A 144,179-nucleotide genomic window follows, 5' to 3' on the forward strand; every position below is an offset into this window, starting at 1 on the left:
CATGGAATTATGATGTAGTGGCCATTACAGAGACTTGGCTGGCACCATGGCGGGAATGGATTCTCAATATTCCTGGATTTCAGTGCATTAAAAGGGATAGAGAGGGGTGGAAAGGGGAGGAGGGGTGGCATTACTGGTGAGGGATACTATTACAGCTACAGAAATTGTGGGTAATGTAGCAGGATCCTCTTTTAAGTCAATAAGGGGGGAAGTCAGGAACAGGAAGGGAGCAGTTACTCTACTGGGGGTATTCTATAGGCCCCCTGGTAGCAGCAGAGATACAGAGGAGCAGATTGGGAGGCAGATTTTGGAAAGGTGCAAAAATAACAGGGTTGTTATCATGGGTGACTTTAACTTCCCTAATATTGATTGGCACCTGATTAGTTCCAAGGATTTAGATGGGGCAGAGTTTGTTAAGTGTGTCCAGGATGGATTCCTGTCACAGTATGTGGACAGGCCGACGAGGGGGAATGCCATATTAGATCTAGTACTAAGTAATGAACTGGGTCAGGTCAGAGATCTCTCAGTGTGTGAGCATCTGGGGGACAGTAACCACCACTCCCTGGCCTTTAGCATTATCATGGAAAAGGATCAGAGAGGACAGGAAAATTTTTAATTGGGGAAAGGCAAATTATGAGGCTATAAGGCTAGGACTTGCGGGTGTGAATTGGGACGATGTCTTTGCAGGGAAATGTACTATGGATATGTGGTCGATGTTTAGAGATCTCTTGCAGGATGTTAGGGATAAATTTGTCCCGGTGAGGAGGATAAAGAATGGTAGGGTGAAGGAACCATGGGTGACAAGTGTGGTGGAAAATCTAGTCAGGTAGAAGAAGGCAGCATACATGAGGTTTAGGAAGCAAGGATCAGATGGGTCTATTGAGGAAAATAGGGAAGCAAGAAAGGAGCTTAAGAAGGGGCTGAGAAGAGCAAGAAGGGGGCATGAGAAGGCCTTGGCGAGTAGGGTAAAGGAAAGCCCCAAGGCGTTCTTCAATTATGTGAAGAAAAAAAGGATGTCAGGAGTGAAGGTAGGACTGATTAGAGATGAAGGTAAGAAGATGTGCCTGGAGGCCGTGGAAGTGAGCGAGGTCCTCAATGAATACCTCTCTTCAGTATTCACCAATGAGAGGGAACTTGATGATGGTGAGGACAATATGAGTGAGGTTGATGTTCTGGAGCATGTTGATATTAAGGGAGAAGAGGTGTCGGAGTTGCTAAAATACATTAGGACAGATAAGTCCCCAGGGCCTGACAGAATATTCCCCAGGCTGCTCCACGAGGCAAGGGAAGAGATTGCTGAGCCTCTGGCTAGGATCTTTATGTCCTCGTTGTCCACGGGAATGGTACCGGAGGTTTGTAGGGAGGGGAATGTTGTCCCCTTATTCAAGAAAGGTAGTAGGGATAGTCCGGGTAATTATAGACCAGCGAGCCTTACGTCTGTGGTGGGAAAGCTGTTGGAAAAGATTCTTAGAGATAGGATCTATGGGCATTTAGAGAATCATGGTCTGATCAGGGACAGTCAGCATGGCTTTGTGAAGGGCAGACCATGTCTAACAAGCCTGATAGAGTACTTTGAGGAGGTGACCAGGCATATAGATGAGGGTAGTGCAGTGGGTGTGATCTATATGGATTTTAGGAAGGCATTTGACAAGGTTCCACATGGTAGGCTTATTCAGAAAGTCAGAAGTCATGGGATCCAGGGAAGTTTGGCCAGGTGGATTCAGAATTGGCTTGCCTGCAGAAGACAGAGGGTGGTGGTGGAGGGAGTACATTCAGATTGGAGGATTGTGACTAGTGGTGTCCCACAAGGATCTGTTCTGGGACCTCTACTAATGACCTGGATGTGGGGGTAGAAGGGTGGGCTGGCAAGTTTCCAGATGACACAAAGGTTGGTGGTGTTGTAGATAGTGCAGAAGATTGTCGAAGATTGCAGAGAGACATTGATGTGATGCAGAAGTGGACTGAAAAGTGGCAGATGGAGTTCAACCCGGAGAAGTGTGAGGTGGTACACTTTGGAAGGACAAACTCCAATGCAGAGTACAAAGTAAATGGCAGGATACTTGGTAGTGTGGAGGAGCAGGGGGATCTGGGAGTACATGTCCACAGATCCCTGAAAATTGCCTCACAGGTAGATAGGGTAGTTAAGAAAGCTTATGAGGTGTTAGCTTTCATAAGTTGAGGGATAGAGTTTAAGAGTCGTGATGTAATGATGCAGCTCTATAAAACTCTGGTTAGGCCACACTTGGAGTACTGTGTCCAGTTCTGGTCGCCTCACTATAGGAAGGATGTGGAAGCATCGGAAAGGTTACAGAGGAGACTTACCAGGATGCTGCCTGGTTTAGAGTGTATGCATTATGATTGGAGATTAAGGGAGCTAGGTCTTTACTCTTTGGAGAGAAGGAGGATGAGAGGAGACATGATAGGGGTGTACAAGATAATAGGAGGAATAGATAGAGTGGATAGCCAGCACCTCTTCCCCAGGGCACCACTGCTCAATACAAGAGGACATGGCTTTAAGGTAAGGGGTGGGAAGTTCAAGGGGGATATTAGAGGAAGGTTTTTCACTCAGAGAGTGGTTGGTGCGTGGAATGCACTGCCTGAGTCAGTGGTGGAGGCAGATACACTACTGAAGTTTAAGAGACTACTAGACAGGTATATGGAGGAATTTAAGGTGGGCGGTTATATGGGAGGCAGGGTTTGATGGTCGGTACAACATTGTGGGCCAAAGGGCCTGTAATGTGCTGTACTATTCTATGTTCTATGTTTAAACAGTCTTTCCAGTGAGGCTCAGATTTCCAGGCACCTCATCCATTGTTGACTATTGCATTCAGTGCTCTCAAGGTGACCCAAGTGCCGACTGGGAAACCACTTTAACAAACACCTGCACTCCAGCCACAATGGCCATCGATAGCTCCCACTTGCAGCCATTTTAATTCCTCTCCCCATTGCCACAGCAAGCTGTCTGGTCTTGGCATCATTCAGTGCAACGGTGAGGCTAAATACAAGCTAGAGGAATGGAACCCCGTGTTCTATTTGAGACATCTACAGTCCGATATCCCAAATACTGTAATTTCAGGTCAACTTCGCCTCCTCTGTCCCCTTTTCTCTCTCATCCTGATCTATCCAGATCCTCTCATGTACATCCATCTTTCCCAACTCCCCAACCCCTACGTGACCCCAGAGGAATTGTTTATTTCTGACAAGCAAATTTTAAGGGAGATCAAGCAGCAGTGCCGTGGTCTCTTGGTCATCGTGGAGAGTGGACGTTAGAGTGAGGTGGACTTTTTTCTGATACTGCACTTAGTTTTCAACCTTAAGATGTCAAATTTCCTCAGCTCTGGTGAAAAGCTTGTGAAATTTGTTTGTTTTTCTGCACAGACACTGCCTGTCCTGTAATTTCAGTAGTTTTTAACTCTTATTTGCAAAATGTGCTGTTATTTGTCCATCAGTGATGATTTCATTCTTCCTGTTGCAGTTCAGATGCTAATTTTGTCTGAAGCCGATTTGATTGGAACAATTTGTTACCCTGCAATAATAACTGCAACCACTAGGGGTCAGAGGACCACCTCCAAATATTCAAACTGATTGTTGTAATACTAACCGACAGCCACTGGGTGTCAGTGTATCAGTCAGACAGAGAGGGTGGAAGATGTGGGTCAAACACAGTTCCTGAGTCTGAAGGAGATCTTCAGATGAATATGTCACATTGAAATATGTCTTTCTGTCACATCCTAAATGCAGGATTGTTGGTATGTTAATTATCCACAGTAAATTGCACTTGCATTTGGAGAGTCAGAGAGTCAAGGAGCATGGAAACAGGCCCTTCGGCCCAACTTGTCCATGCTGACCGAGATGCCTATCCAAGCTAGTCACATTGACAGCATTTTGTGGGAACTTTTCCTATCCATTTCCCTCTCGATTTTTTGCATCTCTACAAAATCTCCACTCAGTCTCCTGCAAGCCGAAGTTTTTCACCGGATCTAAGCTGGAGATTGCTAGAGATTTAATAAACAAGCACAGTATCCGAAGAACATCCCATCTCACTGTTATTTTGACTCCCCACAGTGACTGTGAATAAATTATATGTTCTGCAATCTGTATATTCACTCCAAGGAAAGTCCTAGTTTAGACAGCCTCACCCTTTAACTCAGTCATGGCAACATCCCTGTAAATCTTTTCTGTACTCTTTCCAGATTAATAACATCTTTTCACCAGCAGGATGAATAAAAACTGAACAAAATACTCCAAATACAACCTCACCAGCACCTTGTACAATGTCACCATGTGCTCCCAATTTTTACACACAATACCAACAGTCTTCTTCACCACCCTGTCTACATGTGACTCCACTTTCAGTGACCATATAGACCATAAGATATTGGAGCGGAACTAGGCCATCAGCGGACTGGGTCCATTCTGCGCTTTGATCATGGCTGATCCATTTCCCTCACAATCCCACTCTCTTACCTTCTCCCCATAACATTTCACACCCTGACTTAGCGGGAATTTATCAGCCTCCATTTTAAATACACTCAGTGACCTGGCCTCCATAACTGCATGTGAAAACTAATTCTACAGATTCACCACCCTTAGGCTGAAGAAATTGTTCCTCATCTCTGTTTTAAATGGACGTCCCTCTATTCTGAAGTTGTACCCTTTGGTCCTAGACTCCCCCACCATGGGGAACATCCTCTGCATATGTATTCTTATCTAGGCCTTTCAACATTCGATAGGTTTCAATGAGATCCCTCTCATTCTTCTAAATTCCAACAAGTACAGGCCCAGAGCGATCAAATGCTCCAAATACGATTAGCCTTTCAATCCCAGAGTCATTTTCATGAACCTCCTTTGAACTCTGCCCAATGTCAACGCATCCTTACTTAGGTAAGGGGCCCAAAGCTGCTCTCAACTCTCCGAGTGAGACTACACCAATGCCTTATAAAACCCCAGAATTACATCCTTGTTTTTATATTCTAGTCCTCTGAAATGAATGGTAACATTGTATTTGTTTTCCTCACCACTGACCTACAATTTAAACTTCAGGGAATTCTGCACGAGAACTCCTAAGTCCCTTTGCATCTTGGATTTTTGAGTATTCTCCCCGTTTAAAAATAGTTTACGCTTTTATTCCTTCTACCAAGGTACATAACTATACATTTCCCAACAGTATATTCCATCAACATTTCTGTGCCCATTCACTAATCTAAATCGTTCTGCAGCCTACCTGCTTCCTCAACAACAGCTGCCCCTCCACTTTTCTTCATATTGTCCACAAACTTGAACAAAAAGCCATCAATTCTGTCATCCAAATCATTGACACAATGTAAAAAGAAGCGGTCCCAATACCGACCCCTGAGGAACACCATTAGTCACTGGCAGCCAGTCAGAAAAGGTTCCCTTTATTCCCACTCTCTGCCTCCTGCCAGTCAGCCAATGCTCTATCCATGCTAGTATCTTTCCTGTAATACCATGGTTCTTATCTCACTAAGCAGCCTCATGTGTGGCACCTTGTCAAAGGTCTTTTAAAAATCCAAGCACACAATATCCACCAGCTCTCCTTTGTCTATCCTGTTGTTATTTCCTCAAAGAATTCCAATGGGTTTGTCAGACAAGATTTCCCCTTAAGGAAACCATGCTGACTTGACCATTTTATTACATGCCTCCAAGGACCTTGAAACATCATTCCCAACAATCGACTCCAATACCTTCACAGCCAGTCAGGCCAGGCTAACTCGCCTATAATATTCTTTCTTCTGCCTCTCTCCCTTCTTGAAGAGTGGAGTGACATTTTCAACTTTCCAGTCCTCTAGAACCATGCCAGAATCTAGTGATTCTTGAAAATCATTGTTAATACCTCCACAATCACTTCAGCTGCCTCTTTCAGAAATCTAGGGTGTAATCCATCTGGTCCAGGTGACTTATTTACCTTCAGACCTTTCAGTTTCCCAAGCACCTTTTCCCTTATGCCCCATGGCACTCTCAAACCTCCGGCAAACTGTGAGCGTGTTCCACAGTGAAGACTGATGGAAAATATCTATTCAGTTCGTCTGCCATTTCCTTGTCCCCATTACTACCTCTCCAGTGTTATTTTCCAGTGGTCCGATATCAACCCTCGCCTCACTTTTACACTTTATATATCTGAAAAATCTTTTGGTATCCCCTTTGATATTATTGGCTAGCTTACCTTCATATTTCATCTTTTCACTACTTACAGCTTTTTTAGTTACCTTCTGTTGGTTTTTTAAAGCATCCCAATCCTCTAAATTCCCACTAGTTGTTGCTCTATCATATGCCCTTTCTTTTGCTTTTACGTTGCCTTTGACTTCCCTTGTCAGCCATGGGAATGTCATCCTACCTCCAGAACAGTTGCCATCGCTCCTCTGATTCAGAAGTTCGGATCAAACGAAGCACATGAGGAGTATAAATAAACCAGAAATGAACTAAAGAAAGGAATTAGGAAAGCTAGGAGGGGCCAAGGAAAGCCTTGGGAAGTAGGATTAAGCTGAATCCCAAGGTATTCCGCACATACATCAAGAACAAGAGGATAACTAGGGAGAAGGTAGGGCTACTCATGGATAAAGAGGGAAACATTAGATTGGATGTGGAGAAGGTGTCTGAGGTACTTATTGAGTACTTTGCTACAGTATTTCCCAAGGAAAATGACATGGAGGAGCAGGAGATCAGAGCTGAGTGTGTAGATATGTTAGGGTGTTTGGAGGTTAAGGAAAAGGAAGTGTTGGATCTCCTAATGAGTATTAGGGTGGATGATGGGATTTACCCCAGGTTATTGATGGAGGCAAGAGATGAGATTGCTGGGCCCTTAACCAGTATCTTTGTTTCTTTTCTAGGCACAGGCAAGGTCCCAGATCACTGGCAATTAGCTAATGTTGTACCTCTATTTAAGAAGGGAACAAGGGAAAATCCTGGGAACTATAGAACAGGGAGTCTCATGTCAGTTGTAGGGAACTTCTTATGGATAGGATATATGAGTATGTGGAAATCCATTGCCTAACTCGGGAGGGCCAGCATGGTTTTGTGTAGGGCAGGTCATGTCTTACCAACTTGACTGAATTTTTACGGGGTGACGATAGATCGATGATGATGGGCAGGGGATGTTCTGTCCATGGATTTTAGTAAGGCATTTGACAATGTCTCTACTGGGAGTCTAATCAAGAAAATTAGGATGCATGGGGTCCGTGGTGAATTGGGTGTTTCGATTCAGAACTAGCTTGCACAGAGAAGACTGAGGGTTTTGATCAAAGGGACATATTCGAGCTGGAGGTCTGTAACTCGTGATGTTCTGCAGGGATCTGTGCTGGTACTTCTGCTGTTTGTGATGTATATAAATGACCTGGATGGAAATGTAGATGGGTGGGTTAGTAAGTTTGCAGATGATACCAAGATCGGTGGAGTTGTGGATAGTGTAAAAGACTGGCAAAGAATACAGCACGATATAGATCATTTGCAGATATGGGCAGAGAAATTGCAGATGGAGTTTAACCCAGATAAATATGAGGTGTTGCACCTTGGTAGGGCAAATGCAAGGAGACAGTACATTGTTTAGGGCGAGACCCTTAACAGTGTTGCTGAGCAGAGAGATCTTGGGGTCCAAGTTCATAGCTCCTTGAAAGTGGCTACAAAGGTGGATAGGGTGGTTAAGAAGGTTAATGGAATGCTTGCTTTTATCAGTTGAGACACTGAGTTCAAAAGTCAAGGGGTTATGTTGCAATTTTATGAAATTCTGGTTCGGCCACACTGGAGGATTGGATACAGTTCTGGTCACCCCACTATAGGAAGGATGTTGAGGCTTTGGGGAGGGTCAAAAGAGGTTTAACAGGTTGCTGTCTGGTTTTGAGGGAATGTGCTATCATGAGAGGCTAAACAAACATGGGCTGTTTTCTTTGGAGGGGTGGTGGCCAAGGGGAGGTCTGATAGTGGTTTAAAAGGTTATGAGAGGCATAGATAGAGTCAACAGGGTATCTTTTTCCCAGGGTAGAGATGTCTAATACCAGAGGGCATGCATTGAAGGTGAGAGGACATAGGTTCAAAGGGGATGTGAGGGGTAAGTTTTTTACTCAGAGAGTGGTGGATGTCTGGAATGTGTTGCCTGGTATGGTGGTGGAGGCAAATACATTAGAGATTTCTGAGAGACATTTGGATAGGCACATGAATATGAGGAAATGGATGGATATGGACATTGTGTAGGCAGGAGGGATTAGTTTTAGGGGATCTTTGATTTACTTTTTAGCTGGTTCAGCACAACATTGTGGGCTGAAGGGTCTGTTCCTGTGCTGTACTGTTCTGTTCTGATAAATGTGACTTTAGCTTCTCCCTTTCAAGTTGTGGGGTGAATTCTATCATAATTTGATAACTGGCTCCTAAGGGTTCCTTTACCTTGAGCTCCCAAATCCAATCTGGTTCATACACAACACCCAATCCAGGATAGCTGATCCCCAAGCTGGCTTAAGCATGAGCTGCTCTAAAAATCCATCTTGTACACATTCCACCAATTCTCTCTCTTGGAATCGAAAATCAGCAACAAACCTAATTTTCCCAATCTACCTGCATTTTGAAATCCTCCATAACTATCATAACTTTGCTCTTTTGACTTGAGTTTTCCATTTCCCATTGTAATTTGCAGCCCACATCCTGGCTGCTGTTTGGAGGCCTGTATATAACTCCCTTCAGGATCTTTTTACCCTTGCAGTTCCTTAATTCTACCCACAATGATTCAACATCTTCCATGCCACCCCCTCTGCCTACCTGCCTATCCTTCTGATACAATGTGTATCCTTGGATGTTAAGCTCCGAACTATAATCTTCTTTTATCCAGATGTCTGAAATCCTGCCCTTTGTATGAGTTTCTCCGCCATAGTTTCATCTGCCAACTCATGCTATTTTTATCTTCACAGGCATGTGACACAGGCAGAAATCCAAAGATTACTGCACTGGAGGTCCTATTGTCAGCTTTCTATATGAACTCCTGTCGTGGTTTTACAACTGACAAGGAAGCGCCGAAGATTCTTCAAGAGATGTTTAAACTTTAATTTGCAAAGTAAAGCTGAGACAGACAGCGGACTGGCCTGTGTAAGTCTGTCACTGACTGTCCTTTTTTCGTTTTCACACAGCATTCTTTATAGCCCCCTTCTGCGTTAACAGCATTACTCTAGCTAATAAATCAATTACTCTTATCTCTCTTACTTGGCCACATTCGTTTTTCTTGAGGGGTTAAAAGTACACAGGTTTCATTCAATGGTTATATCCCAAATACCACAGCAATCCCACACTCTCAGTAACAGACACTTAATTCATAGTAACGGTGTTGTCAACATCTGAATAAACACCTGATACGCAATAAAAACATACTTAAAATAAACACTTAGAAAACAGAGTTAAAATGTTTTCCAATATAATCCCTCCTTTGAGACTTACAAAGTCTCACATAGAGAGAGGAAACTTCGAGTACACACACAAAAGCTCAAATAAACTCCAGAATTTACTCCCAAATCTGGGCCAAACTATAATTTCTTGTGCTTAGAACTCAAAGTGTTCTCTCCCTACCTTCCTAGGCCACTGAGCAAAAAACCTGTCCCTTCATGTCTGAGACAGGAAAAAAGACTCAGGAGCCTTTACAGTCTACTGCCACATTATCATTTCCCTCCTGTACATCTTGCATGTCATGTAAGCTGTAACAGTACATCATCGGTGTTTCTTTTTCCACTGGGCTTGATTCAGCAATTTCCAGGAGCATCGGGAAGCATTTTGTTGCGGCCTGCACTATAAGAGACTTGAGACACGGAAGAAAACAGCACAAAACAATCGCACAGCTTACCAATACAATACCTACAGTTATCACTATCTTGGTCAGCCATGCTCCCCATCCCCCTAGTTTACTATCTAACCAGTCAAATAACTGATGTCCGAACCCTGCATTCTGTCTAACTTCTCTTCTCAGACTTTTCAATTTCTTCATTGCTCTGGTAAGTGATCCCTCCGTACTAGTGTTATTTGGTATAAAAGTACAGCACTGTTCTCCAAACATTACACAAACTCCTCCTTTTTCTGCCAACAGCCAGTCTAACACCTGTCTATTCTGCCACACCACTCTACTGGTTGCATCCAGCTGTTGTCCTGGTGCCTCCAGCGCATCATCGGTGTAGTTAACGAATCTCTGTTGATTATAATATATATAATTTATCCATTCAACATTTTTGCTAACCCCTATCACAGGTATAATCGCTTCCCAGCCAGCAGCAATCTCGTTTCTTGCCTTAAACTCGTTAGGTATACCTCTCGGCTGTCCTATACTGTCGATTTGGATCATTGGATCAGGTTCATATTTTAGCCTCTTCCGCCGCAGTGTCTGCTACTTCGGAGTGCCAAATTGTACCTCGGGATACTACAGCTTCTTGAATCAGCATAACTCGTGGTGTACATGTACCTGCCCAACTAAGGGGAAGTGTGGAACTCAGGCCTTCCTCCATTCCATACAACCACCAAGTGTCCGCTAATGGAATGTCCTGGACATCCAACGCACCTTCCGGTGGAGGGGTACCTACTATGTATCTTCGGCCTGGGGTTACATACCAAGTCTGCACAAAGTTACCCCTAAAATGGCCAACCGAAAAAGCACCTATCCGTGTAAAGCATTCATAATTCAAATGATTCTGCATTATCAGTTTTCCCACTATGGGGGTCTGACTTCTTTTACTAACAGTCCAGGGTCTGTTATAATTACATTTATGGGCGAGCACATTTTGATCGAATTGCAAGGAGGCTTGGGATAGCATACACCAATAAGGGCAATATGGGCTGTTATCAATACATTTCTGAGAACAAGGATCCATCCCGCTACAAATTCCCATGCTGCAAGTCTTGACTACACTTGGACAGTGCCACGCACACTGCCCCCTCTGCTCCTTTTGCCATTGTGTGCAGGTGGAGGGGTTATAAGGCATGGGGGCTACGTGTTGCATGGGCTTCGCCCTGGAGCACAGATAACAATTCTGTCTCTCCATCATTCCTGCTGTGTATTGTGCCCATTGGTACCACTGGCTAGAACGCGTCTGTTGCCACTGCAATGAGGTAACTGTTGTGCTCCGCTTACTCCTTTCTTTTAAGGTTTGCGGAGTCCTAACATTCCTATGTTATATCGGCCAAATTAATGGTTTCCAAGTCCATACAGGGGTTTGTGGGTGTATCATACCAAGGGGCAAAACTGGTTGCTCCCAAGTCATCCTCACTGTCTGAAGGAGTACTACTATCCATAACCCCATCCTTTGGGTCATCAGACGGGTTCTCAAACCCAAAAACTTCCCTTATGGTCTGATCAAACTCCTGTGGTACAGTGACAACTTCTTGTTCCTCTTGTCTGTCCCCTGCTATCCGTTCCTCTTCACCACTTACCTTGGGCTTCACACCTGACTGTACCTGCGGGACTGCTCTGGTGCAGTGATTGAGATGGTACCAGGTGGAGCGTCCCTCTACTTGAACTGCGGTGGGTGACGCCTTGGTTACCATAAAAGGTCCTTCCCTTCTTGGTTCGTTACACTTTCTTCGAAACGCTCGCACATAGACCTGATCTCCTGGCTTGATTGGTCTTTCCTTTTGCACGATCTCCGGCTCTTTCCGTTTTTCCTGTGCATTTATAGCCTTATGCAGCACGGTGAGTTGCTGCATGTATTGTTTTAGTTCTACTTCCAATTGTTCCAAGCTAGGCCCTTTATGTGGTCCTCTCCACTGGGGCACTGGCATGGGCCTTCCGGTTAGCATTTCATGCGGTTAGACATGTCACTCGATTAGTTTGCATGCGGTAACTCATTAACGCTAATGGCAGTGCGTCAATCCAGTTGAGTTTAGTACCCACACAAATTTTATTCAGTTTGGTATTTAGAGTCCCGTTAATTCTTTCCACCATGCCCTGCGACTGAGGGTGATACACGCATCCAAACCTCTGCTTTATTCTTAGTGCTTGCAATACTAATTTGACCACTCTTTGGATAAACGCTGAACCATTGTCTGAGCTGACTTCTGTAGGTATTCCGAATCTTGGGATTCCTTCGTTTGTCAGGAATTTTACCACTGTTCCTGCCCCTTGATCTTTCGAGGGTACTGCCTCTACCCATCTACTGAATCTGTCAATTACTACTAACATGTATCTTTTCCCTCTTACTGTCCTTATCATGTCTACGTAGTCAATCACTAAATGTCTAAATGGCCCTTCGGGCACTGGTATATGACCTATTGGGGTTATAATTCCTTTCCGAACATTATTCTGTGAACATACCTCGCACTGCGACAGCACATGGTCTACTGAAGCCTGTAAATAAGGTGACCAAAAACCCTCCTTTTTTATTTTCCTTATCACGTCCCTCCTTGCACAATGATCCATCCCATGCACGTATGCCGAATCAGTATAAATGTCTACTTTCTCACCTTCCATCATTTCACACACTGCTGTCAAGGCTTTGATTTCCGCTAATTGAGCGGAACACGGTTGGGGGCAAGGTTCCATTCTAATAGTTTTAAAACTTGTCTGATCCTGCTGCACTACTGAGAAACCTGCATGATTTCCATCATAATCCCTATAACAGGAGCCACCTACAAACAAAACCTTTTTATCTTCCTCTTCCAGTGGTTCGGATCGTAAATCTGCTCTCGATTTGGCAAATACCCTTGTTTCCCTTACACAGTCATGGGGTTCTCCTTCATGACCCAAGGGGACGTAATCAGCTATATTACTGCTAGTACATCTCTGTACAGTTATATCTGGAAATGTCAATAACATCTGATATGCTGTTATTCTGGCTAGTGTCAACACAAATTTACCTCTTTCCAGTAATTCTGTTACCTTGTGGTGTGTGTACAGGATCACAGGGTAGCCCATGGTCATGGATGATGCCTTTTCATAGGCATAGTATAATGCTGCTAATCCCTGATAAAGGGGGGGGGGGGGGGGGTACCCGAGCCACTTCATCCAATTTCGCACTATAGTATGCTATTGGTTGTTTTGCTTTTCCTGTGCCCGCCTCTTGTGTTAGAACCGCTGCGGCATAGCCTTCCTGCCGGCTGGATACATACAAATGAAAGTCCTTTTCATAGTCAGGCAAAGCTAACGCTGGGGCTGACTGCAATTCCTGTTTAATAGTATTAAACGCTATTTCTGCCTCCTCGTTCCACTGTAAGCCACATTTCACACTTGTATGTCCTGCCTCCTTCATTATTTTCCTTAATGGCATTACGATTTCAGCATATTCCCCAATCCAATCTGAACTGTATCCTGTTAGTCTTAAAAACGTCATCATCTGCTTTACTGTCTGGGGTTTAGGAGCTTTAGCTATTGCCACAATTTGACTCGGCGCTATCGCCTTCATTCCCTTGGAGATTACCCTACCTCGGTATTCTACCTGTTGCTTACAGAATTGCAACTTCTTTTTGGATACCTTATGTCCCCCATACGCCAGTCTTTCTGAAAGGGTTACGGTATCCTGTTCACACTGCTCCTCACTTTCGGAGCAAATTAACAAATCATCCACATACCGTATTAATGTACTTTCCAATTGTATACGCTCTAAGTCTGCCTTTAATACTTGATTAAAAATGTGCGGTGAGTGCTTAAATCCTTGTGGCATTCTGGTATAGGTATACTTGTTACCTCTGTGTGTAAATACAAATAAATACTGACACTGATCGGCCGGGGGAATGCTGAAGAAAGCTGAACACAAATCAATCACTGAAAAATAGCTTGATTCTGGCGGAACGTTAGTCAAAAGCGTGTGTGGGTTGGGGACTACGGCTGGCCAGTCCTCCACTACCTCATTTACCATTCGTAAATCATGTACCAGTCTCCATTTGGATTTGTCCGCTTTTAAGACGGGCAACAGCGGAGTATTACACGGACTATCTATCCTCTTAAGTACGCCTGCTTCGAGCAACCCCTGTATCGTGGGCGCTATTCCCTCCTCTGCTTCTGGTCTTAGAGGGTATTGTGGTCTTCAGGGTGGAACTGCTCCCTTTTTCAGTTTTATTTCTACCGGACTTGCTGTTTTTATTCTCCCTACATCCATGTCATGTTGCGACCACAGAATAGATGGTAACTGATCTAGCCTGTTATCTTTTCCCTGACCTTTCTCCTTTTACAACAGTGACATGTGCAGCTGAGGAATTACTTCGACCTCCTTTATAGTTCCTGTCATATCTATATCTACCATTATTTTGATGTAGTTATTGTCTCCCGATGCCCATACCTCCGGCATGATTTTCCTCCAAACCATTACGGTTCCAGCGCGTTTTACTACGGATCCTAGGTCTCTAGACTGGTATCCTTCATTCACCAGCAATGTTATGTGGGGCACAGCCTCCGGTATTCTATACCATTTCTCCAAGAAGGTATTCCACCTGACTTGTAGGGCTGCCCCTTGCTTTCCAATTATTATAGCCTCTCCTCTTAGGTGCTGCCGGGTACATGTCCCCTTGTGCCATCTCTCCTCTAACTCTTTACTGAGTCTCGTCAAAAATCACTGTGCAATGTAACTCAGACTTAGGCACTTCCGCCTTGGGCAATATGGCCTGCACACCCTTTTTCCATTTTTCCCAGGTTTCCCCGATCTGATCTTCTATGTCTCCTATCCAGAAAACATTAGCTTTCTTGATTTCCCGCACTAGTAGCTGAGTATTCGCTCTTTCCACACTCAACCCATTTCCAGTGCATTCTAATTTTAATTCTAGTTTTAATAGTGCATCTCTGCCTAGCAAATTCATCGGGGTTCCTTTGGACACTAATACTGGCAGAACTATTTTTTTACTGCCCATCCCCAACCGTACTGGAGCTGTATATTGTGTTAACTGTGTTTTCCCCGAGAACCCTACAGTCTTAAAACATTTTCCTGACATGGGAAGGTGAAGTGCATACTGTGGCTGTACACAGGTATACGTGGCTCCGGTGTCTATCATCATGGGTGTCAGTTGCCCTTCTAACATAACCTGAACAATGGGTTCCTCTTCCGCCTCCCTTGTTATCACTGGGTAATGTCCCTTCCCACCTGGGTTCTCTGGGTACCCCTAGCATCTTGCATAGGGGTTCACGCGTCCACCTGAGCCTGTGGGGGCTGGTCCTTGGCTAACCTGCGGTTCCCTTCTCATCGGCCCCTGTTGGTACGTGACGGGCCATAACCTGAGTGGACAGTCTCTTCTCATATGTCCTGGCTGGTTACACCCCCAACACAGCCCCTCTATCTCTCTCTCTGTTTTTCCCCTTCAAAGAACTCCTCTTCTCTCCCCTGTCTACACTCTCTTATACCCTCATACTCATTACTTGACTCTTGCTCTTCTGATAAATCATCTTCTTTTTCAGCCTTTTCAGTGTTGTGTTCCTATAACAGGAATTCCTCCTGAATTTTCCTCAGCCTCAATTCCTGCAACTCTTTGATACGCTCTCTTATTATCTTACTTTCTCGTTCTACTTTTTTCTTATCTTCCTGCATCTCCTTCCACAGTGCCCCTCTCTCCTCCTCATATTTCCTTCTTTCCTCCTCGGCCTCCCAGACTTTAAACTTTCCCTCCAGTTCTAGTTCTCCTGTTAATACAGGGCACTGTTTAAGAGTCTCCTTCTCCTAATAACGGGGAGGGGTTTCTACATTTCTCAGGTCTGGGTATAGAGTCGGCTCTTTATTCGGTTTCTCCTGTGATTTACCAAACTGCTTTTCTTGTTTCTCAGTGTCTTCTTTACTTGCTATTGATATTCGTCCTTTCCTTCTCAATCTTTCTCCCTCCATCCTAAAGAGTTTTAACACTTCTATCTCCTGTTTTCTTTTTTTCTCCCTTTTTCAGATTTATCTCTTGGTTTATAATTTTTAGTCAGCGCCTCCATTTCCTGACATAAACTTACATCAAATGTTCCTTCTTTCGGCCACTTCGTGACCAGCTTTTTGGTTCTTTTTTCCCATTTTTCTGAAATTTCCACGATCTTACCTTGACACACCGGGAATATTCTACTCAATATTTCTACTGCTGTTCCTTTCCCTGTCATATTGTTCTTCCCCTTTTTAAGGTATTCTTGGCGTCTCATACCAAAGTAATACTATTTTCTGTTACCTATTTTCTTTCTAGCCTTATGGTTTCTTCTCACCCGCGTCTAAATTATCTACTTAAGCTATCCTTATCTTTTATTCTGTTCTGCCCGTGCAGACCCCTTTCTCGGGCAGTATCTGCAGAACCTTCTTTTTGCACCTCGCCTATTCAGACCCTTAACTTTTCTTAAGGCGGTATTCATGAGGATTTTCTCTTTTCTTTCTTTCCCTGTCCGTTCAGACCTTCGTCTCGTACGAAGCGGCATCCAGAGGGACTTACCAACAGCACGTGGAATTTTCCTCACTTAACTTCTTATTACTTTATTCATACTTACCCCCCTCACTGCAGTGTTCTTGATTAATCCTCCGAGCCTCCTTTTTAACCCTCAATTCTGCCAGATTCTTTGAATCGGAGAGACCCTTCGGCAGTTGTTTCACACTTCTGAGTCCCCGAGATCTCCCCAAAAACCAACAGAATTCTTAGTCCAAATTGTGGCTAAGAAGCACTTACCTTTGTTCGGGTGCACTCTGAATTCTGTTAGCTCTGTGGAGGTCCCCCAGGGACCGGGAAGCGCCCTCAATTTGCTGTTTCATTCTTCCACGGGTCTCCTCCCGATCCTGCTCGACTACACCAGTTTTGTCGTGGTTTTACAAAGGACAAGGAAGCGCCGAAGATTCTTCAAGAGATGTTTAAACTTTAATTTGCAAAGTAAAGCTGAGACAGACAGTGGACTAGGCTGTGTAAGTCTGTCACTGACTGTCCATTTTTCGTTTTCACACAGCATTCTTTATAGCCCCCTTCTGCGTTAACAGCATTACTCTAGCTAATAAATCAATTACTCTTATCTCTCTTGCTTAGCTACATTCGTTTTTCTCGAGGGGTTAAGAGTACACAGGTTTCATTCAATCGTTATATCCCAAATACCACAGCAATCCCACACACTCAGTAACAGACACTTAATGCATTGTAAAGGCGTGGTCAATATCTGAATAAACACCGGATACGCAATAAAAACATACTTAAAAGAACACTTAGAAAACAGAGTTAAAATGTTTTCCCACACTCCAAGACCTGTCTGTTCCACAACACCCTTCAGGACCCTATTGTTCACTGTGGAAGTCCTACCTGGTTTAACTTTTCAAAGTATTACACCTTGAACTTCCCTGTATATAACTCTTTTTGCCACTTTTCAGTCCACTTATTCAGCGGAACAAGATCCCACTATAACTTTGATAACCTTCACTCTTGACTTTACCACTTATTTTTCAGCGGACTACAATCAGTGTGAGCGGTCATTCACTGGGGATACAGCGCAAGGTTTAAAAAGAGCTCAGGTGTTTTCAGGACTTTACAACGGTTCATAACCAGCACAAGATGTCATTCGTTGGTGATGCAGTGCAAGGTTTAAAAAGAGATCAGATGCTTTTGGAACTTTATGGTGGGCTGCAATCCATGTGAAAGGTCATTCGAGGGTGACACAGTGCAAGGTTTAAAAAGTGCTCAGGTTTTTTTGGGACTGCAGTCAATACAATCTAATAGCCACTCGGCAGGGATGAATAAAAAGAAGCAAGGTGAAAGTGGAGTGGCCATTGTGTGAGTGAACAGTGTTAGAGTGGTCAGGTTTGATGAAACAGGCTTCCTTGAAAACTGGTTTGGGCAAACACAGTTCTAAGTAAGTTAATAGTAAGCATATTTTTTCTGTTAGTACACAGCCAGTTCTCTGACAATGGGTCCAGAGTTAATGAGATGTTCCTTCTGTAAGATGTGGAAACTTTGGGAGGCCTCCTGTCTCCCTGAGAACTACATCGGCATGAAGTGCACTGGGCTGCAGCTCCTCAGAGAAATTGGGTTAAGGAACTGGAGCTGCAGCTTGATGACCTTTGGTTCAAATGGGAAAATGAGGAAGTGATAGATAAGAGCCACCGGGAGGTAGTCACCCCTAAGTTGCAGGAGGCAGATACTTGGGTGACTGTCAGGAGAGGGAAAGGGAATAGGTAGCCAGTTCAGAGTACCCCTGTGGCCATTCACCTCAATAATAGGTATACTGCTTTGGATACAGTTGGAGGGGATGACCTACCAGTGCGCAGCCACAGCAAGATGTTCTCTGGCACTGAGTCTGTCCCAATGGCTCAGAAGGGATGATGGGGGTGTGGAAGGGGAGTGCAGCAGTGATTGACTATGGAATCCCCTGAGGAGCAGACAGCAGATTCTATGGATGTGAAAGAGACACACAGATGGTGTTGCTTCACAGGTGCCAGGGTCAGGGACGTCTCGGATCAGGTCAGGAGCATTCCAAAGGGGGAGGGTGAACAGCTGGAAGACATGGTATATATTATACCAAAGACATAGGTAGGAAAAGGGAGGAGGTCCTGAAGAGAGAATATAGGGAGTTAGATGGAAAGCTGAAGAACTGGACCTCCAGGATAGTAATCACTAGATTCCTGCTTGTGCCATGCACCAGTGAGGGTAACAATAGGATGAGTTGGCAGAAGAATTGGTGCAGGGGCAGTGTTTCAGATTTCTGGAACATTGTGATCTCTTCTGGGGAATGTAAGACCTGTACAAAAAGGACAGGTTACACCTAAACCAAGGGGGTCCAATATCCTTGCAGGCAGGTTTGCTAGAGCTGTTCGAGAGGGTTAAAACTAATTTGGCAGGGGATGGGAACCAGAGTGATAGGGCTGAGGATGAGGCACTTGAAGTCATGTTAAAGTGTAACATGGGCCAAAATCAAAATGAGTGATGAATACAGGACTGAAGGTGTTATATTGGAATGCACACAGTATATGGAATAAGGTAACACTCACAACACGCTGGGATACATGCCAGTCCTGACGAAGAGTTCCAGCCCGAAACGTGGACTGATCTTTTCCACGGATGCTGCCCGACCTGCTGAGCTCGTCCAGCGTGTTGTGAGTGTTGTTTTGACCACAGCATCTGCAGATTATTTTGTGCTTATATGGAATAAGGTCTTGTAGTACATTTAGAGAGTGGCAGGTATGTCGTTCTGAGCATCACTGAGTCGTGGCTGAAAGAAGATCTTAGTTGGGAGCTTAACATCCAAAGATACACATAGTATCAAAAGGATAGGCAGGTAGGCAGAGGGGATGAGGTGGTTCCGTTGATGAATATCTGTTATCTGTCAAGTAGGGGACCGTGCACAATCCTGATTTGATGGAGACAGACGTGAGAGTACGGAGGAACATCTGGAAATCTTCTGAAATTCCCGCTTCGCTACCATTCCTACTGTGTGGTAACCAGAATCGCGGGAGCAGAAGGCCCCAAAATCCACGGCTTTGCTTGTTTCAGTGGCCGGGGCGAGTTTGAAGGCGCTTGGCAGAGGATGGCGCTCAGCAGGCTGTATCGGAGGGGCTGGTCAGAGGCTCGAAGTTTTTGAACAGATGGACTCGGTGTCGGCTGTGGTCGGCTGCTTCCAAGGCAACGGCAAGTTGACGATGCCAGGAGGTTTATGACAGGGAATTTCTCCCTTTTGCCGCCGCTATCGGGGACTCAGGAGTCGATCGACTCGGGGACTTCTGAGACTTTTTTTTACCGTGTCCATGGTTTGTTCTTCATCAAATTATGGTATTGTTTTCCACTGTTGTAACTGTATGTTATAATTACGTGGTTCTGTTAGTGTTAGTCTTTGGTTTGTCCTGCTTTCTGTGATATCACTCCGGAGAAACATTGTATCATTTCTTAATGCATGTATACATTTCTAAATGACAATAAAAGAGGACTGAGTGTTCTCATAATCTAAAAAAAAAAATGAAATCAAATCCCTATAAAGAGGTGCCATAGTATGGGAAGATGTAGTATCATTGTAGGCAGAGTTATGAAACTGCAAGGGTAAAAAGATCCTAATGGGAGTTATTCACAGGCCTCTGAACAGTAGCCAGGATGACGGCTACACATTTCATTGGGAGACAGGAAAGTCATGTAAAAAGGGGAAAGTTACAATACCCATGGGGATTTTAATATGTAGGTAGATTGGGAAAATGAAGATTGTGCTGGATCCCAAGAGAAGAAATTTGTAGAATGCCTATGAGATTGTTTTTAGAGCAGCTTGTGGTTGACTCAAAAGTGGAACAGGAATTCTGGATTGGGTGCAAGGTAATGAACTAGAATTGATTTGGGAGCTTAAGGTAAAGGAGCACTTAGGAGTAAGTGATCATAATATAATGAAATTCAGCCTGCAGTTTGAAAAGGAGAAGCTAAAATCAGTATTACACTGGAGTAAAGGGAATTAAAGACACATGAGAGAGGACCTGGCCACAGTTGATTTGAAGGGGTCAGTAACAGGTGTGATGGCAGAACTGCAATGGCTGGAGTTTCTGGGAGAAATGTGGAAGGCACAGAAAAGTTGCATCCCAAGGATGAAGAAGTATTCTGAAGGGAGGATGAGACAACATAGCTATCAAATGAAGTCAAGGACAGCAAAAAGGAAAAGACAGGGCATATAATATAGCCAAAACAAACAGAAGGCTTCCTATCTGGCATGTGCTATATGTAGCTTGCACTGTTATGACTGTTGGTACTGTGTTTTACACCTTGGCTCCGCAGAAATGCTGCTTTGTTTGTCTGTATTGATGGGCATTCATGCCCAGATGAATGATAATAAATTTGAACTTAAATTTGAAGGCAACTATAAAAGGAGATAAAGACAGAAGAGATGAAATATGAAGGTAAGCAAGACAATAACATAAAAGACGATGCCAACATTTTATTCAGATATGTATCAAGTCAGTGAGAGACCAGAGTGGATATCAGACCACTGGAAAATTGTGCTGGAGAGGTAGCAAAGTAGGACAAAGAAATAGCAGGTGAACTTAGTAAATATTTTGTGTCAGTCTTCACTGTGGAAATCACCAGCAGAATGCTAGAAATGCAAGAGTGTCAGGGAGCAGAAGTGAGTGTCATTTCTATTACTAAGGAGAAGGTGCTTGGGATGCTGAAAAGTCTGAAGGCACTTAAGTAGCCTGGATGAGATGGACAACACCTCAGGGCTCTGAGCGAGGTAGCTGAAGAGACTGTGGAGGCATTAGTAATGATCTTTGAACAATCACTAGATTCTGAAATGGTTCCAGAGGACTGAAAATTACAAATGTCACTCCACTTTTAAAGAAGGCACAGAGGCAGAAGAAAGGAAATCACATGCCAGATAGTTTATGGTTAGTGCAGGCACAGTAGTTAATGGTTCATACAGACTCGGTGGTTAATGGTTAGTACAGACTCAGTGTGATGATGGGCCTGTTTCTGTGCTGTGTCTCTCTATCTGCACAGGAAACAGTACAGACCGAGTACGGAAGCCCTTGTAAGTGTCCCCGGGACTAACCATCAAGAGAGGTAAGTGTGACCCCACTGCAATCTGAAGGGGAATGCAGACCTGAATCCCCAGTGATTGATGTTCTTTCCCAGACACTGTCTACCTCACTGTTTTCTGATTTTATTTTCTGCACACTTGCACATTCTAATACAAAATGTGACTTCCTTGGGACTCAGCCCCCGTTCATCATCAAGAACTTTTGTGGCTCATTTGTGGACATGGTTGGTCTGCAATGCAAAACAATTGGACAATTTTATCCAAAAGCAACCACTTGCATTTACAGTGTGGCTTTAATATAGGAAATCATCAGAAGGTGTTTCACAGGAGCATAAATGAGACATCAGGTCATAGAAGGAGAGGGAATGGCAGGTGAGGAAGTGTCTGGTCAGAGGAGGAATCTGGAAGCAATGCCTCAGTCCAATGGGATGATGTGCTGAAATGGTTTGCACCACAATTTACTCACTCACTGAGACGTCAGACACAGAGAGATGGAAGAGTACAGGGAACCGAAATGACATCCATAAGATGGATTTAAATTAAAGAGGAAGAGAAAGACACAGTACTGCAGGTTTAAATTCATTAGAATGAATCTGTGGGCTTTGTAGAGGAAGCCCCTCAGACAGAGTAATTGACAGTAGGACTGAACTCCCATATGAAGGAGAGTGAAAGGAAACTCCAGAATAATTTTAGAATGATTTCATGGCAAAAAATCAGTAAAGTTCATGTAAATTATTTAATTCATTTATTTATTGGCAAACAGTATAGAATAGGCCCTTCTGGCCCTTCGAGCCACACTGCCCCGGAAACCCGATTTAATCCTAGTGTAGTCACAGCACAATTTACAATGACTAATTAAAGTACCAACTGGTATGTCTTTGGACTGTGAGAGGAAACTGGAGTACCCGGTGGAAACCCACACATTCTCGGGGAGAAATTACAAATTCCTTACAGGCAGCGACAGGAATTGAACCCCAGGTCACCTGCACAGGAAAGCATTCTGCTAACCACTACACTACTGTGGAAGTGGAATCTGGATAAAGTCACTCAGAGACCGTATAAGTCCAAATTCTTTATTTAAAGCACCCGGGGCTTACTCAGTTAGTCATCCAAACAGGAACAGTCCACCAACTAACTCACAATTCCCCTTACAACATGGGTATATTCATTCAGATACCCCTACACATGACAGGCTGGAGTCAAACTTATCTGCTACATGACATTCCTGAAAGACAAATTACAGAATAGGCAAAAGGTCTCATACACAGAACAGGCTGGTCTTATCTCTGCACCAAATTGCACAAGGACAAGGACCCTGAAACACTAGCTGGCTAACTTCGGGAAGAAATATTGATCAGCATTGAATAGCACATCTGTCGATCATCAACGGATTCTTTCAGAGAAAACAGCCTGCTATGCTTAACAGACCATGTTAACCCTTTACATACTTCACCACTACCATGCCGCCCCGAATGCTGAGTTCCCCAGCCTATCTGATGGATTCATTGATCAAAACTTAAACTTGAGTTGGGTCCTGATGTTTTTGTAACCCAGAGTTCTTCAGCAGTCAAGAAGGGACATTAAAACCCATTGCTTATGACTGTTGAATACTGGTAGCAGACATTCCGTTAACATCCCATTGCTTAAATTAACCAGTGAGATAGTCCCTATTCGAGCAATGTGACACCCGCCACTGAAACTGAGAGTTTACAGGAGATACACTGGCAATGGCAACCCACTGAACAATTACATGTATATAGGTAATTATTTAAAAACAAACAAACATAAAAAAGTTAAACTACAAGCCAAATAACAATCATACAGTCCAATCCAACAACTGAAAGGGCAAAATTCCCCAAATAATAAGGTAGTATCATCACACTACCCTCCTCAGCACAGTTATTTTCAGGTATTGTGAGATCTATCAATCAGAATTGATTCAGAGTTTAAGGAGACACAAATCCAATTCAGGTAATGTTATTTTATTTAAGGTAAACAGAAAAATCAAATAGCAAGCTACTGGTCCAAGGCTCTTATAGGAATAAAACTACACATTTTATTGTCCAGATGTCAGAAAGAAAGGTTTAGTATATATATATGTACTTGCAGACCTCATCAGCTGACAAACTTTCAATGCCAGATTATTCATCCTCCCTGAATACGCAGGTTTATTATCCTTGATCTTCAGGGCCTGAGAGTTTCCAGGTCAATAATAACCCCCCACCCCCCAGCTCCCACAGTGATCCACAGTGATTGTTGTCTGTGTTGCTGTTTCAGTCTAAACTTGATTCACCGGGCAGCCTGCGTTCTCATCAGCAGACATCAGCTCCAGTTTGTCACACCGGGACTCTGCCCATTGATGGAATGTTGACAAGGCAGTCTGTGACGTCTTTTAGTTTCTCCTTATTTTCCACTTTATTGCTGCCAATTCACAATCATCTGATCACCTGAACTACAGTCATCAGGATGGACTTCTGTGCTCAGTCTGAGAAAACACACTTTCAGTTGTTGGTGGGAGTCTCCCAACTGCTTCAGAACATAAAATGCAGGTGTACATATTTTTGAACTGCTCATTCCCATAACATAATCAATAAATCAATCAGTAACAGTCAATCATCATTACAGTGAGCCTGTTTCTGACATGTGACAAATGCTCTGTAATGAGGAGAGGGTCTTGCTGTCTCTGCATATTTTCCCCTTTGGTTTTGATTCATTTTGTCTCATTCTGTGTGGTAAACGTGAACCTGTTGGTTGGTGCAAAGCACAACATTAGAATTGTATTTCCATATGTAAAGCAGTGTGTTTATTCTTTTTAGTAACACAGCTCCACTGGGAGGGCCCCCTGCTCAAATTAAACCTGCCTGTGAAACCTGAGAGGAAGTGTAAGGACTGAATGTTAATGTTATCACAGAGTTTCAGACATCTGTCAGCTATTAATAACAAATGTTACTGAGCTTCAAGTAAACCTACAACACAGAACAGTACAGCACATGAACAGGCCCTTCAGCCCATGATGACTGTGACAACCACAATGCCCAATTAATCTAAACCGAACTATCTGCACAGAATCCATATCCCTCCGTATCCTGAATGGTCTTGTGCCTTTTCAAATGTATCTCAACTGCACTATCATGCTGATTCACCACCTCTCCTGCCAGTGCATTCCAGGCACCTATCACTCTCTGTGTAAAAATATAACCCACAAATCTCCTTTGAATGTTACACCCCTCACCTTAAATCTTTGTCCTTTTGGAAATGACATTTTACCCTGGGAAAATGACTCTGACTGTCGACCCTATTGATGACTCTTATACTTTTTTAAGCCTCTATTAGGTTGCCTCTCAGCCTACGCACCAGAGTAAACAGTCAAAGATTGTTCAACTACACCTTACAGCTAATATTCTCCAATCCAGGCAACATACTTGTGAATGTCTTTTACACCCTCTCCAAAGCCTCCACATCCTTCTTTCAATGGAGCAACCAGAACTGAGGGTTCATGAAGTTTCACTCAGGTTAATGCAGGCATGAAAAACTATGCTTTAACTTGGACAAAAAGCAATCTGCACTCTCCTCCTATGCAATCCCATGAAATTCTCCCAGCAGGGAATCTGTCTCCTTGATGCTGGAATGTTCTCAGTTCAACTTTTGGGCTTGTTCCTGTGAAAAAAAGGGGTCATTTTTGGCCTCATTAGTAATATGTGACAGGTTTAGTTGCTCAAATACACCCTGGATAGGAGGGTCATGAGAAGGTTGAAGGGTAAAGCATATTTCCACGTCACAGATGATAAAAATACCTGATAGGGTGGAGGCGAAAGTCTTCAGGGGGATTACAACTATTGTAAATAATCTCCAACTTGGATTATTCATCCAGAGGATGGAGAGGATGTGGATCTCTCCCACAGAAGTGAATGTGGGGAAAGGGAACAGAAGGAGAAATTAACCCAGTTGCACAAAGATGGAGTGACTGGAGGTTTGTGTGGACAATAAACAATGGCATGAAATAATTGGTCTGAATCTGCTCCTGTGCTGTATGTTTCATTTAACTCTGTGTTGTACCAGAGTCACAGGAGAGAAACAAAATTTATCGTTTCCTTTCCTTCACCATGTTCCTTTCCCACTCTCTTTATCTGTTCCTGAGGCTTCCACTCTCCTGTTCCTCCCACACGTTCTGCATATCGACATTCTCTCTCATTTCGTCTTTCCACTTTCTCTCACCTCCCCTCATCAATTCCTCCCCATTTCATTCTTTTCCACTTCATGTCTCTTATCCTCTTCCTCCTTCACTCTCTCTGTATGTTCCTCTCTCTTTATTTTCCCTTCACCTTTCTGTCCATCACCCAATCCCAAACTCTTTCTCAGGAACTGTTGTTTCTCAGTGGCAGCAGTTGGGCCCAGACTGGTGTTACGTACCCTGTAACTGGGTTGCCAAACCAGCAGAAATGGACCACTTAGTTGGAGTCTGGATTACTGGAACTAAGAAAGTTTTATTAAATAAATAAGTAACACAGTACTCTAATAGTAAGGATATAAATGCAACAGGTTAGTAATGAATAAAGACACATGTGCACAGAACTAGGATAATAGGAATCAATCAAGCTCTATCGCAGTCTAGGGGTAAAATGATCAGTCTTACAGTGACACAGAGTTCAGTTCAGTTTCAGTTCGCAGTAATCGCCGTCGTGCCATGGGGGGGGAGAGAGAGAGAGAGAGAGCGAATGCTGATATTCAAAACGGATTCAACAGACCTTTGATATTCCTCGCAGTTAGCTTTCGGCGCAAGCCCTTTTTAATGTCTTCTGAGGTCACCAACTGTGACCCTTCCGTTCCAGATACAATCGTTCTTCTGCGGTGAACCCGGCACCCAGGCAAGGGTGGACACACACACCAGGTTCCCGCTGATCGTACCGTCTCACCCTGTGCGTCTATGGTTGGTCCCGCGTCAGACCACCAAAACTCCCACCAACTTGTGGGGGCGCACCGCACTTCCAGGGTCTCGTGGTGTCGTGGTGTTGTGGTGTGTGTTTTGCCTTAGCGAACCTGTTCCTTTTATCCCCTTGCTGGGGTATCGCCTGTCCATCAAACTTCAAACAGTTCAGGTTCAAAGCAACCGGTCTCTGACAATACTCGGAACTGTGTCTCCTTTTCATTAATCCCTCTCGTCTCTCTCTTATTAGCATTTTGAATGTTTCCCCCATTTGTCTCTCTCTTATCGGCATCTTCTGATAACTTGGTCTGTTGTCACACCCCTACCCTTCAAAGGATTTTTACCGGGGTAAAAATTATAGGCATGAATACAGTATTAGATACACACAAGTATACATGTTCATCAGCTATTTGGCTAATACAGAGAATTTTAAGTTGCCAACACCTTGACAGACAGTCAGCAATCACATTTTCCGTTCCTTTCATATGTGTTATTTTAATAATCCTCTAAAACCAGGCTCCAACTTAACAAATTTCATAGTGGCCAAAAATACTAATGAGTTGTGATCAGTGTAACTTCTCAGTGGTTTTCGTCCCGGACACAGATAACAAGGGTCATCCCATACCAACTTAGCATTCTTTGGCAAGAGTTTAGTAAGAGGGTGGGTAATATCCGCAAAGTTCTTGCAAAACTTCCTATAGTACCCCACCATCTCCAAGAATCTTCTCAGGGCTCTCTTGTCTGTCGGGGTTGGGACATCGGAGATAGCCTGCACGTTAACTTGTATCGGTGCCAGCTGCCTCTGTCTTACCACAAATCCCAGATAAGTGATTTTTCCGTGGCCGAATTCACTTTTTGCGAGGTTCACTGTCAGGCTGGCTTTAGACACCCGTTTAAACAGTGCCACAATGTGCTCTTCCCACGTGTCACTCCAGACCACTACATCGCCAATATACACTTCTGTGTTCTTTAGCCCTTTTGTCACTGAATTAATCATTCTATAGGGGAGTTGCACACTAGGCTGACCTGATGTGACAACAACTCCATGTCCCAGCTCTTTGCATCACCTCGGGACATCTGGAACTACGTGTGCGTGCCGTTTAATTAGCTCTCTTAATGGGTCGCTTTGTTCGGGGATTAAGGGAGAGACCTTATCAGCAAAACTGGTCAAAACAATAGACATCTTCCATCTGGTCGGCCTCATACTTATCTTTTCAAAATGGGTTTTCCCCTTATCAGGTGGCACCCTAGCCTCATTAATTTTTGTGATAACACCGACTAAGTTTGTTCGCCTATCGTGGCAAGCTGTTGGCATATCAAAAGCCTGTAACTGTATCAGCTCACGTCTGCAATAGTCAATATCATCCTTCCTCCTGTGCAGTCAGTAAAACTCTTTCATGATTCCGCCGACTGTTTTCCTCCCCCCAAAATGTCCACCGAGGGGTATCTTGTGGGCCAGGTTAAGAATCTCATCCCCATAAATTTTTGGCACCATCCCTCATTCCTCATCTGTGGGCATGGTACTTGGTCTCCCTTTCTTCCTCAGCACTCCCTCCTCCACACGATAGCCTACTGGCTCCCTTTTTAATTCTGCTTCAGAGAAAGTGTTTCCGCCAAAACTATCAGCTCCTCGTCTCGCTCCTGTGTCTGTACAAAGTCCTTCCTTGCTAATGCTAAGTCTGCCTCAACTCCCTCACTTCCTCTTGTTTCACTACGCTCCTTCTTTTCACTTTCTAACCCCCCCCCCCCCCCCCCCCGGTACAAGGCTGGTAAAAACGTCTCAGCTAATTCTATAGTTACTTCGGCAGCCTTTCTGGACACAGGCCGAGTCACTGCGCAAACGGGATAAACCTGTGAGTCCATGGGCGGGGCCTCAATCCTGGCAGGCTGGCCTGTCAGTTTTACTGCTGAGAACACATTTCCGCCGGCGAGGTCATTACCGAGTAAGACCTCCACGTCTCTCATCGGTAGTTCGGGCCTCACCCCGATCATGACCAGTCCGGAGACCAAGTCGCTTTTTAGGTGTATCTGGTGCAAAGGTACTGCTTCAGTCCCTTTCCCAATGCCTTTTATCACTCTGACCTCCCCAGTCTCGGTCTCTGAACTAAAGTCTAAAACACTCCTTAAGATCAGTGACTGACAAGCTCCAGTGTCTCTCCAGATCCGTACTGGAACCGGGTTTAACCCCTCCTTCACCGACACCAATCTGGCCGAGATAAACCTCTCGCGCCCTTCCTGAACTTTGTCAGACCTCTTCTCTCCTAGTGGTTTGCTTACCAGCTCAATACAGCCAGTCGGAACCGCCGTTTTGCCTTTCCCCACCTCCTTCTTTGGGGCAAAGCACCTGGACGCAAAGTGTCGGACTTTCCCACAATTATAACATACGACCCCAGGAGACTTCCTACCAAACTGCTCCCAGTCTACCTTATCCTTCTCACTAGTCCCCAGTTTACTTTCTGACACTTCTGGCAAACTCTCCCCGCCGTCCTGACTACCCTTCTGGTAGCCTTTACTCGGGGCAAACTTCGTTTTATGTGTCAACGCGTACTCATCCGCTAACTTAGCAGTTGCGGCTAAAGTGTCTGCCTCTTTCTCATCTAGGTAGGGTCTCATACCTTCAGGGACACAACCTTTAAACTGCTCAATCGGGATTAGCTGTAGCAGTCTGTCATAATCCCCGTTGACCCCTTTCGAGGCGGACCAACGCTCACAATAAGTCTGCAGCTCATGGGCAAACTCTAAATACGTGCGGCCCCACTGCTTCCTCGCATTCCGGAACCTCTGCCGGTATGCCTCCGGGACCAACTCATAAATCCTGAGGATGGCCTTTTTCACCACCTCATACTTCTGGGCATCTTCTGCGGACAAAGCCGAGTAAGCTTGTTGGGCTTTTCCTTTAAGTACACTCTGAAGCAAAACAGCCCACTTATCCCTCGGCCAGTCCTGACTTACAGCAACTTTTTCAAAATGTAGAAAGTATCGATCAACATCGGTCTCGTCAAATGGGGGAACCAGCCTAACCTCCTGGGTCGCCCTAAACCCTCCACCTTGGTTCGGCATGGGCCCCTGCGCTGCCCTCATCTTTATCCTCTCCAGCTCGAATTCCCTTTCCCTCTGTTTCTCTTCTCACTCCAACTGTTTGTCCCTCTCTTCTCGCTCCAACTGCCTCTGTCTCTCTTGCCGTTCTAACTGTCTCTCTCTCTCTTGCCGTTCTAACTGTCTCTCTCTCTCTTGCCGTTCTAACTGTCTCTCTCTCTCTTGTCGTTCTGTTTCTCTTCGTGTTCTAGCTGCCGTACCCGGAACTCGTGCTCAAGTCTCAATTTTTCAAGCTGCACCTGTACTGCGTCTCCACCAGGTTTTCCAATAGATATCACCTCCAGCTCCCCTTGGGGAAACACACCTTTCGACACATAATGCTCCATGATAGCTCTGTGCATCTTCTCTCTCCTCATTGTCGACTTCCCCTTAAAAAGATTCAATCGTTTGGCCACAGCTGCCAATTCCGCTTTCCTGGCATCCTCTAATGCCTCCGAGGTCGGCACCTTTAGAAATTCCTCAATCTCCATTTCTGCTGTTTGCCTTTTCTTTCTTTCGGGAATTTTAACCCAATCAATTTACCCCGTCCCAAATTTAGCATTCAAAATCGCGGACGAGAACCCCACTTATGTTACGTACCCCGTAACTGGGTTGCCAAACCAGCAGAAATGGACCACTTAGTTGGAGTCTGGATTATTGGAACTAAGAAAGTTTTATTAAATAAATAACACAGTACTCTAATAGTAAGGATATAAATGCAACAGGTTAGTAATGAATAAAGACACATGTGCACAGAACTAGGATAATAGGATCAATCAAGCTCTATCGCAGTCTAGGGGTAAAATGATCAGTCTTACAGTGACACAGAGTTCAGTTCAGTTTCAGTTCACAGTAATCGCCGTCATGCCGTTGGGGAGAGAGAGAGAGAGAGAGAGCGAATGCTGATATTCAAATCGGATTCAACAGACCTTTGATATTCCTCACAGTTAGCTTTCGGCGCAAGCCCTTTTTAATGTCTTCTGAGGTCACCAACTGTGACCCCTCCGTTCCAGATACAATCGTTCTTCTGCGGTGAACCTGGCACCCAGGCAAGGGTGGACACACACACCAGGTTCCTGCCGATCGTACCGTCTCACCCTGTGCGTCTATGGTTGGTCCCACGACCAGACCTCCAAAACTCCCACCAACTTGTGGGGGCACACCGCACTTCCAGGGTCTCGTGGTGTCGTGGTGTTGTGGTGTGTGTTTTGCCTTAGCGAACCTGTTCCTTTTGTACCCTTGCTGGGGTATCGCCTGTCCATCAAACTTCAAACAGTTCAGGTTCAAAGCAACCGGTCTCTGACAATACTCGGAACTGTGTCTCCTTTTTGTTAATCCCTCTCGTCTCTCTCTTATTAGCATTTTGAATGTTTCCCCCATTTGTCTCTCTCTTATCGGCATCTTCTGATAACTTGGTCTGTTGTCACACCGGTCACCTATGGTCAGGTATATCAGATCGTCAGAATCAACTAGTTTCTGCCTTCACTCCCATCAGTATCAGAAGCAGGTTTAATATCACTGATATATGTCGCGAAATGTGTTGTGTTGTGGCAGCAACACAGTGCAACACATAAAAATCATAAATTACAATGAGATACATGTATATATAACTCATGCAAATCCAGAGCAAAAATAGGAGGTAGTGTTCATAAGTTGGTTCAGTGTCTGTTCAGAAATCTGATGGCAGAGGGGAAGAAGCTGTTCCTGAAATGTTGAGTGTGTGTCTCCAGGCTCCTGTACCTCCTCTCTGATGGTAGTAATAAGAGGAGAACATGTCCGGTATGATGTGGGTCTTTAATGATGGATGTGGCTTTTTGAGGCATTGCCTTTTGAAGATGTCCTCAGTGCTGGGGAAGATGGTGCCCGTGATGGAGCTGGCTGAGTTTGCAACTCTCTGCAGCTTTTTCTGATCCTGTGCAGTGGCCTGTCTGTACCAGACAGTGAGGCAACCACATCCAATGCTCTCCATGGTACATCCGTAGAAATTTGTTAGAGTATTTGATGAAACACCAAGTCATCTCAAACTCCTAATGAAATTTAACCTCTAATGTTCTTTCTTTGTCATTTCATCAATAAGTTGGACCCAGGATAGATCTTTAGCGATGTTGACAGCCAGGAATTTGAAACTGCTCACCCTTTCCACTGCTGATCCCTCAATGATACCTGGTGTGTGTCTCCCCACATTCCCTTTCCAAAGGCCACAGTCAATTCATTATTCTGACCGACATTGAGTGAAGGTCGTCAGTGTGACACCACTCAACCAGCCAATCGATCTCACTTCTGTACCCCTCCTCGTCACCATCTGAGATTCTGCCAACAACAGACAAATGTGAAGATGGCATTTGAGCTGTGCCGAGCCACACAGTCATGGGTGTAGAGAGAGTAGAGTGGAGCATGCCCCATATCTCACTTCAGAATGGGACAGAGGCAGTGGGAGCTGGAGTGGGATAGCCAGCTGTGAGACGTTCAACTTGCAGCTGTAAGCTGAGAAAGTTTGAACAACCTGGAATGGCCAGCTGGTGGAGTAGTGGCATCAGTGCTGGACTTCAGGGTGAGAGGTCCTGAGTTCGAATCCGGCCGGCTCCCTTGCACGGTCGAGTGTCGAGCTAACAACTCGACCTCATAAAAAAAATCCTGGAGGGGGATGGGCTCCACCAAGTTTCAGATGCCCAATACACGCCGTACGATAAGCATACCGAGAAAGCTTGTCATGACGGTGCCCCGACGACACACACACAATAAATACAAGCCAATGGTAGGTCAAGGCAGGAACATATGAAAATACTCAGGTGTGCTGAGAAACATAAGGAGGTAAACTGTCCACAGTCACAGAGGTTATTGTTTGGTGAGCTCGTGTTTCAAGAGAGGTCTTGTTTCTGCTGTGTCAGCTGACTGACACAGATTCCATAAGGGAATAACCAATCCCAATGGACAGAGAGGGAATGTGGAAGGTTTACTTTGGGTGAGAGATCCCTGGTGGGTGTGGGTTCTAATTAATCCTAAGGATGAATTTAAGCTGAATGTCTCAGTGTGCTACAGTTAATGGGGAAAATAGGGATACACATGGGTGGATATTACACTGCTATGGAGTAGAGATCAAAGTAGACCACATCTGGAGCACTGGCTGTGATTGTTGACATCACCCCTCAGGAAGGATGTTTTTTCCTTGGAGAGGAGTTGTGTGGGTGAGGCACAGTGAAGTGCTGCTGGGACTGTGATAGAATATTAGGTCTGGTCTCTTGTTCCCTGGAGTGTGGAAAATTGAAGGCCAGTGTAATTGGGGAGTTTAAAAACATTCAAGAATGGTGCAAAAGAAGCATCTGTTACTTCAAGATATACAGGGCATTGGAAATCTGGAACTCTCCCTGGGAAATGGTCAAGACTGGGTGGGCGGGTGGGAGGTGTCAGTTGAAATATCAAAATTAATAGAATTTTGTTTGAGTTCAGTTATTAAAATATGAGCCAAGGAGGGTAAATGGAGATCGGACGTAGGTCAGCTTTGGAGGGAATAGACGGAAGGGCTGAGCAATCTCCTTCTGACACTCAGTGCACGGGATAAATTTGAACAGAATCTCTGTGTGCAGCTGTTGATTTACCAGAAACACATTTCATATTCTCATTCTTGACAGGTGGATGAAACTGGGCAGCGATATAGGGGGTACTTCCCTCTCAGCTTCCTGTCGGAGAAATGGCTTGACTTAATCCAAGCAGGGAGCCTTCCAGAGGAAATAGGCTTGCTAGAAAGAATAACCTCGCTGCTCAAGGCATGGAAATACTTTTTTGATTCAGGGGCCAATACCAATAAACAATTCAGGGGTCAATACCAATAAACAATTCCTGTATTTTTGGAAAAGCGGATTGACTCATGGGCTGAAAGTCTGAAGGGAGAAGGGGTCCATGCAAGTATGGAGACATCTGTCCTCTGGGAAGTAACAACATGAACCTGACTTCAACCAATCTTAAATATCGGGTTCTATGGGAGGAAAACAGAGATTGTCTCAGATTGAAGGTGGTACTTATTTATGCTGCAAGCAGGAAATTTGTGCTCTGGCCCAATGCCATTAAACTGATGGTGTCACAATGGGGAGCATTGGGAACGGACCCAAATGCAAGGCACAGACACTGAAGTACTAGGTACAGGACTTCACTAGAGTAGGGACATGACAGGATACAGACAAAGAGCAGGGACAAGAATGCAGACTAGGGCTAGGACATGGACTAGACAGGGAACCTGGACAAGGAATCATGAACTAGGAGCCTGGGCTTGGGAAGGTGGGACCAGGACTAGGAACCATGAACTAGGAGCCTGGGCTTGGACTCTGAGCCAGAGACCGGACAAGGACCCAGAACCTGGGTCTTGCCCCGGGCTCAGACCCCAGAACAAGGCAAGGACATGACATGGCTACAGGACGGGGCTGGGGTCTTGGGGTCTTGAGGCTACTTATATTCCAAGCCCCAAGCAGATGCCTATGATTAATCCAACCGAAACGAGAGGCAGCTGGAAGACCCAGAGTCCTGAGTCCACGGACCGGACAGTGAACTGGAATGCGGAGTTGGCAGACCGGATCATGGCAGATGGTTCCAATTAAACTGCTCCAGTACAGATGCAATACTGACATCTACACGAGGATGGGAAAAATTGCCCAGTATGTCCATTCTTGAATACAGGACAAATTTAATCTGACAATAATGGCCGAATTTGTCTACTCAATGTTTAGTAAAGTGATGGAAGCCATAGTCGACAGTGTTGGAAAGTGGCACTTACTCACCAAATAACCTAATCACTAGTGACCAGTTTAGGCTTTACTGGGACCACTTGGTTTCTCCTTGATCAATCTTGTTGTCTTATCTGTTGCTGTCAATGCCTCTGGCAACATTCCAGATATCGACCACAATTTTGCTTCAAATTTCATTTGTACTTTTCCTCTCTCATCTGAAATCTCTGCCCTCTGGCATTTGATATTTCTGCTCTAGAGAAAAGTCTGTGACTATCTATGCTTCTCATAAATTTACATACTTCTCTCAGTCCATCCCACAGTCTCCAATGCTCCAGCAAAAACAGTCCAAGTTTATCCAACCTTTCCTCGCAGCTAATATGCTCCAATCCAAACAACACTCTACTGAATCTACTTTTCACCCTCGCCAAAGCATCCACATCATTCCAGTAATGCAATGACTGGAACTTTACCTGCTCCAAATGTGAAATTAGCATACAAACTCAAGATAAGCTGGACAATTTTGGAAGGGATCCCGTATGATCTGAGAATTCAGCAGAGGTTCTCCCTGTGGATGCTGTCAAAAGCTTTTTCAAAGTCCATGAAATGTATGTACAGTTGTCTCTGCCACTCTGTGCACTGTTCCATGATGTTACACAGCATGAATATCTGGTTGACAGAGCCTCCATTCTTCCTGAAGCCAACTTGCTCTTTCTTCAAGCACACATCTACAGCATCTGTAATCCATTGGACAATGACTTTGGTGAGAAAAAAGTGTGATACCTCACCAGTTGTTGCAATCACTTAGTGCTCCTTTCTTGGGGATCCTAACTCCCTTTGTCCAGTCCGTGGGCACTTGTCCCCATTCCCAGATTATAATGAACAGTGGTTGCAGGATGACTGCTGCAACTTTTGGTTCAGCTTTGAACAGTTCAGCTCCAAATTGTCATGTTCTGTAGCTTTGCTGTTTCTTAATGATTTAATCACAGTAACAATCTCTTCTTTCTTGGGTGGATCTGCATTGATGTCAGGGTCCTCTGTGTCTACTCAGTAAATCTCTGAAATACCCTGTCCATCGTGCTTCATGCTCTTGTCAAAAGCAGACCGTTCTTACCTCTATGAGGCTACTGGATCTGGCTTGGAACTTTCCACATATCAATTTTGAAATCTTGTATATATTTTCCTGATCACGTCAACTGGCACTGCTGTGGCCACCACTGCAAGGTCTCCTATGTAGACTCTCTTATCCATTCTTAGAAGCTCTTCACTTTCTTGCTAGCTTCAGTGAATGCCAATTGAAGTTTCACCTTAATTCATGTTGACTTTGCATTGAACACTTTCTTCCTAATTTTCCATCTTTCTTCTAAGGTTGTCCATGTTTCCTGCTGTATCCATGCTTTGTTTTTTTTTCCAGCTCTGTAATGTAGACAAGCCTCACTGATCTCCTTGAACACTGACACAATCTATTTCCACATCCTGTTGAGCTTGTACACTGACACATCCCCGCCAATGTCTGAAATCCCACCTTAAGCTGAATGGTGATGGCAGATCTCACACTGGTGTCCTTGAGTTTCTCAACATCTAAACATCTTTGTACATGTGCTTTAGTCCCAGTGCCTCTCAGCATGAGTTTCATCACTGCTACAGCAAGGTGGTGATTACTTCCTGTATCTGCTCCTCTTCACCCTTACATCCTGCAAGGATCGTCTCCACATACCATTTATCATCAAATGGTCAATCTGGATCTTGTCACGTCCATTGGGTAAGCTCCATGTCAGTTTGTTTATTTCATGGTGTGGAAAGAGGGTCCCTCCTGTGACCAGATTGTTCATGGCACAGAATTCCACCAGTCTTTCACCATTGTTATTGATCATTCTACATCCCTATGTACCCATGACCCTAGTGAAGTGTGAGTTGTTATTTCCCACTTTGCCATTTAGCTCTCCCATGATGATTATGTCATGGCGTGGTGTTAACTCTACCTCTGCTGTTTGTAGAAGATGTCCTTTTCTTCAATGTCACTATTGTTATTTGGCGCATAGCACTGGATCACAGTCATGTTCACTTCCTTCACTCTCAGCCGGACTCTCACCAGCCGACTGTTGATTGGCTTTCACTCCAGCGGGCACTTCTCAATGCCTTTCTTCAAAATGACAGCTACACCATCATGATGCTGACCATCTTCCCTTCCTGAATATAAAACTGTTTCACCAGTTGCTGCCTTTAGTCTGCCAGACCCTGTCCATCTGCTTTCACTGACCCCAGTGTATGTTGGCTGTAATGACACATTACAGTGGTTATTTGTGTGAGCTTGCCAGTGTTGTACATGGTTTCACAATTCCAAAAAACATTTTTGGTCTTGGTCTCAGCAAAGTTCATGGCTCCCTTCACCATGCTCGTAGCTTCCTCTCTGTTTTCACTCCCGTCAGCCATGCAAGTCCCGGGTGGTGACTAGGGAATACCATCACACTCAGATGTAGAAGGATTTTTCATTGCTGGTTCCATAACTGTGACGAGAGTCCTTGGTGAGGATGGTTTGGACCCAAATGCTGGAGTATCTGAAGCAAAGATCGAGACACAGTATCAAACTGGATCGAGATTTGAGCACGAAACAAATGCTAGACAATATCACTAGTAGGGTTTACCACTGAGCACTGAACATCAGTTCAGGTGTTCTTTCATACTTAATTCTTGGTGCCCAAAACATGATTATCAATTAGCGAGATCATCCTGAACCTTAAAGGGGCTGCTACCAGCTATCTGTACTCCGGAGAGTTGGAGAGTCTAAATCCTGGAAGCTGGCACGGTTGGGAGCATCTCCTAACAATTACAATTTTCTTTATGATGAGTCAGATTCACTAACCCTGAGCTGAAACTCCAAACCTGGAGGAACGGTGAATAGTTCTTTGTTTGGTCTCTACCCTTTGACATGTTTGGCATGGGTGACCCTACCTAGAGCTAAATCAGAAGACCCTGATTCAATCCAACATAGATCTCTGGTTCACTGAGGCACACACACCACTATACTGTTTGACAAGATTGTGGTTCTCTTGGAGGGAAAAAAAGGTTCACCATTTTGATTGGTGCCATGGTGGGATTGGTGTGTCAGGTGGACATAAAAGGTTTGGAAATTCTCCACTATCTGTCCCAACATTGATCCCTCAACCAGCATCACAGAATGTCAGATCTCTTTATACCTCATTGCTGTCTCAGAGAGATTGCTCTATGAAACTTGGGTTCCACCTTCCATCCGTGACAACAGAGACTCGACTTCAAAAGTACTTCATTGTCTGCAGAAACCGCTCTGGTTTGGCCTGGAGTCATGAAAGCTCTTGAGTGATGACAAATCACCTGGGGGGGGGGGGAGTTTTGCTTTAATTAATTATTCAAACAGTGTGGTTTATACTTTACTGAGGATGCAAGATTTGGAGCACACAGTATTCCCATCACCAGGTGGGTAAGAGAATTACCCACCTTGCTGATCTAGACCTTTCAATACGGACCATTCAGCAGCGCTTGTCTGCCAACCTACTGGGGAGCATCCTGTTACCAGCAACAACTTCTGTTGTGTGGCTTCAGCTCCCGAGTTCCCTGCATCAAACACCCTGTTCCTCTCACCGGCTGAAACAGGTCAAAGAGATTTTGTGGGGAGAACTGCTGAGGGCTTGGCACTAAAATTTATGGTGCCAGGTCCCTGAAAGAGAAAATACCTTATAAGTGTAAATTACACGCATTTCCACCAGGAATGCCTGTTTAACATTGATTCTCGCGGTGTGGGAGCAGTGAGAATATTGTGTGGTAACTCTTTTTGTTGCTCCATACATTTTCCTGCAAAGACAGTCTCAGACTGTGTCTCTAAGGAGAATATTTGTCCACCGACTGGTGTCTCTCAGTCCCTGTCTCTCAAGAAGATATCTGTCCACTGACTAGTCTCTCAGTCCCTGTCTCTCAAGAAGATATCTGTCCACTGACTAGTCTCTCAGTCCCTGTCTCTCAGGGGGTATCTGTCCACTGACCGATAATCTCTCGCTGGGATTCTGTGTGTTTCAGTTTACACAAACTGTTCATCGTTGAAATTGATGGATCGAACAGAGTGTGACAGATCTTTAATCCGGATCTGGTCACGGCCGCTGACCTGCCGCCTGTTGCAGAGACAAACATCTTTTGGGGAATTGAAATCGCTGCTGTGGGTGGGGACAGGAAGCCGCGCCTCTGGTTTCAGTGTGTGAGAGCCTGTTCAAACCGCGGCTCCCTCTCTCACTCACAGCCCACGTCCCTATTTAAACAGCGCTCACTGCGGCTCCGGACAAAGACGGCCTGAGCTGCAGTCGCCGATCTCAACAGTGTCCAAGTCCGGCTCAGTGTTCAGGGCGATGGGGGTCGTTCCTTATCTCTGTCTCCTCCTGTCTTGTCTGGCAGGTGGGTGTCCCGCGGCTTGTCGCCCTCCCGGGGCCGGCTGTTTCTCGGAGGCTTTGTGAATCTCTGCCCGTGGAACATTTTATTAATTTCTGCTCTTTTTTATTGACAGGCGTGCGGTCCGCCGTCGTGCTGACACAGCCCGAGTCAGCGGTGGTAAAGCCCGGACAGTCCTACAGACTGACCTGTGCGGTCAGTGGGATCAGCCTCAGCGGATATAGCATGGGCTGGGCGAAACAGGTCTCCGGGAGTGAGCGGGAGTGCCTGGCAGTGATTTACTCTGATGGTGACACACGCTACGCGACTGGAGTCGAGAGCCGGTTCACTATTTCCAAGGACAGCAGCGCCGTCTACCTGCAAATGAACAACCTGAGACCGGACGACACGGCCACCTATTACTGTGCGGCAGACACAGTGAGACAGACCGAGACTGGACCGGGACAAAAACCCAGCGAGAGCGCCTGTCCTTCGGGCGCTGAGGGAAAGGACAGCAGTGATCGCCACAGCTGTATCTCGGTCGTTCTGGGCCACATCCGCTCGTCCACGCAATGGAAGGCGGGTTGTCAGCGGGGAGTCCCGAGAAGAGATGCTGGCCAGATGGATCGAGGGGCTCAGCGGATCACTTCAGAGGGCAGCTCGGAGCCAAGCGCTGTAAGTGGGAATGGGATCACCGATCGACCTGGTCAGGTGTCGGTCCTTCGTCTACACGTCGGGCTGTGAGGAACATTAATGATCAGAGACACTTTGGTGTTCTGGTGCGGTTTGACTGAGGAGTGACTGTGCTGGGAGACAGTGAGAGGGGCGGAGGTTATCGTACGGCGGTGTATCACTGTGACTGTGCTGGGTGGCACAGTGTGAGAGATGGCGGCTCCCTCCATACACAAACCTACCGCAACAAAACTCTTTAAATTGGGCTCTTCGGGCGCTTCCACCGGCCTTTACCCCGGATCCCGTGGATATAAATCAGATCCCGAGTGGATAATCCGGGAGTGGGTACAAGTTCCACTGGAGATGTGTCCGGAAGGGAACGGGACCACCGAGGAGGATCTGTCAGGGGAAGCCCAGTGAAAGGTCCCGGTGGGTTATATCATCTCCACTTCAGCACTGGGACGGCCGAGATTGAGACCCGCTGTGTGGGACACCCGAACACAGCGGGAGGGTTTAATAAATCCGCTGACCGGCTCTGGGATCCACTGGATTTCGGGCTGGATGTGATGAAGACGGTTTGTGACCTGCGGTAAAGCACCGTGATATGGACCACGGTGATGGGGAGCTGAACAGAAACTGGTCCCGACAAAGGAGCGTCTGCAGCGCCGTCTGTCTCCACGGATTCCGCATTGCTGCCTCCCAGAGTCAAATCCATGAAGATTCACTCGGACTGCTGGGCGCAAATGTCCATTTCTGGACAAATAAAGCCAAAAAGGATTCGACTCTCATTCTGGGTGATGGCGGGAGCCGGTGTCCGCAGACAGGAAAACTGTGAAAATGCCTCTTTTATTCACACACCAGGAAGAGACAAGGACGGAGTTTGGGATGGAAATCCAGGAAGCGGCTGCTCCCGGTCCGGACAGGGATCATGTTGACATTTTGCTGAGATTATTGGATGTGACAGGCAAGTGAAGTTACTGCACTGGGTGAATGGGGAGACGGAGCACCGTGACTATTTTGACTACTGGGGCGGAGGAACCTCGCTGACAGTGACTTCAGGTAAGACCAACTTCTCAATTGTATCTTCACGCACTGGTATTTTATTTATTTACGGTTCTGGCGAATTCAGTGATTCACCCGAAATCAGTGAGATATCTAAAGCAAGTACGTGAATCTCCCTGAACCGGCGGGTTTCTCTAGAGCCCAGTAACAGTACAAGGGTACATACCCCACCCACCAGTGAACTGTCCACCGACCGGGAACAGGCTCAGGGGAATGGGGTCGGATCTTGTCACCAGACTGTGTCTTGACACCGGCCGACTGTGCTGAGTGAGCTCAGTGTTTGGTTCAAGTCTGGCTTCTGATCCTCAGCACCAACTGAAGCCACGGTCAGGGGCTGAGCGTTTCAGTGCAGTTGAACTTGTTCCCTGTCAGCGACAACAATGGATCTGTTCAGTGTCCAGTTATTGGGATCGGGTTTTACTGTCGGCTGCTTTCATGTTGAAGGTAATGGGATTCAGACATAATCTGAGGGAATGGTGTACACATGTATGATCTGGTTGATGGCTCAATATCCCCAGGGTACAGGTGGGTGTCAGTCCCATCATGTAATGTCCGGAGTGAGGTCCGTCCCGGGATACAGCAAAAGTATCGGCGATATCCCAGGATTAATTGATGGGATTAAGGTTTTAGTTTTATTCCCTGATGGGTAAAGAGGTGGGGTGCGGTGGGGAAGAATTTTGGAGTTGGGAAGGCAGTGGGGAAGTGGTGCGGGAAAGGTAAGGCAGGAAATTGGAATCACAATTCCTTCACACAGCCTTGCATTAGTGGGTGGGGGAGTGGGGAGTGGTGCAGGTGGGGTGGGGAGGGAAGCGTTCAAGTCAATAATGTGTAATAGGCGAGCATATCAGGGAAGGTTTGTTGTTGAAGGTTTGTGATCTGGAACACACTGCCTGAATGATGGTATTGGCCAATTGTGAGTGTAGAGAGGGAACAGGAGGAGATCTACCTTTTGTCGGGATACTGGGAAGAGCAGAGAGACCAATGGGTTTGTTGGGTTTGCTCAGCTAAAGGGAAGCACAGACACTATCGGATGAATGGCCTCACTCTCTGCTCTGTCATTCAATGGAATCAGTATTTATCTTGTAAATCTGGGAAATTCTTCCTCGAAGGGATTCCAACAAGCACCCAGAGTACACAGAGCATGAGTTAAATGCAGATGACAGCACCCATGTCCTGTCCTGGCAGCCATGGATTAGATACAAAGATCCTTCTGCACTGTCCCATCCCTCCCAGGGCAGGGGCAGCAGAGGTTAGACACAGAGTGAAGCTTCCCCCAACCTGTCCCATCACACACTCACGGGACACGAGTTGAACTTTACTGTTCAAATGAACTGCTTATTCTCAGTTCACAGACAGAGCAACTGCTCTAATTTCTTGCCCTCCTCCACCCCCAGACTGGGTTTGTTTAACCTCCATTAACCACTGTTGCTGGTGATTCAGTAAAAGTGATTGTGAGATAAAGTGCTGACATTTACAGAGCACCTTTCATGGTGTCCCCGAGCTCTTCACAGGCAATGAAGTAGTTTCAAAGTACAGCCCTGTTGTAGAGTCGGGAATGTGGAGCCACTCTGCACACAGCAGAATCCACAAACTGCAAGGTGAGAACAATCAGACAGTCTGTTCTGGTGATGTTATTGAAGGAGAAGTATTGTCCAGGACTCCGTGGACACAGTGATCCAATGGACAGGCACAAGGTTGGATTCAGTGTGATGGGAAACAGGGCAGTACATCAAAGCAGATGAGTAGTGCAGAGGGATGGATGAACAGTCCACGGATACCACCACAACAAAACTGACAAATTTAAACTCAGTTCATAATAATCTGCAACAGATTTGGATCTGTGGTCAGATTTCCAACAACTTAATAATTGGTATTGTTTTTAAATCTAGTCATTAGTAACGATAACCCTTCAGTTTTACTGATGTCCCTCAGGGAAGGAGATCTCTCATCCTTACCCTTCGAGCCTATTTATAACTCCTGACTCATCAATGTGTTTGTCTCCCAATGCCCTCTGAATGGCAGCTCAGATGTGTAATTCATTCAGACTTTCCTGGAAAAGCTCAGATCCCAAAGGATGAATAAACAAAATTGCCCACCTTTTGTTCATACTACCTGATGTTCCATCCACTTACTACAATACAGACTAAAATCCGACCGAGTCTCTCCCAATCTACTGATTCACCATTGATCATTTCGTGCAAATTCCCAAGTGTTATTTCATTGCAAATTTCTTCTGAGCTGATCCACCCAGATCCAGTTCCTGTCTTCACCCCGGCACCCCGTGACCCACCCAGATCCAGTTCCTCTCTTCACCCCAGCACCCTGTGACCCACCCAGATCCAGTTCCTCTCTTCACCCCAGCACCCTGTGGCCCACCCAGATCCAGTTCCTCTCTTCACCCCAGCACCCTGTGACCCACCCAGATCCAGTTCCTCTCTTCACCCCCGCACCCTGTGACCCACCCAGATCCAGTTCCCCTCTTCACCCCAGCACCCTGCAGTCAGTTTGATGGGTGTTTTTATAAAGACGCAGAGGAACACCGATCCAGACAGAACTGTACTTACCACCTGCTGGTCCCGGGATGTAAAAGATCCTCAGCTGCAAATCTCACCGACTGACATTATTGTGCCTCCTGCACTGCCGACACTGAGCAGCTCAGGGAACATCTGTGGGTGAGAAACAGAGTTAATGTTTCACTTCAGTGACCTTTCACCAAAACCTGTCAGTCTGATTTCTGGCAACTATGCTGTTTCCAGTTTTATTTTACTGAATTTATTTTGATGAAAACAATTTATTTTTCATTGACTTCTACAACCCCAGAACATCCCAGAGCCTTTCCCAACCCAGCAAGTACTTCTGCAGTGTGTCACTGCATATGGGGGGACTAAACCTCCAACTTGTCTGCATCTTGTTCCCACAAACTGAACTACAACATGACTATCTAGTCTGGGTGATGTTGGAAGGGAATGGTCACTTTTAGCCTACAATTCCTAAAGCTCCCCACCACTGGGAACTCCTCATCTGAATTCTGACTGTGCGGTAAATGAATAGACAGACACGAGTTGGTTGTAGGCAATCTAGATGGTCCCAGGTCTTTGGTCCAGCAACTTCTCTGTTGTCAGGGGTTGATATTGATAAGGAGCAGTGAGATTCCTCAGACATCAGCTGACCAGCCCATTCCTGAGCTGCTGTGTACCTGGGAAGCTGAGGTTACTGTGGGTGAAATAGTGCTGGTTGTGGCTGGCAGTCTGAAGGAGACAACTAGTGTTCAGCCACTTACACTGGAGTCAATCTCACAGTTCCACAGACCACTGTAACCCAGGATTTACTGAGTGACATATGCCTCCAGAGCTGTTACCACACTCTACCACATGGCACTGGGTCCCACTGGAATTCCCAGGGTAACACTAGGAAATCCACCTCCACATTTCCCTCATTGGCCGGACCTGACAAAGGATCACATTTCCCATTCATCTGACTGGGGGTTCTGGGCCTTGGGTAGGGATTTATTCAGGAATGATTTCTGTCTGATTATTATGTTTTAATGCATTTCAGATTTATTATTTTAAACAAAATATGCAAAGTTAATTGTTGCCATAGGAATTTACATTAATTTTAATGTTTCCAAGTCATTTTGAACCTGTTAAATTACATGACAGCATTAACACAAGACAAACCCCTCCCCACAACTTCCAAGCATCAGGGTGTTCTGGACCCAGAGTCCCAGCAGGGTGTTGCCTGAGGCTATTTAATGCTAAGGCCCTGATACACCTCAACACAAGCCGCCAGCATCTAGAAACCCAGTGAGGTCCCACCTTTCCCAGTGTAGGAGTGTGGGGAGAGTCCTAGCAGGTTTGAACCAGCACCATTCAGCCCGGTCTGTGTGGACATGGTCCAGTTGGCACCGTGCCCTGTGCTTTCTCTCCTGTGACACTTCACCCACAGCACAGGTCAGCTTGTCCCGCTGTTTCACAGAAGTTGTGTCCCCGATGGGGAGTCTGACATCAGCATTTTACTGGTTGTTTCAGGCTCAGTGTTGAAAGGTATGAGAAAGGGACCATTTTACTGCTCTGCCTGTCCTGTTAACCTGAATCACCTGTATTTGCTCAGGAAGACAAATGTTCTTAGCTCACAGTCCCCAGTGTCACTTGGAAATGGTTCCAAACAATGCAGATGTTATTATTGACCAGTTAAATAATATTCATTCCTATTTACTTGTTATATTTATTTATTTACACCTATTCTATTTGAAGCCCAGATTTCAATATTTTTTGCCCTTTGTCCCAGAGTGATTACTGTGAAGTGAATATTTCATTATTTTGCCCCCAAATGAAATTGTGACCTTCCCACCACTCCACTTCCACTCCAAATGTTGAGTTTGCTGCACTTCCAATAGCAGAATCGATCTGAAGCCTGTGTGTGTCTGTTGACCATCTTACTGTTGGACAACAAAGCCCTCATCTACTGCAATTCACACTGTCTGACACATACTCTCCCGCTAATCTCCTACTCCCAGAGTTCCTGCATGTTCTGCTGTGTCCACACAGTCTTTTTGGGTGATTTAAACCTCATCCACCAGCAACAATCTGTCATCCACAGAGTCAATCATGAGGTAAATGATGTCACGTAGGTAGATCAGAGCAAACCCTGTCCACAACACTGCTCAAGGTACTTCTGACAACTGGTCAAACCACATTTCCTTAACATATACACTTGTCAAAGCTGTCAATTGGTCAATTAGCAAATTGATCTTTGCACCTTTAACTACCTTAGTAAATCAACACGCCTCTTTTTCCAGTGAAATGAATTAAGAAACAGTGCTTTCAAGTGTATTTTACACCTTAAGTGGTTGGGAATTGCTACAACCTGCATTTCCTCTCTGGGCTGGTCGTTCACTGAGAATATCAACTACATCTAACGGCAGTTTGAGATTTCTCCATCTGCCCAGGAGCCTCATCGTCACTGTCGGTTGTATTGGCCGACACTTCTCCACAGAGTCTGGGCTAATGTATTTCCACAGTTCCTCTGTCCTTTCTGATGCACGTTACCATTCCCTCCCGGTTAGCCAGTAGTTTCCACAGACTCAGTGGGGTTGGAATTCTTGCTCAGTCACACACGGTAAATATGTGAGGCAGTGTCAGCTGTATCATGTCGTCTGTTGAGTTGAATTTCAGAAGCAGAGTTTATTTCCCAACCTCCACTATATTGCACACATGGTGCTGGAGACTCGGTACCACTATATCCACACCGATCACTCCTCTCATCACCAGCAACACTGAACACATCAGAATTATTCCAATAAGTTACTTCCAAATCTGAATTTTTTTGTAAACTCTGCTGATTAGGTGCTACCAGACTTCTCAGAATCAGGAATTGTATTTGGAGGAGAGACAGATTGTCACTTTGGTATTTTGACTGAAATCTGACCAATTGGACATTGGGTCACTGCCTCAGTCCTGCACTGAAGTGTTGGCCTGGATTGTGAGTCCAAGTTGCCACTGTGGGATTGATCCACACCCTCCTACCTCAGCGACACAGACTCACAGCTGAGTGTTAAAGTGATATCGGCCTTAATGGGGTGAAACATTTTGAAAATTACTGCTTTACAAAACGTCTCCTTTCTCTGCCAGTAATGCATGTACTCGGAGAACCATTTGTGAATTTCTTTCCATTTCAGAGGTCAAGTCCTAGCCTTCAGTCTTCATCACTCCTTCCTGCAACATAGAATGTGACTAAGGCATCAGGCTCCTCTGTCTGGTCAAGGATGATCAGCCTGGGAGCATCAGTCAGACCTGGTCACTAACAGTAGGGACATCACCGCTGGACTTAGGAAATTCCAGGCCGGCTGGTGGCGCAGTGAGATTAGCACCGGACTCTGGAGCGAAGGTTCCCGAGTTCGAATCCTGGTTAGGCCACTCCCGAGCATGCTCTTCATCATTCCGGCTTGAGTGTTGAGATAGCCACTTGGCCTCATAAGAAATATGTAAGAGTCAAGTCAGGAACGTTCATAACGTGACCTGGTTAATTCTGACACCACGTGCCAGACAAGAATGGCTAAATGTCTGGTACGACATGCTGAAAAACTAAGAAATACCCGGCGGTGTTGGGGCAAAATTCAAAGTACACGATGAGCAGCTTGCTCGAAGTCTCTGCGGCGGACTGGAAGAATAAAGTCTGCTCCTGCAAGGCAGGGTACAAGCCAAACAAGATTGTGACAGTGGAGTGGCAGAAACATCAACCTCAACGTTAGTATCAGAAATAATTTATATTGAAAGCTGCACTGATGTCAGAGCATAAATCTGGAGTAGGAAGCTTTGTCAGATAATGTAGCAGCATGGCAATGAATTCCTTTATTCTGCTCTTACAACAACAGTGAGAAAATGTATAAAAGTCAATATGGGCAGTGAAACTCTGTATCAGGATCTGCCTCCATTGTATCCACTCCGTTGTCTAACTTCAGGAGCCTCTCCACCACCGCCTCCCACTAAACCCTCCCTACAGATCAGCTCCTGTACACATACAGAGACCGCTGGCCCATCATGCCCCTGCACACAGAACAACAATTTAAACTTTACCCCACTCCTCCTGCACTTCCCCCCCCCCCACCCTGCAGCTGCCCCTCTTCTGGTAAAAGCAATCCCTTGTGAATGTGATGGAGGAATCCACTCCACTGCCCTTCTTTAACCAGCTTCTCACAGATCTGAACAAGCCTCTGCAGTTACAACAAAATAATTTCCTTCTGTCCATCTGTTCTCCTTTCTCATTAAAAGTAAAATTGTGTTTCCCAAACTTGCCAATGGAAACAGTCCCACACCATGTACTCCTGCTCACAGGAGCTGGTATCAGTCATTCTCCAGTAAACAATTAGATCATGGCAGGTCTGCACCTCAACCCCATGACCCACCTCTCCGCATTATCATAGCACAGTGGGACACACTGCTGGGAGGCCCAAGTTATACACCCAGCCCTCCCACTCACTGGTGTGAGCCATCAGATCATCAGATCAGCTGTAAATTAACAACATTCTTGAGAGGGCTGGAATTGGGGAACTTGCCTGGGATGAGGGAGAATGAAGTCAAAAACATGGGCAAAGCAATCATGTACTGACAGATATTAAATGTGTTACAGCTACTGCTATAGCTCCGAAGCTCAGCTCCCTTGTTCCATCCCGGGAGGCAATCCACAGTCAAGCAAATGTTGTCCTGGCCTGTGTGATATCTGGATTCACTCCTGACAACGTTGAAGTATCCTGGAAAAAAGCTGGATCTGCCCAAAAAGGGATCATTCTCCCTTCCACTTCGAGTTCAGGTGGTGGATTTGAAACAATCGCTTACCTGACAGTGCCTGTGCAGGAATGGACCAAGGAACAGAAATATACTTGTGAAGTGAATCACGCACCTTCCCATTTCAGTGGTCAGGTCAACATGATGTATCAAGGGGGTAAGTGATATCAGAAGAAAAATTAAGTAACTTAGAGTACTAAAATACTGAACTAATACTCCCACCCAATTCCTGTCCCTACTGTCGATCTAGTTGAGTGATGTACAGATGATCTTTGCACCTTGAATCAACTCATATCACCAGCAGCTTTAACCCCATCTACTGGGCAGGAAAGGGGTAAGATCAGGTCACCTGTCCATTCCGTCTCAATAATTTTAGTTGTCTATGTTTGTAGTTATAATGAAAATAAATTAGTGAGCAAAGCTCACATCCCATGTTTTACCTTCTAGAGAAAATCTCCCTGTTCCCTTTTCACTGTCCTCTCAGTGTTAGTTCCTCAAAAAAATATCTCTGCATTTTTGTATTTGTTTCAGTCTCCAGAGTCTATTTCCAGTGTTTCCTGAGAGACTCTTCTGTCAATTGTCCACTCACTGAAATGTAGGTGGCGGGATTAATTTTGAATTGATGCCCAATCCTCAAGTGAATGTTGTGACCTTGTGTCCTCAGATCCTCGACCAGGTTCAGAGAGCACATTCATTTATCATGGCTGACAAAACCTCATCCTGACAGGATGTGATATACAGAGGATACAGAGTGGGAATATGTGGGGCTCCCTTTTTCCCAAGCATGGGAAAAGAGGTGAAAATATCTAACAATTAAATCTATGAATCTTCCGTTTCCAGGTCCCGACTGTCTTTCGAAGCCAGTGGCAATGTTGTTTCAACAGAGTAATCTCAATGCAACATTCTCCGATGGTTCTACCCAACAGTATCATTGTTCAGCAATAAATTGTGAAATAAAGTGATTGGCTGTCTACAATTCGTCATTGAATTTTATTACACTCCATTTACTGGATTCCAGACCTGCCTCTGGTATCCATTGGGATTGAAGTTTAACAGAGAGAGAAGAAAACACGATTCAAACTGACTACCTCTCCAATCGCATTTCTATATCCTCGTGGCCACCTATTTCAATTTGACTTCCCATTCCCATTCTGACATGTCTGTCCATGGCCTCCTCTACTGCCATGGTGAGGCCAAATTCAGGTTGGAGTAGCAACACTTCATATGCCAACCCGATCCCATGAATGCTTATTCCCTAACTTGCAGTAATAGTCCCCACTCCTTTATTCTCCATTTTATTCTATTCCCCATACTAGACACCCCCTCATCCCTTCACTTCTCCTCACCTGCCCATCATCTCCATTTGGTTCCCCTCCTCCTGCACTTTCCTCCATGGTCCACTGTCCTGTCAGATTCCTTCTGTTTCAGCCATTTATCTCTTCCACTTATCCCCTACCAGCTTCTTATTTCATACCTCTCTCCCGTCCACACACTTTCCCCCTCACCTGGTATCACCTCTCATCTGACAGAATGTATTCCTCCCTACTCCACCCACCTTCTTATTCTGGCTTCTGCCCACTTCCTTTCCAGTACCAGTGAAATCTCTCAGCCCAAAATGTCGACTGCTTATTTCCATCCACAGATGCTGCCTGACTTGCCCAGTTCCTCCAGCATTTTGAGTGTGTTGTTCAAGATTTCCAGCATCTGTAGAATCTCTTGTGTTTCTGGTTGTCCATACACTCATTCATTTGTGTACATTGTTGCTTCAGTGTGACTCAGATCCCAATTCCAGTTTCCTTGGCCAGATTCCCTCTTGTCTAACTCCAGTCAACAAGAACTGGAACCTGTTTTTCACCCAATGGCTGTGAGGCACGAGGTGATGAAGGTGAACGGGGCTGACTCAGTCAAAGGACGGATGACCCTTTGATAATTCTGGGAACAAGACAAATTGGTGAGAGAAGACTCAGGGGTCTAACCAGTCTCCTGTCCAATCTGACATGCTTTGTGTGTAAATCCTGGATCAGACAAATTGCTAAAGTTACATTGATCCACGTGCCGGACAGTGAATTCAGTCCAAGAGGGAAATTCAGTGACTCTAAGGAATGTCACAAAGGAGGATGTTTTGTTAGAATTACCCAAGCATTGACAGAATTATATGCTTCTTGTGGAATAACACCAGCATTCAGTAATAAGGGGAGCGAACTTGACACGGTCAGGTTTTATGAGGGGACCGCATTTCCCAGGGACTGCTGAACATCAAGACTGTGCTGATATGGGACATAACTGAGAAACCTGCAGAAAACATGTTTAACAACATCACAGTGCTGATTAAACTAAGATTCACAATTCAATGAGCATTCAGTATACACCTAGGTTTGCATATTTGTGGTATTACTCGACAACAATGGTCATCTGGACTATACCCACGGACTTTCTGTTTTAAAAGAAAATTGCTCATAATCTTACTGACATGAGAAAGGTGAAGAAATACACATCACACCTTGTCGGATGATCCGGGCCAGTTAGACTGGAACTGTGTGTGTTACGTCTGCTCTTTCTTCAGACAAAGACACTGACTCACAGTCTCATTGAAGGTCTCAGCCATGACACAAACACAATCAGCCTGCACACTAAATGTCAAAGAGCAGAAACACCCCACGTGCCTGAAGGTGACCGAGTGTGTAAATGGTGAACACAAAGTGCAGGGAGCTGCAATGTAAGTGAACTGACGATCGTGCAGTGGGAGACGACCTCAACAACTTCACTTGACCGCAATCACACAAAACTGACACTAACCCAGAGGACAGGTGACCCAACACTTGATCAAAGAGCTGTTTTATTCATTTATCATTTCCCATCAATCACTGATCTCTCTGGAACTGAGGGCTTGCTGCCTCATTCCTGATGGTGATTCAGCTCCAGCCGTGTTGCTGCAGGTCTGGAGTCGCAAACCAGCCAGACCAGACGAGACTTCTCTCTGGAAGTTACCACAGAAAATAACACTACAAATACCTCCGTAGTCTTCTTTTTACTCCAAAAAGCATTGATGAATTGAATTTAAACTCCCATCCACCAGGTTGGGATTTGAACCCATTTTGCCAGTTCATCAGTCCCTAACTTATAGATACACTCTGACCATGGCTGCTCATTTCAAGAGAGACAGAGGCTTCAGTGTTTGTCAGCAAGAATGCTAAAACCACAGGCACCAGCAGAAGTAGTGCAGTGTATGAGTGAGCAGAGTTGAAAGAATACAATGTTGTCTGAAGTTTGTGTGGGTGGTGAAGGCTGCAGAGATGAGGAGAGGCACAGCCACAGTGAGACTGGAATGTCGGGATGTGAAGTTATTAAACTGAGTGAATCCCAGGCTCAGCCCAGATGGAGAAAGGGATTGTCACTGATTCACAGTGTTCACTGTTACTAATCAATGACACCGAGTCTCCAAGCAAAGAATATACTGAGCTGTGTCTCTGCTGAGAAATCTGCATGCTTCTCTGTCTCACAGAGCTCCGTCTCACAGTGAACCGATTGGTATAGTTATTAGAAAGGGATTCTAAACCTCGTTAGCACATCCTTTGTTCTGAATTTCTTTTCTCAATCAAACGTATAGGAATATGAGGCACGTGACTCAGCCCTGGGTGTTCCTGTTATTCTGTTTGCATTAAATGCAGCTGTCAAGTACTGATGATCTGCCTGGACCTAACACAACCAATGGAAATATCTCCAGTAAGATTCTGAGCATTTCCATTTCTAACCCACAGAATTGTCTCTCTTTATTCAAAATCCCGACATTGAAGAGATGTGGATCGACAAGTCTGCTACCGTGAAGTGCACAGTTATCTGTACAGATCCCAAAGATATCCACATCTCTTGGCACGTGGGCGGGAAGGAGAAAACTAAAGGAATTCACACCCATCAAGCGGAGATGGACGGGTCCCGATACAGAGTGCTCAGCGAACTCCAGATCAGTGTGGAGGAGTGGTTCAGTGGGGTGGAGTACGAGTGCTCTGCTCAGGAATCTCCTTCATCTTCCCGAGTGTCAGCACGGACCAATAGTACCAAAGGTGGGCAAGAGACCAGTGATTAAATGGCCAGCATTAGTTACCTGAGTCAAAATGTTTGACATTTCCTTTGTTTTCTTTTCTATTCCAGTCAAGATAAGAAGTCCCAAGGTCAGACTGCTGCCTCCACCTCAGGAAGAGACCAAGAATTCGAAAACAGCCACACTGGAGTGTGTCGTGTCTGGATTCTACCCGGACCAAATAAATGTCACCTGGGAGAAAGGCAGCACCGTGATCACCTCCAACACCAGCGCGACACCGACCACTCTGGAGCAGGGGTGGACTTTCAGTGCCAGACACTTCCTGACCGTGAGTTTACAGGAGTGGAAGACAGAATCAGTCTTCAGCTGTACAGTGACTCATCCCCCCTCCAACACCCGTATCAAGAAGCAAGTGAAGAACGTCCAAGGTAGGGTCCTGGGATGCATCCCATTATTGAAATTGTTCACATTAGGCTATGAATTCAAGGTAAACACCTAATCATGGTGCAGCCCAGGTTTAGTTAAGTGCGTGAACTGATAAAGTTCAAAGTACAAAGTACACTTATTATCAAAGTATGTGCACCATATACAACTGTGAGATTCTCTTCTTCCAGGCAGTCACAAAACAAAGAAACACAATAGAATTCAGAGTCAAACATCCAATGTGTGAAAAAAGATTGTGCAAACAATAAAAAAATTCAAACAAACAATCCACAGAAACTGAACCGCAGAGCCCCCTGAAGTAAATCCACAGCCACGTTGCCAGTTCAGCACTGCAACCGGTCCAGGAGACCGATGGCTGCAGGCCACGGCCGTGGAGCCAGGCTCAGTGCTGAGCTGAGTGCCGATGGCTGCAGGCCGCAGCCGCAGAGTCAGTTCAGTGCTGAGGCGAGTGAAGCCTCATCGAGAAGTGAGCTGAATACCGGTTTGTCCATTGACTCAGCCTCAATGCCTTCATCTTTTTAATCTCTCTTGGCACTTAAATCGGCCAATCAACGGTTTGTTTTCCACTCTCAACCAACATAATCCACACTTTCACCATAGAAATAAGAGTATCCCAGAAAATACTTTCATAACTGGAGGAGAATCCAGACCATTTCACTCGACAGACTCTCTGCAACTCGCTGATACTCGTCTTCAAAATGCTCCTTCCCTCTACCTTTGAACCTAATCCCGGCCTCCGATCAGTGCCTCAGATGTGACTGAATTTCCAGCAGAGCAGCTCTCCCTCTGCTCCTGTGTGGGAATAGTCAGCCTGGACAATGTGTAGAAGCCTCAGGAGGGCGGCCTGAACACACTACATTCTGACAAAGCAGCAGCAAATGTTAGTTACACCTGATAGACAAAAAGAGTGCATTTTAATATTTGTAACAAAAACTAAATATTTCTCAGAAATTTTGAAATATTAAGTGTATTTTCTGGAAGATTTTCATGTGAAATTTTGCTCTGTTTCTTGTTCCACCGACACATTCTGAAATACAGGGGATTTTCTGTATTTGTTTTAATAAGTCTCTGGTAACAGTTTAAGTAACCATGAAACTGCAAAAGACAATCTGCGGGCCAATCTTGTTCATTTACGTTTGCTCAGGGTATTACCCTGTCTGCTCAAAAGGGGAGATTCCTTTCTTCACCAATGTAGATTGGTCTCATCTCATCTTGATGGGACTGGCAAATCATTGACCAGGAATGAACAGGAAATGTTGGTCGTCAGAGACAAACTCATCCATTTGGGAATTTTGAAATAATAATTGTGACGTTTCTCCCAGTTGACTGCTCAGATACCCCCCTCTCAGTAACTTTAAGCAAACCTCCCTTCGAAGAGATCTGGACAAAGAGGACAGCGACCATTCTGTGTGAGGTGGTTCACAGTGATTTACAGGGATTCAGTGTAACCTGGCAAGTGGACGGAAGGAAGAGGGAAGATGGGGTGAGGACTCTGGGTCCAGACGGCAACGGAGGTGAAGAGGTGATCACCAGCAGTCTGACAGTCCCTGCTGCAGAGTGGAACAGTGGGGCTGAGTACTCGTGTGTGATAGAGGACAAGAGTTTGCCAACACCGGTGAAGAAATCCATCAGGAAGGACACAGGTACGTGTGGACAGAATTCAGTGTGAGTCTGATCTTAGAAATTGGACAGATTAATCACCATCCAGCACTGCTCAACCATTCAATCTGGTCTCAGCTGATCATCCAAATTCAATCCCTGTTCCTGTTTTCTCCAGATATCCTTTGACACTTTCACCCGAAGAAGTATATTCAACCCATTCTTGAATATGTTAGATGATAATTCTTCAAGTGCTTTCTGTGGGAGAGAGTTCCACAGGTTCTCACTCCTTCTCACACGTACACAGCTTAGACTGCCACCCCTGCTCCAGGGGAGATGGAACAAACAGCACAGGATGATGCAAGTCCAGGGGCTGAGTTCCACTTTCTGTCGAGTTGCTGTGTTCAGCGACTCCCATTGATTAAACTGAATAGACTAACCTCACTGGAAGCTGTAAAATGCAGCAGGTCCAAGATTTCCACTCCACAAATCCCAACGATGAGCAGAAAGGGAAAAGCCTTCAGTTTCAGATCAAGTGAAGCCCCTCAGATTTAGAAATTGTTCATGTTGGTGAAGACCAGAATGTGTCGGGTAAGTAGGGAATTATTGGAAGATTCATTCTAACTGAGATTCTCTCTGTTCCAGGTGGTGTTCTGACTCGTCCTCATGTCTACCTCCTCCTCCCTTCATCAGATGAGGTAGACACCGATCAGACTGTGACCTTGACGTGTCTGATCACCAAGTTCTCTCCTGCAGACATCTATGTGGCCTGGATGGCCAATGACACCCTTCTGAATACAGGGTTTGTGAACCAGCCAGTGACCAAGGACCCCAGAAATGGCTGGAACACAATGACCAGTCAGCTGAAGGTTTCTCCTGAGGAGTGGAATAGCGGCACCACTTTCTCCTGTGTGGTGGGTCATGAGTCGCTCCCAACCAACCTGTTCCGAAGCATCAATAAATCTCACAGCAAACCCACCCTGGTCAATGTCTCACTCGTTCTGACTGATAGTTTTAAATCTTGTGTGTAATACTGTGTGATTCAATCCATGAAACCCCAGTTTTGTTAGTTTTATGACTATTAATTATCACAGAGGATTATTTAGCTGATTAAAACATGATTAAAATCTGGACCTTTTAACATAATTAAGAATGAAATTAAGATCAAGAACCAAATTAAACTACAAACATCATTCACCACAAATCTCTGAGTTTGTGTGTACATTCTTAGACCTTCTTCTGCCACATTTGAATGGATTTCAACCCTGTGTGGGACTGCACAATGTATTAAATCCTTGTACGTGTCAATGTACCGATCCAAGTTCAATAAATATGACATGAAAATGTATTCATTGTGATTTTTGGTGATGAGAAAAAAGGAACTTTCAACATGAGGCGTGGCACGTGACACACAGTCAGGGAGAAATAGTAATCTTTGTTTCTCTAGTGTCTGAACCCTTCCTGCATCGGGTCTCCCACTGATCAGCTGTCAACTGATGGTCAGAGAGATTAGAATGTACGGCAATCTGACAAAGAGTTGAGAGTTGAAACCAGTGACCAAACGTCATATCGGTGTCAAAGATGTTGGATCACTGTTTGAGGGCTCCTTGTCCCCACTAACATTTCTGCTCCTCATCTGGTGTCTGTGTGTCACTAACTAAATGAAACATATCATTGTTGGGAACTGTTCTGTTGCAATGGCACAGTTAAACATCTGTCTGTCAGGGCAGACGGTTTGCATCTGGACTGAAGGGGGACTAATATCCCAGTGAGAAGGTTTGCTTGTGCTGCATGGTGGGGGTGGCAGGGGATGCCGGTTAAACTAGAGTTGCAGGGGGTGAGAACCAGAGTGTCAGAACAGATTGTGGAGACGTTGTGGAGGCAGATGTTGTTGAGACATTAGACAAAGTCAGGAATCAAGATGTTGAGCATGGTGTGAGTAATGTTCTGAGCTGCGTATATCTCAAAGCAAGTATTACTGTAGGAAAGGCAGATGAACTCAGGGCAGAGATCAATACATGGAATTATGATATGGTGACCATTAGTGAGACTTGGTTGCAGGAGAAGCAGGACTGGTAGCTCAATATTCTGGGGTTCCATTTTTTAGATGCACAGAATGGGAGGGATTAAAGTGCAAATGTGACGGCAGTGTTCAGTCAGGAGAGACTGGAGAACTCCTCTTCTGAGACTTTACAGGTGGAAATGGGGACTAAGAAAAGTATGGCTCTGTTAATGGGGCTATATTATAGATCGCCCTGCAGGACCTAGAGGCACAAATTGTCGGGACATCACAGGCTATTGCAAGAAACACAAGGTTGCGATAGGAGGTGATTTCAACTTTCCACAAATTGACTTGGACACCCAGACTACAAAAGGGATGGAGTCTGTCAAATGTATTCAAGAAAGTTTCCTTAATCAGTAGATAGAAATCCCAACAGAGTGTGTGCAATACTTGATATCTTATTCAGGAATGAGACAGGGCAGGTGACAGAAGATTGTGTACGGAAACACTTTGCATCAACTGATCATAATGCCATTAGTTTCAAAATAAATTTGGAAAAAAATAGATCTCGTTCCCAGGTTCAGAATCTAAATTGGAGAAAGGCCAGTTCTGATGATATCAGAAAGGATCTGGTAAGCGTGAATTGGGAGAGGCTGTTTTCTGGCAAAGGTGTACTTGGTAAGTGAGAAGCCTTCAAAAGTGAAATTTTGAGAGCACGTTGCTTGTATGTGCCTGTCAGAAGAAAAGGCAAGGATGATATTTGATATTGAGGCCCTGGTTAAGAAGTACAAGGAAGTGCACAGCAGGTATAGGCAGGTAGGGACAAATGAGGTACTTATGGAGTGTAAGAAATATGAAGAAAACACCTAAGAAAGAAATAAGAACGGCTAAAAGAATGAACGAATGTAAACAACAGGAATTCTACAGATGCTGTAAATTTAAGCAACACAGATCAAAGTTGCTGGTGAACGCAGCAGGCCAGGCAGCATCTCTAGGAAGGGGTGCAGTCGACGTTTCAGGCCGAGACCCTTTGTCAGGACTAACTGAAGGAAGAGTGATGCTGGACAGCAAGTGTTGTGGACAGCAAGAAAGACTATCAGAGCTTGTAGTGGGATCTGGGCCAGTTGGTAAAATAGTCTGAAAAATGGCTGATGGAATTTAATGCAGACAAGTGCAAGGTGTTGCACTTAGGTAGGACCAGCTGAGGTAGGTCTTACACAGTGAACGATGGGACACTGAGGAGTGCAGTAGAACAAAGAGATGTGGGAACACAGGTTCATAATTAATTGAAAATGGAGGCACAGGTAGATAGGATCATAATGAAATCTTTTGGCATACTGGCCTTCATAAATCAAAGTACTGAGTACAGGAGATGGGGTGTTATGTTAAAGTTGTATAAGACATTCTTGAGGCCTAATTTGAATTGAATTGAATTGAATTGACTTTATTACCTACATCCTTCATATACATGAGGAGGAAAAATCTTTACCTGTTCAGCTTTGGTCACATCTGCAGGAAAGGTGTAAATAAGCTTGAAAGAGTACAGGGAAGGTTTAAGAGGATGCAGCCAGGACTGAGAAACTGAGTTATAAGGAAAGATTACACAGGTTAGGACTTTATTCCTTGCAACGTAGAAGGTTGAGGGGAGATTTGATGGCGGTATAGAAAATTATCAGGGGTATAGATAGGGTAAATGCAAGCAGGCTTTTTCCACTGAGGTTGGCTGGAACTACAACTAGAGATCATGGGTTAAGAGTGAAAGGTGAAATGTTTAAGGGAAACCTGAGGGGAAATTTCTTCACTCAGAGTTTTGTGAGAGTGTGGAATGAACTGCCAGAGCAAGTGGTGCTTGCAAGCTCAATTTCAATGTTTAAGACAAGTTTGGATGGTTACATGGATGGGAGGGGTATGAAGGGCAATGGTCTGGGTGCAAGTCAATGGGACTTGGCAGCTCAAATGGCTCGGCACAGACCAGATGGGCCAAAGGGCCTGTTTCTGTGCTGTACTTTTCTGTGACTCTGTGACTGTCAGACAATGACCAAGACCAGACAGTTTGTGTCTGCATTGCTTGCAGTTGACAAGAATCCAGATTTCTGGACAAACATATCAGATGTAAAAGGGGCACGAGAGGGTAGATGTTGGGAGAATTTCACCTGTCATACAGCAACGAACAAGGGGACAGAGTTACAAAGTAAGGAGCAGGACATTTGAAACTGTGGTGCAGAGATTTCTTCCCTCAGATGGAATGAATTCCCAGAAATCTCAGCCCAGAAGATGGAATCTGGTGGTCTGCACTTCCTCCTGTTTTCTTCTTGTGAGTTCAGTGGAGACAGAGACAGAGAGGATTAGAAGAAGAGACAAAGGATGAGACCAGAACTATGCAAATAAAGAAATAGGTGTGTTGGACCCAGGATTGATCTTCAAAGATTTTGACACCCAGGAACTTGAAACTGCTCAACCTTTCCACTGCTGATCCCTCAATGAAGACTGATGTGTGTTCCTATGACTTCCCCTTCCTGAAGTCTGCAATCAATTGCTTCGTCTTACCGACGTTGAAAGTAAGGTTGTTGTTGAAACGCCATGAACCCAACTGATCTATCCTGCTCTTGTATGCCTCCTCATCACCCTGAAACTCAGCCCACAATAGCTCAACAGTAAATTTATAAATGCCACTTGAGTTCTACCTAGTCGCACCGTTGTGGGTGCAGAGAGAGTAGAGCAGTGGGTTAAGCACACATCCTTGACGTGCTCCAGTGTTGATTGTCAGTGAGGAGGAGATGCTCATTCAGATCCACACTGACTGTGGTCTCCCAGTGAGGATGTCAATGATCCAGTTGTGGAGGGTGGTCTGGAGGCCCAGCTTTTGGAGTTTGTTGATTTGAACTGAGGTTATGATTGTGTTGAACACTGAGCTGTAATCAGTAAACAACATCCGGACGTTCAGCAGGTATTGTTATTGTCCAGGTGATCCAAGGCCGAGTGGAGAGCCAGTTAGATTCCATCTGCTGTAGACCTATTGTGGCAACAGGCAAATTGCAGTGGGTCCAGGTCCTTGCTTAAGCAGGAGTTGATTCTGGCCGTGACCACCCTCTCAAAGCATTTCCTCACAGTAGATGTGGGTGCAACTGAGCGATAGTCATTGAGACAGCTCACCCTGCTCTTCTTGGGCACTGGTATGATTCTCACTCTTTTGAAACAGATGGGAACCTCTGACTGCAGCAGTGAGATATTGAAGATGTTCCTGAACACTCCCACCAGTTGGTTGCACAGGTTTTCAATTCCGTACCAGGCACAGCATCAGGGCCTGATTCAGTGTGAGGATTCACCCTCTTGAAAGCTGCTCTGACGTTGGCATCCGAGACAGAGATGACAGGGTCACCAGACACTGCAAGGATTCACCCACATGTAGTTTCATTCTCCATTTCAAAGTGTGCTTAAATGGCGTTGAGCTCATCTGGGAATGAAGCATCACTGCCATTCATGTTGTTTGGTTTCACCTTGTAGGAAGTAATGGCCTGAAAAGTCTGCCAGAGCTGAAGGGATCTGATTCCTTCTCTAAGTTCAATTGGAATTGTTCAAAGGTTCATTATTATCAAAGCCTGTATCCACATACAACTTGAAATTTGTGTTCTCCAGATAGCCACAAAAAGACAGGCATCGGCGATGAAACTGTCGCTCACTTAATGGATGCTTTAAATGGCGAAATGGAGTCAATCGTCGGCTCACACGCTGTCTTGAAGTTTCATTGCATCAAAGCCATCTGAGTACATACTCGGAATCTTTTTGGAGATAGCAAAGCACTGGATCACTGAAACAATATCCAATCTAAATCACAGTCTCGAAATCTAACAGTCTGAGAAACATATTTAAGGAGAAAAACAGACGCAAAGGACCAGAAAAGGATATTTTTGTGAGCTATCTGGAAGACGTTGACTGAGGGAGCATTGCACTCTGGCACCATCTTAACCAGTAGCCTACCGCAGTTCGTATCTGGGCTTCTTGTCCTATGTTGAGTCACCAGCCTAGACTGCCATAAATCGAGGCCTCAGCAGAGTACAAATCTCCAGGTCCATCCACAGCTTTTGGTTTGGGATATCCGGGATGTTCTCGAAGGGACACACTCATCCACACAGGTCTTGATGAAATCAGTGACAACTGTGGCATATTCATCAGATTGGAAGAAAGGTCTCTGAATATTGTCTAGTTCACCAGCTCAAACTCCTGTAAGCGCACTTGTGACTTCCTTGACCATATCTTCTTGGTCCTTACTACCAGCACTGTGGTCTTTAGTCTCTGCCTATATGCTGGGAGTTGAAGTACAGCCAGGTGATTGGCCTCACCAAAGTGTGGCCATGTGCTGGCACGGTAACCGTTGTTGATGGTGGTATCACAGTGGTCAAGTGTTGGCTCCTCTGGTTCCACAGGAGATATGTTAGTGGTCATTGTTCAGAGAGATCTTCAAGATGTCGTGGTTCAAATCCAGGTGTGCTATTTCGTGTCTACTGATCACAGTGCTCAGCTCTTCCAGTGACTGTCCGATGCTGGCCTGAGGTGGCTGCCCCCACACCATGCCTGGATCTGCTGTAGACTAATGGACTGAAATTGTTTGCAATCATTCATCAACAACTTCATTATCACTGTGTCATGTGACAGGGGACTGAACCCAGCAGGATTTAATCGTGAGCAGTGCCCTGCAATGATCTTTGTCGGCCCTGCAACTATTCACTGATATTACTAATGATGTGGATGATGGGACACAAAGCCATGTCTATGGAACAAAGTGAGATCATTGACTGGGGCAGGCAAGTGACAGAGATGAAAAGAGAGATTTTTCATGAGGGATTCGAAAGTCAGTATCAGAATTTTCAATCTGGAGGAATCCCAGGATCAGTCTGAACAGATATGAGGCAGCTCATTGATTCAGGTCAATGTCACAAATGGATCTACAGACTCTCACCTGCACTGAGACAAGAAGATTGCAGGAAATGCTGTCTTTGATCAGAAACTGCATTTCTCATTGCAATTCACAGCTCCAATAGCACATTTTATTGGCATTCTAGCAGCTAAATGTCATGTAGCTGGGCAAATGTCCCACAGTTCAAGCTGTGACCCAACTGGGTCCCGATGAAATAAGCTCCTTGATGTTTGATTTTGTTTTCTCAGTCAGAGGTTGTAAGCAGAGATGAGCAACCCACTCTGTAAACAAACCTGATTTCATTCCGTTGTACAATTCTGCACAGGATAAGTCTGAGCTGAAGTTGTCAAGCCAGCTGACGGCAGATATTGTCCAGTTTGTAAATTTTCTATTTCTAATCTACAGAGTTGTCTGTCTTTATCCAAAATCCCTCCATTGAAGAGATGTGGATCAACCAGACCGCTACTCTGGTGTGTATGATTGTGGGTGCTGATCTGAGCCAGGTCCAAATCCACTGGAAGGTGAATGAGAGGGAGAAAATCAAAGCAAATGTCACCAAAAAACTGAGAGAGGAAGGAACCCAAGACACAGTGATCAGCCAACTCCAGGCCAGTGTGGAGGAGTGGACCAGTGGGGTGGAGTACACTTGCTCTGCCCAACAACCTTCTGCAACCTCACCAGTATCAGCACGGACAAAAAGTACCAAAGGTGGGCAAGAGGTCAGCGATTAAAATGGACAACGTTGGTTACCTCAGTAAAAATGTTTGACATTTCCATTGTTTGCCCATCAGTTCCACTGGAGACAAAAGGTCCCAAAGTCAGACTGCTGCCACCGCCAGAGGGAGAGACCAAGATTGGGAACACGGTCACCCTCGAGTGTGTTGCTTCTGGATTCTACCCGGACCAAATAAACGTCACCTGGGAGAAAGGGGACTCTCTGATCTCTTCCAACACCAGTGTGAGACCAACTGCTCTGGAACAGGCAGGGACTTTCATTGCCAGCTACGTCCTGACTGTGAGCACAGAGGAGTGGAAGGAAGGCTCAGTTTTCAGATGCACAGTGTCTCATCCCCCCTCCAAGACCAGTGTCAGGCAGGATGTGAAAAACATTCAAGGTATGATTCTGAGATTCACTCCACTGTTGACATCCTCTGCCACAGTCACAACCCAGGGACAAGCAAGGTCAATAGGTAACGGCAAGTCTGGCATTGTTGTAGTTGTGTGAGTGGATTAATAATGCAGAGGCAGAGAGTGGGAAAGAATCAGAGTTCATCCAATGCTTTCAAAACTTAACTCTCTTCTAAACTACCAACACAAGGTCTGTCTGTCCATCAGTAAATACCCATCTGGGCCCCTCTGTCGCATCTCAGACAGATGTGCAAGAGTGTAGCATCCACTCAGTACTAGTACCAGGATCACTGACCTACAGTCTGTTCCCAAGCCTCAGGACAATGGCGTGAACACACAACCAGAGGTGACTGTGAAAGATTGTAGCTTTAGATTACAAACTATTTCACTGATGTTCTTTGGTGAAGGACCCTGGCCTTCCTACCCTGTTTACCCATATCCATCAGTCCCACATCAAACTCTTCATTGCTCTCTGACGGACCTGCTGGAGCAGAGTAAGGAATGCTGGCCTTGTCAGTGAGGGAATGATGAAATAATGACTGCAGGGTCAATGTTTCCACACCAACGTCTCAGAGACATGAAGCAAGTCTATCTGTCAGCAGAACTGGAGGAACTGAGTTCCACTGGAGCAGGCATTGTGGAATGTAACTGGACATCAGACAGTTGTTGAGTTCCAGTAAACCAGAGAGATGCACAGTACTCAGCCAGGCACAGAACTAGTGCTGAAGCAATGGTACAGAGTACACTTGTGATGCTATCTCAGTGTTATCCCTTTCTCTGTTCACAAGTGTTCTCTAACCCACTGAACACTTTCCACAATTTATCTTTCATTTCCAAAAGTAAAAACTTCTACATTTTAGATGTGGAGAGATCACTAGTGGTGTAAACATTGGCCTCGATGGTGTAAGAACAGAATATTCCAGGAAAACATCATGCAAATGAAAAAGTCCATTCCCAATATGAACCCTCTGAAGTTACCCTTCCCCACCAGATGAGACGGAAAGAAGTTGGGTCACTGGGTTCTCTGCAGCAGAGATTCCCATGGACAGAGTGGCCAACAACTCCAGTTGTCAACCTTCAACTGATGGTTGATCCTCCAACAGTGTGGTTTACGTCTCTGAAACAAGGAAGGTTACCTGCAAGTCCTTTCTCATTGGCTCAAAATGGAAATATATATTCCATGACTAAGTACATCAAAATAAATTACCAACATTTCTGAGATCCTGCGGATTTTGTTAAAACTTCCTTGTGTCAGGTCTGATCCTGTTGGGAACTTGTGTAGACTACTTGACAGGTTAAAAGTCAGCCTGTGTTTGTGTAATCAAAGTTCAATAACGAAGGTATGGAAAGCATTCGGCTGCCAGTGTTCCGTGCCGGTATGTTTTGGGATAAAATTGTGTGACTTAAACCTGAGGGGCTGGAAGTGTTGCCTGGTTGGTTCTGTCCTTCATTGTACAGACAGACAGACAGACATTCAAGTAGATTTTGGTAAATGTGTACTATCGTTTCCACTGTGCAAATGATAGAAAATTTTGGATTGGTCCACAATTTCAAAGTTTAATAGACAGGGAAAGGTATTTTATCAACTGTGTGAAGACAATTGGTGAACTCATTCAGAAAGTGGAGAGTTACAGAAAGAAGGGACAATATGTAGACAGTGATGTCCTCTGACCTGCAGCAATGTGTTCAGTGATGACACTATTCACTAGATTTATTCATGGTTTAGATATTGGGTAGAAACACAGATGACTAATTTTTGCCACTCACACAAGGCTGGCAGACCTGTCAGCATCTGGAAAGCTTTAACTACAGAGATAATAATCGATGAAATGAATAGGCAGGAACCAACTCCAGGTCTTTGGACAAACTGTCTTGGAGGGACTGCTGAACATACATGCACACCCCAGAGCAAATTACAAGTTGGGATGATGGTTAATGAACATTAAGTGAAGACCTGGTCAATATTTTTAGCAGAGCGAACATAGTTGATTCAGAGAAACTAGTTCATTTAGTTCTGTCCAGGGGCTCACAGGTTACAAATGACATGCTGTGAAGAAACAAGTCATCAAGTTTACTCAACTTTATTGCCATGTTGATCTTCAAGAAACAACGACAAGAAACTAACCTTCTCACTTTCTCTATTCTTTCAGAAACCTGCACAGACTTGACAGGAGAGGAGGGGAAGGAAGAACAGGGACACGTGGACGGAGATGACAATGTGCTTACAGTTGTTGCCTTTGTCATTCTGTTCATCATCAGTTTCCTCTACAGCACCTTAGTCACCGTTGTCAAGGTAACTAATTGACTAACAGAGACATCCCATGAAACACAAACTTTCACCTTCCTTATCTCACATTGCATTCTCTGACACTGCAATCCCAACGACAGCACAATCAACAGACAACGCAGTCTGAGGCCTTCACAACCCCTGGGACTTTACACCTTTCCTCTTTACTCCGAGCCTCTGGGCCTTGATAAGCAGAAGTTATGACCTGTACAAAAGGGATAGGTTACACCTGAATCCACAGGGGACAAATATCCTTGCAGACAGGTTTGCTGGAGCTGTTCAGAAGAGATTAAACAAATCTGGCAGGGGGATGGGAAATGATGTGATAGGGATGAGGATCAAATCGTTATGTTTACAAACAGGAGCAGTGTGTAGTGAGACTGCTACTGAGAAGAAGCTGATGACCAGGTAAAATTACAGTTAACAGGATGAGTTGCAGTGTAAAAGAGGACGCAAATTTAAAATGTGATGAATACAGGACTGAAGGTGTTATATTTGAATGCACGCAGGGTATGGAATAAACTCGATGAACTTGAAGCCCAGCTACATATTGACTTTCTGGGCATCACCGAATTGTGGCTGAAAGATTATAGCTGTGAGCTTAATTTCAAAGGATACACATTGTATCGAAAGGACAGGGAGGTAGGCAGAAGGCGTGGTGTGGCTGTGTTGGTAAAAAATTAAATTAAATCATTAGAAAGAGGTGACACAGGATCGGAAGGCGTAGAATCGTTCTGGGTAGAGCTCAGAATCTGGAAGAGTGAAAGACCCTGATGGGAGTTATATACAGACCTGCAAACAGTATAGCAAAGATGTGGTCTACAAATTACAACCGCGGACAGAAAGTGCATGTCAAAAGTGCAATGTTGAGATAGTCATCGTGAATTTCAATATGCACGTTGATTGAACTGGAGTGGAACCAATATCCTGGCTTTGCTGATGCTACTTGGGAGAGTTTTAGCTCGTCTTGCAGGGGCTGAGAGCCAGAGCCCCAGGTCAGTAGGGGAAGGACCTGACCAGAAGTTAGATGTCAGGAAAGGTATTGAAAGGCTACTTCCTTCAGAACCCGAGGGTACATTCCATCAGGTCCAGGAGATTTATCCAACCTCAGACCATTCAGCTTCCTGAGCACCTTCTCAGTCGTAATTTTCACTGCACCTACTTGTCCAATATACTGCATATGTCTTTTCTTTCTCCTGCTGTAATTTTTAATCCACATCCTGGCTGCTGTTTAGAGGCCTGCATACAACTGCCATTGGGTTCCTTTTACCCTTGCCATTCCTTAACTCAACCCGTAGAGACTCTACACCTTCCGATTCTATGTCACCCCTTTCTAATGACTTAATATTATTTCTTATGAACAGGGCCGCACCACCCCTTCTGCCTACTAACCTATCTTTCCGATACACCATATATCCTTGGACGTTCAGCTCCCAATGGCAGCCATCCTTTAGCCAAGATGAAATTAGAGCATGGATCAGTTTGTGGAACTACAATCTTATAGACATTTCAGAAACCTGGTCAAGAGAGGGGCAGGAATGGGTGATTAATGTACCAGGTTCTTTAAGGAGGGTGCAATCACACTAATGGGATTGTACTACAGACCCCTTAAAAGCCACCAGGACATTGAGGAATGGATATGTAATTAGGTTCACCAAAAGTATAAAAATAATATTTTTGTTGTCGTCATGGAGGGTTTCAACTTCCCTAATATCAACTGGGACTATCTTAGTGTATGTGCGTCCAGGAAGGTTTCTTAAATCAGTATGTGCACAGTCCAATGAAAGGAGGGGGCCATTCTGTTACAGGTGTTGGGGAATGAGCCTGGCCAGGTGACTGACCTTTCAGTGGGTGAACAGTAAGGGAACAAGGGCATTCAGCAGGAACTAAGAAGAGTTAATTGGAAACACCTTTTCTCTGGCAAGTCCACATCAGACATGTGGAGTGTGTTTAAAGAGCAATTGCGCAGAATGCAGGAAAGGTATGTTCCTGTCAGAAGGAAGGATGGGCATGGAAAGATAAGGGAACCCTGCATGTCCAGAGAAGTGATGAATTTAGTCAAGAAAAAAAGATAAAGTTTGTAAGGCTTCAGAAGGTTGAATCAAACAAAGCACATGAGGGGTATAAAGAAGCCAGAAAGGAACTAAAAGGAATTAGGGAATTAGGAAAGCCAGGAGAGGCCATGAAAAGTCCTTGATAAGTTGGATTAAGGAGAATCCCAAGGCGTTTTATACATACATCAAGACCAAGAGGATAACTCAGGAGATGGTGGGACAACTCAATGATAAAGGGGGGAACATTTGCTTGGATGCAGAGAATGTGAGTGAGGAACTTAATAAGTTCTTTGCTTCAGTATTTACAAAGGGAAAAGATGTGGAGGACCAGAAGAACAGTGCTGAGTGTGTAAATAAATTAGGGAATTTAGAGGTAAAGGCAGAGGAAGTGTTGGGCCTCCAAAAAAGGATTAAGATGGATAAGTCCTCAGGACTAATGTTACATAGAAACTTAGAAAACTTACAGCACAATACAGGCCCTGTGGCCCACAATGCTGTGCCGAACATGTTCTTACTTTAGAAATTACGTAGGTTACCCAGAGCCCTCTATTTTTCTAAGATCCATGGACCTATCCAGCAGCCTCTTAAAAGACCTTATTCTATCCGCCTTCACCTCCATCGTCGGCAGCCTATTCCACACACTCACCACTCTCTGTGTAAAAACTTACCCCTGACATCTCCTCTGACCTTAAAACTGTGCCCTCTCTTGTTAACCATTTCAGTTCTGGGGAAAAGCCTCTGACTATCCACACAATTAATGTCTCTCATCATCTTGTACACCTCTATCAGGTCACCTCTCATCCTTCGTCACTCCAAGCAGAAAAGGCTAAATTTGCTCAACCTATTCTCGTAAGGCGTGCTCCCCAATCCAGGCAACATCCTTGTAAATTACCTCTGCACCCTTTCTATATTTTCCACATCCTTCCTCTAGTGAGGTGACCAGAACTGAGCACAGTACTCTGTGGGGTCTGAGCACGGTCCTATACAGCTGCAACATTATCTCTCAGCTCTTGAACTCAATCCCACAGATGATGAAGGCCAGCGTACCATATGCCTTCTTAACCACACTGTCAACCTGTGTCGCAGCTTTGAGTGTCCTGTGGACATGGAGCCCAAGATTCCTCTGATCCTCCACACTGCCAAGAGTCTTACTATTAATACTATATTCTGCCATGATACTTGACCTACCAAAATAAACCAGCTCACACTTACCGGGGTTTAACTCCAACTGCCACTTCTCAGCCCAGTTTTACATCCTATTGATGTCCTGCTGTAAACTCTGACAGCCCTCCACACTATCCACAACACCCCCAACCTTTGTGTCATCAGCAAATTTACTAACCCATCCCTCATCCAAGTCATTTATAAAAATCACGAAGAGATGAGGTCCCAGATGAGGCACACCACCGGTCACCAACCTCCATACAGAATATGACCTGTCTAAACAACCCTCTGCCTTCTGTGGGCAAGCCAGTTCTAGATCCACAAAGCAAGGTCCCCTTGGATACCATGCCACCTTACTTTCTCAGTAAGCCTTGCGTGGGGTACTTTATCAAATGCCTCGCTGAAATCCATAGAGTCTAATGTTGTACCTCTACTTAAGAAGGGAACAAGGCAAAATCCTGTGAACTATAGACTGGTGAGTCTCACGTAAATTGAAGGGAAATTGCTAAGGAAAAATCTTGGAGAAAGATTATCTGAGTATTTGGAAACCCAAGGCCTAAGAAGGGAGAGCTAGCACGACTTTCTGTGGCACAAGTTGTGCCTTACCAACTTAATTGGGTTTTTTGACAAGGTGCCAAGCCAGATTGATGAAGGCAAGGCAGTGGATACTGTCCACATGGATTTTAGCAAGGCATTTGACGAAGTCCCCCATGGGAGGCTAATCCAGAAGATTAAGATGCATGGGATACGTGGTAAATTATAAAAATAAAAGAGAGGAAGTATAACATAGCAAGGATGAGTGGGAAGCCATAGCATTGGGAGACTTTTAAGGAGCAACAGAAGATAACTAAAAAGGCAATATGGGGGGAAAAGATGAGATACGAAGGTAAGCTAGCCAAAAATATAAAGGAGGATAGTCATAGCTTCTTTAGGTATGTGAAGAGGGAAAAAATAGTTAAGACCAAAGTTGAGCCCTTGAAGGCAGAAATGGGGAAATTATTATGAGGAACAAGGAAATGGCAGACGAGCTGAACAGGTGGTTTGGATCTGTCTTCACTAGGGAAGTTACGAACAATCTCCCAGATGTAATAGTGGCCAGAGGACCTAGGGTAACAGAGGAACCGAGGGAAATTCATATCAGGCACAAAATGGTGTTGAGTAAACTGATCGGACTGAAGGTTGATAAATCCCCAGGGCCTGATGGTCTGCATCCCAGGGTACTTAAGGAGGTGGCTCTCGAAATCGTGGATGCATTGGTAATTATTTTCCAATGTTCTATAGATTCAGGATCAGTTCTTACAAATTGGAGGGTAGCTAATGTTATCCCACCTTTTAAAGAAGGAGAGAGAGAGAAAACAAGCAATTGTAGACCAGTTAGTCTGACATCAGTGGTGGGGAAGATACTGGAATCAATTATAAAAGATGTAATAGTGACATATTTGGATAGCAGTGGCAGGATAGGTCCAAGTCAGCATAGATTTATGAAGAGGAAATCATGCTTGAGAACGTGACTATGAAAATGGATATGGGAAAGCCAGTGGATGTAGTGTACCTGGACTTTCAGAAAGCCTTTGATAAGGTCCCACATAGGAGGTTAGTGTGCAAAATTAGAGCAAATGGTATTGGGGATAGGGTACTGACATGGATAGAAAATTGGTTGGCAGACAGGAAACAAAGAGCAGAGATTAATAGGTCTTTTTCAGAATGTCAGGCAGTGACAAGTGGGGTACCGCAAGGCTCGGTGCTGGGACCGCAGCTATTTACAATATACATTAATGATTTAGATGAAGGGATTAAAAGTAACATTAGCAAATTTGCAGATGACACAAAGCTGGCTGGCAGTGTGAAATGTGAGGAGGGTGTTATGAGAATGCAGGGTGACTTGGACAGCTTGGGTGAGTGGGCAGATGCATGGCAGGTGCAGTTTAATGTGGATAAATGTGAGGTTATCCACTTTGGTGGCAAGAACAGGAAGGCAGATTACTATCTGAATGGTGTCAAGTTAGGAAAAGGGGAAGTCCTTGTTCATCAGTCACTGAAAGTAAGCGTGCAGGTACAGCAGGCAGTGAAGAAAGCTAATGGCATGCTGGCCTTCATAACAAGGGGAATTGAGTATAGGAGCAAGGAGGTCCTTCTGCAGTTGTACAGGGCCCTGCTGAGACCACACCTGGAGTACTGTGTGCAGTTTTCCTCTCCAAATTTGAGGAAGGACATTCTTGCTATTGAGGGAGTGCAGCGTAGGTTCACGAGGTTAATTCCTGGGTTGGCGGTACTGTCATATGTTGAAAGACTGGAGCGACTGGGGTTGTATACACTGGAATTTAGAAGGATGAGGGGGGGATCTGATTGAAACATGTAAGATTATTAAGGGATTGGACACGCTAGAGGCAGGAAGCATGTTCCCCATGTTGGGGGAGTCCAGAGCCAGAGGCCACAGTTTAAGAATAAGGGGTAGACAATTTAGAATGTTGAGGAAAAACTTCTTCACACAGAGAGCTGTGGTTCTGTGGAATGCTCTGCCTCAGAAGACGGTGGAGGCCAATTCTCTGGATTCTTTCAAAAAAGAGTTAGATAGAGCTCTTAAAGATAGTGGAGTGAAGGGATATGGGGAGAAGGCAGGAAAAGGGTACTGATTGTGGATGATCAGCCATGATCACAGTGAATGGTGATGCTGGCTCAAAGGGCTGAATGGCCTACTCCTGCACCTGTTGTCTGTTGTCTATTGTCTAATCATCTTTTTGGATTCAGAACTGGCTTACACATAAAAGAGAGTGGCTAGTGGTTGAAGGGACATGTTCAACCTGGAGGGCTGTGATTAGTGGAGTTCCACAGGTGTCTGTACTGGGACTATCGTTGTTTGTAATGTATATAAATGATCTGGATGAAAGTGTAGATAGGTTGGTTGGTAAATTTGTGCATGATTCCAAGGCTGGTGGAGTTGTGGATAGGGCAGAAGACACTGAGGGGAGCAGGCCAAAATTGATTGGAAGGGGACACTAGCAGGGATGATGGCAGGGCTGCAATGGCTGGTGATTCTGAGTGCAAATCAGAAGGCGCAAGATAGATGCATCCCAAAGAAGAAATATTCTAAAGGTGGGATGACGCCAGGCGGTAACTATGGAAAAGAGTAAACAAACAATGTCTTGGGCCAAGAGCCTTCATCAGACTGAAACATTGATGATTGACTCTTTTTCACAGATGCTGCCAGGTCTGCTGAGCTCCTTCAGCATTTTATGTGTGTTAGAAGCCATGGTATTCCAGGAAAGACACTGGCATGGATGGAACACTGGCTGATTGGCAGGAGGCAAAGAAAAGAGGGTCTTTTCTGGTTAGCTGCCAGTGAATAGTGTGCTCCACAAGGGTCTGTGTTGCAACTGCTTCTTTTCATGTCAATTGTCAATAATTTGGATAACGGAATTGATGGCTTTTATGTCCAAGTTTGCAGATGATACAAAGAGAGGTGGAGGGGAAGGCAGAGTTGAGGAAGCAGAGAGGCTACAGAAATACTAAGAAATATCAGAAGAATGGTCGAAGAAGTGGCAGATATGAGGAGGTGATAGACAGGGGCTACAGGGAGGAGATCACCCCAAGGTTGCAGGAGACAGGTGTCTGGGTGACTGTCAGGAGAAGGAGGGCAAATGTACAAGAAGTGCAGAGAACACCTGTGGCTGTTCCCCTCAATAATAAATCTATAACTTTATATACTATTGAAGGGGAGTCAGAGTGACTGGGTCTCTGGCACTGAGTCTGGTGATGTGGCTCAGAAGAGGAGAGAGGCGAAGAGGAATGCAGTGATGATAGGAGATTCCTCAGACAGAGGATCAGGATGAGGTTCTGTGGGTGCGATACTGACACACAGATGGTATGCTGCATCCCTGCTGTCAGGATCAGGGATATCACAGATTGTGTCCATGGCATTCTCAATGGCGAGCATGAACAGCCAGAAGTCTTTGTTATGAGACACTCCCAACTGCACCAGATTCCGGGAGTATGGATAGCTGGCACGGCCCCTTGAAGGGATCAGGACGGTCCTGCTAATTGATAATCATGTTTGTGTGCCAAGAATTGAGTATTGAAGGAACAACTGAACAGAAGTTCAGCGCTCAATCGTAAGCTGCTTTGTGCTATCATCTAGCATTAGTATTGTGCTCAGCTCTGATTTGATACCCTGGCTAGAACCTTGCTTCATTTATCCCGGCAATTAGGTCCAAACCATCCTTATCAAGGACTCTCACCTCAGTACGATTGAGCCAACATGGACCCAGTGCAATATCAAAGTCTTTCGTCCACTGTGGTGAGCCACAGTGAAAAGATTTCCAGACAAGGCCTGGAGATTAACGACTCCTGGTACCTGTTCATCAACTTTCTCAGGGAGGAAGCCAAGGTCACTCGGGAGAGCCAGTTGGTGCTTCTGTGGAGCCAGCAGGTCTCCCAACCCTGCAGAGATTCGACAGTGACTCGGGTTCTTACCGTGGCTTCCTCAGCCAATGCTCACTCGTGTTTGAACTACAGCTGTCCCAGTTCCTTTCAGAGCGAGGAAAGGTGGCCTTCATTTTCTCTCCAGGACTGGAAAAGTCTTGGCCTTGGCCACTGTGCATTGGGAACATCGGTCTGAGATCTGCTCGGATTCAGAGGAATTCATGGCTGCCATGAGGAAGGTGTTTAATCACCTCACTGGAGCCAGCTGAGACTCAGACCGGCTGATGAAGATTCGACAGGGGGGATGGTCCACGGCCGACAACGCAATCGAATTTTGGACCTTGTCCCAGAAGAGTGGTTGGAATGGAGAGGCCATGGCCATGCTCTACCACCACAGAAGAACTAAAGGATGCCTCGTCTTGGGAGAGCCAGCTGAGATCTTCGAGGCTTTGAGTGACCAGTCCGTCCGTCTCAACAATCGTCTGGCAGAGCGAAAGTGGGACCACTTCAGGAAATCAAAGTGAGCCAGTTTGAGCCCAGTCCCCATGCAACACAGTTCCACCCCACAACGTCGGACCATAACCAGCCCGTCGCTGCTCAAGATCCAGTCGAACTCATGCAGGTCGGTTGTGCTGGGCTCTCCACTGATGAAAGGTCCCGGTGTCAGAGTCGCTGCTTTTACTGTGGGGAAGTATGTCACTGGTGAGCCGAGCCGAGACGGCTGCAACTGTCGAGACTGCTAAGATCATCCAGTATCAGGAGGACTGTGACGGTTGCAGTCACTACTCCCAGTACAACTGACTCTGGGTTCATGCTGAAGGCAGAGTTCACCCGGGGTAAAAACTTAAGGCAGGTGAGAGCTGCCTGGACTCTGGGACAGTGGGTTATTTTCTGGATTTAAGAACCACCCATCGGTTCGACATACTGCTGTGAGAGTTGAGCCAACACATGCCCGCAACTGTCTTGGACGGTCGCCCACTAGGTTCCGGGCAGATCCAGCAACAGACTGTGGATTTGCAGATGAGGATAGGGGTCATGTGGAAGACACTAGCTTCCACATTATTGACTCTTCACTCATATCACTGATCCTCAGGTACCCTGGGCTGTCCCAGTATAACCCATCCGTGGACTGGAGAAAGGGCAGAATCATTGCTTGGTCCATTCATCATAAGAGGTTTTATTTGCACCATGGTATTCCGAGACGCAAACACTGCTGTGACCAAGAACTAATTAGAGGGCAGCCTTCAGTGTGAGGTAACCTGAGACCTCCTAGAGACCAAGTCCTGCCCTCAAGGACAAACAAGCCATTTCCAGTCAATAGGACTCTGTGAGTCCAAACACTATCTAGTCATGTCCTCTCGATCAGGACAGGACAAAGCAAATACCTGAACAGTCTGGGGAACTTGCAGCCAAGCTTATGGAATCCAGCCGCCAGTTCCAAAGGAAGGGATAAGACTCCTTTACGCTGACCCTTGAAGTCTTTTTCCAAGAGGGAAATAACCCTCAGTAATGCCTTATTGCTGTTGCCTGAGGATTCAGACGGGGATTTGAAGAGGAAGAAGTGTTCAAAAGGCAAGATGACACAATTATGGTATCAAGGGAACTCAAAGGCAACATAACAGCCAAAGAGAGGGCATATAATTGAGCTGGAATTGGTGGGAATTTGGAGGGTTGGTAAGCATTTAAAATCAACAGAAGGCAACTAAAAAAGTCAATAAGGAGAATCAGATGGAATGCTAAAGTAAGCTACTCAATAATATTAAAGAAACACCAAAAGTCGCTTCAGATACATAAAGTGTAGAAGAGAGGCAAGAGTGGAAATCAATGCTGGAAAGGTAGTAATAGGGGACAAGGAAATGCAGGAGGAACTGAATAAATATTTTGCATCACTCTTCGCTGAGGAAGACATGAGCAGTCTGATAGAACATCCGGGCATCGGGGTCATGACGTGTGTGAAGCTGCCATTACTACGGAGAAGATTTTTGAGAAATAGAAAGGTCTGAAGGTAGATAAATCACCTGGACCTGATGGTGTACACACGAGGGTTCAGAAGGAGGTAGCTTTGGAGATTGTAGAGGCATTTACTGTGATTTTTCAAGAATCCCTAGATTCTGGAATAGTTCCAGAATTCTGGGAAATTACAAATGCCATTCTGCTCTTCAAGAAGGGAGAGAGACAGAAGGAAGGAACGTATAGGCCAGTTAGTCTGACTTAAGTGGTTGAGAAGATGTTGGAATTGATTGTTAAGTTGTGGTTTTGGGGTACTTGAAGGCACATGGTAAGATAGGCAGAAGTCAGCATGGTTTTCTCAAAGGAAAATCTTTCATGACAAATATGTTGGAATTCATTGTAGAAATAAAAAGCAAGATAGACAAAGGAGAATCAGTTGATGTTGTGTGCTTGGATTTTCAGAAAGCCTTCAGCAAGCTGCCACACATGAGGCTGCTTAACAAGCTACGAGCCCATGGTACGACAGGAAAATTTCCAGGATGTTTAAAGCAGTGACTGATTGGTTGGAGGCAAAGAGTGGGAATAAAGGGAGACTTTTATGGTTGGCTGCAGGTGACTAGTGGTGTTCCACAGAGGTCTTTGTTCGGAATGATTCTTTTTACATTATATGTCAACGATTTGGATGTTGGACTTGATGGCTTTGTTGCAAAGTTTACAGACAATATGAAGACAGGTCGAGAGGCAGGTCATTTTGAGGAAGTACAGAGGCTACAGAAAGATAGGCAGATTAGAAGAATGGGCAAAGAAGAGGCAGATGGAATACAATTCGGGAAGTGTATTGTCATGCTCTTTGGCAGAAGAAATGAAAGGGTTGACTATTTTCAAAATAGACAGAAAATATGAAACACTGAGACGCAAAGTGTTTTGCGAGTCCTCGTGCGGGATACTCGAAAGGTTAATTTGCAGTCGGTGGTGAGGAAGGCAAATGTGATGTAGAGGACTAGAATATAAAATCAAGGATGTAATGTTGATAATTTAAACGGCAACGAACGGTAAACATCGCCGTTCAGCGCAGGCGTAAAGCTGCTGCACTTTTGTTCCCAAAGTTTTCTGTGTTCAATCACAAGTCTTGTCCTTTTCACAATTTTACAGCTTTGCTGAAACATCTACTTTAATTTTATGAACCAAATGGACCTTTCTGAAAAATTTTCATGCCATTCAGCCCCTGCCACGATTTTAAACAAATGTCACCAATGGTGAGGCAAGCTGTGTGTCGGATCTGCAGGCAAACCGATGGAGATAAAAAGCGAGGGTGGCAACATGCAGACCTCCAACCAATAGAGACAGGCGGTCGGCATGTTTCTCTAACCAGATAAAAGACAGGTGGGAGGACCAGCAGACCTTTTAATCAATGGCTGCAGGGATAGAAACAGGTAGGTGGGAGGTCTGGTTCACTGTGTCTACCTGACATTTTCTCTGACGTTTTCCTTCTCTGTCTTCCCTCCGCAAACAGCCTCCGGTGGGAATGGCCTGTGTATACTTACATCCCGACACTCTCGCAGACATCTTCTCTGCATCAACCCCATCTGGGCCTTTCAATGGTCAATAGGTTTCTGAGTTTTTTATGGCGGTTGGCCATACTGTTCCTGGTTTTGGGGAATGACCCTGGCCAGGTGATTAACCTTTCAGTGGGTGAACAGTTCGGGAATCATGACCACAACTTGTTAACTTTCAGGATAGTTATCGACAAGAATAGGTATGGTCCTTGTGGAAGAGATTTAAATTGACACAGGGCAATTTACAAGGGCATTAGGCAAGAACGAAGAAGCGTTAATTGGGAACACCTTTTCTCTGGCAAGTCCACATCAGACATAAGACCGTGAGACAGGAGCAGTATTAGGCCATTCTGCCCATCAAGGCTGTACTGCCATTCCATCATGGCTGATCCTGGATTCCACTCAACCCCATAAACCTGCCTTCTCACCATATCCTTAGATGCCCTGACTGATCAGGAAAATATCAACGTGCCTTAAATATGCCCACAGAATTGGCCTCCACTGCAGTCTGTGACAGACCATTCCACAGTTTCACTTTAGGCATCTGTAGTCTCGTGAAACCATGGATTTGGCCTGGGCAAGGTTGTATCAAAGACCGGCAGTTGCCCATGCTGCAAGTCTCCCCTCTCCATGCCACTGATGTTGTCCAAAGGAAGGGACTCGGGCCAATACAGATTGGCACCAGTGTCGTCGCAGAGCAATGTGTGGTTAAGTGCCTTGCTCAAGGACACAACACACTGCCTTAGCTGAGGCTCAAACCAGTGATCTTCAGATCACTAGACAGATGCCTTCACCAATTGGCCACACGCCAACACACAAATTCACTACTCTCAGGCTAAAAAAAAATCCTCCTTACCTCTGTTCTGAAAGATCCCCCTCAATTTTGAGACTGTGCACTCTTGTTCTGCATACTCCCACCATAGGAATCATCCTCTCTACTCCACCCTATCTCGTCCTTTCAACATTCACTAGGTTTCAATGAGATCTGTCTGCATTCTGCTAAGTTCCAGCGAGTACAGGCCCAACACTGCCAAACTCTCCTCATATGTTAACCCCTTCATTTCTGGAATTATCCTCGTGACTCTCTCCAATGAAAACACACCCTTTCTGAGATAAGGGGCCCAAAACTGTTGACAATACTCCAAGTGCAGCCTGATTAGTGTCTTTTAAAGCCTCAGCAATATCTCCTTGCCTTTATATTTTATTCCCATGAAATAAATGCTAATATTGCATTTGCCTTCTTCACCACAGACTCAACCTGTAAATTAAACTTCTGAGAGTCTTACACGAGGACTCCTAAGTCCCCTTGCACCTCTGTTGTTTGAACCTTCTCCCCATTTAGATTGTAGTCTGCACTATAGTTTCATTTACCAAAATGCATTACCATGTATTTCCCAAGATTGTATTCCATCTGCCACTTTTTGCCCATTCTTCCAATTTATCTAAGTCCTACTGCAATTGCATTGCTTCCTCAGGACTACCTACCCCTCCACCTATCTTTGTATCATCTACAAACTTTGCTACAGAGCCATTAATTCCATTATCTGAATCATAACCAAACAATGTGAAAAGTAGCGGTCTCAATACTGAGGAACATCACTAGTCAATGGCAACCAACCAGAGAAGGGCCTTTTTATTCCCACTTGCTGCCTCCCACCTGTCAGTCATTCCTCTGTCCATGCCAATATCTCTCCTGTAACACCATTCAATTTTATCTTGTAAAGCAGCCTCATGTGTTGTTCCTTATCAAATAACTTTTCAAAATCCAAGTAAATACCATTCACTGCCTCTCCTTTGTCCAGCCTGCTTGTTAGTTCCTCGAAGAACTCTAACAGATTTGTCAGGCAAGATTTCCCATTGCAGAAACGACGCTGACTTTGACAAATGTTATCATTCGTCTCCAAATACCCCAAACCTCATCCTAAAGAAAGAGACTTCAACACTTCCCAACCACTGAGTTTTGGATAACTCGCCTATAATTTCCTTTATTTTGCCTTCCTCCCTTCTTAAAGAATGGAGGGTGTTTAAAGAGCAATTGCACAGAGTACAGGAAAGGTATGTACCTGTTAGAAGGAAGGATGGGGATGGAAATATAAGAGAACCTTGGATATCCAGAGAGGTGATGAATTTAGTCAAGAAGGAAAAGAAGTATGTAAAGTTTCAGATGTTTGGATCAAAGGAAGCACATGAGGAGTGTAAAGAAACGAGAAAGGAAGTAAAGGGAATGAGGAAAGCCAGCAAGGGCCATGAAAAGTCCTTGGCAAGTGGGATTAAGGTGAATCTCAAGGCATTTTATACAGACACCGAGAGGAAGATGATAATTTAGAACAGGGTGGGACCACTCAAGAATGGGGACAGAGGACATTTGCTTGAATGCAGAGAATGTGAGTGAGGTGCCAAGTGAGTACTTTGGTTCAGTACTTACCAAGGAAAACGATATGGAGGACCAGGAGATCAGTGCTGAGTATATAAATACATACGGGCATTTAGAGGTCAAGGAGAAAGAAGTGTTGGACCTCCTGATCAGGATTAAGATGGATAACTCCTCAGGGCCAGATGTAATTGACTCCAGGTTATTGAAGGATGCAAGAGGTGAGCTTGCTGGGCCCTTGACCAACATCTTTGTGTCCTCTCTCGCCACAGGTGAGGTCCCTGAAGACTGGCGAGTAGCTAATATTGTACCTCGATTTAAGAAGGGAAAAAGGGAGAATTGTGGGAACTATGGACCAGTAAATCTCACTTCAACTGAAGGGAAATTGCCCAATAAAAATCATAAGGATAGGATATCTGAGCATTTGGAAACCCATGGCCTAATTGGGGCGAGACAGCATGGCTTTAAGCGTGGTAGGTTGTGCCTTACCAACTTGATAGAGTTTTTTGACAAGGTGACAAGACAGATTGATGAGGGTGGGGCAGTGGTTGTTGTCTACATGGATTTTAGGAGGGCATTTGACAAAGTACCCCGTGGGAGGCTAATCCAGAAGATTAACGTACATGGGATCTGTAGCAAATTTGCTGTTGGATTCAGAACTGGCTTGTGAATAGAAGACAGAGGGTAATGGTTTAGGGGACTTGTTCAAGCTGGAGGTCTGTAATTAGTGGAGTTCCGTAGGTATCTGTGCTGGGACTTCTGCTGTCTGTAATGTATATAAATGATCTGGATGAAAATGTGGACGGGTGGGTTTGTAAATTTGTGAATGATACCAAGAATGGTGCAGTTGTTGGCAGTGTCGAAGACTGGCAAAGAATACAGCACAACATTGATCAGCTGCAGATGTGGACTGAGAAATGGCAGAATGGAGTCTAATCCAGATAAATGTGAGGTGTTACACCCCGGGAGGGCAAATGAAAAGAGACAGTACACCTTTAACAGCAAGGCCTTTTACAGTGTTGTTGAGCAGAGAAATCTTGCGTTCCAAGTTCATACTCCTTGAAAGTGGCTACACAGGTCAATAAGATGGTTAACAAGGTTTAAGGAATGCTTGCTTTTAATATTCGAGGCATTGAGTTCGAAAGTCAGGAGGTTATGTTGCAACTTTTATAAAAGTCAGGTTAGACCACACTGAAGTATTGCATGCAGTTCTGGTTGCCCCACCGTTGGAAGGAAGTTGAGGCTTTGGAGAGGGTGTAGAAGAAGTTTGCCAGGATGCTGCCTGGTTTCGAGGGAACATGCAAGCAGGAGAGGCCACATAAACTTGGGTTGTTTTCTCTGGAGCGTTGGAGGCTGAGGGGTGGCAGAATCTGATAGAGGTTTGCAAGATTATGAGAGACAATGATAAAGTGGACAGAGAGTTTGGGTCTAATGATGTCTACTATAAGCCCACGTCTCTCAAAGCTGCCTGGAGTATTCCTCTTCCCACACTGTTACTTGTAAAAGTGTCACCCCCTTCTCTCAATTTCTCCGTCTCCACCGCATCTGCTCTCAGAATGAGGCTTTCCATTCCAGGACGAAGGAGATGTCTTCCTTTTTTAAAGAAAGGGGCTTCCCTTTCTCCACCATCGACTCAACCCTCAAATGCATCTCTCTCATTTCACGCACACCCGCTCTCACCCCATCCTCCCACCACCCCACTAGGGATAGGGTTCCTCTTGTCCTCATCTACCACCCCACCAGCCTCCGTGTCCAACATATAATTCTCCATAACTTCCGCCACCTACAATGGGACCCCAGCATCAAGCACATTTTTCCCTACCCCCCCCACCTTCTGCTTTCCACAGGGATCGCTCCCTACACGACTCCTTTGTCCATTCATCACCCCCTATCCCTTCCCACTGATCTCCCTCCTGGCACTTACCTTGGTAAGCGGAACAAGTTCTACACCTGCCCTTACACTTCCTCCCTCACCACCATTCAGGGCCCCAGACAGTCCTTCCAGGTGAGATGACTCTTCACCTGTGAGTCTGCTGGTGTGATATACTGTATTCCGTGCTCCCAGTGTGGCCTTCTATATATTGGTGAGACCCGTCGCAGATTGGGAGACTGCTTCACTGAACACCTACACTCTGTCCGCTAGAGGAAGCAGGATCTCCCTGTGGCCACACATTTTAATCCTACGTCCCATTCCCATTCCAATATGTCAATCTATGGCCTCTTCTACTCTCGAGATGAAGCCACACTTAGGTTGGAGGAACAACACATTATATTCCGTCTGGGTAGCCTCCAACCTGATGGCATGAACATTGATTTCTCTAACTTCTGTTAATACCCCTCCTCTCCTTCTTACTCCATCCCTTATTATTTATTATCATTATTATAATTTTTTTCTCTCTTTCCCTCTCACAACAACTCCTTGCCTGTTCTCCATCTTGCTCTGGTGCTCCCCTCCCCTCTTCTTTCTTCCAAGGCCTTCTGTCCCATGATACTCCCCCTTCCCCAGCCTTGTATCCCTTTTTCCAATCAACTTCCCAGCTCTTGACTTCATCCCTCCCCCTCCTGTCCTGACGAAGAGTTTCAACCTGAAACGTTGACTGTACTTCTTCCTTTGGATGCTGCCTGGCCTGCTGCGTTGCACCAGCATTTTGTGTGTGTTGTGTGGACAGAGAGTATCTCTTTCCCTGGGTTGAAACATGTAATACCAGAGGGAATGAATTTTAGGTAAAGGGGTGTAGGTCGAAGGGGATATGAGGGGTGAGTTTTATATGCAGAGAGTGGAGGATGTCTGGAATGCGCTGCCTGGTGTGGTGGTAGACGCAAGTACATTAGAGATGTTTGGAGAGGCAAGTGGATATAGGGAAGAAGGGGGGATATGGACATGGTGTAGGTGGTAGGGATTGGTGCTTGGGTGTTTTTGATTTACTTTGTAGCTGGTTCGGCTCACCAGTGCAGCCAAAATGGCCCAAGCTGTAGTAAATTATTTTGGTGCCGCATCCCAAGGGAAAGAATTTGTCGAATTCCTACGAGTTTTTTTTTAGATTAGGGGTGAATGAGCCCACTTGGCAATTACTCTGGATTGGGCGTTGTGCAATGAACCAGAATAGAGTGGGCAGTTTTAGGTAAGGGAACACTTGGGAGCCAGTGATCATAATATGATGTAATGCACCCTGCAATTAATTTGAAAAGGAGAATCTAAAGTCAGTATTACAGTGGAGTGAAGGGAATTACAGAGGTATGAGGGAGGAGTGGGCCAAAATTGATTGGAAGGGGACACTAGAAGGGATGACGGCACAGCAGAAATGGCTGGATTATCTGGGAGCAATTTGAAAGGCACAATACAGATGGACCCCAAAGAAGAAATATTCTAAAGGCAGGATCATGCCAGGCAACATCTATGGAAAAGAGTTAACAAACAATGATTCAGACCAAGACCCTTCATCAGTCTGAAACTTTGATGGTTTACTCTTTATTGTAGGTGCTACCAGGCCTGCTGAACTCTTCCAGCATAGTGTGTGTGTTGCCAAATGACCCATAGTTCTACAGGAGAGATACGAACCTGGATAGAACATTCTCTGATTGGTAGGAGGCAAAAAGTAGGAATAAAGGGAGCCTTTTCTGGTTAGCTGCTGGTGACTCGTGATGTTCCACAAGGGTCTGTGTTTGGACTGCATCTTTTCATGTAAAATGTCAGTGAATTGGATTACAAAATTGATGGCTTTTATGGCCAAGTTTGTGGATGATACTGAGAGAGGTGGAAAGGCAGATAGAGTTGAGAAAGCAGAGAGGCTACAGAAATACTTAGACAGATTTTAAAAATGGGCAAAGAAGTGGCAGATATGATAAAGTGTAGACTACTTTCTAAGCAAGAAGGCTGCGAGTGGAACGGCTGAGGATTTCTGGAGCGAGGGCGTTTTACTACTCAGGGTAAAGAGAGGCAAGACTGCGCAGGCGCGTGATGTCTGCCGGTAGAGCGGGAAATGTTTAAAGACTGCCATATCCAGCGGGCAGCGGAGTGAGAGGGCTTAAGCTCAACGGGCTTAGGCAGTAACGGGATGAGGTGAGGTAGGTTTACCTGTGTTAATTGTAGAAAGGAGGTATGTGTGTGAAGCCGGTGTTCTGTGCTCGGTGTCAGATGTGGGAGGTCCTGGAGTCTGCCAGCTTCCCGGACGGCCATATCTGCACCCGGTGTGTCGAGCTGCAGCTCCTAAGGGACCGCGTTAGGGAACTGGGGTTGCAACTTGATGACCTTCGTCTGGTCAGGGAGAGCAAGGAAGTGATAGAAATAGTTATAGGCCGGTGATCACACCAAGGCCACAGGAGCCAGGCAAGTGGGTCACAGTCAGGAGAGGGAAGGGGAAGAGCCAGGTACTCGAGAGTACCCCTGTGGCTGTCCCCCTGAACAATAAGTACTCCTGTTTGATTACTGTTGGGGGAAGCAGCAGTGGCCATACCTCTGGCACAGAGTCTGGGCCTGTGGATCAGAAGGGTAGGGAAAGGAACAGAAAGACAGTAGTGATAGGGGACTCTATAGTTAGGGGTTCAGACAGGCGATTCTGTGGACGCAGGAAAGAAACTGGGATGGTAGTTTGCCTCCTAGGTGCCAAGGTCCGGGATGTTTCAGATCGCGTCCACGATATCCTGCAGTGGGAGGGAGAACAGCCAGAGGTCGTGGTACATATTGTCCTGAAAACAAATTACAGGGAGTTAGGAAGGAAGTTGAGAAGCAGGACCGTAAAGTTAGAGGGGGTACACTTTGGAAGGCCAAACTCCAAGGCAGAGTACAAAGTAAATGGCAGGATACTTGGTAGTGTGGAGGAGCAGAGGGATCTGGGGGCACATGTCCACAGATCCCTGAAAGTTGCCTCACAGGTAGACAGGGTAATAAAGAAAGCTTATGGGGTGTTCGCTTTCATAAGTCAAGGGATAGAGTTTAAGAGTCGCGATGTAATGGTGCAGCTCTATAAAACTCTGGTTAGGCCACACATGGAGTACTGTGTCCAGTTCTGGTCACCTCACTATAGGAAGGATGTGGAAGCATTGGAAAGGGTACAGAGGAGATTTACCAGGATGCTCCCTGGTTTAGAAAGTACGGATTATGATCAGAGTTTAAGGGAGCTAGGGCTTTACTCTTTGGAGAGAAGGAGGATGAGAGGAGACATGATAGAGGTGTACAAGATATTAAGAGGAATAGATAGAGTGGATAGCCAGCACCCCTTCCCCAGGGCACCACTGCTGATTACAAGAGGACATGGCTTTAAGGTAAGGGGTGGGAAGTTCAAGGGGGATATTAGAGGAAGGGTTTTTACTCACAGAGTGGTTGGTGTGTGGAATGCACTGCCTGAGTCAGTGGTGGAGGCAGGTACACTCGTGAAGTTTAAGAAACTACTGGACAGGTATATGGAGGAATGTAAGGTAGGGGATTATATGGGAGGCAGGGTTTGAGGGTCGGCACAACATTGTGGGCCGAAGGGCCTGTAATGTGCTGTACTATTCTATGTTCTATGTAATCTCAGGATTACTGCCTGTGCCATGTGACAGTGAGTATAGGAATAGAATGAGGTGGAGGAAAAATGCGTGGCTGAGGGATTGGAGCGGGGGCAGGAATTCAGATTTCTGGATCATTGGGACCTCTTTTGGGGCAGGTGTGACCTGTACAAAAATGACGGGTTGCACTTGAATCCCAGGGGACTAATACCCTGGCGGGGAGGTTTGCTAAGGCTACTGGGGAGAGTTTAAACTAGAATTTTTCAGGGGTGGGAACCGAACTGAAGAGACTGGGGAAGAGGCGATTGGCTCACAAATAGAGAAAGCTTGGAGACAGTGTGTGAGGGAGGAAAGGCAGGTGATAGAGAAGGGACGCGCTCAGACCGACAGTTTGAGATGTGTCTATTTTAATGAAAGAAGTATTGTGAACAAAGCGGATGAGCAGAGCGTGGATCAGTACTTCGAGCTATGATATGTTGGCCATTACAGAGACTTGGATGGTTCAGGGACAGGAATGGTTACTTCAAGTGCCGGGTTTTAGATGTTTCAGAAAGGACAGGGAGGGAGGCAAAAGAGGTGGGGGCGTGGCACTGTTGATCAGAGATAGTGTCACGGTTGCAAAAAAGGTGGATGTCATGGAGGGATTGTCTACGGAGTCTCTGTGGGTGGAAGTTAGGAACAGGAAGGGGTCAATAACTCTACTGGGTGTTTTTTTCGGTCACCCAATAATAACAGGGATATCGAGGAGCAGGTAGGGAAACAGATCCTGGAAAGGTGTAATCATAACATAGTTATCGTGGTGGTTGATTTTAATTTCCCAAATATCGATTGGCATCTCCCCAGAGCAAAGGGTTTAAATGGGGTGTAGTTTGTTAGGTGTGTTCAGGAGGGTTTCTAGACACAATATGTAGATGAGCCTACAAGAGGAGAGACTACTTGATTTGGTATTGGGAAATGAACCTGGTCAGGTGTCAGATCTCTCAGTGGGAGAGCATTTTGGAGATAGTGATCATTATTCTATCTCATTTACAATAGTATTGGCGAGAAAAAGGAAAAAGTTAGAAAAGTCCTGACGACGGGTCTCAGCCTGAAACGTCGACTGCACCTCTTCCTAGAAGATGCTGCCTGGCCTGCTGTGTTCACCAGCAACTTTTATGTGTGTTGCAAGTTAGAAAAGTGTTTAATTGGAGTAAGGAGAATTAGGAGGTTATCAGGCAGGAACTTGGAAGCTTAAATTGGGAACAGATGTTCTCGGGAAAGGTATGGAAGAAATGTGGCAAATGTTCAGGGGATATTTGTGTAGAGTTCTGCATAGGTACATTCCAATGGGACAGGGAAGTTATGGTAGGGTACAGGAAACGTGGTGTACAAAGGCTGCAGTAAATCTAGTCAAGAAGAAAAGAAAAGCTTATGAAAGGTTCAGAGAGCTAGGTAATGTTAGAGATCTAGAAGATTATAAGGCTAACAGGAAAGAGCTTAAGAAGGAAATTAGGAGAGCCAGAAGGGGCTATGAGAAGGCCTTGGCGGGCAGGATTAAGGAAAATCCCAAGGCATTCTACAAGTATGTGAAGAGCAAGAGGATAAGACGTGAATGAATAGGACCTATCAAATGTGACAGTGGGAAAGTGTGTATGGAACCGGAGGAAATAGCACAGGTACTTAATGAATACTTAGCTTCAGTATTCACTACAGAAAAGGATCTTGGTGATTATAGGCGCAAACAACAGGAATTCTGCAGATGCTGGAAATTCAAGCAACACACACCAAAGTCGCTGGTGAATGCAGCAGGCCAGGCAGCATCTCTAGGAAGAGGTGCAGTCGAAGTTTCAGGCCGAGACCCTTCGTCAGGACTAACTGAAGGAAGAGTGAGTAAGAGATTTGAAAGTTGGAGGGGGAGGGAGAGATCCAAAATGATAGGAGAAGACAGGAGGGGGAGGGATGGAGCCAAGAGCTGCATAGGTGATTGGCAAAAGGGATACAAGAGGATCATGGGACAGGAGGTCCGGGAAGAAAGAAAATGAGAGGGGGGAACCCAGAGCATGGGCAAGGGGTATATTCAGAGAGACAGAGGGAGAAAAAGGAGAGTGAGAGAAAGAATGTGCGTATAAAAATAAGTAACAGATGGGGTACGAGGGGGAGGTGGGGCATTAGCGGAAGTTAGAGAAGTCGATGTTCATGCCATCAGGTTGGAGGCTACCCAGACGGAATATAAGGTGTTGTTCCTCCAACCTGAGTGTGGCTTCATCTTTACAGTAGAAGAGGCCGTGGATAGACATGTCAGAATGGGAATGGGATGTGGAATTAAAATGTGTGGCCACTGGGAGATCCTGCTTTCTCTGGCGGACAGAGCGTAGGTGTTCAGCAAAGCGGTCTCCCAGTCTGCGTCGGGTCTCGCCAATGCATAAAAGGCCACATCGGGGACACCGGACGCAGTATATCACCCCAGCCGACTCACTGGTGAAGTGTCGCCTCACCTGGAAGGACTGTTTGGGGCCCTGAATGGTGGTAAGGGAGGAAGTGTAAGGGCATGTGTAACACTTGTTCCGATTACACGGATAAGTGCCAGGAGGGAGATCAGTGGGGAGGGATGGGGGGGACGAATGGACAAGGGAGTCGCGTAGGGCGTGATCCCTGAGGAAAGCACAGAGGGTGGGGAGAGAAAGACGTGCTTAGTGGTGGGATCCCATTGGAGGTGGCGGAAGTTACAAAGAATAATATGTTGGACCCGGAGGCTGGTGGGGTGGTAGGTGACGACCAGGGGAACCCTACTCCTAGTGGGGTGGCAGGAGGATGGAGTGAGAGCAGATGTACGTGAAATGGGGGAGATGCGTTTAAGAGCAGAGTTGATAGTGGAGGAAGGGAAGCCCCTTTCTTTAAAAAAGGAGGACATCTCCCTTGTCCTAGAATGAAAAGCCTCATCCTGAGAGCAGATGATTATAGGGATGACGTGCAGTGGACTGAAAAGCTTGAGAATGTAGATATTAAGAAAGAGGATGTGCTGGAGCTTTTGGAAAGCATCAAGTTGGATAAGTCGCCGGGACCGGATGAGATGTACCCCAGACTACTGTGGGAGGCGAGAGAGGAGATTGCTGAGCCTCTGCAATGACCTGTACATCATCAATGTGGTCCTCACAGGTTAATGTCTGTGCTGCACCTTGTCACACAATATCATACTCTCCTGTCTATATTTCAGGTTCAGCAGTGACCAGCAGACACACGCCCCACATTCAGTCAAGAGATCCCCGTGTGGCTGCGATGTTTGGAAATGGAGTCTCCATCTCACTCACTCGGCAATCCGAGGCTACTGCACTGCAACTGCTCATTTCAGGAAATAAACCTCTAAATGTACCGGGGATGCCAGATGGGAAATGGGGGCACAGAGCCGGTTCGGTGGGCGGAGGGACAGCGGTGGATGATACATTGGGAAAATGGCAGGATATGTGACACTGGAGGGGGTTTACAGGAGGGGAGAGGAAGGCAGGGTTGAGGCTTGGGAATGGGGAGCAGGGGAATGGGGGTGTGTTTAGTGATGGAGAAGAGGGAGTTGAGGAAGTGGTTATTATTGTTATGGAGCAAGAAGTTGACATGGGGAGGGGGAGTGTGGTGGAGGATGTTCTGTCAAATTCTGTAAATCAAATGTTGTGGAAGTCATTGCCTATAGCTTTTCTTCCAGTTTTCCACTGGAGTTTATGTCATGTCATGATTTGAAATTGTATTCATTAAAAACAAAGAAAAGGAGAACATGAAGTGATTGGAGTTGATGAAACGTAGGGAAGCCATTCAGCCCATCTTAGTTCCCTCATCACTGCAGAGATTCCATCTGCCTCCACGTACGAGTGGGTAATGCAACCCGGGACAAATATCGGAGAGATTCCCAGCCAGTAATATATGAGTGTAGCCCCACACGTACTGCTCATGTTCATAAGGGATTTCTCACAGTGGGAACACTGGGGTGCTGCACCCCGAGAAAGATATTCAGGAAAACACAGAGGCTCATTGGAAGAGTTTATCAGAACCTTGTTATACATCCCAGAGCAAGATGTTGATGGAATGTTTCATAATGAGTGTCTCAATCCGTATTTCAACACATTATTTGAATGCTCCCCACTCCATGCCCCAGAAAAATGTGAGTACAGGAGCTTCTCCATTGCACACACAATCTCCCTTCAATGTCTCAGCTGAAAGGCAGCAGCTCTGTCCCTCTGTACAACAGTGAACTGCCAAGACAGCCTGAATTTCTGTTCTCACATCACTGAAAAGTGACTCAACAGCATCAGTGCCCTGGAACAGAACTCACTGTGGGGACCAAAGGCTTTGGCCTGCTCGGTGTTTAGCTGAAGGAAACTCTGTGCATCCTGCAGCATCCCCCATCAGAGAGTGTGGAGCTGTTGGTACAAGTACAGGTGACTCAGAACTGGAGATCGACCATGTACATGTTTTAATGTGATGTCAGCAGGAGAGAGCATTCTGAAAAAATATGCCAATGCAGGAAAATACAACAGATACTGGGGTAAACACATTCAGAGCAGAAAACATAAACACTTACTAATTAATGCAAACCAAGAATAGAAGAGAATACAACAGCTGTCTCAGTGATGAACACCAGCATTTATTTGAGCAGAGCAAGTCCAAGGGACAGACATTGGAGGAAGGCACAGATATTGAAGGAATGTACTCCAGGAATAGACAATGGGCAGGTATTCAGATTTCTGGATCATTGGGACCTCTTCTGGGGCAGGTGTGATCTGTACAAAAAGAACGGGTTACACTTGAATCCAAGGGGGACCAATATTCTGGTGGGAAGGTTTGCTGAGGCTATTGGGGAGAACTTAAACTAGAATTGCTGGGGGGTGGGAACCGAACTGAAGTGACGGGGGAAAGAGAGGTTGGGTCACAAATAGAGAAAGTTTGGAGACAGTGAGAAAGAGAGAATAGGCTGGTGATAGAGAAGGGATGCACTCACTCCAATGGTTTGAGATGTGTCTATTTTAATGTGAGGAGTATTATGAATAAAGTGGAAGAGCTTAAAGCATGGATCAGCACTTGAAGTTAAGATGTTGTGGCCATTACAGAGATTTGGATGATGCAGGAGCAGGAATGCCTACTTCAAGTGCCAGGCTTTAGATGTTTCAGAAAGGATAGGGAGGGTGGCAAAAGAGGTGGGGGCGTGGCACTGCTGATCAGTGATAGAGTCATGGCTGCAGAAAAGGAGGAAGTCATGGAGGGTTTGTCTACGAAGTCTCTGTGGGTGGAAATTAGGAATAGGAAGGGGTCAATAACTCAACTGGGTGTTTTTATAGACCACCCAATAGTAACAGGGACATCAAGGAACAGATAGGGAGACAGATTCTGGAAAGGAGTAATAATAACAGGATTGTTGTGGCGGGAGATTATAATTTCCCAAACATTGATTGGCATCTCCCTCGAGTGAGGGGTTTAGACGGGGTGGAGTTTGTTAGGTGTGTTCAGGAAGGTTTCTTGACACAATATGTAGACAAGCCTACAAGAGGAGAGGCTGTACTTGATCTGGTATTGGGAAATGAACCTGGTCAGGTGTCAGGTCTCTCAGTGGTTGTCACAATGGGGGCGTTGGGAATGGACCCAAATGCAAGACACAGGCAAGGAACAGGACTTGACTAGATTAGGGATGTGACAGGGTACAGACAAGGAGCAGGGACAAGAATGCAGACTTGGGCTTGGGCCCCGAGCTAGAGACTGGACAAGGAGCCAGAACCTGGGTCTTGCCTCGGGCTCGGGCTCCAGAACCAGGCAAGAACATGACATGACTACAGGCAGGACGTGGCTGGGGTCTAGAGGCTTGGGACTGCAGGCTGGGGTCTTGGTCTTCAGACATGGAGGCTGGGGTCTACAGGCTTGGGTTCACTAGTCAGTATTCACAACAGAAAAGGATCTTGGTGATTGTAGGGATGACTTGCAGTGGACTGAAAAGCTTGAGAATGTAGATATTAAGAAAGAGGATGTGCTGGAGCTTTTGGGAAGCATCAAGTTGGATAAGTCGCTGGGACCGGATGAGATGTACCCCAGACTACTTTGGGAGGCGAGGAAGGAGATTGCTGAGCCTCTGCAATGATCTTTGCATCATCAATGAGGACGAGAGAGGTTCCGGAGGACTGGAGGGTGGCAGTTGTTGTTCCCTTGTTCAAGAAAGGGAGTAGAGATAGCCCAGGAAATTATAGACCAGTGAGTCTTACTTCAGTGGTTGGTAAGTTGATGGAGAAGATCCTGAGAGGCAGGATCTATGAACATTTGGAGAGGTATAATATGATTAGGAATAGTCAGCATGGCTTTGTCAAGGGCAGGTCGTGCCTTACAAGCCTAATTGAATTTTTTGAGGATGTGACTAAACACATTGATGTAGGAAGAGCAGTAGATGTAGTGTATATGGATTTCAGCAAGGCATTTGATAAGGTACTCCATGCGAGGCTTATTGAGAAAGTAAGTAGGCATGGGATCCAAGGGGGCATTGCTTTATGAATCCAGAACTGGCTTGCCCACAGAAGGCAAAGAGTGGTTAGAGACAGGTCACATTCTGCATGGAGGTCGGTGACCAGTGGTATGCTTCAGGGATCTGTTCTGGGACCCTTACTCCGTGATTTTTAAAAATGACCTGGATGAGGAATGGAGGGATGGGTTATGAAGTTTGCTGATGACACAAAGTTTGGGGGTGTTCTGGTTAGTGTGGAGGTCTGTCAGAGTTTACAACGGGACATTGATAGGATGCAAAACTGGGCTGAGAAGTAGCAGATGGAGTTCAACCCAGATAAGTGTGAGGTGGTTCATTTTGGTAGGTCAAATATCATGGCAGAATATAGTATTAATTGTAAGACTCTTGGCAGTGTGGAGGATCAGAGGGCTCTTGGGGTCCGAGTCCAGAGGACACTCAAAGCTGTTACGCAGGTTGACTCTGTGGATAAGAAGGCAGGCAGCTTGTACAAAGTGCAGGCAGCTTGTCAGAGCCAGTATCTGACCCTGTGCTCTGTGGGGTGGGAGGGAGAAATGAGGCAGCAGATTAGAGGTTTGAAAAGTTTGAAATGAGCTAAGGGAAGGTGGAAGGAGAGAGAGAGAAGCAGGAAGGACAAGGACAGAGAGATCACAGTGTAAGAGGGAGAGACTCTCCAAGGCCTGGATACCAGACTAATATCCAAATCTGTGCCATGTTCCTCACTTCCTGCTCTGCACCCTGTGTTCCAGACACTGGGAATCTCCACGACTTTGTGGCTCTCCAAAATCTGATCCAAGTATATTTTTGCACAATACTGCATTTGGGGGCATTCCCACAGAGACGGACTGAGAATTATTCCTTTCAATCTCATCCAAATGACTGCTCTTACCTGGATGAAGGAAGCCTCTCATTGATGGGAATCGATCCCATATTCCTGAGTATTAGATGACAGCTGACACTAAAACAGATGGTATTGTGGGGAGAGAAGAAGGTTAGCAACAATTACAGTGGGATCTTGATCAGCTGGGTAGGTGAGATGAGGAATTACAAATAGAGTAGAATTCAGATGAGGATGTCTCAGAGCGATTGCAGAACATTCTCAGTGAGGAGGGTGAGCAAACAGAAGTGGTTGCACACATTGGCTCAAATGACAATTGGAAGAAAAAATGGATGTACTGCTGTGCAGTGAATATAGGGAGAAAGAAAAGATGGTAAAATATAAGACCCCAACAGTGGTCATCTCTGGATTATTCCAAATGCCATGTGCAGGTGAAGTTGAAAATTGAACATATCATAGATTAGTACATTGCTGAAACCTTGCACAGGGAGCAGGAATTCAGTTCAGTTCAGCAATTCAAGAAGGGTTACAATTAAAAATAAAATGTTGGGAACTATAGATGAGCAAACCCAATATCTATGGTAGGAAGCTAATATAACAGAGCAAAAACTGGTGAGAAATTAGAATGGGAAGATTTTAGAAACATCAGAAGGCAATTTACAAAAACAAAGAGGCAAAACATCGAATACAAAAGTAAGTTAGCCAATAATATTGAAGAGGTTACCAAAAGATTCTACAGATACATAAAGTGTAAAAGAGAGGTGAGGATGGATATTAGACCACTGGAAAACATTGCTGGAGACGTAGTAATCAGGGACAAAGAAATGATGGACAAACTGAACAAGTATTTTCCATCAGTCTTCACTGTGGAAGGCACGAGCAGTATGGTGGAACTTCGAGAGTGTTGGGGGCAGGAGTGGGTGATGCTCCTGCTACTTGGCTGAAGAGACTGTGGAGGCATTAGTAATGATCTTTCACAAAACACTAGATTCTGGAATGGTTCTGGAAGACTGGAAAATTCCAAATTTCACGTTGCTTTTCAAGAAGGAAAGAGGCAGAAGAAAGGAAATTGTAGGCCAGTTATTCTGACCTCAGGGCTTGGGAAGAAGTTGGAGTCGATTGCTAAGGTTGTGGTTTCCGGGTACTTGGAGGCACACGATAAAATCAGCTGTAGTCAGCATGGTTTTCTCAAGGAACACCTTGCCATAGAAATCTGTTGGAATTCTTTGAAGAAATATCAAGTAGAACAGACAAAGGAGAATTGGTGGATATTGTGTACTTGGATCTTCAGAAGGCCTTTGACAATGTGCAGTACATGAGGCTGCTTAACAAGTTAAGAGCTCATGGTATTACATGAAAGACAGTAGCAGGGATAAAGTGGCAAGAGGAAAAGAATGGGAATAAAGGGAGCCTTTTCTGTTTGGCTGCTGGTGACCAGTGGTGGGACTGCTCCCTTTAACATAAAATGTCAGAGTCTTGGGTGACAGGATTGGTGGCTTTGTTGCAATGTCTGCACATGATACAAGATGGGTGGAGGGGCAGGTAGCTTTGAGGAAGTACAGAGGCTACAGAAGGACGAAGCCAGATTGGTAGAATGGGCAATGAACTGGCAGATGGAATACAATGTTCAGAATTGTACGGTCATGCACTTTGGAAGAAGAAATAAAAAGGAAAGACAATTTTCAAAATGGACAGAAAATTCAAAAATCTGAGGTGCAAATGAACTTGGGAATCATTGTGTGGGCTTCCCTAAAGGTTAATTTGCAGGTTGAGTGGGTGGTGAGGAAGGCAAAAGTGATGTCAGCATTCATTTGAAGAGGACTACAAGATAAAAGCAAGGATGTAATGTTGAGGCTTTACAAAGCACTGGTGAGGCCTAACGGAGTACTGTGAGCAATTTTGGGCCCCTTATCTGAGAAAAAATGTGCTGACATTGTGGGGAGTTCAAAGGAGATTCTCAAAAATGATCCTGGGATTGAAAGGCTCGTCACATGGAGAGCATTTCACGTGCTCACTGGAATTCAGAAGAATGAAGGGTGACCTTATTGAAACCGATCAAATGTTGAATAGCCATGTTAAAAGTGGATGTGGAGAGGATGTTTCCCATGACTGGAGAGTCTAAGACCAGATGGCATAGCCTCAGAATAGGGGGGTTTATTTTAGAAGATGAATTCACTGCCACAGGCGGCTGCGGAGGCCAAGTCTCAGCATAGTCAAGGTAGAGGTTGATAGATTCTTGATTAATCAGGGTATGAAGAGATATGGGTAGCAGACAGACAATTGGGGCTGAGAGGGAAAATGGATCAGCCATGATAAAATGACTCGATGGGCCAAATGGTCTTGGGGTAGATTAGGATTAGTGAGCAAGGCTCTGTGTGTGACAGATTATGTCTCATGGATTTCCTCTGTTTAGTCCTGCTCCACCTTCCATAAGACCATAAGGTTTCTCTCTTTCTGTTCCCATTAGTTCATTCCTCATCTACTAGGGCATAGTAGTTTAGTAGGAATGGCTCCAGGGGCAGTGTTTTGCACTCTGTGTGGGATGTGGGAAGTCAGGGAGACTCCAGTCTCCCAGGTGAACACATCCGCTCCAGGTGCACCGAGTTGCAGCAACTGAGAGAATGTATTCAGGAACTGGAATGCAGTGATGATAGGAGATTCCTCAGACAGCGGGACAGAGACAAGGTTCTGTGGGCATGATTGAATGTCCCAGGCTGTAACTATCAGGACTACTAGGACCATCCAGTATCGGGAGGACTGTGACGGTATCAGTCACTACTCCCAGTCCCATTGATTCATCGGTCAGTTCGACATCCAGAATCAGAATTAGAATCAGGTTTATTATCACCGGCATGTGTCGTGAAATTTGTTGACTTAGCAGCAGCAGTTCAATGCAATACATAATATAAAAGAAAAAATAATTACTTTATACTTTATTGTCACCAAACAATTGATACTAGAACACACAATCATCACAGTGATATTTGATTCTGCGCTTCCGCTCCCTGGAGTACAAATTGATAGTAAATTTTAAAAATTGAAATTATAAATCATGAATAGAAAATAGAAAATGGAAAGTAAGGTAGTGCAAAAAAAACGAGAGGCAGGACCGGATATTTGGAGGGTACGGCCCAGATCTGGGTCGTAATAAATAAATAAATTTCAGTATGTGTACATTGAATAGATTAAAAATCATGCAAAAACAGAAATAATATATATTAACCAAGTGAGGGAGTGTTCGAGGGTTCAATGGCCATTTAGGAATTGGATGGTAGAGGAGAAGAAGCTGTTCCTGAATCGCTGAGTGTGAGCCTTCAGGCTTCTGTACCTCCCACCTGATGGTAAAAGTGAGAAAAGGGAATGCCCTGGGTGCTGAATGTCCTTAATAATGGACGCTGTCTTTCTGAGACACCGCTCATTGAAGATGTCCTGGGTGCTTTGTAGGCTCGCACCCAAGTTGGAGCTGACTAAATTTACGACCCTTCTTTCGGTCCGGTGCAGTACTCCCCCCAATACCAGACAGTGATACAGTCTGTCAGACTGCTCTCCACAGTACATCAATAGAAGTTTCTGAGTGATTTTGTTGACAGACCAAATCTCTTCAAACTCTTCAAGTAAATCTCTTCAGACAAAATCTCTTCAAGTATATTCACTGTATTGCCTTCATTGTAGCTGCACCAATATGTTGGGACCAGGTTAGATCCTCAGAGATCTTGACAGTCAGGAACTTGAAACCGCTCAGTCTCTCCACTTCTGCTCCCTCTATGCGGATTGGTATGTGTTCCTACGTCTTACCCTTCCTGAAGTCCACAATCAGCTTTTTCATCTTACTGATGTTGAGTGCAAGGTTGTTGCTGTGACACCACTCCCCTGGTTGGTGTATCTCGCTCCTGTACCTCCATCTGAGATTCTACCAACAATACAATGGTTGTATCATCAGCAAATTTATGGATGGTATTTGAGCAATGCTGAGCCACAGTCATGGGTATAGAGAGGGTAGAGCAGTGAGCTAAGCACACACCCCTGAGGTGCCCCAGTGTTGATCATCAGCGAGGAGGAGACATTATTGTCAATCTGTACAGATTGGTCTTCCAGTTAAGAAGTTGAGCATCTAATTGCAGAGGGAGGTACACAGGCCCAGGTTCTGTAAATTATCTCCCGCTGCAAAAGTCGAGCTAACCCATGCCTGTAACTGTCTTGTACGGTTGCCCACTCGGTTCCAGGCGGATCCAGCAACACACTGTGGATTTGAAGATGAGGATATGGGATCATGTGGAAGAGAGGACCAAAGAGACGCCCCAACATTCTGGGGAACTTGCAGCTAAGCTTAAGAACACAGCCACCAGGTCTCAAGTAATGGAACAGACTCCATTATGCCGAGCTTTGAAGCCTATTTGCTGGAGGGAATGTACCCTGTGTAAAGTCTTGCTGCCGTCGCCTGAGGATTCCGATTGGGATTTAGACTCTGATTTGGCCTGTTTCCACAAATGAGCTTCGTGAGCCCAGGGAGCAGACTCTGAGGTTGGTTGAGTCACCCTGTCACCTAAAAAAACAAGGGGGTCATCCTCGAAAGAAGGTCCCGAGGGGTTAGCACACCCAAACCTGTTGAAAGTGCTTCCATCTACAAGGACCTGGAGGAGGTCTTCAGCAAGGGAAAGGCATCAACTCTTCCACCACACCAACCCCACAACTGTGCGATAGACCTGCAGCTCGGTACCTGTCCCCCAAGGGGTTGATTGTATGTGCTCTTGGGCCCAGAGAGAAGTGTATTGGAAGAGTATATCAAGGGGGCTCTTGCCACAGGCTTCATTCAGCCCTCCACCACACCTGCTGGCACAGGCTTCTTCTTCGCACAAAAGAACGATGGGAGCCTGCAACGATGCATTAATTATAGGGAATTCAACTGCATGATGGCCAAAAATCACTATCCCCTACCACTCATGAATATAGACCATTGATGTGGGCCGTTACAACACCTTACAGCATTCCGCGCATGGGTTGTCACCGTTCAAGTGAGTTTGGTTATCCTCTGCCTCTCTTTACATACAAGGAGGCAGAGGTCGGGGTCCCTGAGGCTGAAGATTTCATCCAACGCTGCAAGCAGAAATGGATTAGGACAAGAGAAACTTTGCAGCTCCCCAAAGCTCCAAAGATCAATCCCACCTTCCAAATCTCTAAATTAAAACCTGTCTGCATCAGCCCCTTAGCCCCACCACCATCAGCCCCGCTGCCCCGGTGAGAAGACTTTTGTACTTGCGTACTGCTCTGGGTATTTGACAATACCTCATGGACTGGGAATTATTCGGACTCCAGGAGAGGTGCTGGGTGCCTGATAGAGATATCTGAGATCCTGCTCTCTTCCACAACTCTCATCACTGCCTCTCCAAGTAGCCAGGGTCGGCAGGAATCAGCGTACATAATAGGTCCTGTTACGAGGCACCCCCAACAGTCCCTGCTTCCGTAATTTCGACTCTGACTCTTCGCAGTGCAGATAGCTGGTGCGGCCCCTTTAAGGATTCTGGATGGTCCTGCTAATTGGTAACGATGTTTTGGGCACAAAGATACCCCAGCAATTGAGTCCAAACCATCCTCATCAAGGACTCTCGTCACAGTCTTTGTACATATTGGCACAAATGACATAGGGAGATAAGGTGAGGTGGTCCCAAAGAGAGATATTAGGAAGCAAGGTACAAAGCTGAGGAACAGAACCTCCAGGGTAGTAATCATTGGATTGCTGCCTGAGCCACATGTCAATGAGGGTAAGAATAGGCTGATTTGCAGGTGAATGTCTGGCTCAGGAACTGGTGCAGGAGGCATGGGTTCAGATTTATGGATTATCAGGACCTCTTCTGGGGAAGATATAACATGTACAAAAGAGATAGGTTACGCCTGAGCCTGAGAGGTCCCATATCCTTGCAGGCAGATTGACTATTCTGTATTGGGTATTCTACAATGAACTGGAATTGATTAGTGAAATCTGAGAAGAAGCAGCTAAAGTTAGATGTATCATTATTACAGTGGAGCAAAGGAAGTTATAGAGGCATGAGAGAGGAGTTGATTGCTATAATGGATTGGAAAAGAACACTGGCAGGGATGATGGTCGAGCAACAATAGCTGGAATTTCTGAAAGCAACTCAGAGGGCAAAAGATCTATACATTCCAAAAAGGAAAAAGTATTCTAAAGACAAGATGACTCAGCCATGCCGAAGAAGGAAAGTCAAGGCCAACATAAAGCCAAAGAGAGGGCATATAACTGAGCAGAAATTATTGAGAAGTTAGTGTTATAAGCTGGGCATGGATGGCGGACCCAAAAGCAAGACAGAGACTAGGTTTATCGAGATAGGAAGGTGAGTAAGGAAGAGACAATGCTTGAAATTGACACAGTCCCTGGATGAGTCTAGGGTTCAGGGCCAGGGCTGGGACTTGGACTAGAAACACAGGACCCGGACAGGGAACTAGGAACGAGGAGCCTGGACTAGGAACACAGAATTCCGGAACCAGAACCTGGACAAGGACCCGGAACCTGGGTCTTGGTTTGGACTTGGACTCAGAACTGGAACCCGGGTCTGAGCTAGGACTCGGGATTAAGATCTTGGCAAGGACAGGACATGGCTACAGGACAGGACGAGGAACCCCTGGGCTAGCCGAGGAACGGGGACTAGATAAGGACACGAAGCTCAGATTTGGACCAGGCTTGGTCTTGGAACACAGAGCCTTGGACTTGAGATACTCCAGGGCAGGACGTGGCTCTTGGACTAAGTCTGGCTCGGCTCTTGGACTCGGCTTTGTTAGGCTCTGGGACGCGGGGCCGGGACCCTTTCTGGGACGCGGGGCCAGGACCCTTTCTGCTGAGGACACTTGCCGAGGGAACTGCCGAGGTAAACTGCCAAGGGACTCCTGGACTGGATGAGAACACAAACCCTTGACTTGGACAGGACTGGAACACAGCGCCTGGAACACAGAACACAGAGCCAGGACACCTCCTTGGGAACAGGAATTAGGGCCGGGACTTTACACAGAGTCAGGACCCCTCCTTGGGAACAGGAGCTAGGGCCAGGACTCTTCTTTGACACAGACACTAAACACAGGAACACAAAGAGATAGTTCCAAACTCAACAATAAATAGTTCCTTATCTTGGCATGGCAAGGCTCTGGTCTCCCTCTGGCAGTTGAACTTGACGGGGATGCAGGCAGGGCTTCAGAAGGAAGGGGAAGGGAACAGCCCAGCAGAGAATTCTTGGTTTGAGAGGTATTTATGTGCCAGCCCAAAACGAGAATCAGGTGCCTCAATTAAGGCACCCAATAGAACCTGGGAAAACAGGGAAAACCCGGAATATGGATCGAAGGACCGGACAATGAACCGGAATGTGGACTTGACGGACAAGACCATGACAGTTGGAGGACTGGGAAGCTTTTGAGAACCAGCATAAGTTAACTGAAAAAGTCTGTAAGAAGTTAAAGGTGGAATACGAAGGTAAGCTAGCCAATAATATTAATGAGGATACCAACAGTCTCTTCAGATATATGAAGTGTAAAAGAGAGGTGAGAGGTCATATTGGCCCACTGGAAAACGATGCTGGGAGGGTGGTAATGAGGGACAAGGAAATGGCCGAAGAACTGAATAAATACATTTCATCAGTCTTCACTGTGGAAGACACAAGCAGCATGGTAGAAGTTCCAGGTGTCAGGGGTCATGAAGTGTGCTACCATTACCATGGAGAAGATTCTTGAGAAACTGAGGTAGATGAGTCACCTGGAGCAGATGGTGTACACCACAACATTCAGAAAGAGGTGGCTGAAGACAATATAGAGGCATTAGTAATGATCTTTCAAGAAGCACTGGATTCTGGAATGGAGGACCGGAAAATTGCAAATGTCACTCCACTCTTCAAGAAGGGAGAGAGAGAGAAGAAAGGAAATTATTGGCGAGTTTGTCATGGGGGAGGGGCAGGTAGTTTTTAGGGAGGCTACAGAAAGACTGAAGCAGATTAGCAGACTGGGCAAAGAACTGACAGATGGAATACAATGTCAGCAAATACATGGTCATGCTCTTTGGTAGAAGAAATTAAAGCTTTAACTTTTGACCAGGTGGACAGAAAATACAAAACTCTGAGGCACAAAGGAATTTGAGAGCCCTTGAGCAGGATTCTCTAAAGGTTAATTTGCAGGTTGAGTCTGTGGTGAGGAAGGCAAATGTGATGTTAGCATTCATTTCCAGAGGACTGGAATATTAAAACAAGGATATAATGTTGAGACTTTATAAAACACTGTTGAGGCCTCACTTCATCTTCCATCAGATTCTATTATATTCAGCCTTTTGTCACTCCCACCCATCACCTACCAGGGGGCACAGTTTTCAGGACATCGGGGTCTCTCTTCCCGCCAATACAGACATTTACACCACACGCTGCATCCGTAAAGCAAACACCATTATGAAGGACCACACGCACCCATCATACAAACTCTTCTCCCTTCTGCAATCTGGCAAAAGGCACCGAAGCGATCAGGCTCTCACGACCAGACTATGTAACAGTTTCTTCCCCCAAGCCATCAGACTCCTCAATACCCGGAGCCTGAACTGACACCAACCTACTGCCCTCTACTGTGCCTATTCTCTTGTTTATTATTTATTGTAATGCCTGCACTGTTTTGTGCACTTTATGCAGTCCTGGGTAGGTCTGTAGTCTAGTGTAGTTTTTGAGTTGTTTTACGTAGTTCAGTGTGGTTTTTGTATTGGTTCATGTAGCACCATGGTCCTGAAAAACGTTGTCTTGTTTTCACTGTGTACTGTACCAGCAGTTATGGTCGAAATGACAATAAAAAGTGACGATTTGACTTGACTTGCTTGAAAGTTAACCTTTATATTTTGGTAGGAGTAATCAAAATGGGGCATACATGGTAAATGGTACGGCATTGAAGAATCCAGTAGAACAGAGTGATCCAGGAATAAAGGTGCATAGTTCCCTGAAGGTAGAATCTCATGTGGATAGGGTGGTGAAGAAAGCTTTTGGTATGCTGGCCTTTATAAATCAGAGCACTGAGTAGAGTACAGAGAAGAGTTACTAGAATGTTACCTGGGTTTCAGCACCTGATTTACAAAGAAAGGTTGAACAAGTTAGGTCTTTATTCTTTGGAGCGTAGAAGGTTGAGTGGGGACTTGATAGAGGTATTTAAAATTATGAGTGGGACAGATAGAGTTAACGTGGATAAGCTTTTTCCATTGAGCGTAGGAGAGATTCAAACAAGAGGACATGAGTTGAGAGTTAGGGGGCAAAAGTTTAGGGGTAACACGATGGGGAACTTCTTTACTCAGAGAGTGGTGGCTGTGTGGAATGAGCTTCCAGTAGAAGTGGTAGAGGCAGGTTCGATATTGTCATTTAAAGCAAAATTGGATAGGTATATGGACAGGAAAGGAATGGAGGGTTATGGGCTGAGTGCAGGTCGGTGGGACTAGGTGAGAGTAAGCGTTCGGCATGGACCAGAAGGACCGAGATGGCCTGTTTCTGTGCTGTAATTGTTATATGGTTATAGGGTGTTCTGCAAAAGGCCTTTCAAGTTCCTTTTATCTCAGATTTTTGGATTTTCTCCGTTTAGAAAATACTCCACACATTTATTTCTACTACCAAAGTGCATGATCATTCATTTTCCAGTATTATATTTCATTTGACATTTCTCGCCCATTCTCCAAATTCGTCTGTCCTTCTGCATCATACCCGTTTCCTCAACACTACCTGTTCCTCCACCAGTCTTTGTGTCATCTGCAAACTTGGCAACAAAGCCATCTATTTCATTATCTAAATCATTTATATACAGCATAAAAAATGTGGGCCCATCACTGACCCCTGCGGAACACCACTAGTCACTGGCAGCCAACCAGCCCAGGCCACTTTTATTCCCACTCGCTGACTTCTTCCAATCAGCCAATGCTCCAACCATCCTAGTAACATTCCTGAAATACCATGGGCTCTTAACTTGCTAAGCAGCCTCATGTGTGGCACCTTGTAAAAAGCCTTCTGAAAGTCCAAATATACGAAATCCACTACATGCCGTTTATCCATCCTACTTGTAATCTCCTCAAAGAATTCCAACAGGTTTGTCAGGCAGGGTTTTCCCTGATGGAAACCGCGCTGACTTAGTCCTATCTTGTCCTTGGTCACTGAGTATTCCGTCACCTCATCCTTGACAATTGACTCGAACATCTTCCCAACCATTGAGGTCAGGCTAACTTGTCTATAATTTCCTTTCTGCTGTCTTCCTCCTTTCTTAAAGAGTGGAGTGACATTTGCAATTTTCCAGTCCTCTAGCACCATGCCAGAGTCCAATGATTTTTGAAGGATCATTTCCACTGCCACCACAATCTCTAATGCTCTCTCTTTCAGAACGCCAGGGTGCAGTTTCTCTGGTCTGGGTGACTTATGATCTTTTAGGTCTTCAGCCTTCTCTCTTGTAATAGTAACAGCACCCACTTCTCTTCCTTCCCACACTACAACATCGGGCATACTGCTGGTGTCTTCCACAGTGAAGACTGATGCAAAATTTTCATTTAATTCACCTGCCATCTCCTTGTTCCCCATTATTATTTCTCCTGCCTCATTTGGTAGCGGTCCTATATCCACTCTCATTTCTCTTTTAATTTCTACATACTACAAAAAGCTTTTGCTATCCACTTTGATATTACTGCTAGCTTGCTTTTATATTTTATCTTTTCCCTTCTAATGATTCTTTTCATTGTTCTCTGTAGGTTTTTAAAAACTTCTCAATCCTCTGTCTTCTCAATAATTTTGCTTTGTTGTATGCCCTCTCTTTTGTTTTTACATCAGCTTTGAATTCCCTCGTCAGCCACAGTTGTACTATTTTACCATTTGAGTATTTCTTCATACTTGGAATACACATGTCCTGCACCTTCCTCATTTTTCCCAGAAACACATGGCATTGCTGCTCTGCTGACATCCCTGCTCGCAGATCCTTCCAATTTACTTTGGTGAACTCCTCATACCACTGTAATTTCCCTTACTCCACTGAAATATTGCTATGTCAGACTTTACTTTCTCCCTATCCAATTTCAAGATGAACTCAATCACATTGTTATCACTAGTTCCTAAGGGTTCTTTACCTTAAACTCCCTGATCACCTCCGGTTCAGAATCAGAATCAGAATCGGGTTTGTTATCACCAGCATGTGACGTGAAACTTGTTATCTTCACAGCAGCAGTTCAATGCAATACATAATCTAGCAGAGAGAGAAAAAATATATTAATAAATAAAATAAAACATAATAAACAAACAAGTAAATCAATTACATATATTGAATAGATTATTAAAAAATGCGCAAAAACAAAAATACTGTATATGAAAAAGTGAGGTAGCGTCCAAAGCTTCAATGTCCATTTAGGAATCGGATGGCAGAGTGGAAGAAGCTGTTCCTGAATCGCTGAGTGTGTGCCTTCAGGCTTCTGTATCTCCTACCTGACGATCACAGTGAGAAAAGTGCAAGCCCTGGGTGCTGGAGGTCTTTAATAATGGACGCTGCCTTCCTGAGACACCACGGAAACACGAGGAAACCTGCAGATGCTGGAAATTCAAGCAACACACACAAAAAATGCTGGTGAACACAGCAGACCAGGTAGCATCTATAGGAAGAGGTACAGTTGATGTTTTGGGCTGAGACCCTTCGTCAAGGCTAACTGAAAGAAGAGATAGTGAGAGATTTGAAAGTGGGAGGGGGAGGGGGAGATCCGAAATGATAGGAGAAGACAGGAGGGGGAGGGATTGAGTTAAGAGCTGCAAAGTTGATTGGCAAAAGGGATACGAGGCCGAAGAAGGGAGAGGATCAGGGGACATGAGGCCGAGGGAGAAAGAAAGGGGGAGGGGAGCCCAGAGGATAAGCAAGGCTGTCCACCAGAGAAAGCAGGATCTCCCAGTGGCCACACATTTTAATTCCACGTCCCATTCTCATTCTGATATGTCTATCCACGGCCTCCTCTACTGTCAAGATGAAGCCACACTCAGGTTGGAGGAACAACACCTTATATTCCATCTGGGTAGCCTCCAACCTGATGGCATGAACATTGACTTCTCTAACTTCCGCTAATGCCCCACCTCCCATCCCTTATTTGTTTGTTTGTTTATTTCTTACTTACTTATTTTTTTCCTCTCTCTTTTTTTCTCCCTCTGTCCCTCTCACTATAACTCCTTGCCCTCAGATAAATTCGACCTCAGATACCTGCTTGTGCATGAATGTGGTCCACAGTCAGTGGGAATTAACATTCATTTTATGTGCATGGAGTGTGGATGTGAAGATGGAGGTATTTGAAAATTATATGTAATTCAAAGGGAGTATTCTAAGTAACATTGTAACTACAGAATTGTCCTGCTGTTACGTTTCATATTTAGCATATAAAAATGACATGTAATATTGGGTCAGGCAGGCCTCTTCTTCCAAGAGAGTCTGAGTATGATGCCTGCTGCTTGTTTTGCTGAATAAAGACTTCTATCACCACCAGCTTCACTGTCTCTCTGGTGACTTCGTTCACAGTAACAACAAGGGCTTTACCTGTGATGATCTAGTCTGTATCCATAAATTTTTGTAGGCTTTTCTATTCAAGGGTGTTTCCTATACCAGTCCGAGACACAACCCACACACTCATCCCACTGGTTCCCGTCCCCACTACTCCCCTCTGCCCTCCGCACCTCCCTTCCTTTAGTTCATGCTCCACCTTCCTCTCCCATCAGATTCCATTATCTTCAGCCTTTTGCTACTGTTCCATTCCCCATCTGCCCGTCCACCCGCTCACCTGGCGGCCCCTATCACCTGACAGCACCTGCTCTACCCCTTCCCTCGCCTCTTTACCCCGGTCACCTCCCCTCTGTCTTTCAGTCCACATGAAAGATCTCAACCCTACTTCGTCTCCAGTTCCACTCGAGATAGAGCTTATTCTACGCGCAGAGGCGCTTGGGTACGTAGTGTCTCCATTTCATTATTTGGAAGAGAATCGCAACTGCCATTAAACATCGTTTTCTTTTTTAAAAACAACACATGTGACCATCAAATGGCAAATTCGCTCCCAATGTTCCTCGAGGCTTCAGAAATACCGTGCGGAAATAATAATTTATACGGCAATGACCGGTAAACATCACCATTCGGTGCAGGCGTAAAGCTGCTATGCTTTTCTTCCCAAAGTTATCTGTGTTCAATCATAAAATTTATAACCTCCAAAATTTTACAGCTTTGATGAACCATCCACTTTAATTTTGTGAACAAAATGGACCTTTCCGAAATGTTTTCATGCGATTCAACCGCAGCACGTTTTTAAAAAAAACTTGACCAATGGTAGAGCACGTCGTATGACGGCTATGCGCGCAAACCAATGGGTGGCAACGTGCGGACCACCAATCAACCAATAGTGACAGGCGGTCTGCATGTTTCTCTAATCCCGTGAAAGATGGGTGGGAGGACCGTCGGTCCTTTTAACCAACAGTAAGCCCCCACCTTAGATTCCTCCATATACCTGACTAGTGGTCTCTCAAACTTCACTAGTGTATCTGCCTCCACCACTGACTCAGGCAGTGCATTCCATGCACCAACCACTCTCTGAGTAAAAAACCTTCCTCTAATATCCCCCTTAAATTCCCACCCCTTACCTTAAAGCCATGTCCTCTTGTATTGAGCAGTGGTGCCCTGGGGAAGAGGCGCTGGCTATCCACTCTATCTATTCCTCTTATTATCTTGTACACCTCTATCATGTCTCCTCTCATCCTCCTTCTCTCCAAAGAGTAAAGCCCTAGCTCCCTTAATCTCTGATCATAATGCATACTCTCTAAACCAGGCAGCATCCTGGTAAATCTCCTCTGTACCGTTTCCAATGCTTCCACATCCTTCCTATAGTGAGGTGACCAGAACTGGACACAGTACTCCAAGTGTGGCCTAACCAGAGTTTTACAGAGCTGCATCATTACATGTCGACTCTTAAACTCTATCCCTCGACTTATGAAAGCTAACACCCCATAAGCTCTCTTAACTACCCTATCCACCTGTGAGGCAACTTTCAGGGATCTGTGGACATGTACCCCGAGATCCCTCTGCTCCTCCACACTACCAAGTATCCTGCCATTTACTTTGTACTCTGCATTGGAGTTTGTCCTTCCAAAGTGTACCACCTCACACTTCTCCGGGTTGAATTCCATCTGCCACTTCTCAGCCCACTTCTGCATCCTATCAATGTCTTTCTGCAATCTTCGACAATCCTCTACACTATCTACAACACCACCAACCTTTGTGTCGTCTGCAAACTTGCCAACCCACCCTTCTACCCCGACATCCAGGTCGTTAATAAAAATCACGAAAAGTAGAGGTCCCAGAACAGATCCTTCTGGGACACCACTAGTCACAATCCTCCAATCTGAATGTACTCCCTCCACCAACACCCTCTGCCTTCTGCAGGCAAGTCAATTCTGAATCCACCTGGCCAAACTTCCCTGGATCCCATGCCTGCTAACTTTCTGAATAAGCCTACCGTGTGGAACCTTGTCAAATGCCTTACTAAAATCCATATAGATCACATCCACTGCACTACCCTCATCTATATGCCTGGTCACCTCCTCAAAGAACTCTATCAGGCTTGTTAGACACGATCTGCCCTTCACAAAGCCAAGCTGACTGTCCCTGATCAGACCATGATTCTCTAAATGCCTATGGATCCTATCTCTAAGAATCTTTTCCAACAGCTTTCCCACCACAGACGTAAGGCTCACTGGTCTATAATTACCCGGACTATCCCTACTACCTTTTCTGAACAAGGGAACAACATTCACCTCCCTCCAATCCTCCGGTACCATTCCCGTGGACAACGAGGACATAAAGATTCTAGGCAGAGGCTCAGCAGTCTCTTCTCTCACCTCGTGGAGCAGCCTGGGGAATATTCCGTCAGGCCCCGGGGACTTATCTGTTCTAATGTATTTTAATAACTCCAACACCTCCTCTCCCTTAATATCAGCATGATCCAGAACATCAACCTCACTCATATTGTCCTCACCATCATCAAGTTCCCTCTCATTGGTGAATACCGAACAGAAGTATTCATTGAAGACCTCGCTCACTTCCACAGCCTCCAGCCACATCTTCCCACCTTTATCTCTAATCGGTCCTACCTTCACTCCTGTCATCCTTTTTTTCTTCACATAATTGAAGAACGCCTTGGGGTTTTCCTTTACCCTACTCGCCAAGGCCTTCTCATGTCCCCTTCTTGCTCTTCTCAGCCCCTTCTTAAGCTCCTTTCTTGCTTCTCTATATTCCTCAATAGACCCATCTGATCCTTGCTTCCTAAACCTCATGTATGCTGCCTTCTTCCTCCTGACTAGATTTTCCACCTCACTTGTCACCCATGGTTCCTTCACCCTCCCATTCTTTATCTTCCTCACCGGGACAAATTTATCCCTTACATCCCGCAAGAGATCTCTAAACATCGACCACATGTCCATAGTACATTTCCCTGCTAAAACGTCATCCCAATTCACACCTGCAAGTTCTAGCCTTATAGCCTCATAATTTGCCTTTCCCCAATTAAAAATTTTCCTGTCCATTTGATTCTATCCTTTTCCATGATAATTATAAAGGCCAGGGAGCGGTGGTCACTGTCCCCCAGATGCAAAGATCTGTGCTCTGAAGTAATAGAACTATTATTTAAAGCAATAATCCTCTGATCCTTCCTGCAAAATGCTGTTAATGTTAAATCGTATTGAGATAACTTTTAAATCGTCCATCCCCTCTTGATTATGTCTTGTTGATTACAATATTCACACCTCCCATTGTTGTGTTTCTTTATGAAAAACAATGTACTTTAACCCCGTACAATGTCCTGACGAAGGGTCTCGGCCTGAAACGTCGACTGTACCTCCTCCGAGAGATGCTGCCTGGCCTGCTGCGTTCATCAGCAACTTTGATGTATGGTACTTTAACCCTGCGTGCCCAAACCTCAGTCTCGATATTATCACCTCCCCCTTCCTACTCTTTCCTGCATTCCTAAGCTACCCCACTTCTCTCTGGATACCATTTTAAATTGAAATAAGGTTTGTATTATCCCACATACAACCTCTGGTTTTCCCACTGAATGCAAATCTTTTAGACTCTGGATTGTTGTGCTTGAATCAGACAATATTACAACTCGCATGGTCTCATTTTCTCCACCCACTGCAAAGCCAATAGTCCAGTTGTCATTTCACCTGTATACACTGAGAAATCATCATTTATCCTCTCCTGCATTTTCATGTTAAAATCAGGCACTACCAATCCTACCCCTAATCTACAACAGTGTTACCGTTTTTGAAACATCTGTGTAAATTTGTAAATATCCCTAATTATTATTATTTACATAACATTCAACTATATCTTGATTTAAGTAGACTTCTCTACTTTTCCATCTCTTTCTGAATAATTTAGGATCCACCTCTGGTGCTTCACACAGTCATGGAGTCAGCCCAGGAAAAGACACTGTATCACTCAGGGCCTTATTACTAATTCCTGTCATTTCTGCTTTCCCTTCAATAGTCCGTGCAAAATCTATTAATTTCCTTCTTTCCTTTTCCCAGCATCGATCTAAAACCTGTTAACTTGGATGATTTTCTCCAGGCCCTTGTACGTTTACCCAATATGTTAACACAAGCTGTGATCTTCTCAGTTCCAGAGGTGTCTCTCCCAACTCCACCTGCATTGCCACCACTGGTGTTGTCCTCATTGCCCCACTGATTAACCTTACTTTCTTACTTTGGGTTTTTATTTCTTTAATACATGTTGACCATGTGAGTTTTTTATCAAACCCAATTCCTAAAAATTTAAAAGGGTCCGCAGTTTCTAATTTTAATCGATAATCAATTAAATGTAGAGATAAGGCTGAGGATCGAGTTGTTGATTTTCAAACAAAGGCAGTCTTTAGTGAGACTGCTGGCAAGTCGAGGCTGATGACAGGGCAAAACTGCAGTCAATGGGATGCAAAAGGGGGCCAAAAATCAAAAAGAGGTGATGAATACTGGATTGAAAGTGTTATCTTTGAATTCAGACAGTATACAGAATAAGATAGATTAACTTGTAGCACAGCTACAGATTGGCATGTATGACAGTGTGGGCATCACTGAATTGTGGCTGAAAGAAGATTATAGTTGGGAGCTTGATATCCAGGGATACACATTGTATCCAAAGGACAGGCAGGTTGGCAGAAGGCGAGGTGTGCCTGTGTTGGCAAAAAAAATTGTGGTGTGCCTGTGTTGGCAAAAAATTAAATGAAATCATTCAAAAGAGGTGACATAGGATGGGAAGGTGTAGAAAAATTCAGGGTATACCAAGGAGTATTATGGTTAAGGGTGATGAAATGAGAGCATGGATCAGTACATGGAACTACAATGTTGTAGCCATTACTGAAATTTGGTTGAGAAAGGGGCAGGAATGGGTGATTAATGTACCAGGTTTTTGAAGTTTTAGAAAAGATAGAGGAGGAGATAAAGTGGGGGTATTGCATTAACAGTCAGGGACAATATCACAGCTGCACGCGGAGGAGACATAATGGCGGGGTCAGAAACTGAGTCCATTTGAGTGAAACTCAAGAACAGGCAGGGTACAATCACACTGATGGGATTGAACTTGGGGACGCAGCCTCAAGATTTGGGGGAGTAGATTTAGGATGGAAATGAGGAGGAACTGTTTATCCCAGAGAGTGGTGAATCTCTGTGAATTCAATGCCTAATGAAGCAGTGGAAGCTACCTCAGTAGATATATTTATGACAAGGTTGGATAGATTTTTGCATAGTAGTGGAATTAAGGATCATGGGGAAAAGGCAGGTCTGTGGAGATGAGTCCATGGCCAGATCAGCCATGATCTTATTGAATGGCAGAGCAGGCTCAACGAGCCAGATGGCCTACTCCCATATATTTCTAATCCTGGGAAATCCATTCCCGCTATTTTATCTTTGTTGGCTCAGTTTAGAAATTTTTCTGGTTATAAGTTCCTATTTATGGATGTTTACCATTTAAATTGGTCACCAACTTTTTTACATGTTTGGGGGTTAATAGTACGAAAAAGTATAAGGATTTATTTAAGGCAAATTTTTTACCTTTAATTGATCAGGTTAAACTTTTGTTTACTAAATGGTCACCAACGTCTCTGTCATTGATCGGTCGGATCAATGCTATCAAGATGATTATTTTGCCTAAATTTTTATATTTATTTCAAGGGTTGCCGATTTTTATTCCGAAAGCCTTTTTTGATAATGTTGATTCCAAAATTTCTTCATCTATATGGCAGAACAAAAATCCTAGGTTAGGTAAAAGACATTTACAGAAATCTAAAAAGGAGGGGGGTTTAGCTTTGCCAAATTTTAGATTTTACTATTGGGCAATTAATATTCGATATTTAAAATTTTGGTTAGCGGACGGACGTAACTTCAAGTCCACATTGGGTAAATCTTGAACGTAATTCTTTACAAGGGTTTTCACTGGGTTCTATTTTAGGGACTTTGCTTCCCTTTACTCTTTTTAAATTGTATAAACAAATGGATAACCGAATAGTAAAACATACTTGATGTATTGGTGTGGAACGCGTGCCTCAGAAGGCAGTGGAGACCAATTCTCTGGATGCTTTCAAACAGGAGCTAGATAGGTATCTTATGGATAGGGGAATCATGGGTTATGGGGACAAGCCAGGAACCGGGTATTGATTGTAGATGATCAGCCATGATCTCAGAATGGCGGTGCAGGCTCGAAGGGCCGAATGGTCCACTTCTGCACCTATTGTCTATTGTCTATTGTATATGGTTTCAATTTTGAAAATTTTTTGTGTTGAATCAATTTATTTTGGCAAGTCCTATTATCTCTAATTTCTTCTTTCAACCCTCTATTATGGATCAAGCATATCTGGCTTGGAAAATTAAAGGAATAGTATGATTTTGTGATCTACCTTTGGATAATTGTTTCATATCCTTTGAACAATTATCTAATAAATATAACTTGCCTCGATCCCATTTTTTTTAGATATTTACCGATTAGAAACTTTTTAAATACTGTTTCTCCTACCTTCCTGAATTTATATTCAATGGATATTTTGGAAAAAAATTTAGATTTAAATCCTTTTCAGAAAGGTGTAATAGCAATTATTTATAATATAATTATGAAAATATGTCCAGATGTATCTAATAAAGTTAAGACTGATAAGGAAAGGGAACTTCAGATTACTGATTGAAAAATGGGAAAAAAATTCTTCAATTAGTTAACTCATCCTCTATACGTGCTAAACATGCGTTGATACAGTTTAAAGTAGTGCATAGGGCTCATATGTCTCAGGATAAATTAGCTCGTTATTATTCTCATATAAATCCTTAATGCGATAGATATCACTTTGAGGTAGCTTCTTTAATTCATATTCTTTGGTCATGTCCTTTTTTGAAAAATATTGGAAAGATATTTTTGATACTATTTCAACTGATTTTTTTATCAATAATAATCAAAAAACAAAGTGTTAAAGCTTTTTTTATGGAAAAAAGAAAGAAAGAAAAAAAGAACCCCTACTAACTAAAACAGAGAAAAACCCTAATAATGAAAAAAAAGGGAAAAAAAATACCCATTTGGAGCACAAACCCGGAGCTATACACCGTACAAGCTTCCTTTAAAAAAAGACATCAAACCACCAACCATCAGAAAAGGACCATCTTTATTAACTCATGTCAAATGATAATAACGGGCAAAAGAACCCCACCTTTTCTCGAAGTCAAATCTAGGATCAAAAGCTTGACTTCTAATTTTTTCCCATACTAAGACATAACCTCACCTGACAGAACCATTGTATCAGAGTGGGAACAGAGGCATCTTATCATTTTAATAAAATAGCCCTTCTAGCCAATAATGTGACCAATGCAATTATGTATTGGTCAGATATAGAAATACCGTGAATATGTTGAGGAATTATACCAAACGAAACTGTCAATTTATTAGGTTGTAAATTGATTTTCAAAGCTTTAGAAATTGTAGAAAAAGTAGATTTCTAAAATTGTTTCAATACAGAACACGACCAAAACATATGCGTCAATATGGCTATCTCAGTTTTGCATCTATCACACAGACTATTTACATTAGGAAATATTTTAGACAATCTCTCCTTTGTCAAATAATAACGATGTACAATTTTAAATTGAATTAGAGAATGATTGGCACAAATCGAAGAAGAGTTAACCAGCTTCAAAATTTGCAACCAATCCTCTGTTATTAAGGTCATATTAAGCTCTCTTTCCCAATCTTGCTTAATCTTAAGTAAAGGATAATTATCCTGTTGTAATAGTAAATTATAAATTTTCCCTATAAAACCTTTCACTAAAGGGTTCATATTTAAAATAATGTCTAACAGGTCAGAGTCTTGTATATATGGAAAATTACTTAAATATTCTTGTAAGAAATGTCTGACCTGAAGATATTGCAAAAAATGTGAATATGAGAGAGAGTATTTAGTTACTAATTTCTCAAAGGACATCAATCGTCCTTCTTGAAACAAGTCCATCAAGGAAAAAATTCCTTTATTCCACCAAAGAGAAAAGGTTGGATCACTAAGTGACGGTTTAAATAAATAGTTTCAATAAATTAAACTAAGAAGGTTAAATTTTTTAAGATTAAAAAACTTTCAAAATTGGTACCGGATTCATAATCATTGGTTAATCATAGGATTTATATTTAGAATAGAAATTTTGGCTAATTGTACAGGTAAAGGAGCTCCTAATAACGAAGTTAAATGAAATTGTTTCACAATTTTCAATTCCAAATCAACCCAAGATGGTCGTTCCTTTTTATCCGTCCAATATAACCAAGAACACGCATAACGTATATTAACCGCCCAATAATACCTTCTTAAATTAGGCAAAGTAAGACCTCCATCCTTTTTTAATTTTTGTAAATGACATTTTCCAATGCTTGGTCTTTTATTATTCCAAACAAAAGATGAAATAATAGAGTCAACCTGATCAAAAAACTTCTTAGTTAAAAAAATAGGAATATTTTGAAATACATACAAAAATTTTGGTAAAATCATCACTTTCACTGCATGAATTCGACCTGCTAATGAAGTGTAAGTGGATTCCACCTAGAAAAAATTGCTTCATAAAATCCACTGAGGGAACTAAATTAGCTCTATAAAGGTCTCCATAATTTTTAGTTATGATAATACCTAAATATTTAAAAGAATACGTAACTTTTAGAGAAATGTCATCATATATAGAAGCAGAATCATTTAAAGGAAATAATTCACTTTTATGCAGGTTTAATTTATATCCTGAAAACAATTCATATTCATTTAATAATTTCAGTAAGTTAGGAATAGATTCTTCGGGATTCGAAACATAAACCAAAAGATCATCCGCATAAAGGGAGATCTTATGAATAGTCCCATTTATAGAAATTCCTTGAATATTTTTAGCTTCAAGAAGTGCAATAGCCAAAGGTTCCAACATCAAATTAAATAACAGAGGACTTAACGGACATCCTTTTTTCATACACCGGGAAAGTTGGAAAAAGGGGGATCTACAGTTATTAGTAATAACAGTGGCAATGGGGCTTTTATATATCAATGTAATCCATTTATTAAAATTAGTACCAAAGCTAAATTTCTTCAAAACTTTAAATATTCTCCATTCAACTCTATCAAATGCCTTTTCAGCATCTCGAGAAACAACACATTGGGAATCTTAGATAAGGATGAGTATATAATATTTAACAATCTCCAAGTGTTAGAAAAAGAATAACAGCCTTTTGTAAAACCCATTTGATCCTGAGAAATAATCTTAGCTAGTATATTCTCCATCCGATTAGCCATTGTTTTTGAAAGAATTTTGGCATCCACATTTAATAATGAAGTAGGTCTATATGAAGTACAATCAGTAGGGTCTTTATCTTTCTTAAGAATTAAAGAAATAGCAGCTTCATAAAATGTGGAAGGTAACTCTCCTAACAGGAGAGAATCTTTAAGCATTTCCAACATATAAGGAGTAAGCAAATGTTCAAGTTTTTTTATAAAATCCTACGGTAAAACCATCCAATCCAGGACCTTTACCAGACTGCATTGAAAGAATAGCTTTCTGAATTTCTCTTTCAGTAAAAGGAGCAGCAAGAATTTGCTAATTTTCAACAGATATTCCAGGAAAATCAATCTTTTGTAAAAAGGCAAACATATTAGAAGGGTCAGCTGGAAACTGAGAGTTATAGAGTTAACTATAATAGTCTTGAAAATTTTTATTAATATCTTCATAATTACAAGCTAAACTACCATCTCCCTTACGAATTTTAAAAATTTGTCTTTTAGCTCTAACTGCTTTAAGTTGAGATGCTAATAGCTTGTTACTTTTATCTCCAAACATATAAAATTGACTTTTTAATTTAAGCAAATTTCTTTCAATAGGATAAGTTAATAGTAAATTATATTGTGATTTAAGTTCAACCCTTTGTTTAAATAAATCAACATTAGGAGAAACTGCATAAGAATTATCCAGATCTTCAATTAGTTTGGAAATTCTATCTAGCTCTATTTTTGTCTGTTTCTTGAGTTTAGCCAAATAAGATATTATTTGACCTCGCAAATATGCTTTGAGTGTATCCCATATAATCAATTTCGAGACATCTCCCGTATTATTAAGAAGGAAGAAATCTTTTATCTGAATCTCTATAAATTTAACAAAGTCCGAACTTTGTAATAAATTTTCTGGAAAGCGGCAAGGCAAGTTTACATAACTAACATCATTTAACTCAAAAGTTAAGCTTAAAGGCGCATGATCCGAGACTGCAATAGCATCATATTCACATTTCTGGACTTTGGACAAAAATCGGAAATCGGCTATAAAATACTCAATTCTCGAATATTTATTATGAACATATGAATAAAAATAATAATCCCTGTCATTAGGATGTAAATTTCCCTAGATTTCTATCAGAACATAATCAATTAAAAAATTAATAAGTGTTGCCGAACGACTCGGAAGCGGCTGATTGGTTGAACTCTTGTCAATCAAAGAGTTTAAACAACAGTTGAAGTCACCTCCCATCAGCAGCATATATTCATTTAAGTCTGGTAATAAACCAAATACATTTCTTAAAAAAGGATCATCTACATTAGGTCCGTATAGATTGACCAGGACAATTTTTCTATTACAAATTGTTTCTTTAATAATTAAAAATCTACCATTATTATCTGAGAAAATGTCTTCTTGAATAAAAAAAATATTAGAGTCAATAAAAATAGATACTCCCTTTGTTTTATTTTGACAGGTAGCATGGTATTGCAGACCCTTCCATGTTTTAAAAAATCTATTTTGATCGCCCGTTCTGATACACGTTTCTTGAGCAAAAATTATATCGGGCTGGAATCGATTAAAAACTTTAAATGTCTTCTTTCGCTTAATAGGGTGATTCCAGCCACGTACATTCCAACTAACAACGTTTATCTGTTTAAGTACCATTGGATATTATTCTTAAACACAATACACGCAGACCACCGCGGGCTAATCAAAGATGGCGGGGATGAATAGAACCAAATAGAAAACGCGCATGCTCCGGAACTCCGTAATGGGAAAAAATACAGAAAATGTGTGAAAAAAATCCCACAATAAACTGTTCTGAATATTGATTTACAACCTCACCCTATTACTGCAGTTTTTTGGGTTATCATTGACAGAATCAAGTCATTTAACCTCTTCAGCTCGTCGGATGATTGCATTTCTTACATTGATGGCTAGAAGATCCATTTTGCTGAATTGGGAAGAAATTGATTCTCCCACCACGTTTCATTGGTTCTCTCAAACTATGTTGTGTTTAAACTTAGAAAAAATTAGCAGTGTTATTTATGATCCCTCTACTAAATTCGAAAAGACTTGGAGGCCATTTGTTCAACATTTCCATATGTTGTAATTTGACCTTTTCCAAATGTATTCTATTTCTTTTTAATATATGTCGAGAGGAGCGGAGTCGCCGACACTAATGGTTCCTTTTTTTGATATTACATAACAGCCCATGTCTTTTTTTTCTTAGTTTGGTTGATTAACACTGTTTAGGTTAGTTTTTCTATTGGGGTATATTTTTATATATTTTTTTCCTTTTTCATGATTTTATTTCTATTTTTTTTGTACATTATATTTGTATCCTCTATGATTGGGAGGTTTAATACCCATGTGTCAACTGGGTTTATATTCAACTATGTTAATTATAACAATGTAATCCCAATAACTTTGTATCAATACTATGGTATGTTTATCATTATGAAACCAATAAAAAGATTGAAAAAGAAAGATGGCCTACTCCTGCTCCTATGTGTTATGTACGACAGACCCCCTAATAGCCACCAGGACACTGAGGAACAGGTATGTAATCTGATTAAGGAAATGTGTAAAAATAATAGGGTTGTTGTCATGGGCATTTTAAAATTTCCACATATAAACTGGGACCTTCTTAGGTTAAGGGTTTCAGATGGGGCTGAATTTATTCGGTGCATCCAGGAAGGTTTCTCAAATCAGTATGTGCATGGTCCAATGAAAGTAGGGGCCATACTGTACCTGGTGTCGGGTAATGAGCCTGACCAGGGAACTGATCTTTCAGTGGATGAAGTGTGACCACAACTCCTAATCTTTCAGGAAGTTTCAGACTACTGTGCTGTTCCATGCCCTCACTTTGGGAAGTCAGATCATCTGGTTGTACTTCTACTCCCTGAATATAGGCAGAGACTGAAGACTGCAGCACCAGTCGTGAGGACCAAGAAGGTATGGACCAGGGAAGTACAGGAGTGCTTACAGGACTGCTTTGAATCGGTGGTCTGGACCGTATTCAGGGATTCATATTTGAATCTGGACTAGTATGCTTCAGTTGTTAGGGACCTCATTCAAACCTGTGTGGATTTTTCAAGATTTTTATACTGAACTTTATAACTCTGTCCAGTAGATTCTTCTAAAATTAATGCTTTCTTACGAAAGATTGCCTTTCCTCAAATTTCTGTTGAGGATCAAAAATCTCTTGATGCCCAAATTACTGAAGCCAAAATTTATAAAGCTATTTTCTCAATGCAATCTGATAAGGCCCCTGGACGTGATGGCTATCCTGTAGAATTCTATAAAAAATTTGGAAAATTGCATTCTCCATATATGTTGGAATTGTTTAAGGATTCACTTGTGAAAGGTGATTTACCCTCTACTTTTTATGAGGCTTCTATTTCTTTAATTATTAAAAGGGATAAAGATCCTACTGATTATGCCTCATATAGACCTATTTAATTATTGAATGTCAATGCTAAGATTCTGTCAAAGTTAATTGCCATTATTTTTAAAGATCAAACAGGCTTTATAAAGGGTCGTTATTCTTTTTCGAATGTTTGGAGATTATTTAACATCATATATTTGTCCTCTTTTAAAACTCCACAATGCATCGTCTCTTTGGATGCTGAAAAAGCGTTCGATCAAGTCGAATAGAAATATTTATTTAATGTTTTAGAGAAATTTGTCTTTGGTATTAATTTTAATAATTGAATTAGAATGATATATAAAACTATTGCTACTGTTATTACTAATAACTGTAGATCCCCTTTTTTCAGCTTTCACGGGGCACAAGACAAGGTTGTCCATTAAGTCCTTTGTTATTTAATTTAATACTAGAACCCCTTGCTATTGCTCTTCGTGAAGCTAAAAATATCTTTGGGAATTTTGTGAATGAGACCATTCATGAGATTTCTCTTTATGCTGATGATTTAATGGTTTATATATCCAATCCCGAGGAATCTATTCCTGCCTTGCTAAAATTATTTAATGAATTTGGAGATTTTTCAAGATATAAAATAAAATTTAGTAAAAGTTAACTCTTTCCTTTAAATGAAACAGTTTCTATATATGATAATACTCCCTTCAAAGTCACAGATTCCTTTAGATATTTAGGGGTTATAATCACTAAAAAATATAAGGATCATTATAAAGCTAATTTTGTTCCCTTGGTGGATTCTATGAAGTATTTATTTAGTAGATGGAACCCACTTACCTTTTCACTTGTTGGTCGCATACATATAGTCAAAATCATGATTTTACCAAAATTTTTATATTTATTTCAGAATATCGCTGTTTTTCTGACTAAGAAGTTTTTTGATTGGATTGATTTTATTATTTTATCTTTTATTTGGAATAATAAAAGACCAAGAATTAGTAAATGTCACTTACAAAAGTTGAAAAAGGATGGAGATCTCGCTTTGCCTAATATAACAATGTATTACTGGGCTGTTAATGTGCGATATATGACCTTTTGGTTACACTGGGTTGATAAGAACGATCGGGCAATTTGGGTAGACTTGGAATTGAAAGCTGTGAAACAGTTTTATTTGACCTCGTTATTGGGAGCTGCTTTACCTATACAATCAGCTAAAGTTGCTAATTTAAATTTATACCCTGTGATTAAGCATTCTTTACAAATTTGGCTCCAGTTCTGCAATTTTTTTAATCTTAAAAAATTTAAACTTTGTAGTTTAATTTATCAAAATGTGTTTTTTAAGCTTTCTTTGAGTGATCCAATTCTTTTTACTTTGGAAAAATAAAGGTATTAATTCTTTTTCTGGATTTATTTAAAGAATATAGACTGATGTCTTTTGAACAATTAGTTGATAAATATTTTCTTTCATACTCACACTTTTTACAATATCTTCAAGTTAGACATTTCTTACAAAAATATTTAAGTAATTTTCCTTACATATTGGATGCCGACCTGTTGGATACTATTACGAGTATGAACCCTTTGATGAAGGGTTCCATTGGAAGAATTTATAATTTATTATTACAATGGGATAAGCATTCTTTATTTAAGATTAAACAAGATTGGGAAAAGGAACTTAATTTGACTTCTATGAAGGAGGATTGGACGCGGATTCTGAAATTGGTTAACTCTTCTTCGATCTGTGCCAGTCATTCACTGATTCAATTTAAAATTGTACGTCATTACTATTTGATGTAGGAGAGATTGTCTAAGGAGTTTCCTAATGTTGATAGTTATTGCGATAGATGTAAAACTGAGACAGCTACACTGACACACATGTTTTGGTCTTGTTCTAGACTGGAACAGTTCTGGAAGTTTTTTTCTACAATTTCTAAAGCACTTAAAATTAATTTACAAGCTAACAAATTAACTGTGCTTTTTGGAATAATCCCTCAAAATATCCACGGTATCTTTTTGTCTGACCAACATGGTACTGCATTTGTTACATTAATAGCTAGGAGGGCCATTATGTCGAAGTGGAAGGATACATCGGCTCCCATTTTGTCACAATGGTTCTCTCAAGAGATGCTATGTCTTAGTTTGGAGAAAATTAGAAGTCGAACCTTTGAACCTATGTTTGATTTTCAGAAAAGATTGGGTTCATTTGCACACTGCTATCATTTGAGTTAATTGATAGATTTTCTCCACGATCTGATTGTAAATTTTTGGTACATTTTTTTTCTTGCTGGCAGTTTGATGTTTATCTTTAGAAGCTTTCTGTATGACACACGGCTCCAGGGTTGAACACCTAATGGTTTTTCCCTCACTTTTCCTTGCTTAGGGGTTTTATTCTCTTTTCTCATCACCAAAATTTTTTCAATCTTTAAAACTATTTTTTTTTTGTAAGACATTGTAAGTGTTGCCTACTTCGATGTACTCTTGTTAATTTTGGATAATAATAAGATTTGAAAAGAAAGAATTGCTGTTTATTGCCAAACATGAAGCCATGGATGAACCAGGAGGTACGTTGTCTGCTGAAGGCTGGATCTGTGTCATTCAAGGCTGGCGACCCGGATCTGAAGCAGAAAACCTGTTGTGACTTATGGAGGCTATTTCAAGGGCAAAGAGACAATTTTGAGCGAGGTTGGTGGCAACATCGGATGTACAACGACGCTGGCAGGGTTTGCAAGACATTACTTTCCACAAAGCAAAACCCAAAAGCATGAATGGCAGCGATGCTTCACTACCAGATGAACTTAACGTCTTCTATGCCCACTTTGAAAGGGAGAATATAACTACAGCTGCAAAGATCCCCGAGATCTCTGTCTCAGAGGCCGATGTTAAACTGTTTTTAAAGAGGGTGAACCCTCTCAAGGCGTAAGGCCCTGATGATCTACCAGGTAAGGCTCTGAAAACTTGTGCCGTCCAACTGGTGAGAATATTCAAGGACATTTTCAACCTCTCACTGCTATGGGAGAAGTTCCCACTTGCTTCAAAAAGGCAACAATTATACCAGTGCCTAAGAAGAATAATGTGAGCTGCTGTTATGACTATCGCCCAGTTACACTCATATCTGCAGTGATGAAATGCTTTAAGAGGTCAGTCATGACGAGATTGAACTCCTGCCTCAGCAAGGACCTGGATCCTCCACAGTTTGCCTATTGCCACAATAGATCAACGGCAGACGCAATCTCAATGGCTCTTCACACGGTCTTGGACCACCTGGACAATACAAACACCTATTTCAGGATGCTGTTCATCGACTGTAGCTCAGCATTTAACACCATCATTCCCACAATCCTGACTGATATGTTCCAGCACCTGGCCCTCTGTACCTCCCTCTGCAATTGGATCCTTGACTTCCTAACCAGAAGACCACAATTGGTGATAATATCTCACCTGTGGCCCCTTTAAGTCATATGTTTTGCTCTTGTATAAAGCTAGGTAACTTTTGGAGAGATGTTTTTAAAACGCTACCAAAAGTCTTGGATCTGGACCTACAACGTAATTTACTTAAGGCCATCTTTGGGATTATCCCACTGGAAGCAGGAACTATTCACGTTTCTGCTCAACGTACGATAGCCTTTTCAACTTTATTGGCCAGGAGAGCCATTTTATTGAAGTGGAGGGACTCTAATCCACCTACTGTCTTTTTTGGCATTCCTCTATTATGTCCTGTTTTAGTTTAGAGAAAATAAGTAGTCAGACATTTGATACAGCCTTTTAATTTAAATTAAATAATCTTAAATAAAGGATGCTTATCCCATTGTAATAATAAATTATAAATTCTTCCAATGGAACCCTTCATCAAAGGGTTCATACTCGTAATAGTATCCAACAGGTCGGCGTCCAATTTGTAAGGAAAATTACTGAAATATTTTTGTAAGAAATGTCTAACTTGAAGGTATTGTAAAAACTGTGAGTATGAAAGAGAATATTTATCAACTATTTGTTCAAAAGACATCAGTCTATCTTCTTTAAATAAATCCAGAAAAAGAATTAATACCTTTATTTTTCCAAAGTAAAAAAATTGGATCACTCAAAGAAAGCTTAAAAAATTAATTTCGATAAATTAAACTACAAAGTTTAAATTTTTTAAGATTAAAAAAATTGCAGAACTGGAGCCAAGTTTGTAAAGAATGCTTAATCACAGGATATGAATTTAAATTAGCAACTTTAGCTAATTGTATAGGTAAAGCAGCTCCCAATAACGAGGTTAAATAAAACTGTTTCACAGCTTTCAATTCCAAGTCTACCCAAATTGCCCGATCGTTCTTATTAACCCAGTGTAACCAAAAGGACATATATCGCACATTAACGGCCCAGTAATACATTGTTATAGAAACATAGACACGTAGAAAATAGGTGCAGGAGTAGGCCATTCGGCCCTTCGAGCCTGCACCGCCATTTATTATGATCATGGCTGATCATCCAACTCAGAAAATCGCCCCAGCCTTCCCTCCATACCCCCTAACCCCCGTAGCCACAAGGGCCATATCTAACTCCCTCTTAAATATAGCCAATGAACTGGCCTCAACTGTTTCCTGTGGCAGAGAATTCCACAGATTCACCACTCTCTGTGTGAAGTAGTTTTTCCTAATCTCGATCCTAAAAGGCTTCCCCTCTATCCTCAAACTGTGGCCCCTCGTTCTGGACTTCCCCAACAACGGGAACAATCTTCCTGCATCTAGCCTGTCCAATCCCTTCAGGATCTTCTACGTTTCAATCAGATCCCCCCTCAATCTTCTAAATTCCAACGAGTACAAGCCCAGTTCATCCAGTCTTTCATCATATGAAAATCCTGCCATCCCAGGAATCAATCTGGTGAACCTTCTTTGTACTCCCTCTATGGCAAGGATGTCTTTCCTCAGACTAGGGGACCAAAACTGCACACAATACTCCAGGTGTGGTCTCACCAAGGCCTTGTACAACTGCAGTAGTACCTCCCTGCTCCTGTACTCGAATCCTCTCGCTATAAATGCCAGCATACCATTCGCCTTTTTCACCGCCCGCTGTACCTGCATGCCCTCTTTCAATGACTGGTGTATAATGACACTCAGATCTCGTTGCACCTCCCCTTTTCCTAATCGGCCACCATTCAGATAATAATCTGTTTTCCTATTTTTGCCACCAAAGTGGATAACTTCACATTTATCCACATTAAATTGCATCTGCCATGAATTTCCCACTCACCCAACCTATCCAAGTCACCCTGCATCCTCTTAGCATCCTCCTCACAGCTAACACTGCCACCCAGCTTTGTGTCATCCGCAAACTTGGAGATGCTGCATTTAATTCCCTCATCCAAGTCATTAATATATATTGTAAACAACTGGGGTCCCAGCACTGAGCCTTGCGGTACCCCACTAGTCACCGCCTGCCATTCTGAAAAGGTCCCGTTTATTCCCACTCTTTGCTTCCTGTCTGCTAACCAACCCTCCACCCACACCAATACCTTACCCCCAATACCGTGTGCTTTAAGTTTGCACACTAATCTCCTGTGTGGGACCTTGTCAAAAGCCTTCTGAAAATCCAAATATACCACATCCACTGGTTCTCCCCTATCCACTCTACTAGTTACATCCTCAAAAAATTCTATGAGATTCGTCAGACATGATTTTCCTTTCACAAATCCATGCTGACTTTGTCCGATCATTTCACCGCTTTCCAAATGTGCTGTTATCACATCCTTGATAACTGACTCCAGCAGTTTCCCCACCACCAACGTTAGGCTAACCGGTCTATAATTCCCCGGTTTCTCTCTCCCTCCTTTTTTAAAAAGTGGAGTTACATTAGCCACCCTCCAATCCTCAGGAACTAGTCCAGAATCTAACGAGTTTTGAAAAATTATCACTAATGCATCCACTATTTCTTGGGCTACTACCTTAAGCACCCTGGGATGCAGACCATCTGGCCCTGGGGATTTATCTGCCTTCAATCCCTTCAATTTACCTAACACCACTTCCCTACTAACATGTATTTAGCTCAGTTCCTCCATCTCACTGGACCCTCTGTCCCCTACTATTTCTGGAAGATTATTTATGTCCTCCCTAGTGAAGACAGAACCAAAGTAATTATTCAATTGGTCTGCCATGTCCTTGCTCCCCATAATCAATTCACCTGTTTCTGTCTGCAGGGGACCTACATTTGTCTTTACCAGTCTTTTCCTTTTTACATATCGATAAAGGCTTTTACAGTCCGTTTTTATGTTCCCTGCCAGTTTTCTCTCATAATCTTTTTTCCCCTTCCTAATTAAGCCCTTTGTCCTCCTCTGCTGAACTCTGAATTTCTCCCAGTCCTCAGGTGAGCCACTTTCTCTGGCTAATTTGTATGCTTCTTCTTTGGAATTGATACTATCCCTAATTTCTCTTGTCAGCCACGGGTGCACTACCTTCCTTGATTTATTCTTTTGCCAAACTGGGATGAACAATTGTTGTAGTTCATCCATGCAACCTTTAAATGCTTGCCATTGCATATCCACCGTCAATCCTTTAAGTGTCATTTGCCAGTCTATCTTAGCTAATTCACGTCTCATACCTTCAAAGTTACCCCTCTTTAAGTTCAGAACCTTTGTTTCTGAATTAACTATGTCACTCTCCATCTTAATGAAGAATTCCACCATATTATGGTCACTCTTACCCAAGGGGCCTCTCACGACAAGATCGCTAATTAACCCTTCCTCATTGCTCAAAACCCAGTGCAGAATAGCCTGCTCTCTAGTCGGTTCCTCGACATGTTGGTTCAAAAAACCATCCCGCATACATTCCAAGAAATCCTCTTCCTCAGCACCTTTACCAATTTGGTTCACCCAATCTACATGTAGATTGAAGTCACCCATTATAACTGCTGTTCCTTTATTGCACACATTTCTAATTTCCTGTTTAATACCATCTCCGACCTCACTACTACTGTTAGGTGGCCTGTACACAACTCCCACCAGCGTCTTCTGCCCCTTAGTGTTACGCAGCTCTACCCATATCGATTCCACATCTTCCCGGCTTATGTCCTTCCTTTCTATTGCGTTAATCTCTTCTTTAACCAGCAACGCCACCCCACCTCCCCTTCCTTCATGTCTATCCCTCCTAAATATTGAATATCCCTGAACGTTGAGCTCCCATCCCTGGTCACCCTGGAGCCATGTCTCTGTGATCCCAACTATATCATAATCATTAATAACAATCTGCACTTTCAATTCATCCACCTTATTACGAATGCTCCTTGCATTGACACACAAAGGGATAAGCGTCCTTTATTTAAGATTAAACAAGATTGGGAAAAGGAACTTAATTTAGACTCCTATGACGGAGGATTGGACGCGGATTCTGAAATTGGTTAACTCTTCTTCGACCTGTGCTAGTCATTCACTGATTCAATTTAAAATTGTACATCGTTACTATTTGACGTAGGAGAGATTGTCTAAAGAGTTTCCTAATGTTGATAGTTATTGTGATAGCTGTAAAACTGAGACAGCTACACTGACACACATGTTTTGTTCCTGTTCTATACTGGAATAGTTCTGGAAGTCAATTTTTTCTACAATTTCTAAAGCACTTAAAACTAATTTACAACCTAACAAATTAACTGTGCTTTTTGGAATAATTCCTCAAAATATCCACGGTATCTCTTTGTCTGACCAACATGGAACTGCATTTGTTACATTAATAGCTAGGAGGGCCATTTTGTCGAAGTGGAAGGAGACATCGGCTCCCATTTTGTCACAATGGCTCTCTCAAGTGATGCTATGTCTTAGTTCGGAGAAAATTAGAAGTCGAACCTTTGAACCTATGTTTGATTTTCATCTCCACCTACCTGCCTTTTCCCCATGATCCTTAATTCCACTCCTATGCAAAAATCTATCCAACCTTGTCATAAATATATCTACTGAGGTAGCTTCCACTGCTTCATTAGGCATTGAATTCACAGAGATTCACCCCTCTCTGGGATAAACAGTTCCTCCTCATTTCCATCCTAAATCTGCTCCCCCAAATCTTGAGGCTGCATCCCCAAGTTCAATCCCATCAGTGTGATTGTACCCTGCCTGTTCTTGAGTTTCAATCAAATGGACTCAGTTTCTGACCCCGCCATTATGTCTCCTCTGCGTGCAGCTGTGATATTGTCCCTGACTGTTAATGCAATACCCCCACTTTATCTCCTCCTCTATCTTTTCTAAAACTTCAAAAACCTGGTACATTAATCACCCATTCCTGCCCCTCTCTCAACCAAATTTCAGTAATGGCTACAACATTGTAGTTCCATGTACTGATCCATGCTCTCATTTCATCACCCTTAACCATAATACTCCTTGGTATACCCTGGAATTATTCTACACCTTCCCATCCTATGTCACCTCTTTAGAATGATTTCATTTAATTTTTTGCCAACACAGGCACACCACAATTTTTTTGCCAACACAGGCACACCTCGCCTTCTGCCAACCTGCCTGTCCTTTTGATACAATGTGTATCCCTGGATATCAAGCTCCCAACTATAATCTTCTTTCAGCCACAATTCAGTGATGACGAAGGGTCTCGGCCTGAAACGTCGACTATACCTCTTCCTAAAGATGCTGCCTGGCCTGCTGCGTTGACCAGCAACTTTGAAAAGTATTCTAAAGGCAAGGTGACTCAGCCATGCCGAACAAGGAAAGTCAAGGACAACATAAAACCAAAGAGAGGGCATATAACTGAGCAGAAATTATTGGGAAGTTAGTGTTATAAGCTGGGCATGGATGGTGGACCCAAAAGCAAGACAGAGACTAGGTTTATCGAGATAGGAAGGTGAGTAAGGAAGAGACAATGCTTGAAATAGACACAGTCCCTGGATGAGTCTAGGGTTCAGGGCCAGGGCTGGGACTTGGACTAGAAACACAGGACCCGGACAGGGAACTAGGAACGAGGAGCCTGGACTAGGAACACGGAACTCTGGAACCAGAACCTGGACAAGGACCCGGAACCTGGGTCTTGGTTTGGACTTGGACTCAGAACTGGAACCCGGGTCTGGGCTAAGACTCGGGACTAGGATCTTGGCAAGGACAGGACGTGGCTACAGGTCAGGACGAGGTACCCCAATGGTGGGTGAGGAACCCCTGGGCTGGCTGAGGAACCAGAACTAGTTGAGGACACAAAGCTCAGATTTGGACCAGGCTTGGTCTTGGAACACAGAGCCTTGGACTTCAACTGGACACTCAGAGCCTTGGACGTGAGGTACTCCAGGGCAGGACGTGGCTCTTGGACTAGTTCTGGCTCGGCTCTTGGACTCGGCTTTGTTAGGCTCTGGGACGCGGGGGCGGGACCCTTTCTGCTGAGGATACTTGCCAAGGGAACTGCCGAGGTAAACTGCCAAGGGACTCCTGGACTGAATGAGAACACGAAGCCTAGACTTGGACAGGACTGGAAAACAGCGCCTGGAACTTGGAACACAGACCACAGAGCTGGGACCCCTCCTTGGGAACAGTACCTAGGGCCGGGACTCTTCTTTGACACAGACACTAAACACGGGGACACAAAGAGATAGTTCCAAACTCAACAATAAATAGTTCCTTATCTTGGCATGGCAAGGCTCCGGTCTCACTCTGGCAGTTGAACTTGACGGGGATGCAGGCAGGGATTCAGAAGGAAGGGGAAGGGAACAGTACAGCAGGGAATTCTTGGTTTGAGAGGTATTTATGTGCCAGCCCAAAACGAGAATCAGGTGCCTCAGTTAAGGCACCCAATAGAACTGGGGAAAACAGGGAAAACCTGGAATATGGATGGATTGAACAGACCGTGAACTGGAATGCAGACTTCACGGACAAAGGCCATGACAGCTGGAGGAATGGGAAGCTTTTGAGAACCAGCATAAGGTAACTGAAAAAGTCTGTAAGAAGGTAAAGGTGGAATACGAAAGTTAGATAGCCAATAATATTAATGAGGATACCAACAGTCTCTTCAGATATATGAAGTGTAAAAGAGAGGTGAGAAGTCATATCGGCCCACTGGAAAACGATGCTGGGAGGGTGGTAATGAGGGACAAGGAAATGGCCGAAGAACTGAATAAATACATTTCATCAGTCTTCACTGTGGAAGACACAAGCAGCATGGTAGAAGTTCCAGGTGTCAGGGGTCATGAAGTGTGCTACCATTACCATGGAGAAGATTCTTGAGAAACTGAGGTAGATGAATCACCTGGAGCAGATGGTACACACCACAACATTCAGAAAGAGGTGGCTGAAGACAATATAGAGGCATTAGTAATGATCTTTCAAGAAGCACTGGATTCTGGAAAGGAGGACTGGAAAATTGCAAATGTCACTCCACTCTTCAAGAAGGGAGAGAGACAGAAGAAAGGAAATTATTGGCGAGTTTGTCATGGGGGAGGGGCAGGTAGTTTTTAGAGAGGCTACAGAAAGACTTAAGCAGATTAGCAGACTGGGCAAAGAAGTGACAGATGGAATACAGTGTCAGCAATTGTATGCTCATGCTCTTTGGTAGAAGAAATTAAAGCTTTAACTATTGACTGAGTGGACAGAAAATACAAAACTCTGAGGCACAAAGGAATTGAGAGCCAATGAGCAGGATTCTCTGAAGGTTAATTTGCAAGTTGAGTCCGTGGTGAGGAAGGTAAATGAGATGTTAGCATTCATTTCCAGATATTGGAATATTAAAAGCAGGATGTAATGTTGAGACTTTATAAAACACTGTTGAGGCCTCACTTCATCTTCCATCAGATTTTATTATCTTCAGCCTTTTGTCACTCCCACCCATCACCTACCAAGGGGGAGCAGTTTTCAGGACAGAGTTAAAAGATTTGATGGGAACAGAAGGAACAAGTTTTTCAACCAGAGGACGGTCTGCAGATGGAATCAGCTGCCTGATGATGTGGGTGAGGCAGATACAAGAACAACACTAAAAAAACACTTGGACAAGTACATGAATTGATAGGATTCAGAGCAGGGGTTCCTAACCTTCGGTACATGGACCCCTTGCTTAATGGTATCGGTCAATGGCATAAAAGGGTTGGGAACACTTGTTTTACAGGGATGTGGGGTACACACTGGTAAATGGGCAACTTAGATGCGAAACTTGGTCCACATTGACCAGTTGGGCCAAGAGTCCTATTTCCATGCTCTATGACTCTGCATGAGATGTTCCAGTTTGTGAAGTCAAACCAGGCAAAGTCTTTCACAGTAAACAGTTGGGTCCTGGGGGTGCTGATATTCTCCAGGGGAGCCAACACCTTGACAGCATTAAAATTGATTTCTTCAGCATCCAATAACTGCTCCCCTCCTCTGTCCCTTACCTCCCGCCTCCTGATCTCCCTGACCCACAACACCATCTCTTTCTCATCCTCCACCCTCTGTATCATTCTGGTAATACCATGGGCTCTTAAGTTGGTAAGCAGCCTCATGTGTGGCACCTTGTCAAAGGCCTCCTGAAAGTCCAAAGTTCAAAGTAAATTTATAATCAGAGTACATAGATGCCGCCATATACTACCCTGAGATTTATTTTAGACCATAAGACATAGGAGCAGAATTAGGCCATTTGGCCCATCTAGTCTGCTCCACCGTTCAATTATGGCTGATCCTTTTTTTATCTCCTCCTCAACCTCAGTTCCCAGCCTTCTCCCCACAACCTTTGATATCATGTCCAGTCAAGAACCTATCAATCTCTGCCTTAAATACACACAAAGTTCTGGCCTCCACAGCTGCATGTGGCAACAAATTCCACAAATTCGTCACCCTCTGGCTGAAGAAATTTTTCTGCATCTCTATTTTGAATGGACGCTCTTCTATCCTGAAGCTGTGCTCTCTTGTCCTGGACTCTCCCACCATGGGAAACAACCCTTCCACATCTACTCAGTCTAGGCCTTTCAATTTTCAACAGGTTTCAATGAGATTCCCGCTCATCCTTCTGAATTCCAGCGAGTACAGACACAGAAGCATCAAATGCTCCTCATATTATGACACTTTCATTCCTGGAATCATCCTTGTGAACCTCCTCTGGACCCTCTCCAATGCCAGCACATCTCTTCTAAGATGAGGAGCACAAAACTGTACACAATATTCAAGGTGAGGCCTCACCAGTGCCTTATAATGCCTCAGCATCACACCCCTGCTCTTGTTTTCTGGACCTCTTGAAATGAATGTTAACATTGCATTTGCCTTCCTCACCACCGAATCATCCTGGCGGAGAAACTCACCTGGTCCCTCAACACCAGCTCCATAGCAAAGAAAGCCCAGCAGCATCTCTACTTTCCGCGAAGGCTGAGAAAAGTCCATCTCACAACCCCCATCCTCACCACATTCTACAGAGGTTGTATTGAGAGCATCCTGAGCAGCTGCATCACTGCCTGGTTCAGAAATTGCATCATCTCGGATCGCAAGACCCTGCAGCGGATAGTGAGGTCAGCTGAGAAGATCATCAGGGTCTCCCTTCCCACCATTACAGACATTTACACAACGCGCTGCATCCGTAAAGCAAACACCATTATGAAGGACCACACGCACCCATCATACAAACTCTTCTCCCTTCTGTAATCTGGCAAAAGGCACCGAAGCGTTCAGGCTCTCACGACCAGACTATGTAACAGTTTCTTCCCCCAAGCCATCAGACTCCTCAATACCCAGAGCCTGGACTGACACCAACCTACTGCCCTCTACTGTGCCTATTGTCTTGTTTATTATTTATTGTAATGCCTGCACTGTTTTGTGCACTTTATGCAGTCCTGGGTAGGTCTGTAGTCTAGTGTAGTTTTTGCATTGTTTTACGTAGTTCACTGCAGTTTTTGTATTGTTTGGTGTAGCACCATGGTCCTGAAAAACGTTGTCTTGTTTTAACTGTGTACTGTACCAGCAGTTATGGTCGAAATGACAATAAAAAGTGACGATTTGACTTGAAAGTTTACCTTTATATTTTGGAAGGACTAATCAAAATAGGACATACATGGTAAATGGTACGGTACTGAAGAATGCAGTAGAACAGAGTGATCCAGGAATAATGGTGCATAGTTCCCTGAAGGTAGAATCTCATGTGGATAGGGTGGTGTAGAAAGCTTTTGGTATGCTGGCCTTTATAAATCAGAGCATTGAGTATAGGAGATGGGATGAAATGTTAAATTGTACAAGGCATTGGTAAGGCCAAATTTGGAGTCTTGTGTACAGTTCTGGTCACCGAATCACAGAAAAGATGTCAACAAAATGGAGAGGGTCCAGAGAAGAGTTAGTAGAATGTTCCCTGGGTTTCAGCACCTGAGTTACAGAGAAAGGCTGGACAAGTTAGGTCTTTATTCTTTGGAGCGTAGAAGGTTGAGGGGGGACTTGATAGAGGTATTTAAAATTATGAGTGGGACAGATAGATTTGATGTGGATAAGCTTTTTCCATTGAGAGTAGGGGAGATTCAAACAAGAGGACATGAGTTGAGAGTTGGGGGCAAAAGTTTAGGGGTAACACGAAGGGGAACTTCTTTACTCAGAGAGTGGTGGCCGTGTGGAATGAGCTTCCAGTAGAAGTGGTAGGGGCAGGTTCGATATTGTCATTTAAAGAAAAATTGGATAGGTATATGGACAGGAAAGGAAAGGTTTATGGGCTGAGTGCAGGTCGGTGAGACTAGATGAGAGTAAGTGTTCGGCACGGACTAGAAGGGCGAGATAGCCTGTTTCAGTGCTGTAATTGTTATATGGTTATAGGGTCTTCTGCAAAAGGCCTCACAAGTCCCTTTCATCTCAGATTTTTGGATTTTCTCCCTGTTTAGAAAATACTCCACACATATATTTCTCCTACCAAAGTGCATGATCATTCATTTTCCTCCATTATATTTCATTGGCCACTTTCTCGCCCATTCTCCAAATCCGTCTGTCCTTCTGCATCATACCAGTTTCCTCAACACTACCTGTTCCTCCACCCGTCTTTGTTTCATCTGCAAACTTGGCAACAAAGCCATCTGTTTCATTATCTAAATCATTTATACACAGCATAAAAAATGTAGGCCCAACACTGCCCCTGTGGAACACCACTAGTCACTGGCAGCCAACCAGCCAAGGATCCTTCTATTCCCACTCGCTGACTTCTTCCAATCAGCCAATGCTCCACCCATCCTAGTAACGTTCCTGAAATACCATGGGCTCTTAACTTGCTAAGCAGCCTTATATGTGGCACCTTGTCAAAGGCCTTCTGAAAGTCCAAATATACAACATCCACTACATCCCCTTTATCGATCCTACTTGTAATCTCCTCAAAGAATTCCAACAGGTTCGTCAGGCAGGGTTTTATCTGATGGAAACCGCACCAACTTTGTCCTATCTTGACCTGGGTCACCGAGTACTCCGTCACCTTGTCCTTAACAATTGACTCGAACATCTTCCCAACCATTGAGGTCAGCCTAACTTGTCTATAATTTACTTTCAGCTGCCTTCCTCCTTTCTTAAAGAGTGGAATGACATTTGCAATTTTCCAGTCCTCTGGCACCATGCCAGAGTCCAATGATTTTCGAAGGATCATTTCCACTGTCACCACAATCTCCAATGCTCCCTCTTTCAGAATGCTAGGGTGCTGTTTCTCTGGTCTGGGTGACTTATGATCTTTTAGGTCTTCAGCCTTCTCCCTTGTAATAGTAACAGCACCCACTTCTCTTCCTTCCCACCCTACAACATCAGGCATGCTGCTAGTGCCTTCCACAGTGAAGACTGATGCAAAATATTCATTTAATTCATCTGCCATCTCCTTGTTCCCCATTTATTATTTCTCCTGCCTCATTTGGTAGTGGTCCTATATCCACTCTCATTTCTCTTTTAATTTCTACATACTACAAAAAGCTTTTGCTATCCACTTTGATATTACTGTTAGCTTGCTTTTATATTTTATCTTTTCCCTTCTAATGATTCTTTTCGTTGTTCTCTGTAGGTTTTTAAAAACTTCTCAATCCTCTGTCTTCCCAATCATTTCGCTTTGTTGTATGCCCTCTCTTTTGTTTTTACATCAGCTTTGAATTCCCTCGTCAGCCACAGTTGTACTATTTTACCATTTGAGAATTTCTTCATATTTGGAATACACATGTCCTGCACCTTCCTCATTTTTCCCAGAAACACATGGCATTGCTGCTCTGCTGACATCCCTGCTCGCAGATCCTTCCAATTTACTTTGGTGAACTCCTCAAACCACTGTAATTTCCCCTACTCCACTGAAATATTGCTATGTCAAACTTTACTTTCTCCCTATCCAATTTCAAGTTGATCTCAATCACATTGTTATCACTAGTTCCTAAGGGTTCTTTACCTTAAACTTCCTGATCTCCTCCGGTTCAGAATCAGAATCAGAATCGGGTTTGTTATCACCAGTATGTGACGTGAAACTTGTTATCTTCACAGCAGCAGTTCAATGCAATACATAATCTAGCAGAGAGAGAAAATATAATAATAAATAAAATAAAACATAATAAACAAACAAGTAAATCAATTACGTATATTGAATAGATTATTAAAAAATGCGCAAAAACAAAAATACAGTACATGAAAAATGTGAGATAGTGTCCAAAGCTTCAACGTCCATTTAGGAATCGGATGGCAGAGTGGAAGAAGCTGTTCCTGATCGCTGAGTGTGTGCCTTCAGGCTTCTGTATCTCCTACCTGATGATAGCTGCTCCGGCCTATGGTCAGGCCACACTTAGATCCCCTCCAGTTCGCCTACCAGCCCTGACTAGGAGTTGAGGATGCCATCGTCTACCTGCTGAACCGTGTCTACGCCCACCTGGACAAGCCAGCGAGCACTGTGAGGGTCATGTTTTTTGACTTCTCCAGTGCGTTCAACACCATCTGCCCTGCTCTGCTGGGGGAGAAGCTGACAGCGATGCAGGTGGATGCTCCCCTGGTATCATGGATTCTTGATGAGCTGACTGGCAGACCACAGTATGTGTGCTTGCAACAACATGTGTCCGACAGAGTGATCAGCAGCACTGGGGCTCCACAGGGGACTGTCTTGTCTCCCTTTCTCTTCACCATTTATACCTCGGACTTCAACTACCGCACAGAGTCTTGTCATCTTCAGAAGTTTTCAGATGACTCTGCCATAGTTGGATGCATCCGCAAGGGAGATGAGGTTGAGTACAGGTCTACGGTAGGAAACTTTGTCACAAGGTGTGAGCAGAATTATCTGCAGCTTAATGTGAAAAAGACTAAGGAGCTGGTGGCAGACCTGAGGTGAGATAAGATACTGGTGACCCCTGTTTCCATCCAGGGGGTCAGAGTGAACATGGTGGAGGATTACAAATACCTGGGGATACGAATTGACAATAAACTGGACCGGTCTAAGAACACTGAGGCTGTCTACAAGAAGGGTCAGAGCCGTCTCTATTTCCTGAGGAGACTGAGGTCAAAGGATCTGCCGGACTTTGCTGAGGATGTTCTACGAGTCTGTGGTGGCCAGTGCTATCATGTTTGCTGTTGTGTGCTGGGGCAGCAGGCTGAGGGTAGCAGACACCAACAGAATCAATAAACTCTTTCGTAAGGCCAGTGATGTTGTGGGGATGGAACTGGACTCTCTCACAGTGGTGTCTGAAAAGAGGATGCTGTCTAAGTTGCGTGCTATCTTGGTCAATGTCTCCCATCCACTACATAATGTACTGGGTGGGCACAGGAGTACATTCAGCCAGAGACTCATTCCTCCGAGATGCAGCACAGAGCATCACAGGAAGTCATTCCTGCCTGTGGCCATCAAACTTTACTATTCCTCCCTTGGAGGGTTAGACACCCTGAGCCGATAGGCTGGTCCTGGACATTTAATAATTTACTGGCATAATTTACATATTACTATTTAACTATTTATGGTTCTATTACTATTTATTATTTATGGTGCATCTGTAATGAAAACCAATTTCCCCCGGGATCAATAAAGTATAACTATGACTATGATAACAGTGAGAAAAGTGCAAGCCCTGGGTGCTGAAGGTCTTTAATAATGGACGCTGCCTTCCTGAGACACCACGGAAACACGAGGAAATCTGCAGATGCTGTAAATTCAAGCAACACACACAAAAAATGCTGGTGAACGCAGCAGACCAGGCAGCATCAATAGGAAGAGGTACAGTCGACGTTTCGGGCTGAGACCTTTCGTCAGGGCTAACTGAAAGAAGAGATAGTGAGAGATTTGAAAGTGGGAGGGGGAGGGGCAGATCCGAAATGATAGGAGAAGACAGGAGGGGGAGGGATTGAGCTAAGAGCTGGAACGTTGATTGGCAAAAGGGATACGAGGCTGGAGAAGGGAGAGGATCAGGGGATGGGAGGCCTAGGGAGAAAGAAAGGGGGAGGGGAGCCCAGAGAATGGGCAAGGCTGTCCACCAGAGAAAGCAGGATCTCCCAGTGGCCACACATTTTAATTCCACATCCCATTCTTATTCGGATATGTCTATCCACAGCCTCCTTTACTGTCAAGATGAAGCCACACTCAGGTTGGAGGAATAACACCTTATACTCCATCTGGGTAGCTTCCAACCTGATGGCATGAACATTGACTTCTCTAACTTCCGTTAATGCCCCACCTCCCATCCCTTATTTGTTTGTTTGTTTATTTATTACATATTTTTTTCCTCTCTCTCTTTTTTCTCCCTCTGCCCCTCTCACTATAACTGCTTGCCCTCAGATAAATTCAACCTCAGATACCTGCTTGTGCATGAATGTGCTCCAGAGTCACTGGGAATTAACATTTGTTTTATGTGCATGGATGTGAAGATGGAGGTATTTGAAAATTATATGTCATTCAAAGGGAGCATTCTAAATAACATTGTAACTACAGCATTGTCCTGCTGTTACGTTTCATATTTAGCATATAAAAATGTCATGTAATATTGGGTCAGGCAGGCCTCTTCTTCCAAGAGTGTCTGGAGTATGATCTCCGCTGCTTGTTTTGCTGAATAAAGACTTCTATCACCACCAGCTTCACTGTCTCTCTGGTGACTTCGTTCACAGTAACAACAAGGGCTTTACCTGTGATGATCTAGTCTGTATCCATGCATTTTTGTAGGCTTTTCTATTCAAGGGTGTTTCCATACCAGTCCGTGACACAACCCACACACTCATCCCACTGGTTCCCGTCCCCACTACTCCCCTCTGCCCTCCGCACCTCCCTCCCTTTAGTTCATGCTCCACCGTCCTCTCCCATCAGATTCCATTATCTTCAGCCTTTTGCCACAATTCCATTCCCCACCCGCCTGTCCACCCGCTCACCTGGCGGCCCCTATCACCTGACAGCACCTGCTCTACCCCTTCCCTCGCCTCTTTACCCCGGTCACCTCCCCTCTGTCTTTCAGTCCACATGAAAGATCTCAACCCTACTTCGTCTCCAGTTCCACTCGAGATAGAGCTAATTCTACGCGCAAGGGCGTTTGGGTATCTAAAGTCTCCATTTCATTATTTGGAAGACGATCGCAACTGCCATGAAACATCGTTTTCTTTTTTCAAAACATCACAACATGTGACCATCAAATGGGAAGTTCGCTCCCAATGTTCACCGAGGCTTCAGAGACACCGTACGGAAATAATAATTTATACGGCAATGACCGGTAAACATCACCATTCAGCGCAGGCGTAAAGCTGCTACGCTTTTGTTCCAAAAGTTTTCAGTGGTTAATCATAAAATTTATAACCTCCAAAATTTTCCTGCTTTGATGATCCATCCACTTTAATTTTGTGAACCAAATGGATCTTTCCGAAATTTTTTTATACGATTCGATCTTCGCACGTTTTAAAAAAAACTTGACCAATGGTAAAGCAAATGGTATGACGGCTCTGCGCGCAAACCAATGGGTGGGAACATGCGGACCTCCAAGCAACCAATAGCGACAGGCGGTCTGCATGTTTCTCTAATCCCGTGGAAGATGGGTGGGAAGACCGTCGGTCCTTTTAACCAATGGCGGCAAGGATAGAAACCGGAAGGTGGGACGTCTGGTTCACCAAATCTTCCTGATATTTACTTTGTTTATTCCCTTCTCATAATTCTTCTTTCGGCAAACAGCCTATGGTGGGAATGGCCTGTGTATGTTTACATCCCGACACTCTCGCAAACATCCTTTTTAAGGTGCATTACCGCCCCTTCTGAACTGGACTATGGGTCAACGTGTCATGACCCACATATTTATATTTGACCTCATATTTATATATCATTTTATATAAAAAGATCTGTGCTCTGAAGTAACAGAACTATAATTTTAAGCAATAATACTCTGATCCTTTCTGCAAAATGCTGTTAATGTTAAATCGTATTGAGATAACTTTTAAATCGTCCATCCCCTCTTGATTGTCTTGTTGATTACAATATTCACACCTCCCATTGTTACGTTTCTTTATGAAAAACAATGTACTTTAACCCTGTGTGCCCAAACCTCAGTCTCGATATTATCACTCCTCCCTTCTACTCTTTCGTGCATTCCTAAACTACCCCACTTCTCTCTGGATACGATTTTAAGTTGAAGTAAGGTTTGTATTATCCCACATACAACCTCTGGTTTTCCCACTTAATGTAAATCTTTTAGACTCTGGATTGTTGTGCTTGAATCAGACAATATTACAACTCGCATGGTCTCACTTTCTCCACCCACTGCAAAGCCAATAGTCCAGCTGTCATTTCACCTGCATCCACTGAGAAATCTTCGTTTATCCTCACCTGCTTTTTCATGTTAAAATCAGGCACTACCAATCCTACCCCTAATCTACCACAGTATTGCCGTTTTTGAAACATCTGTGTAAATTTGTAAATATCCATAATTAATATTATTTACATAACATTCAACTATATCTTGATTTAAGTTGACTTCTCTACTTTTCCATCTCTTTCTGAATAATTTAAGATCCACCTCTGGTGCTTCACACAGTCATGGAGACAGCCCAGGAAAAGGCACTGTATCACTTGGGGCCTTGTTACTAATTCCTGGCCTTTTTGCTTTCCCTTCAATAGTCCGTGCAAAATTTCTGAATTTCCTTCTTTCCTTTTCCCAGCATCGATCTAAAAGCTGTTTACTTGGATGATTTTCTCCAGGCCCTTGTACGTTTACCTAATACGTTAACACAAGCTGTGATCTTCTCAGTTCCAGAGGTGTCTCTCCCAACTCCACCTCCATTGCCACCACTGGTGTTGTCCTCATTGCCCCACTGATTAACCTTACTTTCTTACTTTTGGTTATTATTTCTTTAATAAATATTGACCATGTGAGTTTTTTATCAAACCAAATTGCTAAAAATTTAAAAGGATCTATCTGCAGTTTCTAATTTTAATCGATAATCAGTTAAATGGAGAGATAAGGCTGAGGGTTGAGTTGTTGGCTTACAAGCAAAGGCAGTGTTTGTGAGACTGCTAGCAAGCAGAGGCTGATGACAGGGCAAAACTGCAGTCATTGGGATGAGTTGCAATGCAAAAGGGGGACAAAAATCAAAAACAGGTGATGAATACTGGACTGAAAGTGTTATCTTTGAATTCAGACAGTATACAGAATGAGATAGATTAACTTGTAGCACAGCTACAGATTGGCATGTATGACAGTGTGGGCATCACTGAATTGTGGCTGAAAGAAGATTATAGTTGGGAGCTTGATATCCAGGGATACACATTGTATCGAAAGGACAGGGAGATAGGCAGCAGGCGTGATATGGCTGTGTTGGCAAAAAATTAAATGAAATCATTAGAAAGAGGTGACATAGGATGGGAAGGTGTAGAATAATTCTGGGTATACCTAGGAGTATTATAGTTTAGGGTGATGAAATGAGAGTACGGATCAGTACATGGAACTATGATGTTGTAGCCATTACTGAAATTTGGTTGAGTGAGGGGCAGGAATCGGTGATTAATGTACCAGGTTTTTGAAGTTTCAGAAAAGATAGAGGAGGAGATAAAGAGGGGGTGTGTTGCATTAATAGTCAGGGACAATATCACAGCTGCACTCAGAGGAGACATAATGGAGAGAGAAACTGAGTCCATTTAAGTGAAACTCAGGAACAGGCAGGGTGCAATCACAGTGATGGGATTGAACTAGGGGACACAGCCTCAAGATTTGGGGGAGTAGATTTAGGATGGAAATGAGGAGGAACTGTTTATCCCAGAGAGTGATGAATCTCTGTGAATTCAATGCCCAATGAAGCAGTGGAGGCTACCTCAGTAGATATATTTAAGACAAGGTTGGATAGATTTTTGCATAGTTGTGGAATTAAGGGTCATGGGGAAAAGGCAGGTAGGTGGAGATGAGTCCATGGCCAGACCAGCCATGATCTTATTGAATGGCAGAGCAGGCTCGAAGGGCCAGATGGCCTACTCCCATATATTTCTAATCCTGGGAAATCCATTCCCGCTATTTTATCTTTGTTGGCTCAGTTTAGAAATTTTGCTGGTTATAAATTGAACCCTAATAAGAGTGAATTATTTCCCCTAAATATGCAGGTTCCTATTTATGGATGTTTACCATTTAAATTGGTGACCGACTTTTTTTTTTAACATATTTAGGCATTAAAATTATGAAAAAAGTATAAGGATTTATTTAAGGCTAATTTTTTACCTTTAATTGATCAGATTAAGCTTTTGTTTACTAAATGGTCACCAATGTCTCTGTCATTGATCGGTCGGATCAATGCTATAAAGATGATTATTTTGCCTAAATTTTTATATTTATTTCAAGCGGTGCCAATTTTTATTCTGAAATTCTTTTTTGATAATGTTGATTCCAAAATTTCTTCATATATATGGCAGAACAAAAATCCTAGGCTTGGTAAAAGACATTTACAGAAATCTAAAAAGGAGCGGGGTTTAGCTTTGCCAAATTTTACATTTTACTATTGGACAATTAATATTCGATATTTAAAATTTTGGTTAGCGGACTTGGACGTAACTTCAAGTCCACGTTGGGTAAATCTTGAACGGAATTCTTTACAAGGGTTTTCACTGGGTTCTATTTTAGGGACTTTGCTTCCCTTTACTCTTTTTAAATTGTATTAACAAATGAATAACCCAATAGTAAAACAAAGATGAAGCCACACTCAAGTTGGAGGAACAACACCTTATATTCCGTCTGGGTAGCCTCCAACCTGATGGCATGAACATCGACTGCTCTAACTTCCGCTAATGCCCCACCTCCCCCTCGTACCCCATCCGTTATTTATTTTTATACACACATTCTTTCTCTCACTCTCCTTTTTCTCCCTCTGTCCCTCTGCTATACCCCTTGCCCATCCTCTGGTTCCCACCCCCTCACTTGCCTTTCTCCCTGGACCTCCTGTCCCATGATCCTCTCACATTCCCTTTGCCAATCACCTGTCCAGCTCTTGGCTCCATCCCTCCCCCTCCTGTCTTCTCCTATCATTTTGGATCTCCCCCTCCCCCTCCCACTTTCAAATCTCTTACTAACTCTTCCTTCAATTAGTCCTGACGAAGGGTCTCGGACTGAAACGTTGACTGTACCTCTTCCTAGAGATGCTGCCTGGCCTGCTGCGTTCACCAGCAACTTTGAGGAGAGTTGCTTGAGTAAAACATACTTGACGTATATGGTTTCAATTTCAAATATTTTTTGGCTTGAATCAATTTATTTTAGCAAGTCCTATTATCTCTAATTTCTTCTTTCAACCCTCTATTGTGGATCAAGCATATCTGGCTTGGAAAACTAAAGGTATAGTATGATTTTGTGATCTACCTTTGGATAATTGTTTCATGTCCTTTGAACAATTATCTAATAAATATAAATTGCCTAGATCCCTTTTTTTTTAGATATTTACAGATTAGAAGCTTTATAAATACTGCTTCTCCTAACTTCCCAAATTTATATTCAACGGATATTTTGGAAAAAATTTTAGATTTAAATCCTTTTCAGAAAGGTGTAATAGCAATTATTTATAATATAATTAAGCAAACATGTCCAGATGTATCTAATAAAGTTAAGACTGTTTGGGAAAGGGAACTTAAGATTAAAAAATGGGAAAAAATTCTTCCATTAGTTAACTCATCCTCTATATGTGCTAAACATGCTTTGATACAGTTTAAAGTAGTGCATAGCGCTCATATGTCTCAGGATAAATTAGCGTTATTATTCTCATAAAAATGCTGTATGTGATAGATATCACTGAGGTAGCTTCTTTAATTCATATGTTTTGGTCATGTCCTTTTTTGAAAAAATATTGGAAAGATATTTTGATACTGTTTCAACTGCTCTTTTTTTATCAATAATAATCAAAAACAAAGTCTTAAAGCTTTTTTTTATGGAAAAAAGAAAAAGAAAAAAAGAACCCCTACTAACTAAAGCAGAGAAAAACCGCTAATAACTAAAAAAAATACCCATTTGGAGCACAGATCCGGAGTTATACGCCGTACAAGCTCCCATAAAAAAGACATGAAACCTCCAACCAAATCCATATACCCAAGCATCAGAAAAGGACCATCTTTATTAACTCAAGTCAAATGATAATAATGGGCAAAATACCCCACCTTTTCTCGAAGTTCAATCTAGGATCAAAAGTTCGACTTCTAATTTTTTCCAAACTAGGACATAACATCACCTGAGAGAACCATTGTCTCAAAGTGGGAGCAGAGGCATCTTTCCATTTTAATAAAATAGCCCTTCTAGCCAATAATGTGATAAATGCAATTACGTATTGGTCAGATATAGAAATACTGTGAATATGTTGAGGAATTATACCAAACAAAACTGTCAATTTATTAGGTTGTAAATTGATTTTCAAAGCTTTAGAAATTGTAGAAAAAATAGATTTCCAAAATTGTTTCAATACAGAACACGACCAAAACATATGTGTCAATGTAGCTATCTCAGTTTTACATCTATCATCTCCTTTGTCAAATAATAACGATGTACAATTTTAAAATGAATTAGAGAATGACTGGCACAAATTGAAGAAGAGTTAACCAGCTTCAAAATTCGCAACCAATCCTCTGTTATTAAGGTCATATTAAGTTCTCTTTCCCAATCTTGCTTAGTCTTAAGTAAAGGATAATTATCCTGTTGTAATAGTAAATTATAAATTTTCCCTATAAAACCTTTCACTAAAGGGTTCATTTTTAAAATACTGTCTAACAGGTCAGAGTCTTGTATATATGGAAAATTACTTAAATATTCTTGTAAGAAATGTCTGACCTGAAGATATTGCAAAAAATGTGAATATGAGAAAGAGTATTTAGTTACTAATTCCTCAAAGGACATCAATCGACCTTTTTGAAACAAGTCCATAAAGGAAAAAATTCCTTTATTCCTCCAAAAAGAAAAGGTTGGATCACTAACTGAAGGATTAAATAAATAGTTTCGATAAATTAAACTAAGAAGGTTAATTTTTTTAAGATTAAAAAAACTTACAATACTGGTACCAAATTCGTAATGATTGATTAATCATAGGATTTATATTTAGAATAGAAATTTTGGCTAATTGTACAGGTAAAGGAGCTCCTAATAACGAAGTTAAATAAAATTGTTTCACAATTTTCAATTCCAAGTCACCCAAGATGGTCGTTCCTTTTTATCCGTCCAATATAACCAAGAACACGCATAACGTATATTAACCGCCCAACAATACCTTCTTAAATTAGGCAAAGTAAGACCTCCATCCTTTTTTAATTTTTGTAAATGACATTTTCCAATTCTTGGTCTTTTATTATTCCAAACAAAAGATGAAATAATAGAGTCAACCTGATCAAAAAACTTCTTAGTTAAAAAAAAGGAATATTTTTCTAAAAAAAAGGAACATTTTGAAATACATACAAAAATGTTGGTAAAATCATCATTTTAACTGCATGAATTCGACCTGCTAACGAAAGTGTAAGTGGATTCCATCTAGAAAAAAATTGTTTCATAAAATCCACTGAGGGAACTAAATTAGTCCTATAAAGGTCTCCATCATTTTTAGTGATGATAATACCTAAATATTTAAAAGAATCCGTAACTTTTAGAGAAATGTCATCATATATAGAAGCAGAATCATTTAAAGGAAATAATTCACTTTTATGCAGGTTTAATTTATATCCTCTAAACAATCCAAATTCATATAATAACTTCAATAAGCTAGGAATAGATTCTTCGGGATTCGAAACATAAACCAAAAGATCATCCGCATAAAGGGAGATCTTATGAACAGTCCCATTTATAGAAATTCCTTCAATATTTTTAGCTTCACCAAGTGCAATAGCCGAAGGTTCCAACATCAAATTAAATAACAGAGGACTTAACGGACATCCTTGTCTCGTCCCCCGGAAAAGTTGGAAAAAGGGGGATTTACAGTTATTAGTAATAACAGTGGCAATAGGGCTTTTATATATCAATCTAATTCATTTATTAAAATTAGTACCAAAGCTAAATTTCTCTAAAACTTGAAATAGATATTTCCATTCAACTCTATCAAATGCCTTTACAGCGTCTAGAGAAACAACACAATGGGAGTCTTAGAGAGGGATGAGTATATAATATTTAACAATCTCCAAGTTTTAGAAAAAGAATAACGGCCTTGTATAGAACTACTTTGATCCTGAGAAATAATTTTAGCTAGTATATTCTCCATCCGATTAACCAGTATTTTTGAAAGAATTTTGGCATCCACATTAATAGTGAAATAGGTCTATATGAAGCACAATCAGTAGGGTCTTCCTCTTTCTGAAGAGTTCAAGAAATAGAAGCTTCATAAAATGTGGAAGGTAACTCTCCTAACAGAAAAGAATCTTTAAGCATTTCCAACATATAAGGAGTAAGCAAATGTCAATTTCTTTAATAAAATCCTGCAGTAAAACCATCCAATTCAGGAGCTTTACCAGATTGCATTGAAAGAATAGCTTTCTGAATTTCTCTTTCAGTAAAAGGAGCATCAAGAATTTGCTGATCTTCAACAGATATTCTAGGAAAATCAATCTTTTGTAAAAAGGCATACATATTAGAAGGGTCAACTTGAAACTGAGATTTATAGAGCTCACTGTAATAGTCTATAAAATTTTATTAATATCTTCATAATTACAGCTAAACTACCATCTGCCTTACGAATTTTTAAAATTTGTCTTTTTGCTCTAACTGCTTTAAGTTCAGATGCTAATAGCTTGTTACTTCTATCTCCAAACATATAAAATTAACTAATGTAAGCAAATTTCTTTCAATAGCATAAGTTAATAGTAAATTATATTGTGATTGAAGTTCAACCCTTTGTTTATGTCCTCGTTGTTCACGGGAATGGTACCGGAGGATTGGAGGAAGGCAAATGTTGTCCCCTTGTTCAAAAAAGGTAGTAGGGATAGTCCAGGTAATTATAGAACAGCAAGCCTTACGTCTGTGGTGGGAAAGCTGTTGGAAAAGATTCTTAGAGATAGGATCTCTGGGCATTTAGAAAATCATGGTCTGATCAGGGACAGTCAGCATGGCTATGTGAAGGGTAGATCGTGTCCATCAAGCCTGATAGCGTTCTTTGAGGAGGTGACCAGGCATATAGATGAGGGTAGTGCAGTGGATGTGATGTACATGGATTTTAATAAGGCATTTGACAATGCTCCACACAGTAGGCTTATTCAGAAAGTCAGAAGGCATGGGATCCAGGGAAGTTTGGCCAGGTGGATTCAGAATTGGCTTGCCTGCAGAAGGCAGACAGTCGTGGTGGAGGGAGTACATTCAGATCGTAGGATTGTGACTAGTGGTGTCCCACAGGGGTCTGTTCTGGGACCTCTATTTTTCGTGATTTTTATTAACGACCTGGATGTGGGGGTAGAAGGGTGGGTTGGCAAGTTTGCAGATGACACAAAGGTTGGTGGTGTTGTAGATCGTGTAGAGGATTGTCAAAGATTGCAGAGAGAAATTGATAGGATGCAGAAGTGGGCTGAGAAGTGGCAGATGGAATTCAACCCGGAGAAGTGTGAGGTGCTACACTTTGGAAGGACAAACTCCAAGGCAGAGTACAAAGTAAATGGCTGGATAATTGGTAAGTGTGGAGGAGCAGAGGGATCTGGAGGTACATGTCCACAGATCCCTGAAGGTTGCCTCACAGGTGGATAGGGTAGTTAAGAAAGCTTATGGTGTGTTAGCTTTCATAAGTCGAGGGATAGAGTTTAAGAGTCGCGATGTAATGATGCAGCTCTATAAAACTCTGGTTAGGCCACACTTGGAGTACTGTGTCCAGTTCTGGTCGCCTCACTATAGGAAGGATGTGGAAGCATTGGAAAGGGTACAGAAGAGATTTACGAGGATGCTGCCTGGTTTAGAGAGTATGCATTATGATCAGAGATTAAGGGAGCTAGGGCTTTACTCTTTGGACAGGAGGAGGATGAGAGGAGACATGATAGAGGTGTACAAGATAATAAGAGGAATAGACAGAGTAATTGCCAGCGCCTCTTCCCCAGGGCACCACTGCTCAATACAAGAGGACATGGCTTTAAGGTAAGTGGTGGGAAGTTCAAGGGGGATATTAGAGGAAGGTTTTTTACTCAGAGTGGTTGGTGCATGGAATGCACTGCCTGAGTCAGTGGCGGAGGCAGATTCACTAGTGAAATTTAAGAGACAACTGGACAGGTATATGGAGGAATTTAAGGTGGGGGCTTATATGGGAGGCAGGGTTTGAGGGTCAGCACAACATTGTGGGCCGAAGGGCCTGTACTGTGTTGTACTATTCTATGTTCTATGTTAAATCAACATTAGGAGAAACTGCATAAGAATTATCCAGATCTTTAATTAGTTTGGAAATTCTATCTAACTCTATTTTTGTCTGTTTCTTGAGTTTAGCCAAATAAGATATTATCCGACCTCGCAAATATGCTTTGAGTGTATCCCATATAATCAATTTTGAGACATCTCCCGTATTATTAAAAAGGAAGAAATCTTTTATCTGAATCTCTATAAATTTAACAAAGTCCGAACTTTATAATAAATTTTCTGGAAAGCGGCAAGACAAGTTTACATAACTAACATCATTTAACTCAAAAGTTAAGCTTAAAGGCACATGATCCGAGACTGCAATAGCATCATATTCACATTTCTGGACTTTGGACAAAAATCGGAAATCAGCTATAAAATAATCAATTCTCGAATATTTATTATGAACATGCGAATAAAAAGAAAAATCTCTGTCATTAGCATGTAAATTTCTCCAGATTTCTATCAAACCATAATCAATTAAAAAGGAATTAATAAGTGTTGCCGAACGACTCGGAAGCTGCTGATTGGTTGAACTCTTGTCAATCAAAGGGTTTAAACAACAGTTGAAGTCATCTCCCATCAGCAGCATATATTCATTTAAGTCTGGTAATAAACCAAATACATTTTTAAAAAAAGGATCATCTACATTAGGTCCGTATAGATTAACCAGGACAATTTTTCTATTACAAATTGTTCCTTTAATAATGAAAAATCTACCATTGATATCTGAGATGATATCTTCTTGGATAAATAAAATATTAGATTTAAAAAAAACGGATACTCCCTGAAGCACCTTCAATTATTCCAAAAGACTGAGGTTTGGTAAAATACTGAAAGGCTTTTATTCGCTGTACAATACGACCTCCACAGTGAGTGTCTGCCCCCGGACTGAGGGGGAGGGGCAAGGCGAACACCTTTATACAGGACTCTGTGGGAGGAGCTACAGGGGCAGTCAGCAGAGGGGTGTGTCCAGGCAGGTAACCGAGTTACAACATATGTACATGGTTTACCACATTCACCCCTCCTTTTTTAAAAAGAGTCCCGTGGGGTGAAGTGACTTGAAAATATTTACAAGAAGTATATTTACAGGTCAAGTCTATCAGGCGGTCGAGTCCGTCGCTG

The 144,179-nt window shown here is 43.6% G+C and overlaps 1 protein-coding gene and 2 gene segments (V, D, J or C); 2 read left to right on the top strand and 1 right to left on the bottom strand.

Annotated features, from left to right (window-relative positions):
- Positions 1–28,041: 28,041 nt before the first annotated feature.
- On the bottom strand, positions 28,042–37,358 carry LOC140203547 (uncharacterized). The gene is made up of 3 exons (XM_072269602.1): positions 37,303–37,358; positions 28,093–36,663; positions 28,042–28,048 (listed from the first exon to the last, which is right to left on the bottom strand). The coding sequence occupies exons 2-3, from the start codon at positions 29,394–29,396 to the stop codon at positions 28,042–28,044; spliced, it is 1,311 nt and encodes a 436-aa protein (XP_072125703.1). The 5' UTR covers positions 29,397–36,663; positions 37,303–37,358.
- A 1,020-nt stretch (positions 37,359–38,378) lies between these two features.
- Positions 38,379–39,256, top strand: LOC140203915 (Ig heavy chain V region PJ14-like). The segment is given in 2 exon segments: positions 38,379–38,524; positions 38,634–39,256. Coding segments are annotated over 2 exon segments (654 nt in total).
- An 851-nt stretch (positions 39,257–40,107) lies between these two features.
- Positions 40,108–86,664, top strand: LOC140203548 (immunoglobulin heavy constant gamma 2-like; the record flags this gene model as incomplete). The annotated part of the segment is given in 9 exon segments: positions 40,108–40,228; positions 47,360–47,671; positions 51,273–51,575; positions 51,664–51,981; positions 60,919–61,221; positions 61,305–61,628; positions 63,792–63,934; positions 84,644–84,794; positions 86,123–86,664. Coding segments are annotated over 8 exon segments (1,968 nt in total), but the record flags the coding sequence as incomplete, so codon positions are not given.
- Between the last annotated feature and the right edge of the window lie 57,515 nt (positions 86,665–144,179).

Source organism: Mobula birostris, chromosome 10 (genome assembly GCF_030028105.1).
Source record: "Mobula birostris isolate sMobBir1 chromosome 10, sMobBir1.hap1, whole genome shotgun sequence".
In the NCBI taxonomy this organism is placed as follows: domain Eukaryota; kingdom Metazoa; phylum Chordata; class Chondrichthyes; order Myliobatiformes; family Myliobatidae; genus Mobula; species Mobula birostris.

Coding starts and splice junctions, on each gene's coding strand:
- LOC140203547 (XM_072269602.1), bottom strand. CDS start 29,396: ATGAGGGCAGCGCAGGGGCCCATGCCGAACCAAGGTGGAGGGTTTAGG.